This window comes from Antechinus flavipes, chromosome 4 (genome assembly GCF_016432865.1).
Source record: "Antechinus flavipes isolate AdamAnt ecotype Samford, QLD, Australia chromosome 4, AdamAnt_v2, whole genome shotgun sequence".
NCBI classification, from domain to species: domain Eukaryota; kingdom Metazoa; phylum Chordata; class Mammalia; order Dasyuromorphia; family Dasyuridae; genus Antechinus; species Antechinus flavipes.
In genome coordinates, this window is record NC_067401.1 from 195,758,587 (window position 1) to 195,902,765 (window position 144,179).

The 144,179-nt window shown below is 35.8% G+C and overlaps 2 protein-coding genes and 1 long non-coding RNA gene across 4 annotated transcripts; 1 reads left to right on the plus strand and 2 right to left on the minus strand.

Annotated features, from left to right (window-relative positions):
- Positions 1-3,006: 3,006 nt before the first annotated feature.
- STK38 (serine/threonine kinase 38) lies at positions 3,007-40,521 on the minus strand. 2 transcript variants are annotated; one of them, XM_051996655.1, is made up of 14 exons: positions 40,197-40,521; positions 32,898-33,030; positions 28,667-28,718; positions 26,722-26,844; positions 25,039-25,122; positions 20,865-20,988; positions 17,950-18,104; positions 15,619-15,721; positions 13,349-13,410; positions 10,053-10,170; positions 8,601-8,724; positions 7,830-7,925; positions 6,037-6,131; positions 3,007-5,108 (listed from the first exon to the last, which is right to left on the minus strand). In XM_051996655.1, exons 2-14 carry the CDS (start codon positions 33,026-33,028, stop codon positions 4,978-4,980), a joined length of 1,398 nt encoding a protein of 465 aa, XP_051852615.1. In that variant the 5' UTR covers positions 33,029-33,030; positions 40,197-40,521; the 3' UTR covers positions 3,007-4,977. The 2 variants fall into 2 exon arrangements, with proteins under 2 accessions (XP_051852615.1, XP_051852616.1); XM_051996656.1 differs by having other exon boundaries at positions 32,898-33,033.
- Positions 40,522-46,471: 5,950 nt separating this feature from the next.
- LOC127561405 (uncharacterized) lies at positions 46,472-69,089 on the minus strand. The gene is made up of 3 exons (XR_007953487.1): positions 68,956-69,089; positions 68,363-68,469; positions 46,472-50,589 (listed from the first exon to the last, which is right to left on the minus strand). It is a non-coding gene; the product is annotated as an uncharacterized LOC127561405 (long non-coding RNA).
- A 42,943-nt stretch (positions 69,090-112,032) lies between these two features.
- Positions 112,033-119,697, plus strand: SRSF3 (serine and arginine rich splicing factor 3). The gene is made up of 6 exons (XM_051996705.1): positions 112,033-112,159; positions 113,988-114,195; positions 115,567-115,701; positions 117,945-117,983; positions 118,615-118,701; positions 118,856-119,697. Exons 2-6 carry the CDS (start codon positions 113,990-113,992, stop codon positions 118,881-118,883), a joined length of 495 nt encoding a protein of 164 aa, XP_051852665.1. The 5' UTR covers positions 112,033-112,159; positions 113,988-113,989; the 3' UTR covers positions 118,884-119,697.
- Positions 119,698-144,179: the final 24,482 nt, after the last annotated feature.

The following is a 144,179-nucleotide window of genomic DNA, read 5'->3' on the forward strand; positions in this document are numbered from 1 at the left end:
CTGAAGAGATCAAGAATGATGGCTGAAAAGAGGTATTAGATTTGGCAATTAAGAGATTATTAGCAACTCTGAAGAGAGCAATTTTGGTTGGATGATGTCAGAAGTCAGATTGTAGGGAGTTGAGAGCAAAATGGTCCTTAGGAAGTTTAACCACAAAAGGAAGGAGAGATATGGGATGATAGGGAATTGATGCGGGAAAGATTCCTTTCTTTGTGATTCCCCCTCCCCCCCCCCCCCCCCCAGTTAATAGAATTACCCTTTGACTCACAAATCCTGGTCCCTTTGTATACCAATAGAAGATCAGGGCCTGTCCCAGCCCCCAGCCAGATCTGACCCAATTTGGGGCTACATCCACAGGCCCCTCTAGCTAAATCTCCCATTATAAAAGGGCCACACTGGGACTCCCTCTTTGCAGAGGTCCCAAACATGCTAGCCATGTCAGGACTTTCTGTTCACTGGACCCTCTGTCTGATCTCTATCTTCACCTATACTTTAACCTTGCTTCCAAACCCAATAATAAACCTCTTTTATCAATCTAGCTTTTTAGGCTGATAAATACTTTTATTGGGGACTCGCGCCGCTACTAGACCTCATTTACCGCTGTATCCTTGTGCCGATTCCAAGGGGGTTGCAGGGGAGCTCTATTTGACTCCCTGTACCCCAACTCTGCCACTAGACCTCAACTAAACCCTAATTTCATTTAGGTACCCCATATCTAGACCTCATCAGAATGAGGGGATGAATGGGTCAAAGGAGGGTTTTCCAAGGATAGGGGAGACATAGATGTGTTTGTAAAACAGAGGCATGGAAAGAAGAAGCTGGTAGCCAGAAAGAGAATGAAGATAAGTGAGAGAATGAAGATGAGGAAGGGAGCTGCTGAAGAAGGAACAGGATCAAAGGTGTTTAAAGAAAAGGCATCTAAGCGATATGCAATGAAGGGAGGGAAAACCATTGCCTTGATTTTTTTTAGTAAAATATGAAGATTCTCAGACCTAGCCCAAGAGCTCACATTTCATTTGCAGTCCTCTAGCACACTTGCCAGAAACATTTTTGTTCTGTTTATTCATGCAATCATACACCCCTACTAATCAGATACATGTATTTGTTGAGTGCTTATTAAGTTCCAGGCACTATGCTAAATCTGGGGAATACAAATTCAAGTAAAAAGACAGTCCCTGCCCTGAAGAACTTTTCATCCTAACATAAGGAAATATTGGCTGGCAACAGGGGAGGAAGGAATGGTATCTGCCTGGGGGCTATGTAGCACACAAACTCCTTCCCCACCCTTAATACTAGTGCTTTCTAGGCCTGGAAAGACTTACATGAACTGATGTTAAGTGAAGTGAGTAGAACCAAGAGAACATTGTACTTAACAAGGTCATACAATAACCAATTCTGATGCATGTGGCTCTTTTCAACAATGAAGTGATTCAGGCCAATGTCAATAGACTTGTGATGAAGAGAACTGTCTGCATCCAGAGAGAGAGAACTATGGGGACTAAGTGTGGACCACAACATAGTATTTTCACTTTTTGTAGTTTGCTTGCATTTTTTCTAATTTTTTTTTCCTTTTTCATCTGATTTTTCTTGTGCAATGTGATGTGGAAATATGTAGAAAAACTACACATTTAACATATATTGGATTATTTGCTGTCTAGGGAGAGGGTGGGAGGAAGGGAGGGAGAAAAAATTTGAAACACAAAGTTTTGAAAGGGTGAAAATTATTTATGAATATATTTTGAAAACAAAAAGGTTTTTTAAAAATAAAAATACTAGTGCTCTCTCTGTTGAAGGAACTTATCCTCTGTATATCTTGTTTGTGCATGTTGTCTTCCCCATTAGATGGTAAGTTCCTTGAGGGCAGGGATTAAATAAATGTTGAATGACACAAAGAAGGCATCAACGGGGGAGTGTGATGAAGTACATATGAGGTCCTTCCCAAAATGGTGGTCCTGGGGAGGAAGCCACAGATGAGAACCTCAAGGCAGAGACTAATAGCTATAAGGGCACGCCATTTTTTATCCTCCTTGGTACCAAGTCCATAGTAGGCATTTAAAAAACGTTTGTTGAATTTACTTCACCATATTGGGTAACATCTGACTATAATTAGAATTCATTCAGAAGCTTAAGTTTCCCAATCAGTATGTTTAGACAAACCAATATTTTAAGAAGACCTTGACAATTCATTAAGAGCAGGGTTTCTTCAAACTTTGGAAGGCCCAAGGATGGATTTCAAGTTGAAGGGGAAATGGTCTGTGAATCTGAATGGAAAATGAATTTTATCTGTAGTTTCACTCACCTTTAACTGAAATTGAACATTTCCTTCAGGTATGAATTTAAGTAATCAAACATTCTTCTGGGAAGAGGTCCATAGGCTTCACCAGACAGAACCCCTGGTCAAGAGGCAAGAATGATTTTCTTCCTAACTCTTTTTTGCTTCCTTTACCCTCTTACACTTTCCTGCTCTCCATACGAAGAGCTCTCAGGGCAAGACAAGTATCGGGACTCACAGATATTAGGTATGCCAAATGACATATAGATTTCTCCAGCACTGCTCTAATAGACCAGAAAACTCTCTTGTATAAACTACTTCTGCCAAGATCTCAAGACTAGCAAAATATGTCTGTATTTAAAGAAGAGAAGGGAGAGGGGCCAGTGGCTAACAGCACTCCTCACACTGATCCTGATGTGGTCACTGACATAAAAAATAGATTAGGAAACTATGTCAAATCTTCAGGAGGACAAGCCCATAACTTACAAGGAAGCGTATGAGCTGTTGTTGTTAGATAATTTTTACAGGTGTGTTCAACTCTTCATGACCTCATTTGAGGTTTTCTTGGCCAAGACACAAAAATACTGGAGTGGTTTGCTATTTCCCTCTCTAGCTCACTTTACAGATCATAATGGTGTAGGGGAATGTACGAAGTTTAAGAAAGTATCAATGTCCCGTAGCTTCCTTGACTAGCAGGTCAAATCTATTTAAAAATACACATGACAAATTCAAACTACAATTACCACACAATTTATTCAGAAGTTTTTAATGGTTAAAATGTGGATGTCTTCTCCCTAAACAAATCACAACCTCCCACCCCCTACTGTCCAAGCACACAGGATGCATACCCTGTATTTCTCTCTTCATTTACCACTCTGCTAAACAAGGTGGATCCAAGACATTACAGTGACTACTTTATAATACAAAGGACTACAAATGTACATGTTAAAATCCCTTTGAATCCCTTTCTGCTAAACAAGCTATTACTGAGCAACTAAGAAGCCTAGTGCCAAACATGTTTTCTCCATCTGGAGTTGAGACTTTCCTAATTTAATTTTTTCCTTTCAAACATTAAATCTGGAGCAGTTTCATTTGCTACCATTATTATATCTTGCTCCCCAAATACAACAGGGGCATTCCTTTTTGAGAATGGCTATATTGACACACTTTCCTTTTAAAACTGATCTAAACATAGCTTTAAGATGGACAGAAATGAGCCTCCCAACTATAGATCAGCCATGACCCTCTTGCACAGGCAAATTTACCAAACAGGTGCAAAATAATGCTTTAAGAATTATCAAAAGTTTAAAAAAAAATAATGCATTAATATGAAGCCTCCACAATTTTCTGATCAAGCAATATTCCTCTAGAGGTGGCAGCTGTAAAAGAGAAGGCACTTTGTGCTAATTTCAGGGTCTCTCATGGAGAGTACCCTATAGCAGATATGGATGAATGTGCTTATAGACATTACCCAGTGTCCTTTAGACACATTACATCCAATCCATGAGACCCTTTTTGAGGAAGGAAGGGACTCTTAGAAAGGCATCTGAAAAGAAAAACAATTTTCAATCATGGTACCAAAGTGAAAAGTCTACCTAAAGTTGGGAAAGGAGAAACACAGAGGAAGTGAGGAGAAACAGCAATAAACAAGGACAAAGGTATCTCTGCACCATTCCAATAAGCTGATTCCTTAACTTCCTTCCAGAAGGGTTGGAGGAGTCAGCATAAGCAGAGCAGCCAAGAGATGGCAATGGCTAGTGCACCATTCCCTTGCTGAGTCCCAGGGTGGCCCTTGTGAATCTGCAAGTCTTCCAGCTGGGCTGGGTTTTTTCAGGGAAAGTGGGTTCCTATTGGCAGCGTGACGAGATGAGTCAGTGAGCGGCTGGCCTGCCTGCCTGAGGGTTTTCACATACAGCAGTGAAGAGGAAGTAGGGGCTTATTTTTTTCCACATGATCCAGGACTCCTTGGCAATGCATAATGGCTTTTCTGGTTAGCTAGCGGACCCAACTGGGAGCCACTATTAACAACTCAAAAATGGAGTATGACTCTTTTAGTTCAGGGGGGCCAGGTGAATAATCGAGGCCTAAATGTATCTTTCTCCTAGTACCATAAGTAAAGTGCATCATCACAAATGGAAGCCACGAAGAAAAGTGAGAATACCATCAAAGATGGCAATTAGGGAGGGGTATCTAATGAGGCCTGGGAAAATATTACCATCACTTCACACAACAGAGAAGCCAGACTGTGTCCTCCATTTCATTATTGCTTGATTTCCTGGGAACTGCAGGGCTATTTAGCCACGATGGGAGGACAACCAGGAGGCCTGGCAAAGACACATCACAAAGACATGGGATTTGGTTGGGACTGGACAAGAATGAACTACAGGCTCAGTCATGTTGGATGACAGAATTTTCTTCACTCTAAAGAACTTCAGAGTACGTGTGAAACCGGCTCATCCTGCTTCTGAAGAAGCAAGACAGTTGTCTACAGCTGATACAGTAGAAATGTTTGGTTGGAGTCTTCAGATACCATAAAAGAAGAAAATCCACCTATCACATTTCAGAAGGTTCACTGTTCACCAGAATAGAGCAGGTTCTGTAAAACCTCTTGGAAGCTCACAGCCCTTACACATGAGTGAGAGAGAAGAAGGCCCCAGGGCTGTACACAGAACCATGTTCCCCAAATAGTCCCATTTCACTGCTGGCTATTTTCCTGCTTTCATATAGGAAGGTATTGCTCCTCGTGCTGTCAGGCCCTCAAAACGTTTGTAAGTGTAATTGATGAAGACCCAATCTTTGTTCTTGTAGTCCGTCTCTGGATGGTTACTTGTTGCCACTGGAACAAAACAGACACTGGGGTTGACTCATCTGCTGCCTAGATGCTCTATCCACTCTGAACAATGTTGTATCCTCAAGAACTTAAAAGTTTCTAAAGAGGAAACCTTACTTTGTGGCCCTGCAAGACACTACATTTGGCTCTCATTTAAATTTTTATACCTAAGAATCATCTCCTAAAAATGTCCCATGAAAGATAAAAGTCAGAAGGTTTTGCTTTTACTTTCTATCATTCCAATTAAGTTTTAAAGCTAAGCAGGCCTTGAGAGAGGGGCTAACTGAATTGTATTAATATGACAGTTTTATTCACTTCCTGTCACAAAAATAACAGGTTTTAAAGCTGGAAGATCATTTGTTTTAACCACTTGATTTTACAGATAAGGAAAAAGAGGCCCCAAAATCTGCAGATAGCAGAGTCAATCAATCTTCAAATCCTAGGCTTTACCTTCAGTCCAGTATTCCTTTTTCTAGAGCAGTAGCTATCAAATGCAAATAAAAATAGGGTTGCTAAACAGTATATAAGGATCCCTGTAGGTGCACAAAAACTTAGAAACCTGTATATTAACATTATCTATGTTCTGTTGTATTTTTACTTATTTTGTTAACTATTTCCCAACTAAATCTGGGAATTTTAGTCTGGTTGACTTTAATCTGGTTGAGTTGCTCAGGGATTTGGTTCAGTCATGTGCTTGACATCTCTGAACTAACCCACATCTTCATCCTTCCATATCCTTCAATGCATAAGTGCACCTAGGGGATAATGTAGCTTGATGCTGAAGGAAACAATACTTAGGAAGGATTAAAAGAACTTTAGCTTATGTATTTGCTCTATACCCTTATGGTTTGGTTATTATTATTCCAAATTTGGGTGAAAACTGTGGCAACTGTTGAGAAAAATAAACTAAAAGGAAAGTAGAGAGTGTTGGTACCTGTTGGCTTAAGAATATCAGATTCAGGAAATTCATCGAAGTTTGAGGTGTCATCAATGCTCCTTATCTCAATTGATATTGCAGCAGGCCTCTCCCTACCAAGAAAATATATATCAAGAATAATAAAATTAGTACAGTTATTCCTTCTACATTGCAATTTATTCCATCATGGTTTCAATATATTACAGGTCAGAATTAGAAATTAAATGAGAATTTTGGGATACTTTTATGGAAGCCACAGATGACATACATGATGACCAGAAATGACACAAAGCTTACAACCAAATCCTTACTCTAAATTTTACAATATGGTACTAGAAACACCCCCTAAAAGAAAAAAATAAAATTCAGAGTTTTTCCTCTGGTACAAAGAAAGGGCCAAAATTGTTTATGTAGATTTTCCAGATCATGGTTGATACTGTATTCCAAACCCTCACAATGTGGAAAGAGTATCTATAATTGTAGGGAACAATATTGATCAAAATAAGCTTCATTACTTTGATAAAAGTTCTCCAGGAGTTGCTTAAGTCTAAATAAGAACAATTATCTTGTCAACCTCAGGATTTGGACTAGGAAACCAAAGTCTGTTCACAACAAAGGCAACTCCTAATAGATGGCACGCACTTCTACTAGATCTGTGAAAGCTAATCAAGGAAGGGAAATGAAAGGGCTCCACCTAAGTAAAACAAACACGTGGATAACTCCTAATCTTTCATGATTATTAGGCAGGGCAAGAAGAGAAAGAGTAAATGAAAATCAAAACCACACTAGACATTTCAATTTCTGTCTCTTTTACTATCATCTAGAAAAAGATGAAAGGGGCAAATGTGCATTTAAACCTTGCTTCTCCCTCCTGTCCATCTTTTAGGTATGAGAAATCTAAAAAGACAACTATGGAAAGGAAAAGGAAAACCATAGATCTGGTTCATTTTCTTCTGAATCAAGAGCTGTTTGCAACAGAAAGAAATGCCTGGAGGACTGATTCTTGAATGCCACGGGGTAGAAGAAAGCCTGATTTTTTAATGTCTTATTCAATATCAAGTGTTCAATGCTGAACAGCCACTGAAGGCCTGAGCACCTCATTTTTTTTTTTTAAATAACTTTTTATTTACAAGTTATATGCATGGGTAATTTTACAGCATTGACAATTGCCAACCTTTTGTTCCAATTTTTCCCTCCTTCCCCCCACTCCCTCCCCTAGATGGCAGGATGACCAATACATGTTAAATATATTAAAGTATAAATTAAATACAAAATAAGTATACGTGTCCAAACCGTTATTTTTGAGCACCTCATTTTTCTGTAAACAGCACTCTATCCTTGCCCCAAATCATATATATATATATCTTGATTCCTTCTTTTCTCTTTCCTACTCCCTTTTTTTTCCCTTTTCCCCAAATATGTCTCAGGCCCAACAAATGCCTCATTTGTATCACTTGGCCCTAATCATAGACCTCAATTTTTAAATTCAATTTCTGAATAAGTTTAACATTTATTGAGCTTTATGTACTGAGTAATATAGAGATTACTTAGCTCTAAGTAAGAAAGATTATTTTCTGAGTCTGATTCTTTAATCTAGGAAATCAACAATCTACCCATCGTTACGCCTTTAAACATAATCATATAGGATACAGATATCAAGAATGGCAGATTTCCAGTTTTTGTAGGAATGTAAATCCAAAATTTTTCAGATAATCTCTCCAAGTACATATCTTGGCAATGGTATGAGTTAAATTTCCAAATGAGAACAAACTTTCTAAAAAGCCACATTGCATAGTTTTCAATTGTATTACCTGATATGTTCCCAGTCAACTCCTTCAAAAAAGGGATTACTCTTAATTTCTTCGACTCCAGGTGCTCCAATTCTATGTTCCCATTCACAACAGAATCTAAAAAATAAAGTTCATATGCATGAACTTTCTCTTCCATACATATTTGTGTATATTAGATATACATACATATACATATTTATATATGTAGGGGTATATGCATGCTAGTGCAAGTGAGTATGTGTATGCAGATGCACCCATGCATGCATACACCCAGACACGCGCACACATACACACACACCCAGGATGAATCAAATCTAAGACTTAATTGGTAGAAGGAACTCCCAATGAAAAAACTCTCCTACCGACCATAGTCTCATTCAGCCCTAGAACCAAATCATGGATCCATTTAATTCCAGTATATCTCTCCATTTAATAAATTATTAAATACTCTCTTAACAAAAAACAAACAAAGAAACAAACAAAAAAAACCCTCTCCTACCAAAGCAGATCAGCATCTGCTCTGCAACTTCTGGTCATAAAAAGAGTTGCAGGGTGAATTGCCTAAGATTACACATCCAGTACATATAAGAGACAAGACTTGAACCCAGATCTTCCCGAGTTAGAAAGTAATATTCTATCCACTATGCCATGATACCTTTATCAATTTTTTTTTGCCTTTATCATTAGAGATGATTTTTAAAATTTCCTTCTTTAAAAGAAAGAATCAAATGTTAAATTTGCAATTTGATTCTTAAGCACCAAAGACTCTGAAGAACTTTCTCTAATGAATACCTTAAAATAAGATCCTTGGCTTTCTCAGAGATTGGAACTTCTGGAGGAAAAGTCAGCGTTTCTTTCCAATTCATCACCTTCTTATAAGTTTCTTGAGGAGTCTCAGAACAAAAAGGAGGGTAACCTGGAATAAGAAAAAGAATATGAGGGTGTCTGTCCAAAGTTTGATATTTCCAAACTGGTTAATTATGATTATTTTCCTTAACTGCTAATAATCACAAACTTTAACTAAACTTAACAATGTATTTTGCTATGGCATAGAAGATTCCCACTGATGCTAAAAAAATCTGATCTATCACATTTTCTCAGAATTCCTGAACTAGTAGAGCTGTTGTTGCCCTCCTTGATGCAGCTAGGGAAAAGCCAATCAAAAATTTAGGGTGACGATCTTTCTTGTCCAACAAGATAACTGTACAAATATGTATACATATATTGTATTTAACATATACTTTAACATATTTAACATGTATGGGACTACCTGCCATCTAGGGGAGGGGGTGGAGGGAAGGAGGGGAAAAGCTGAAACAGAAGTTTTTGCAAGGGTCAGTGTTGAAAAATTACCCATGCATATGTTTTGTATATAAAAAAACTATTAAAAAACAAAAAAAACCCAAAACCTTAGGGTGACAAAAGACAGAAGGAAGCAATTAGCCCAGAAGAGAAAAGCTTAAACTACTGAGACAGAAATGAAACAATACTAAGAGGGTCATTCTTATATGGAAATAGAACACAGAACTTAAGTAGGTCTGGGAAGGAAATCCAGGGTTTAAGATGACCTTCATTTCTCAGTCTGAAGACTCCTGACGATGCATACACAGCACGTTCTTATCCACTACCTATTGTTCCTTCTCACTTTTACTCCATCTACATATATTCTCACCCAGATAACTACCTAGTCAAAGAAAGACACTATCATTCAAAAGCCCACACTTAGAAATGTTCATCTTTATCCAGGTGTATATGTTTGTGCATATATACATATATTCAACCTACGCCCAGAAAAGTATACAAATGTATAACCCTAAAGACATAATTAAAACTGGTGGGAAATATATATAGTAGTTTCATAGATGAAAATGAGATGAATAAATATAAAGATGAATGAAAGTAAAGGATAAGTGGAACTGTATCCACTAAATTCCTCCATAGAAAGCAAGTGCTTTATAAATTTAAGTGAATGAAAAGAATAGAGAAATAAAATGAATGAAAAAAGAGATTGAGAAATAATGTGAAGTCCAAAAGCAATCACTAAGAATAATCACATGAACAAGTGACTAGTTCCAGATTTGCCTCAATTTGAGAAATCAGTACGAGGAATTTTTACCATTGGAACCAAAAGGGATATATGCAAAAGGGACCCCTAAGATTTTCCTAAGAGACAACTGATTCTAAGGTCACTGGGGGAAATCTTTAGTCAGACAGAATCAGTTTCTCAGATAGTATGTAACTTACCAATGAGCATTTCATACATGATAACCCCAAGAGACCACCAATCACAGAGCTTATTGTATCCAGTTTGCATAAACACCTCAGGAGCAATGTAATCTGGAGTACCCACTGTGGAGAAGGCCTGAAACATTTACCAAAGGTCAGAGGAAAATGCAGAGGGTAAACATATCCATTGTCATCCTAACCTAAACAAAGGCCCTCAAGTGTCTTCATATCAAGTTTTTGATTTGCCCAATGAATTTTTTTAAACTTCATAGACATAGGTTTGTTACTGAGAGGGAAGTTTTTCCAAATAAGTCTAAAAACTGGTAATTTACTGACTCCTAAGGAATCTTGGTGATGATGAGAGAATATAGGAGAATGCAAAGATTAACTACTGGCTCTGGAGTTGGAGTATCTGGATTCAAATCTCATTTAGTGGTACTTGTGTGAGCTTGCAGCTTCCCTGACTTCCCTGGATCTCAGCTCCCATATTTCTAAATATGGTTGGAGGAGATGGTTTGGAGAGAGATGACTCTCTGTTGGAGCTTATGAAATTATTAGTTTCTTGTATTTAACAAAGTCAAAAGACTTAGCTTTGGGTAGTAACATTTATGTCTAAAAGTTTCATTTTAAGATATGACTGAGGTCCTCCTGTACTTATTTAAAAAACCTAAATGCTGTATTTAAAATGTTTTGTCCATATGAAAGGCATGTTTTCTAAATCCCAATTGGGAGGTACCAGTAAGCCACTAGAGAGCAAGGTATTAGTAAGAAGTATATTTGCATATTTAAGGGAAAAGTTGCTTTGTTTTGTTTAAAGTTCATCATAAAGTTTAGGCTTGATATTTACAGATTAAGTAAGGAAAGTAGATATTTGCAATGCCAACTGCAGATAAAAGAAACTAAAAATAGGTATCCTCTGTTTTAAAGAATAGATATGTTTCAACAAAGTTGACAGTAAATGAAATTCTATTTTCCCTAGTGACTTATGTTATATAATTAAAGTATTCCTCTAGAAAATAAAACCTTTTTATTAGACAACTGAATACTTTTGGTAAAGATGGTAACTAGACTTGTAGAATGTGGGATTACAGAACTGGTTAACACCAGGTCTATATTGGGAGATGTACTCACCACCTGAGAGTTCACTTTTCTTTAGGCTATGTCTCTAACTTTGAAATCTTCCCCCTCCATTATTTGATCAATCCTTCTTCCTCAGAACATGCTTGGCAATTTTTCTCATGCAAAGATTTGCTTCATCTTGACATTCACAATTTCCAAAATTTTATTATTTTTCTCTTGTTACTCATAATAGTTTTAGTTTGCCCTTTATTATAGCTATCTAAACCATATGTTATATGCTAGTCTGTATGTTAATTCATATCAAAGCTTCAGATTATATAAATCAAATGAGTTTCTCTGCTTGACCACTTTGACGTATTTTACAGAAATGAATTTACTGAGAACAATGGACATATATGTATTTGACTTTTGGAGTCACTTTGGGAACTTTCATTTTCATTCTTATTCATTCATCTCTTAAGTATATACTTTATATGTATGTGTGTATATATACATACATGCATACATATATATATCAGCAAGGATATTCACCTACTTCCATGTGGTTGAAAAGACACCCTGGGATGCTCATATTTTCAAGCACACACACATGAATGCATATATATGTGCGCGCACACACACACACACACACACACACACACTCTCCTCCCTTCCTTCCCTTCCACCCTCTCTGTCTCTGTCTGTCTCTTTCTCAGCTTGAGACAACTGGGGAAAATGATTGTGGAGTAAAGGAAGTTATTCTGCTGCTACTAGACTGTCTCTTGTTATACATTAAAGCTCATACCTAGCTTGTAGACTAACTGGATTTATTATGAAAGGTCAAAAGATAAAGTTCTTTGCCCTGATTTGAAAAGACTAGCAGGTGGCATGGCTTCAGCTCTAAAACAGGATATTATGAGGATCTTAGCCATCTGTTCTCTATTTCAACTGAGAAAAATGCCATGGCCCTAAATAACAGCATGAAGGATTTGGTTTACATGTTAAAAAAGATTTTTAAGTACTAAGAGTTGTCTAATACTGCAATAGGAAATTGCAAAATCTTTCTAGGCAAGCTAGAAGTGGCTCCGAGGCTATACTTCATGGATCTCAAAGGCTAATTTTAGTATTTATACTTAATGACTCAAACACTTAAACAAGTGCTTACTATATATAAAGGCCTCTGCAAGGGACTGAAAATAAAAAACTGAACAATATATTGTCCCTGCTTTCATGAAACTTAGATTAAACACATTTTTAAAATTAACACAGTGGAATAAAGTTGAATTTGGGGTCTTTAATTACAATGCTGTAAGAAACTATGACTGAAAAATATAAGCATAGAAGATTTATATGAAACAATACAAAGTAAAGCAAGCAGAATCAGGAAAAACAACATGGGCAACAATTCTAACAACATAAAACAACAAAACAAAAACTTAAGGCTGTGTAATTATAACAAGTTTGGCCTCAGGGAAGAGATGAGAAAATATCCTCAGCAAAGGTAATGAATGGACAGTGGGGAGGAGCCACTGTATGCAGACCATAACTTACATAGTCATGTTAAAGATAAGTGCTGGTTAATTTTGTTCAACTACTTTTTCTCTCTCACTCTTATTCTCCCTTTACAAGAGACTGGAAAGTCCATATATTTGGAAATGAAGGTGATATTAAAGCAAAAGACTATTTTTTAAAGAAAAGATCTTAAGAGGGGCTTCCTCATCTTGTTAGATGTAAAATAAACTTCCAGTTAATCTGTATTGTCTGTGTAGCAGACTTTATGGTAATAAAAAAAAGAACTTCTTTAGTACATTCTGCCTTTGACATTTATTCTCTTTAAACTCATAGCTGAATCACAATTAGACAGGAAGTTTAGCTATTTATTTATTAGAAATGCGTTTCAATTCAGTCCTTTCAAAGCAACTACTGAATTTCTTAAAGTGTGAGTGTTGGCCTTTATAAAATTTTGCTTTTGAAGATCAGATTTAACTTTAAAAGCCACTAGGCTAACATTTTTATTTTGGAGATAACTGAAACTGTGTAAAAGTAAATAACATCCCATACCGATTTCTAGCTCTCAATTAATTCTGAGCTGTGGAAAGAAGAGACAATCACAAACATCAAAGTTCCAAACATCTATAAATTATTTATCAAAATCCTTCTTGAATTTATTTTTCATTTTGAACACCAGCTCAAGTAAAGGAATTCCCAATGCTTGTTCAGCATTCATCAAATAATATTTCCCAAAGATTACTTACTAGCTGACGTCTATTTCTTTTCCAAGTTTCTGCTTTCCTTTTGGAATTCATGTTCTGGAAAGCTAGAGATAGGAAAAAATTAGCATGAATCAAGATTTTGAAAGCTTTATCTCATCCTTAGTTTTCAAATTCTTCAAGAGGTACTCTAAAGTTCTGCTAATTTGACTCACCTGTAACTAAACCCTAATCCTACTTTTTTTTTTTTGGTGGCAGACTATAAAATCAGGGTACTCTGAAAATCAAATTTTCTATATTCAGAATTTTCAATAATTCAGATACATAGAATGACAGATTATGAAAAGAAATAAACTCTATTCCAAGTCTTTATTTCTTAGAGATCACCTAGTCCAAGCCTCTCCTAGAAGCAAAAATCCCTTTTATAATATTCTGGACAAGAAGTCTTCTAACCTCTTCCTGAATTTGCCTTCTATGACCCATGCAAAAGTAGAGAACAAGAATATAAATAAATTGGTAAATTAGTGGGGAGGGGGGGAAACAGGTAACAGGTCTACAGATAATCTAACATTAATACCATCAAAGTTTCTGAACATAGGAGATTTCATGAGCATTCATTACTGTACTATAGTTCATATGGACTAAATAACCCTGCCATGTGATTTACACAGCTAAGCTGCATATAGAGTCACTAAATGAAAATGAAAAAAAAATTAAATAATTTTTCCCTTTTGAAAATTTTCAAAGTTTCATTTACAGGAAAGGAAGACCTAATTTAAATTATTTTTAAAAACAAACAAACCTAAACTAAGGATTATGAAATTAAAGATATATTAAAATCTATCTTCAGGAATTTAGGCTATAAAGCTTCAAAAGGGCAGGGACTGAGTCACCTAAATTTTGATCCCCTCAGCCAGTGCTCCGCACATAGTATGCATTTAATAAATATTTAATGAATAAAAGAGAAAGATCAAAGAGAAAAGCAAGTAAGAAATTAGGGAAGAGAAAGTAAGATTAAGAAAAAGAAATAAAACTTCTGGGTAAAGTTTACTTAAAACTTTTTTCCACTTAAGATTCATACAGGAATTTTAATTTGTCATCCATTTAACCTGCGAAACTCATTTAACTATGTCTGTCTCAATTTCCGCATGTGTAAAATAGGAATTATCACAATACTTACTTCCAAGGGTTGTTGTGAGGATTAAATGAGATATTAATTATAGACTACTTAGCACAGTGCCTGGAACATAATAAGCTCTATATAAATATTAACTATTTTTGTTGCTGTTTTGAGGATCAAATGAGATGATAATGCGAAAGTGCTTACTTTAGCACAGTGCTTGGCTCACCACTAAATGTATACTGGGAACTAGCTCAGTTCTACTGTTTTCTGTACTTTACTGTCAGGGACCGAAAGAACCCCAAGGTCATGCCCACATCATGATGAAGTATGGGAATAAACAAATTTTATTTTGTCATGCAAAAAACAATTTAGTGGCAAAAACAAATTTTAAAAAAGTAGCCTGCCTTTTACTTACTAGTACTGATTTATAACTCATTATTGTTATTTTATCTCAAACACAATCACATTTAAAAAAATAATAACAACTCAGAACCTCTATACCAGCCCTCCTTTACTAAATTAGTGAGGTTTTATTAAAAAGTATGAAGGGAACATATACACTCACTTGAGAAGTCTTTATTTTAAGTATTTATTTGATACCTGAGGAAAAGTATTTTGATAATAGCTAATCGCATGCTATCTCCCTCATTACCTTCTGAGCTCCTTGAAAGAAAGAACTTTTTGCCTTCCTTTATAATATTGCTTATTGATTTGACTTGATCAAGATAAAATGCTTACAGCTTGAACTGAACAATGCTTGGTAATGCTAGGAGCCAATGACCTGATTTTTCCCCTCTTGCTTTTTGCCCATGATCATCCCCAGTCTTCTGAAAAATGTATAGGCAAAGGCACTTCTTATGGATCCACTTGTCTTGTACATTCATAGGTTAGGGAACTAAGGCTGGAATGGCCCAAAGGTCACCTTACCTTCTCACTTTGCAGTAACACTGAATTACTCTGATATTGGGAGTATCAGAGACAAGAGTTTATAACCCCACATTCACACAACAGGTCATCTATGTCAAATTGCTTTCCAGAATCTAAAAACAGCATAATTTGAACCTGAGGGAAAAAAATGCTTCTCTTTCATGAGTACACCTACACCAAGATAAGACAATGAATCTGACTTTCTCAACTTAACCACTTTATGTTACTACTTGTGAGCAATTCTTTTGAGGTTTTAGAAACTTACTGAAGTCACTGGGAAGACTGTGATTCAAATTCCTATAAAATTCTGTCCTATGAGCTTTCTTTAGTCCTGTGCAGAGGCCAAAGTCAGAAAGCTTCACATGACCCTAGGGAGAAAACAACAAGGCAAATAAAGACCAGAAATAATAGAGAAAACAACAGAAAATGACCTGTACCTGTAGTGCCCGTTACATTGAAGTGAATGGGTAATGATTTTTAAAAAATGAATCTACTTTCTGAAGAATTCTGCATCTCTTTCAAGGTAGCTTTATACTCAAATGGAACTAACTTCCCAGGGCACAAAGCCAGAAAAGCTTGTCTGGTTAATTGAGGAGCCATGATCATCTGGGGCAAGCTATCAAAGCTATGGAATTGGGTCTACACTTTCACAAAAAATAGCTTGGCATGTCTGAATGTGATGAGGTAATAACAGATAAAATAGATCATTTCTGGGGCAAGTTTTTGATCTAACATCTTTGTTTCCCTTTTTCTTTCTTCTTAAGAATGGTAAATTATCTTGTTCTATAGGTGAAGGAAAAGAATCCAATTTAAAAGTGTCAAAGTAGTAGGAACTGCAGCTCTCTGGGATGAAAATGAGTTTCCAAAAGCAGCAGAGTGGATCCTTTAAAGGTCATCCACAACAGAGAAGTCCTTTAAATTAGTCCCCCCAGAACATACTTTCCAACCTTAAATTGCAGGAAAGTCTATAGTTGTGAGTAAATGTAAAATTCAGCATGAAAGAATACATTTCCACAGCAAGTTAAATATATAAATTAAATGTTAAAATGCAGAACTTTACCACATTACAGCTTTATTACATTATTTGATCCTACAACTTGATTTCTGAGGTAAACATTAAAAACCTAGACTTTTTGTTGATATCCAAGCCACTGGTATACAAGATAAAGGCAAGATTTGCATCTTATAAACTTTCTTTCTCCCATTTAACCTCTTCATTATTTTGGCTTCAATTATCTTGCTTCCAGAAAATCTTTTCTAGAAAACAGAGCCTAGCTCTAGAGAATCTTTGAGCCCCAAAGCATAGCAGCCTGGTTTGAAATGGACTAAGAGAAAGCACTGTCAGATAAAAAACTCATAAAAATTCATTCAGTTAAATATGGATTTCACAGAATCAAAGAATGTCAGAGCTGAAATGGATTTTAGAAATTATTTAAAAGATGAAGGAAACTCAAGAAACTGAGGCCCAGAAAAGCATCCATGCAATTAAAGGCAGAATTGGAAATAGAATACCACAGGCAATGTTTCCACAGTGTCCAAAAAACAAACAAACAAAACCCACTATTTTTCCTCAGAATATTGCTTTCAAATAATTAAGTATAAGTTTTGTTTATTTCAGAAGCCTAAGATCTATAAAACACACATACACGTTCCCACATAATAAAATTAAGCATTCAGATAAACGACCTAGACAACGAGCTTATGTCAAGCAAATTGATATTCTATCATTCAGCAGTGTTTTCAATGTGTCAGGACATGCCAAACACTATAACAGTAAAATCTTAAGATCTCTGGAATCTTTAGAAAATGAATTATTTTTGATAGCCAAATTTTCCAAGAAGCTGGAAAACATTAGCTTTTTTTAGCCTAATAAGAATTAAAGTGTTATGTAACCAAAACTTTTTATCATGAACCTCACTTCTGCATCTAAAACTGCATATTAATATAATTTAATAATATCTTGATGACTCTTGGTCATCATTAGAAATATTAAATTCATTTTAACAAATTGTAATTCAGTCATACCTCCAGAAGCTGCTGACATTTGTCTCTACACAAGATAGTTTCAGACCGTTCTGTGAGTTCTTGGATAGACTTTTTATGGTTTCTTTCTCTATTGCTGGCAAGCTTCTAGTTGCCACTTTTCATTGTTATCTGTATGTTTTTGTGTCAGTCCTCCTTTTATATTTGTTTCTTCACAAATGCTATGCATTCTGAAGATCATAAAACTAAGTTTATTAGAGCCGGACATGGCTTAAGACTAAACAAGGTATTTGTGAGTGTCTGAAGCTTTTGCTATGAATTAAAGATGTACATGGATTTTCAGGCACAGGCTTTGTAACATCTGCTTTTAAGATTTATTTCCTGTCTTGACTGTGGCTCTGAATAAGTGAAATGTTATTAAACAGTTAATAATAATACCTAATCAGCATAATAATATCATCTTTTGGACCTTTCATAATTTGCCAAAATCAGAAATGGCCTTTTATCCTTCAAAACTATATTCAAACTAGGTCCTTCAACCGGTTGCTTTATCCTATTTACTACAAGTAGGATTGGTGTTAAAACACAGATCATTTATATTATTCTTCCATACCTTGCTATCCAAAAGGAGGTTATCTGGTTTGATGTCTCTATGAATAAATCCAAGTTGATGAATTGAGTCTATTGCCAACACTGTTTCTGCTATGTAGAACTGAGTCTCCTCTTCAGTCAGAGTATCTTTTTTCATCAATAAGGTCATCATGTCACCTAGAAAAAGACAAACCACACACAAAAACAACAAAAAATGAATAAGACCTGGTTATCTGACTTTTGCTCCTGCTACTTCTAATGAAAGGAGCCCCAGACGTGGAGCTAGGAAATCAGGGGTCAAATCTTGGTTTAGCTTCATACTAAGCTCTATGAGTTTGAGCAAAGCACTCATCTCTTTGAACATCAGTTTCCTCATCTGCAAAATGGGAGCGATAAAACCTCCCCACCTCAGAGTTATTGTGGGGCTCAAATTGCAGAAGATAGGCAACATGCTGAGTTAACCAGAAAATGTTACATAAATTTGAACAGCTGGCCATTCTGTTCTATGGTCACACAGTTGAAATAACAAGTACTTTTCTGTGTTCTGAAATTCATTTGCACTCCAAGCTTAGGATGGAAATGTAAGTATTGCTTAAAAGATTTAAAGAAAAAAAGATACCACTCCAAAATGCAAAATGGCTTTTGCCATTAAATTAACTAAATTTGTTTATAGAGCTGGGATTCTGATTTAGAATACCAAAGGAATTTCTTATGACTTTAATGAGATGTTAAGAGTTGTTAAATGTGTGTCATGTTTATTGTAAGGGGTCTTGTGTGTAGTTTTCTGTATAAGGGTCCAGAGCAGAATTATCTACTCTGTTTTAATTTGTCTGTTCTAATGGTCACAATTCTATTCCTCTCTTTTTAAACACACATACATATATATAACATTAAACAGTACTTTCACAAAGGTTATAAACATGTGTGCTATTAGGCAAATATGTGAATAGTCTTCATTTTTAAGGATGTTCCCTGAATTTTTGTTCACAACTCTGAATTGGGACACCAAACAAAAAACACAAAGTTGGCACTCACATAAATGTTAGTTGACAAAATTAAAAATGAATGATAATAATAGTAAACTACATACTGGGATCTTAAAAAAAATTTGGTTCCATAGACACATATTTAATTGTCAGATTTACTAATTTTCAGTTTCATAAAAAGCCATATTAAAGGTGAATAAAGTTACACTGTCTACAATATTATGAAAACAATATAAAAAATTTTACCAGTCAAAAGTTAATTTCCTTTAAGTTTCTGTGAAGTCAAAGTTTTGTTATTTCTTTTTTTTTTTACTAGCAAAAGGGCAAATAGGAAATTCCAACCCCAAATCAGGAGTAAAAACAGAGCAAAAATTAGGAAAATATGCACAGAAAGTACATTTAAAGCTAAGAGTAAGAGATGAAATACACATACAGAATTTATATGTGATTATAGCAAAAGAGGCAATAATCAAGAGGAAAAAAACCTTGGATTTGAATTCAGTACCATGCTATTTTCTATATTTTATCTCACCCACAATTTAGAAGGAGAGGAAAATTACTTGTGGAGCAAAAAAGATTAAAAACGATTATTAAATGATCCAAGTCCTTACTTTTTTTTTTGATCAGATCTTGAAAAATCTGATCTCCCCAATCAATGCTGTGAGCTGCCCATATGGCAAGTGACATTCCCTCAAACACATTTAGGCATACTTCAGCAACATGGCCTTGGCATCACTGAGGAGTGAAGCTAACCACACTCAAACACATTCAGGTGATCAGGGGACTCAAGCAGAGGACTCGGCACATACAGCCCAAATCCACTTAGACAATGCCAGATGCAGAGTCCAAAGAATGTGAAGAAAGCTATGGGGAGGGGAGAAGGAAGAACACAAGGGAACTGAGGACATGAGACTGAAGAGAGTAGAAAGAGCAGAACTGTGGGCAGGTGAAGAAGAGTTAAAACCAAGATCGAGTGCCAATGATTGCTGGACCTCTTTAAATTCCTAAGCATCATATCAAAAAAAAATTTTTTTGGCAAGGCACTTGGGGTTGAGTGACCAGTCCAGTGTCATGTCACATGACTAATAAATATCAAGTGCCTGAGGTCGAAGTTGAACTCAAGTGCCCCTGACTCCAGGGCTGAGGCTTTATCCACTGTACCATCTGATCCACTCACACTAGATTTGTAAAATGTCTCTATCTTACTATGTGCCAATCTACTTTCTTAATTTTCATAGACAGTTACTAAAATACAAACAATAACAAGACGGAAATCGCATATAATGGAAATTATAACAATAAAAAGTATTGTTAGCAAATATTGCTTTTATTTTGCTCTAGGAAACAAAAATGCTATTTTCTTTTCCCCAAGAAAACCTGCTGAAAGCTCATCTGCCCACTGGGGAGTAACTCATGTTCATGAAAACAGATGGTATCAGTCTACAATCACTGAGGTTTACTTCTGATTTGTCTGGAAGATGCACATGCTGGCTAAAATAAAGTTTGGTGCTAATGAATATGTAAACTTCTAGCTATCAGTCTGGATAGTCATTAATTAGGTTTTTAAAAAGTGTTAATTCAAATAATTGTGTAGCATTGGCACTGTTACTTGGGGACTTATAAAATGATTCTCACTGGCAGGAAATCATATAGAAAGGGGTCCCCAGTAAACACCTATTTAAAAAAAATGGAATATCCATCTGAAATCATCAGAATGGATGAGAAAGAGACTTTTGTGACACTAAGATTATAGATAGCAACTCAACCCAACTGGACAGGTTAGTGTCCTCCTTTATAAACCTAAAAAAAAAAAAAAAAAAAAAAAAAAGAAAAGATACAGAGAGTACCTTTAGTGAGCACAATGAGAAGTAGGAAGGAGGGTTAATTGGTGAGAGAGAAAACAGCCACAGAACAAAAAGGAAAAATGACCTTTTCATCATCAAGTAATTACCTCCAGGCAGGAACTCCATGATTAGGTAGAGGTTTAGCTTATCCTGAAAACTATAGAACATTTTCACAACCCACAAACTGTCTGCCTCCACTAGAATGTCACGCTCCGCACGAATGTGGCCAACCTGGAGGTATATGCATTTGATTAATGACAAGCCTTGCTCTGCTTTATTAGATGCATTTTTGTTCAAACAATTCAAGCACCTGAAGATTCAGTTGTGAAATGATGCAAGAGGGAATGGACTTCTGCTGAAAGCAGTCAAACCTCCCAACCCCCAGTTGGAAACATTAAGACACCGACTTGAAGGTCCTTCAGTGATGACGGCTTGATGAATGAAAAGGAGGGGAAAAAAAACAATAGCCATACAGGTAGTTTTTAAGCAAATCACAATTCACAAAAGAATCCATTGCTCTAATAAGAACTTTTCAGTTAGAATTGCCCATAACTGCCATTACTTTTCCCAGGGACTCTTCTTCCAAAACAATCCTTAGCAATGGGAATAAGACTGGGGCTCTTTGGATAACTTCCAATTCAGGGTAAAGAAATGGAATGAGAAACTTCCTCCTTAAAAATATGACTGTGAATCAGCACTTTATGAGTCTTCAAGTATTAGTGCTTGACTAGTTTGAGTCTACATTTACAGAAGGGACTCAACAAATGATGACTGAACTCAAGTGAAAGATCTGAGTTAGGCCCAGAGCCAATGTCTACATTCCAGCTTAGAACATTTGTCTTTTAATCTCAACATACTATCTTTGAAAGCTTAAGTTTCAAAATGTGTTCCTTGATAGAAATGTGATATTTGGGACAGAGTACCTTAGAGGACCACAGTAAAAAACATGGAAAAATTCAAAACAGATAAAGGAAAGCTTGGACAAGGAAAAACTTTATTTTCTTAATTTTCCTTTTTCTTGTCTTTTACACTTTTAAATATGTCAAATTTGTTAATTTATGAGCAAAATGGACATGTATTTCTGTATTCCCAAACTAACAAAGTTATCTTAAAAACATGTCAAGTACATATACTTTCATTTTTAGCTTTTCTTCCCCCTTTTCTCAAGTTTCAAAAATGTGAAATACCTACTCCTTAACTAGGAAAGATAGAGAGATGGAGAATGAAAAAGGAAAGGGCATCACCACTAAAGACTGAATTTCTTTCCTTCCTAATTTCTATCCCATGTATATTTATCTTCAGTATTATCTTAAGGTTTGTGTGATCCTACATAGACCTCAGAGAATCCCATTACAGTATCATTTTTTAGAATATGACATGAAAAGAATCATATCTTTTCATGATACAAAGTCACTCTTTCTCCACAGGTATTGGATACTTTCTTTTATATCTTTGGGTTCCTACTTATTCTGTGAATCAGAATCGAAAGAGAGGTGAAGGCTTTTGTTCCCTCTCCTTAGTGCCCTGTATGCCTCTTGGGAAATACTATAATTCCTAGCCATTTCTACATACAGCCACAGAAATCCTGTTAAGTTAAGGAAGGGCAGGCAAGTCATTACTACTATCTTCTTGTCCTACTCTGTGGCTAAAGCAGCAGTCAAGCTCTCAAGAGGTAAAGGCAGGATATGAAGAAAAAATGAAGAACTAATGGTCAGTCTTCTAAAACAACATAAAAATCAGGTAGTTATAGTGTTTTTATGTTCCTTTACCTGCAATATACTGGTGTTTTACTACATATAGCTCTTTCTCTTAAAGTAGAAAGAAAAATACAAAGAAATTGTGTTAACACTTTACCTAGTTTGCTTTCTGATTAGCAACATGACAGAACTCTAAACCACAGAGTACACATCTAGTGTTGATATCAGTTGGCCAAAAACTGGACTCCTTTTTCCCTTGCAAAAAACACTACCCATACCTCTAACAAACCAGTCTCTACACATCAAAACCATTATTGTAAATAGAGAAGCATTAAATAAAATGTTCGGTTTTCTTTATAGTTATGTTGCAGATAAATTTTAAATGCTATTTATATTTAAATGCTATATGCAGAGATGGTTCTACTGACCTACTGTCCTATGCCAACTGTTTTTTCTGACAGAAGTAATGACTTTCTACTAATTTCTACTAATTACATGATAGCTTAGTCAGAAATTAAGGAACTAGATATCCCTTCTAGCTCTAAAAAAATTCTAACAAGGCCTCATCAGTACAGCATTCTAACAACTCAGCTAAAAAGACACAAATACACTTTATGGAATTCTAATTTTAATCAGTATTTCTATTAACCAGCACAACATCATCAATAGGAAAACCGGCCAATGCAATACAATAGAAAGAAAACATTGTAACTGCAAATATAATACCTGCCTTCAAATACCAGACTTGTTACTCATTAGAGCTAGAGCCATAAGTAAGGCCCTGACCTCTCCTGGCTTCCTTATTTGTAAAATGGGACTAAAATTTCTTGCTTTGTCTATCTAATGGGACTGTTATGAGGGGAGCATTTGGGAAACAGAAAATTGCTCTATAAATGTGAAATATTAGGACTGTAATGAACCTACTAAAGGGTTGTTAATACATTATTCTCCATTATATATTTCAGTCTTCATACTTAGCAGATATACTCATTGTACCAAACTGAATTACTATGCCCAAAGAAGACAAACATTTGGGTAAAGGCATATTTAGCTATGTTAACTATATAATGACTTACAACATGAATAAAGAAATGAATGAGCTGAGGTTGTGTTTTTTTTTACATATTTATTTTAAAGTTATTTTTTGAACTGGGGTCTTTTTATTTGGAAAAAGTTGTTACTACATGAAACTATGTACCTGATAGGAAATATGAATGGGAAACAAATACATACTTGTGAAATACAAACATACTTTCATTTAAAAATCAATGCAAAAACTCTCATTTTAATTTGGTAGGATTTTTTAAAATTATGTACAATAAGAAATCATTACATAAATCCCCTAACACAAATTAATTGCATCCATGAGCATTGTGAAAATTTTATCATTCTAGTAATTATCTGGTCTTTACTGCATTGTGTTTTCTTCTATTTTACATATCTCTAGCAGCTATTGGATACTCAACACTACACAAGTAGCAAATCATAGACCAGTTTAAACATACTTCATAGAGATGAGTTTTATGTCAAGTTCATTTTTGGCAGAACTTGAAAATTACTGCTGAATCTCAAAAGACATTTTAGGAGTTGATAGCATATGGCACTGAGAATGGAAAACTCCATTTCTAGAAAATCTTCAATAACCTAGAGTTTAACAAAATTTTAAGTGTAAGTCAGACTGAATTCTTCATCCTCCTTACACACATCTTCTCCAGAACCATACAGGAGCGAGTGAGGAAGAGTCCTTGTCCCTTCCCCAAGAGCCCTTCCATGAAGCTATGATCTTCAGCAAATTCTTTGCTCCAACTTTGCCATATGGACTTCCAGCATGCAGGTGTACACCATGGACTACCAAAGTCTAACCTCAGATGACCAACTTCTTCCTATGACATACTTAGCCAAAAAACCTAGAAGTGTGAGTTAATTAAAATAAGTTCTCATTCAAATTTGTCTTTTCAAAAAAACTTCAAATTTCATTTCAAATTCTAATAGTTTGTTCTCATAAGTTACAATACTTGTACTTTTACTGATCAGTTTTCAAGATGGAGTTTGATTTTGGATATAAAGAATTCAATCATCAAAGAAAGATTAACATGGTTACTCCAGCATGTGTTCAAATTCATTATACTTCTCAACTCCATTGACAAACTTAAGTCCAAACCTTAATTTGTATGTACTCAAGAAAATAAAATGGGATAGAAAGACTCAAAATCCCAATTCCTAACTCCTTGCTCTCAATTACAAAAACTACAAAAAAAGAAGTTCAAACATTCAGTAGCTGCTTGCTACTAGCTCTCTCCCAAATTAGGTCTCAACACTTAATTTTTAGTTCCAATGACAAGTATTGATGTGTTATGATTAATTAACAAGCTACAGTTATTTACACCTTTACCTTTTAACATACTGACACAATAGGAACTATTTCCTTTAAAAATCTGCATATAGAAATGTTTGTTCATTTAAAATTGTACACGCTGTAATACAAACATCAGAGAAAAAATTCATTTGAATTTACAATCAAGTTGAGAAGCTTCTAACAGATACTCACATAACCCAAAGAGTAATAGCTGCAGTTTCTTCTTACCTGTTCTTTTTCAAGCATATCCGCTTTGCGAAGTATTTTCATTGCATACACATGGCCTGTATCTTTCTTCTGAACAAGCCTCACCTAAAGAATTGTAAAGGAAATAAAAAAGCACAACAAACCACAGTCAATTTTTAAAAATATCTTAAGAAGTAATTTTAATATTTAAAGAGAAAATATTTGTCTTACATCTTCAGAGAAGAAATGCTATATTTACTTAAAATTCTGCCCAATCACTAAAAGTTCAACAAAAATGCTACACTCCTTGAAATATTCCCTTCTCTCTTTTCTCCCTAAGCCTAGCCAGTAATAACCTTTCCCAGAACTGGCATAGCATTGTGTTTTATCCAGTTTTAATGGACATAACTATTATTATTATTATTGGTACCAAACTATAATTATGATAAAGATCTTGATTTGTTTAAATTTTTTCCTCTCCAGTATTGCCTACTTGACAAAAAATCCATTTATCAGATACAAAAACTAACACATAGGAATACTGGCAAATAACATGAATTTCAATCACTTTTCATAAATCTGCCTGACTAAAATCTAATTTGGGTTTTAAAGATTTCAAATAAGAATAGACCACCCTTATCCCCTAATCCAACTTATTTAATGATTTTTATCATTGATTATACCCTAGTTCATGTTCTTTATTCCTGCCAAGAAGACTATTTAACATGTCTTGTGAATGAGTCTCACCACTCCGGGCTATTCCAAATGCTATGCTGCCTACCTGCAATATCTTCTCTCCCCCTTCCTTCTCCCCTCCACCAAACTATGGCCTTCCATATGGCCTTCAGGGACTGAAAGTAAGGATGGTTTCTTCTCTTTCCTATGGGTTAAATAACAAATGATTTCATTTCCCTACTAGGACCACATGTAATTCTCTTCCATACATTCTATTAAGTAAGGAAATCTTACTGATTAAATGCTAATCTATTAGGTTGGGGAAGGGGATTGGAAATGGGGAAATGCAGCACTATCATGAACAGCTCTGACCAAACACAAATAGCTAGTATGATAAATGAGAATGAGTTTCTGGGAGCCTGAAAGAAAATAAAAGCCCAAGAGGAAACAGAGGAGTCAGAATGCTGATGTGGGCAAAAGTAAGAAGCCAATTGCTTATCCAAGGCATGGCTGTGATAGTTGAATTATAAGAAAAACTGAGCACCACGGAATTAATACTTTTGCATAATGGTGCTGGAAAATAGTTTTGAGAGTCTCCTGGACAGCAAGGAGGTCAAATCAGTCAATACTTAAAAGAAATTAATTCAGAGTATTCACTAGATGCTCAAATACTAAAGCTAAAGTTTAAATACTTTGGCCATAAATTGAGATGAAATCATAAAAAAGACTCTGATATTGGGAAAGATTTAAGGCAAAAGGGAAAAGGAAAGGGAGATGATGATTGGATAGATAGTGTCATGAAAACAATGAACAGGAACTTTCAAGAGATAGTGGAGGACAAAAGGGTCTGACATGTCCATGAGGTCATAAAAGAGTCAGATACAACTGAACAACTGATCAACATGACCTGGGGATGATAGACATAGCAATTCTACCTCCTGATTTATACCCTGTTTCCCCCCCCCCCCCGATATTATCCTATAAATAGCTTTGAAGCCCTTATGTACAACCATTATTATATTATATTTGTTGAGCAGTTGCATTTTTTACCTCACCAAATGCTCCTCTGCCTATTACTTTCAAGGACTCGAAGTCTTCCAGTCCAAGTCTCGTTCTTTTTAATCGAAGAAACTCTGTTTCCTTCCGAGCATGTGCTGATCTCCTGAGTCGCTTCTAAATGGTTAAATTAGAGGAATAAAATTAGAATTCTGCAAGTTCAACAAAATTTTCATTTACTATTGACCCATCTGCACATATGGACCAAGGATTAATGTTCATTATCGTTTTCAATCATCCCTCCCCCTGTTTTTTAGCAAAATAACAGTATCCCACATTTGAACATTTCATAGAGCCTTTGAATAACAAATAACTGTGGGACACCTTAGAAATCCTAACATCCATCTTCCTCATTTTACTGAGGAGGAACAAGGGTTGCAAACAATATTTCCTCCTATTCTATGCTACCTAGAAATTCTAAGAGAGGTCCTCACAACACTCAATAGCAACAAATTTGTAATAAAACACATTAGAAAACAAGTTTAGAGACTAGACCAAACACTTTTAAACAACCTCTTTCAGGACTAAATTTATACATTATATCCACACTTTCTATTTTTCTAATTAAAGGGTAAACAAGGACAAACATTTCATTTACCTCAATAGGAAGTTAAAGAGATATCTGAAATCTGAAAACTTGAGTTCCAATGCCAACCTTTATGCTACATGATGTTGGCCACATCACTTCAGCACTCCAAGAGCTGCCATCTATCTGTCTGTGTGATGAGGACAAGTGCACAACTTGTCTGATTTCAGAGGAGGCTGTTTTAAGCAAAATATGTGGCCAATTTTAAAACGCTATTGCTTTCTACACCCCATTCCCAAATATGTTACTCATGAAGTAGGTAGTCAGGTTTCATATTCATAGGGCAGTAGGAAGAGATAACCTCTAAGATTTTTTCCAGTATGAGGCGCTCATTCTTTCTCAGCTCCCTCTTCTGCAGAATTGAAATAGACTTTGCAGAAGAGCAAATTCAAGCCCAGAAAGGAGACATGACTTGCCTACTGATACACAAGTGGTAAGCAGAAAGGCTGAGAGATCTGACGCCAGATGATCTAACTGGAAATCCAGAGCTCTTTCCCCTGCACTACCCTGTTAATAACTAGGATTGTTATAAAGAAAGAACTTTGTAAATCTTAAAAGATAGAAAAGTGAGCCATTAATCACAGGCTTATAAATATGGAGCTGTGAGGGATTTCAAAGTCCTATCATCCAACTCTCTCATTTTATAGATGAGAAATTTGAGGGTAAGTGACTTCCCCCAGGTCACACAAGTATTAAGATCACAGATGGGATTTGAAGACAGGTCCACTGATTCCAAATTAAATGCTTTTAGTTCTTTTCTAATCTCTGTGGTTCATTTCCTTCTACTTGAACATTACTTCTATTCACTCTCATAAGAACAATTTCTTTACAATTATTCAATTTCACTTATCCCCATGTTTCCTTTTTGTAGCCTTTCTAATTTGCTTCAGCTCTCTATGTTGTCATTTGATTAGTCAAGTATACTTCTTCACCTCTTCCAGGTTTTTAGATGGAAGGAAAGAATTAATCATGTCTTCAGTACTGTGTGTCTGAGGAACATTCAGTTTTGACACAAGGCTCTTTCAAAAAATTTTATATGCCTGAGAAAAGCTTTTGCAAAATATGACTCCATTTTACAAATTTTAGTCCTCCCTCTTCTAGGAAATCTAACTATTTATCATCATACTTATTAAAATCATTTTTTGTTTTTTTTTTTTGCCTTTGGATCCTCAATTAAATAAATCCCTGTATAAAATACCATAGCTTAAAAAAAAAAAAAAAAGTGACGGCTCAATAAATTCTTATTTCTCTGAATCAGAACACTATCTCCTCTAAGTCCCCTTTAAGAACTTGTTTAACAATACATAATCTATTACATTGTTTTCAAAGGATATATTTTCAATCATTAGTTACCTCTTCATCTTTTAAACCTTCTTCTTCCATCACTTTCTCTAGCTTCTTTTGTCTAGACACACAAACATACAAAAGCAACAAAAACATACTGACATAAGATTGTGAAATAACTTTTAGATGACATTCTTTCAAAGCCCTTAAGACTTCTAAATTAATTTTTATATTGTAGAGCTCAAATTTTTCACTCAGAAATACATTTGCTACCCCAAAATGGGAAAGTTAATGCTTTTTAATTTTATGTTGTACTAAAAGATACTAATTTAACAGAAAATCCTGTTCAAAATTAAAGTGTATATGTGCGCGTGCGCGTGTGTGTTTCAGAATTTCCTCTTCACTAAACCACAAAACAGCTGGTATTTGATAACCTTTCATAACAGGCATATGCATACACATACACTTATATACTCTTTCTCTCATAAAATGAAATCTACTTCCTTTATTTTCACATCTTCCTTCTCCTCAAAGCCACATCATCATTACCAAAGCAAAGAGAATGGTAAACAATAAGTATTAAAGTCATAAGAACCCAGTCACTTGGGGGTCAAAAGGTGACAGTTTGGCACCACTGCCAGAATTTGAAGTTAAGGTGTTCCCATGATGCATAAGAAGAGATTTCATGTGATTTCATGTCTTTATTTTGGAAATCTGTAGCCAAGTTCATTTCTGATCTCCAGGTTGATATTAATTAGTTCATAAAATAAATGAATTAAAATCAACTGCCATAATATTGACCTGCATAGGTTTTGAGGTAATTTAATTCATTTATTAATTAAATACTCTCTATGTGCCAAACATTATACTAGACTTTGGTGACCACAAGGAGCTTATATTCTTTGATAGAAAACACCATGTAAATAATAGAAGTATCAGTCAACACAAGATTTAATTAAAATGAACACATTTACTATAAAGAAACATGGGGAAGACTTAAATGAATTGAGGCAAAGTAAAATTAGTAAAGTCAAGAAAACACTATATGCAATGAGTCCAAGAATGTAAAGGGAAATTAACAAAAGTCAAAACTGAACACTATAACCATGAAGATTAAGTTTGGCCCTGAAGAGTTGAAGATTAGGTGTGGAACCCTACATGACAGCTGACACATTGGTTAGTCTTTCTGAAATGCTTCTTTTTTTTCTTTCATTCTTAAAATAAAGGTAATATAAGGATAAAAACTATCAATAAAAAAGCTTAAAAGCAAAATAAAATAAATAGTTCTAGAAACTCCACTCTCAATCTATAACATCAGCAGATCCAATACAGTAGATAACTTTCCTCTCTGGCAAGTGAATATTAGATACTCATAGCATCTCTGTTTCCTAACTTCCCACTTTCTTTTCCTAATTCTTAAATATCTTTTTGCATTGTTTTTCCTTTTTTAGTAGATGATGGGAATTTTAAAACTTACATTTCTTGGTGGGCAAAAAAAAAGAACTGTATAAACTATATTAGCTTTTCTTTTCTCTATTAAAAATTTTGCATTCCATTATACAAACTGGTATACTTTAAAGTTAAATTACATATATACATGTGTATGTATCTATATGTCTATATATGTGTACACACACACATATTTATATTTACATATAAGTATATACACACAAAAAAATCTAATTTTTAAAGCATACTACTGATGGCTGCCTATGTTTGAGGAAAAGTTGTCACCAGTAAGAAGTTCTACATCAGAAAATGATGATTTTCTAAATGGAAATGACAAAGAAACACTACCATCTGCTTTGATGTTGCCCTCTAAGGGCCATAGGACCCTTCTATCTGACTTGGAAGCTGAAACTATCCATGTGTTGTCTTCCCTGTTAGAATATGAGTATCTTGAGAGTAGGAACTGTCTGGCTTTTTAATTTGTATTTCCAACCTTTAACATAGTGCTTTGCATCTTCTAAGCACTTAGCAAATGCTTCATTCACCCATATTCATTCAGTATAAAACTGGTCTGACAGTGAATTTTTCAGAATTACTCCTTTGGTACTTCAGAGATGTTCATTAGGGCAGATCTCATTTACGCCAAAAACATGTTTATGAATGATCTGCATGAGAACTGTGATCACCTTTGTCTCTAAACTTATCTAGGGTGGTCCTTTGAGGACAAAACTGTCTATCACTGAACCAATATCTTCAAAGACTTCCTTTCCGTTTTGGTAAGACATTCTAGAATTTATGCTAAGATTATATATAAGTCCTCTAGTTACCAAAGTCACACTGTCATGCTACATTAAGGGATTAGGGGAGGATTTCTGTCAAAGTAAGCAGGTTCTTTCATTATAGAAAGACACTAAGGTCAAGAACATATCTGTTTAAAATATTATTCCTGGGGCAGTTAGGTGGCATAGTGGATAAAGCACCAGCCCTGAAGGTAGGAGGACCCCAGTTCAACTTTGACCGTAGACACTTAACACTTCCTAGATGTGTGACCCTAGGCAAGTCACTTAACCCTAATTGCCTCAGCAGAAAATAAAATAAAATAAAATAAAATAAAATAAGATAGTATTCCTTATAAAGCTTCAAGGACAATTAGATAAGCCAAGGATTGTTTCTATGGGCTCTTCTTATATATACTCTCCACTACTAGACTATAAGCTCCATGAAGTTAAAATGAAAACATCTAAGTTTCTCTTCTCCAGACTTCAGTATCATGCTCTGCACACAAGTGGTAAACAAATTTACGCATATGATGGATGTCAATAAGTACATCTGTTTCCCAAAATGATCAGAGGAAAAGAAAAAGAACCTACATGTTCTAAAATATTTAGAGCAGCTCTCTTTGTAGTGGCAAAGAAATGGAAACTGAATGGTTAAAAAAGCTGTGGTACAATTGTGATGGAATACTACTGTGTACTAGAATACTACTAAGACAAGATGAGAGACTGATTTTAGGAAAACATTGAAAAACTTGCATGAAATAATGAAAACTGAAATGAGCAGAAGACAAAGCTGTACATGGGAAGAGCAATTATCATTAAGAGAATAATATGAATAAACAAGTTATTCTAAATACAACTAAAAGAGAACTATGAACTTTGAAGGAAGATGTTATCTACTTCCAGAGAAATATAAATAAAAGTATGCATAATGGCCTTCTTTAATGCAAGGTAGAAAAGGAGACAGTTTAGAACTTAAAATGTAACAAAATGAATTTAATTTAATTTTTAAAAATAAGTGGTTAAAACATAGAACTAGCCTTGTTACATGTAACCAAAATGATGGAATTTTGCTCATATCACAAATGGTACTAATTAAGCACTTCTGAAAAGTTACAGACTAACTTTGCACTAAAACCAAGGGTATGGTATAAGAAGAAAACAACACTAAATAAGAATACTATCAACCATCTAGATTTTTCCATCCAACTCCCCATTATCCAGTTAATTGCCACGTCTCATCAATTCTACCGCAAGAACATTTTACACATCTATCCCCTTCTATGAGTTCACAAAACTTCTTTCCTAAATCTAGCCTTTATCACCTCTTATGTGGACTACTCTATTGGGCACTTAATTGGTTTTCCTGCTTTCAACCTCTTCCTTCTCCAACCCATCCTCCACATATAGATGCCAAAATGATTTCAACTTATAAGGCACTTATCTGACTAGGTCACTGTCCTACTCCAAAATCTTCCCTCTCTAATGCTTGATGATAAAATACAAATTCTTCAATTCAATTCAACTTTAAAACCACTGTAACCCTTACATCTTAGTTTATATAGCACCTATAACCCAGTCAAGCTAGACTACTAGCTACTCCTCAAACTTAACATTTTATTTGCAGCTTCAGTCCATTTGCCAATACAAGATGTACTTCTTCGTGTACTTCTTCCTTATATCTACCTCTCAAAATTATTACCTTTAAGATTCAGCTTTTCTATAAAACTTTCTTAAATTCCTAGCCCATCTCACTCCCAAATGTTCATGCTTTTTCATTTTCAACTTACATCATCTTTACCTATGTGTAAACAGGCACACATACACACACACACACACACACACAATTTTACTAGTGAACTTCTAAGAAACTGTTTCAATTGCTCAGCTGTTTACCTCAATGTTTACCCAATGATTAATTTAAATCAAAGGCAAAGGTATGAAAACCTTTGTGTTGTAAAGAGACATCTAATCGCTATTAGTTAGGTCTACAAATGATGATTATAATGGGTTTTTACTATGAAAATTTCACTTTGTGCCGACAACATATGATATCTTCAAATAATTATTTTTACCTCATCTCCCGTTCTTCATGTTGTGCAATAAGGTTGCTGTAAAAATTCTCCAAAGTCACTTTTGTCATAGTAACACGTTCCTTTGTATGATTACTCATGGATGAACAAGGTGTTGAACCTGTCATTGCCATGGCTGCTGGAAAGAAAAATGGAGATGTTGGCTATTCAATTATTTTTGCCATTTCTTACTATGAAAATAACCGTAAGATAAGAATCCTTCCAATTTCCAATTTAAATTTATGTACAAATTCAACCATTCATCATAGACAATGAGGGATGCTAGCTAGCTATCCCAGAATCTGCAATACACCTAAAAAGATTCATAAAACTTCAGCGCTTGAAGAAATCTTCAGAGACAACCAGGACCAAACTTTTCATTTTACTGATAAGGAAGTCTAGAAGAACAAAGTGAATCAGGCAGGGTAGCTTCTCAGTGGCAGTTGGGGCCACAAAATACCTAGCTTTCCATCTACTTCCATCTCCACAACATCATACTTCTTACCATAATTTTGCAGAGAAAATGTCTAGCTTTCAGAAGCAAAAAATCAGGGATATTTTTCTTCTAAAATGAAAGCCATGTTTTTTCCAGACAGTTTTGCCAACCGGTATTCTTATTCTTTGCCAGATGGCTAAGAGTACAACCTTTCCCATCTCTAGCACTTTACTCCTTCCCCCTCCCCCAAGCTTCTTCTAAATCAGCCTCCTTTCACTCCAACAAAAAGGCAACATGAAAACCAAGAGAGACAAGGGACAATTTAATGGAAAGCTTACTAGATTCCCTTCTGCCTCCAATCTTTTGGTTGTTTTTTAAAGATAGTTTGCTTTTTTAGATTAAGATTTAAAATCTAAAAAGTCAAGTATGAACATGTATTTGTTATAACTAGAAAATAAAATGGTAAAGTTCACCAATATTTTGAAACACAGGCAATAAACAAAGGCTAATTTCATAAAAGGAAAAAGATTCAAAATCCAGGCTCAAAAACTGTCCGCACCTTCATTCCTAATGTGCCAAGATAAGCAATACATACAGGCTCCAAAATACTATAGACTTAATTCATCATAATATACCAACTTACATTTTTACAGAAGGGAAGTAACTTCAAATGTTTTTTAGAGATCTACACTACAAGAAAGAATTTAGAAACCTCTGCTTGGTTTGTGAAGCTTGGGTGTGGTTCCTTATTTGTCACTCTTATGCCCTCTCCACCCACAATGAAAACCACATGTAAAACTACATTTTTGAGGAAAATTTTAACTCAGTCCTCTGTCTCTTTTTATAATTCAGAAGTGAGAATTGCATTTAATTGTACCTCTCTGTAGGGATTCTTCTGTCAGAGAATGTGATTAAAATTTTAGGTCCTATGTGCCTTTGTTTATATTTTAACAAATGAAAGAAAAATCACAAAACTAAATAGTATCATTTTACTGTCAGGCCATATTTTCCCCATTACTTCAGAGATCAGAGTTAAAGAACAAAGATGATAATCTTCAATATATGCGTAAGGGTCTAGATAAAAAGGAAAATAAAAGCAGTAAAATATTGATTTCAAGAAAAAAACTGCTATAGGCTCATATCATTTAGAACTGGAAACCCAATTCCTCCCCCCCTCCCCAATATTTCAGAGAAAATGACTTGTACAAGGTCATTAAGTCAGTAGGTGGCAGATTCAGTGCTTTCAAAACAGCAGCTCCTCAATATTATTTTCTATATATTTTAAGCCAGCAGGAGGTTACATAAGAAAAAAAGTCAAACTTTTCTAAGCACAATGAATCTTCTAATGATATAGTTTCCAACTTTCAAACACAGGCTTCTTCCAGTTTTAAAGGCTACATTTTTACTCCCTTTGACCTTTCTTCAAACTTCCTCTTTCTACAATAGTAACATCATTTAAGCTCAATCCTAATCATCTAGTAAAAAGATACTATTGCTCTGTATCAATTCACATATTCAGTGAGTAACTATTTCCTACCCCCACCTCGACTCCCCCAAAACCAAGAAAACTGCTCTGATTTTATGCCAATGTATTTCCTCTTGCTTTTATGGATCAAATGTTTTCATTTAAAATTTCCTCATGTTCCAACCTGCAGGTCTTTGGTAGCCCTTGACCTTTCCTGTTCTAGGTTTCCCCAGGATAGGCAGAATATCTCTAGTGTGACAGGAGATAAGGGTCACTGAGAAGGAAAAGAGAAACCAAAAAATTAACAATTAAGTAGTAAGAATATAACATAAAATTTTATTTTGAAAATAGCTTGAGAAACTCCTGCAGTTTAAACAGGAATAAACAAAACATAGCATGGTCTATATGAGTGATTCCTAGCCTAGATTTTAATACCCCCAACAATTTTTCTTTGGTTATCTCAAAATAAATTAATTTTTTAATTTTTCTTTAAAGCCATGGTCGTTCAAAAGAAATTAGTTTTGCCATTCATATGGGAATAGCAAAGCAGATTAAAGCCTTATATTGCCAACATTATGATGTGCAATGAAAAGCAACTCATCAAGATCATAGATCTGAAAGACTAAGAGTAAACAAGGAAGTCTGATAGGATCGGAATAGGAAAAATAGTTAGAGCTATACTATACCTGGGAAGATATATAGCACTGTCATCTATCCCAAGCTGTCCCTTTTCCCAAAACTCATATTTTTGTCACTAACATTGGAACATAAATACTTATGTTACATAGTTGTGAATCATATAATACTGTAAGAATCACATTGCAACTGACTTGGAGGAAAACAAAAAATGGATGTAAGAAGGCTAACACGTATTGGTAATGATCTGTTCAGGAAAAGCAGCCTAAAAAGCATTACCGAGGTCCTCTGAGACCAAAAAGAAGGTAGATTGGTCACATAGCAAGAAGTACCTGATACAACTGTATTCATATCTATAAAATATTATGAGAATCAGAGAAAGGCTGCTGGTACTTTGGTGGAGGATTTATAGAAAGATAGGGGGAAAAATGACATAGAATTAGATAATTTGGAAGGGTGACAATGTGCATCAAAGGAAGTTGTCTGTCTAAAGTTTTCTAAAGCTCCTGGATCTACTAAAGGGCTTTGTTTTTTCAATTAAAATTCAAATTTCTGATTCTGTTGTTTTTTTTAACTGAGGCAATTGGGGTTAAGTTGACTTGCCCAGGTTCACATAGCTAGGAAGTGCTGCCCCCAAATTCAGATTTCTTAAGAAATCTTTATACTCTTTTTTTCTGGAAAAAAAAATTCAGTGTTTTTTGAGGGGAAGAGGGCATTTCTTAAACATTTTCTCTTTCTTTTGGAAAAAAGTCAGGCATTTGAGATGGGAGAAGGATTTTCAATATGGTTTTTCCTTCTAGAGGAAAACTAACAATTAGTAACTTCAAAAAACTTGATAATCACTGATATAGACAAATTCAAATGTTTCCATTCTGAACATTTAGATGAAACTAGAAGGAAAATAATGAAGGAAAAACCCCAAACCCTAAAAGAGATCAGCTCTAAAAATCAAGTTGGTTGTCATGTTAGCAGAGATGGTCATTATATTAAACTTACTCTAAACAGTTTTCCTAGCAACATATTGTCTAACCCTGTGATTTATAAGAAGCTTTGTATGGTAGAGTAGAAAGAGAGCTATATTGGAAGTCAGCAAAAGTCTTAGTCTGTCTCAGATTTTTATCAAACAATCATAGGTTCAATCATAGTTAAATTGATTGACCTGAGCCTCAATTTCAGTATCTATAAAAAAAGGGCATAACAACATAGGTTATTGTGTGAGATAATGAGAAAATGTGAGATAATAAATGCTTTGAAAACCTTAAAGTGCTGTAGATTAGCTATTATTTTTAATAGCCAGGTAAATAAGCTGTAATATTACTAACAAATTGTGCAAAAGGAGAGATGTAAGTAATATAAAAGAGACGTATAATTGGGAAAGAAGAAAGGTCAGTCATGTACCAAATGTGAGGAATGATAGACAATCCAAAGTTGCACTGGTACCTATTTTATATTATGAATCCTTTAAACCAGCATACTGGTAGGATATATGGTACAACATAGCCAAAACTTAATGAGAAAGGATGGGTAGGATCTGTATTGATGGTTAGAGTACCCATATAGTTCCACTGAAATTTTGAAAATGTCTCATTTAGATTACTATTTTGCATTTGAGGCCAATATTACATATACAAAGAATTATTCATCAAGTTAATTTGTCACTTAAATGTTTTATATGTGCATGTTTATTCTCTTCTGCTAAACAGTGACTCCTACACAAAAGTACTCAAAAATTCTTGTTGATTTCTGATTCTCTTATGTTAAGATGCTTGTATGTGTATATATAAAGATAATGGGGAAGAGAGCTGGTAGTTATAAAGAGCCAGAGGACAGAATCCTTGCTCAGTCACACAAGTAAAAAGTAAGCTAATATCTAGCTGATTTAAGTTTATGTATTTTTTTTAGATTTAGGGAATTTTTTTTTCTATATAGATCAGATTGATTCAGAGTGTAGGTGACTGTTCCTTTAACCCATCCTTCTCTGGGAGTGATACAATAACAAACAAGGAAGATTGAGCATTTTCTTCATCCCAATCTTACTTTCTCTGTCTTTATATTCTGAACAAGAAGGGTTTCTCTTTCATTCATAGGATGACCATTTTTAAAGTTTCTATTCTATGTGCTAGACACTTTGCTAGGAGATGGAGATCCAAAGATAAAAGAGTCCCTGTTCTCAAAATGCTTAAATGCACATGGAAAAAGTGGCATGTAAAGAGAGAAATTGAAACAAACTGGTTAAAACAGATAATTTTGAGAAATTGCAATCCCAATCTACAAGACTGCCCTCTGAGGCACATGAAAAATGGATGCTCTTCTCCACTTTCTAGTTTTTCAGCTTTTAAAAATCCCTTGAGTTTCATTCCTTATTGGGGATAGGAATTACCTCTTTTATACACTTTCTGCTACTCCATCTTCACTTAATATTTCACCTGCATTCCCTCCCTCTGTTCAGAGATTCAAATCCCAGGTCTGGCACTGAGTAGCTGTATGGCCTTGCACATAAGCTTTGATAAGACAACATGGTAGAGTGGCAGAAACACTGATTGTAGTCATAAAATCTAAGTTCAAATCAGTTTCTGCCACTTATTACCTGTGTGACTTTAGGCAGGTCATCTAATCTCTCTAAGTCTTATTTTCTTCATCTGTAAAATATGAGAATTGAATTACATGATCTTTAAGATCCTTTTCTGCTCTATATCTGTGCTATAAACCTTTCTATGCCTATCACCACATTTAAAAAATGGAAATTATACCTGTACCTTTTACCTAAGAGTTGTTTACAATAATGTATGTTAAAAACTTAATAATGATCAACTGTTATTCTATTTTCTTTATCTCTTTAACAAAATCAACTATAATATTATCTTTCCTATAGCTGTAAAACATTGTCCCTTACTGTATTATTTCATCACAGCCATTCCTACCTCCCCTTATCCTCTTAACCAAAAATCTGGTATCCTAAAAATTAACAGGATATTTGGGAAGAAACAGGCAGTCTGAAAAGTACCAAGGCTTTGGGAGGGAGGAAGAAAGTTTGAAACATTCCTTTTCCATTCAACCTGGAAAAGGGAAGGGGATTAAAGATACTATAAGACTCAGGAGGAAGAGAAAGGAACTATCACAAATTAGCTTAAAATATGGAGAGAACAGAGAAAAAAAAAACAGGGTAATATTTACTCCCTTCCATAGGAATCAAAGGTATGGGAGAGTTGGGGGTGGGGGTGGGGAATACAGAATAAATGAGGATTTGGAGAATAAGGGGAATAGCATAGAGGGGATTTCACAGATGGGCTAGGGACTAGGGTGAAGAGGGCTTTCAGTTGTTGAGGCGATAACAAAGAAGTTATTTTGCAAGGAGGGCATTGGAACAGGAAGCAGTTGGAGGGTTTGCAAGGGAACAGAAGGGTCAGGGACAGGGCAATGAGGAGAGATCACAAGAGCTTATCAGATACAGAGATTAGAGGGAGAGAAAGGAGAATTCAAAAGAAATTATGGGGTTGTTCAGAAGAGGAAGATTAGTAGGGGAGATTCTAAATGAAAAGCTCAGGATAAGAAGGAAGGTGTGTATGGAAATGAGAGGAAGGGGTGCCTAGGAAGTGGTAGTACTTTTAGGAGGGGATAAACAGAAGATAAAGATTTGGAGAATTAGTGGGAGATGGGACTGGAGAAGAGAAGGAACGGAAGATTTGAAAGGAGTGTTCTCCCTCAGAGGGAGCAGTGGTTGGGGTGGGTAATTGGGTAGGTGGGAGAAATTCTGGGCACGAGTATATGGTTCTGGGATCAAGAGAGTGAAGGAAGAGCTCAGAATAGGCATTCCTAGGAGGAGAGGACGAAACCTTAGGAAGCGGTTTTGGGAGGGGAAGGAAGAGAATTGAAAAGGACTGGGAAAAGAGAAAGCTGGGAGTGGGAGTTATCTGTTGGGGGAGATCGGTGGGTGAGGGAAGGCAGAGGGACTGAGAAAAGAGGTTTTGGGTGGGGTAGTGCAGTGAAGGGGGAAAAGTCTAGATAGAGAGAGCTTGAAAGGGGAGGCAGTTCAGTGAAGCAGCAGAGAAGGCTTGGGGGGAGGGAACAGAAGTTAGAGCAGGACCCAGAAGTGGAAGGCTCAGAGAGCGGGAGCGAGGTGCTGACCCCTCGGGGGAAAGCTTTGGCGGCAGGTGGAAGGAGAGGAAGCAGAGAGGAAGCAGCAGGGCGGAGGGAAGAGGAGTGTCAGTGTGTACTTGGAAGGGGCAAAGAAGGTGAGAAGTGGGAAGGAGCAGGGCTGAGATCAGGGAGAGGCTGAGGATGGACTTGGAAAGGGTAGAGAAGGAGGAGGGAGGGAGCAGGCTTGAAAGAAGTGGAGGACAGGGGCAGGTTTGCAAGGGGACACAGAGGACAGTGGGGAGAGGGAGGGAGCAGAACTGGGACAAGGGAAGGTTAAAGGTGGGTTTGGAAAGGGGCAGGCAAGGTGAAGGGAGGGAGCAGGGATGGGACAAGAGGAAGGTAGGGGCTGGCTTGGAAAGGACAAAGAAGGGAGTGGGACAGAGCAGGGCTGGGAGAAAGGGAAGTTGAAGGTGGGTTTGGAACAGAGAGGAAAGAAGGTGAAGGACAGAAGAGAGGGTCAGAGGTAGCTTGAAAGGGGACCCAGAAGACGGAGGGAAGGGAGAAGGACTGGGAGAAGGGGAGGTTGAAGTGGACTTGAAAAGGGACAGAGCTGGAGGAGGAGGGCGCGGGGCTTGGAGAAACGGAGGTCTGGGATGCGAGGCGGGGTGACAAAGACGAAGCCGCTCACCAGAGACCGCCGGGCCGCAGGATCGAGCCCCAGCGTCGGTCCCTCCCAGCTGGCTTCGTTGTCAGGCCAAGACCCCCGGCGGCTGCCAGCCTGCCGGAAGAGGGGAGGAGCCTCTCGTCGGCTGTTCGGGGAGGTTCTCAGGAGAAGGGGGAAAGAGGCTATTGGGGAAGGCGAGGACAACAGGAAGCGCCTCTAACTGCCGGAAAAAGACGGCGGCGGAGAAGGTCCAAGACTCCTTCCTCGGGGGGCGGCGGCGGCGCTTCAGAGTCGGAGAACAGACGGAGGTGAGATGTGTAGAGGGCGGAGGGGGCCCGAGGACGGGGTGCGCATGCGCGGCTCCGCCTCCGCGAGCTCGTCTTCCCGACGCAGGCGGGGTGATGGAACGTTCCTGGAAGAGGTTGTGGCTTAGGCTACACATCTGCACGTGGCAATAACCTTGAGTCCCCCTACCTCCCCTGGTTTGTAGTGCTTAGATTCGGGCTGAGCCACACTTGTATTCGTAAATTTAAAGAGTTCCCCTTCTTCCTGAAGCGTTCCCCGACCCGCCCCTAGCAGCTCTAAGCCGCGCAAAGGGCGCTTGATTAGGAAACAGGAAACTTGTTTCAATTCCTGGCCCCGCCCTTCGGGGCAAGCATTTGTTAAAGCGCCTACCAGCCTCTTCGCGAGGGGTTAGACTTGTGAAGGTTAAAAGTGAAGCAAAAACGTCGCTCCTGCCCTGTAAGAAGTTTTCATTCCCCAGGAGGAGACGTTATGTAACAAGTGTGTACTGAAAAATATAGGGAGCGTAAATGGAAATTATCAGGTGGGCAGGCACCCGCAGAACGAGCGGTTTGAGAAGCCAGGAGTGCAGATGCGGAGTGATCGCATTCGGGACATGGGGACCGCTAGGGTAAATGATCGCAACCAGCAGGGTCCCTGAATGGAAGAGGAAATGTTTAGAGGAAGAGGGAAGTAGAAGGTGTAAGACGAAAGGTAGGAAGGCGCTAGGTTATGAAGGATAAAAGTATTGTACATTTGATCCTAGAGGTGACGGGGAACTACTGAAGTATATTGAATTGGGATGGGGAGAAAGCGATGGTCAAACCTGCACATTAGAAAAATTAATTTGATAATTGAGATTGTTTGGGGCAATTGCACCTACCCTAGCTGACTACTCAGGAGTGGCTCCAAATAATGTACAGAAAGAATTTATTAGACTCTCGAGAAGCGGATTGTCCTGGCCTGTGGGCCAAAAGGACAGCAAGGATACCCACAGGAGAGTCATTCACTTGGAGATGCTTACAACTTTTATACATTTTAGACAAAGAATCCCCCAAATCCCACCGTCTGTATGTTGTGATTGGTTACATAAAGCTTTATCCCCCTATTTGGTCAGTGAAATACAGTGAAAAAGGTGATATACAGCTTCGGCCACTTAATTCTTTCTTTGGATAATGGAATGCAGTCCAGGACTCATCTAACACGTGACTGGGGCCTATAGGCCTGATCTACTTTAGTTAATAGTCTCTGATCAATAGATGCTTAATCTGTAAATTCTTCACCTTTCCACACAAGATGATTGACTGGCCTGGGACAAGGGAGAAAGGGAACGATTTATTCAGTTTCCTAATCTGTAAAATGAGCTGGAGAAGGAAATGCCAAAATCATTACAGTTCCTCTGCCAAGAAAACGCCAAATGGTGTCAGAAAAGTCCAATATGAATGAAACAACCTAAGATATGTCACGAAATAAGAATTCAGGACTCATTTGAAAAGATCCTGATGTTGGGAAAGATTGAAGGCCAAATGAGGAGGGAAATGGCAGAAGATGAGTAACATAAACCGTGAACTTGGACAGAAGTTCTAGTTTGAGAGCTAGTGGAAGATAAAAAAGCTTGGTATACTTGGTCCTTGGGGTCATAAAGAGTGATCCAGGACTGAGCCACAAAATAAATGTCACATGGTGCTAGGCTTTGTGCTAAGTGATGAGAATATAAATAAATACAAAAAGGCAGACCCTCCCCTCATGGACTTTACATTCTAATGGAGAACATACAAAAAGAATGAAGTGATTAGGCTCCGTACCAAGTGATGGTACCAAAATGTCAAAGGAAAGGGGCATAATTGATAACATATAGAACCTATATGCCAACTACTCTGCTAAGTACTTTACAAATAGTATCTCATTTGATCTGCGCAACAACCCTGGGAGGAAACTGAGACAAACAAATGATTTGTTTAAGATTATACAGCTAATAAGTATCTGAGTCAAGATTTGAACTTGGGTCTTCCTATCTCTGGCCCAACCCTCTATTTTTTCACATGGCTGACCTCACATAGGAAAGATACCCTTCTTTGCTCTGTAATGTGAGGGACCAAAGGGCCTAGTAGATGAACAGCTGACCTGAGAATCAAGAAGCCAGGGGTTTTAGTCCCATCTCTACCCTATACTAGTTGTGTGATGTTGGGGGAAGTCACTTAATCTTTTTTTTTTTTTTTTTTACAGACACTTATGTTTAAAGTAATAAGCCCCAAAGTTGTAGCATCGTTACTCGTGGGAAGCTTTTTCCTCAAGGGAACCGGTGTAGACTCAAATAGGACCACTTAAGGGACCCTACTGGCTTAGAAATTGACTTAGAAAACTGACATTATCTACATTCTATTATATTTTAATTTATTTTGCTAAATACTCCCTAGTTGCATTTTAATTTGGTTTAGCATAACTGTATTTCAGACTTTGTGGCTTACATGGTGTTTGCTGCTTCAGCCCCATACCACCAAAGTCACAAAATAGGGCTAATTAGGAAAGGAAAGAACAGAACTAGATAGTCCAAAGGGCCCTTTTAGCTCTAAAATGACCCATTTTATGGTGAAGGCCTTTACTTTCTCCCCATGCATCTGAAGATTTAACCTGTATGACCTCTCTTGGGTAGAGTTCCCTGAATTTGCCCCCTGCAAGAGGTATCAGTCTACAAATTTTTGGGGAGGAGAAAGGAAGGGACAGGGTTAATTCTAATATTCCAGCATCTCTTGAGATCTCAGTGATTTTGTCATCTTCTAAACTCTTTTTACAGTCTTCATCTTTCCTAGCACTCCTAAAAGGGTGAAGGAAGAGGCAGGGAGTTGTCAGATCACATGAAATTTAATTCCCTTCTCTTCAGTGATTCTTATTTGGTCCTGCAGCCTTCATCTTTCCTAATCCCCCTAAAAGGAGAAAGAGGAGGCAGGGAGTTGTCACATCACATGAAATTTAACTCCCTTCTCTTCAGTGATTCTCATTTGGTCCTGCATTCCCTCCTGCTCTCTGTTATGTCTTACTTGAGGAGCAACAACCAGAAAACATGAGGAGAAAATGTTTGCTATTTTTGTGTGTCCTTCCACTTGCTGTAAGTTCGTAGCAATTTTTGTCAGCTGCAGATCAATTTGAATTCTTAAGCCAATGATTCCAAAATTATTTCCTTTAAATCAGATTTACCATACCTTAGTGTTGCACTCTTTAGTCTAAATTGGATATTCAAGGGAGTCTGAAAGTGGTCTTGGCCCCACGTTTTTCCATCCACATTATCTAAAACAAATAAAATTCATTATTCATTTTCCTGTCTGCTTAGATAGTCTTGAATCATCATAAAATCATGATCTCTCAGCTGGAAGGGACCTTAGAGACATCCATCAGGGACCTAAATATTTGTCATTAGGTTTTTGAAGCAACTTGACTCTTAGCAAGTCATTTGTCCTTTCAGTGCCCCCGCCCAACAATAGAGGAGATGCTGATGTACATGAATAAAAGAGATTCCTCATGTGTTCTCTATATCAGTGAAATTTCAGGCCCAGATTTTTTTTTTTTTAATAAGGATGTTTGTTTGTTTGTTTTATGTTGTAATGAAGGAGAAACTGAGGCAAAATAGAGATTTTATTTGAGAGAGAGAGATTGTGCTGGGGGCAAAACAGGATCCATGTTGCCCCCAGCACTGAATAAGTCTCAAAGTATCCAGCAATGAGTGAAGAATTCCAGGGATTTTTATAGGACTTCAGTGATAAAGAGAGACAAAGTTGGGGGGAGAAGGGGAGATAGGGCGGCATAAGTAGTGCACTGGTGAGCAGGAACTTTTCAGGAATGGACCATAAATTCAGTTCTGACAGATTAGAAGTAAGGGCCATAAATTCTTGATAACTTAGGATGACCTAGAAGCCAAGATGTCTGAAATAGAAGATATGCATACCTATCTCTAAATAACATATCTACAATTTATGGCTCTATGGAATGCTAATGGTCAGGGCTAGTTATCTCTGTACTCATTTATATCAGTTCTAATGGTCAGGAAGAGGGGATTGCAACCAGGGGGATTAAGGAAGAACAATTCAGGGAAACTGAAGTAGAACAATTTAGGGAAACTGAGACAGAACAATTAAAGGAAACTGTAGCATAACAATGTCACTGAAAATTTCACCAGTGTCCTTCCCCCCTTCCCTCTAAAAGAGGGACCCACTATAACAAATAATATATATTTTTTAAATCAGCAAGAAAGTTTGAAAATATATGTACTGTGTCACATTCAAGGATTTTCTATCTCTGCAAAGGAGTAGGATGGAGGTATCTTTTCATTTTCTTTGGAGCCATGCTTATTTTTTGTAATTTTGCAACATTCACTTTTGATTGTAGGTATGCGGTTGTTCTGTTTACTGTGTAGTACCTGGCCTGTGGTCAGGAAAACTCAACTTCCTGAATGCAAATCTGATCTCAAACACTTACTAGCTGTGTGACCCTTCAACCTGTTCACTTCAACCTGTTTACCTCAGTTTTCTAAGACAATGTGAGCTGGAGAAGGAAATTGCAAACCACTTTAGCATCTCTGCCAAGAAAATCTTAAAATCTCAAATGCATGAAGAGTTGGACACAACTGAGAAATGATTGAATGACAATAAAAAGTTACTGTGTATATTTTTTCTTATATGCTTACTTCATTCTTGTATCAATTCATATAGATCTGTCCATATTTCTCTGTATTCATCACATACATATAGCATAGTAATATTTCATACTATTCCATTATACTCATAATTCCACAATTTGTTTAGCCATTTCTCCTTCTATGGGCATCTGTATTATTTCCAATTTTCTGCCATCACAAAAAAGTACTACTGTAGATATTTTGGTGTATATGGGGATTTTCTTATCTATGGCCTTCTTGGGGTATATACCCAGTATTGGAGTCTCTTGGTCAAATGATAATGGACATTTTAATCATTTTCTTTACATTACTCTAAACTGCTTTCTAAAGTAGATATACTGATTCACAGTGCAAGGTATCTTTTTACCTTGCTTTGTGTCCCCGGAGCTTAGCACAGTGTTAGGTGCAGAGAAGCACCTAAAAAATGTTTATTGACTGATTGTTATAAGACATAGCCTTGATTCAGCTGAGCACAACCCTTCTGTGATTAAGAGGCCAGTCTGCTATCAGAGATCTGAAGGATCTCTAGCCCTTCATCTCCTGGATTGTATTCAAGTGACTAGGATGTTAAATTAATAACCAAAAATCTTAGTTCCTTGAAAAAGATAAATTTAAGAAGTTTCAATACCTTTTGAAGAAAAGCTAATTTATTATGCATAGGTGAAAACACCTTGGAATATTCTACTCACCATTACATCCCATAGCAATTCTCTATTTATGGCAAAACATTTTTCCCAATTTCATAATTCTCTTGTTTTTCACATTACCCCATTTTGGTTCTCCCTTTATCCAACCATTTTCCTCCATCTACTCTAAGCTTTGGGTAACACAATCAACAAATACTTATTAGGTCCCTACTATGTGCTATATGTCAGATAGATAGATAATTACATAGGTAGATAGATAAAACACTTGATGTCAGGCAGTTGTGCCAAGCTCTGGGGATTCAAAATCAAGGAAGCAAGATTGTCTTTATCCTTAAGGAGCTTCTATCTTAATAGGAGAAGACAACACAAAAATAATACATATAGTGACAAAGTTTGGAAATGGTGACCAGGAAATAACAAGGGGCCTAATTTTAGGCAAAACATCACAAAAACCCATCTATCAAAGCCGGAGATTCCAGGGCAGAAAACAAAGTTCTGAGGGAGGGGGATGAAAAGTTGAAGATGAAAATCAGGTGGAGGTTTGAAAGCAATGTTTGAAAAAGGTGCTGGGAATATGAATATAACTATCCTGCCTGCTAGCTCAACATTCAGTTCTTTGGGGATGATGAAATTCCTGATTGATTCTGGCCTGACAAGTATGACTTAGTATTGAAAAACAAAAGCATTTTGAGGCTAGGAAATTATTGACCTCTAAGAAGGACTTGACTTTTAATTTAATAATTTATTATTCCCCCAATTACATGTAAATACAGTTTTAATGTGTTATTTTTCAAATTGTGGATTCCAAAATTTTCTCCCTTCCTTTCCACCCCCACCCCAATTGAGAGGACAAGCAATTTGACATAAGTTATATTTGTATAGTCATGCAAAACAGTTCCATGTAAGTCATGCTGTGAAAGAAAACAGTCAGCACTACCCTCCTTCCCACCACTACCAAAAACAAAAAACAAAAAAAACAAACCCAACAAGAATAAAGAAAAAATATGTTTTGATCTGTATTCGAGCTCTACCAGTTCTTTCTCTTTAAATAGACAGAATCTTTCATTGTAAGTTCTTCAGAATTGTCTTGGATCATTGTATTGCTGAGAAAAACTAAGTTCTTCACAGTACAGCAGCATACAATTTTGTGTTATTGTGTACAATGTTCTTCTGGTTCTGCTCATTTCACTTTGCATCAATTCATGTAAAGACTTAAATTTTAAAAGGGAGTGCTTATAAACCTTGTTTCTCTTCTTCTTTTGACCTGGAAAGTAATGCTCCTATGAGGAATTAGGGGAGAAACCATCCTTCTCTCTGCTCCCGCAGCATTGTAACTCTTCTCATTTGAGCAGCCAGATGTCATTCAATCATGTAAGCTGAGGGTTGGTTTTGGAGCCCTGGGCTGACTTTTCCCTTTTGTGGTTCTTTTTCTGAATATAGATTATTGAACAGCAATCCCAGGCTAAGTATGTCCAATCTTGGAAGCAACTTTGTGAGATTATCGTGTTCAGAAGTTTCAGGTCCTCACTCAGAGTAGACTAGCTTCAGGAATTTAATATCAAACTAAGTAACATCAAAAAGAGCAATTGCTCAAGCTTGGACTGATTTGTCAGAAGACTTGAACCTAGAGAGAGTCTTTTAGGGCAGAATTGGAGTGAAATGTAACATTGCCTATTCAGCAATTCCACAAACTGTTTCATGTTCTAATATTGCAATCCCAGTCTCCTACTATAACAGTAATTACTTGCTACATGTTTAAATTTCTATCAATATGTACTTGTAAGAACCTTTTGTGTTTAACATTTCTTTTGTATGGAGGAAATAAATACCTGTCCCATAACTGATTTATATTGTGCACAGAGTACCATTTTACTCTCATTTGGCGAGATCTTAGATGTGAGGAAAATCTAATTTTTAAGAAATTTCTTCTCAGGACACCACAGTGGGGATATAACTAAACAAAAATGGGTAAAAATGGTCAGACTCCCCTTGAAGTCAACCCAAGCCAGACCACAGACTTAATAGGGAGGTAGAGGGTGCAGCTCCTTGAACATGACAGTGTTTTTTAATTATTACACTATATTTAACAGATATCTATGTAACCTAGGAAAATCAAATTTATAAGAAGTTTTGCTCATTTCAGCACAGGACAGATGTTTTGTTTAACATGCGATTTATGTATTTATAATGCTAATCTTACATTTTGGGGCATTCATTTTTATTTTGAGTTCCAAATTTTCTTCTTCCTTCCTGTTCCTCCCCCAATCCATTGAGAAGGCAAGCAATATGATACTTCTTATACATGTGGAGTCATGCAAACATATTTCCATAGTAGCCATGTTGCAAAAAAAAAAAGTGAGAAAAAAAACAATGCTTTAACCATCTCTCAGTTCATCAGTTCTCTCTCTGAAAGTAGATAACTTTTTTTTTTATCATGGGTCCTTGAAATTGGGGTGGATCATTGTATTGATCAGAGTACCTAAGTCTTTCACAGTTAATTATTGTTACAACAACACTGTTTCTGTATTATAAAGTTCTCCTATATCTGTTCATTTCACTTTGCATCAGCTTATCAGCTTATAAATCTTTCCAGGTTTTTTGTAAACCATTTCCTTCCATCATTTCTTATAATGTAATTATATTTTATCACAATCATATACTATAACTTGTCAAACTTGTATTTTTAATATTTTGATAATTGTATTTCAATATAATTGCCTTCCTTTTCAATCCTATGTATTTTATAGCATTATGTGTCAGTTGATTTTTTACTGAACTAATCTTTCTTTTTAGCTTTATTTACAATGGAAGGCTGCCTGGGTAGGGTAACAGAAGAATGATGAAAAGTTCAGATGAAAAGTTATACCAGATGATACACCGAGTGAATGCATTTTAAAAACATTTATTCTGAGAATCACCACATTGCCAAAGAGGTCCATGAAAAACAAATAAACATAAAGATTAAGTACTCTTGGTACAGGGGAAGGCTTACTTTTCTGAGCATAACAGTTTTTTTCTTCCTAATATTCCCACCAGGTTCAACTGATGGAGATACTTCTGTCATATCTAGATGCCCTGTATTATTTTCTTTATTAACGTGAGAAACACGAAATAGAAAAGGATTCATGATTTAGACATGAGTGATACTATAAGCAAATTAGAAGATAGTCTATCTTTCAGATCTATGGAGAAGGAAGGAATTTATGGCCAAAGAAGAGCTAGAATACATTATGTAATGCAAAATGGCTAATTTTTATTATATCAAGTTAAAAAGATTTTATGCAAGCAAACAAAACCAATGCAGACAAAATTAGAAGGGAAATAGTAAACTGGGGGAAAAATTTACATCCAAGATTTCTGATAAAGGCCTCATTTCTAAAATATATAGAGAATTGATTCAAATTTATAAAAATATAAGCCATTCTCCAATTGATAAATTGCCAAAGAATATGAACAGACAATTTTCAGATGAAGAAATTAAATTCTAGTTATATGAAAAGGTGCTCTAAATCACTATTGGTCAGAGAAATGCAAATTAAGACATTCTGAAGTACCACTACACATCTCTCAGATTGGCTAAGATGTAAGGAAAAGATAAAGATGAATGTTGGAGAAGGATGTAGGAAAATTGAGACACTAATACATTGTTGGTGGAGCTGTGAACTGATCCTACTATTCTGGAGAACAAAATGCAACTGTGCCCAAAGGGCTATCAAACTGTGCATATCCTTTCATCCAGCAGTGTCTCTACTGGGACTATATCCCAAAGAGATTATTAAAAAGGGGAAAGGATCCAAATGTGCAAAAATGTTTGCGGCAGCCCTTTTTGGAGTGGCAAGGAATTGGAAACTGAGTAGATGCCCATCAGTTGGAGAGTGGCTGAATAAGTTATGGTATATGAATGTTATGGAATATTTTTGTTCTATAAGAAACTATCAGAAAGAGATTTCAAGAAAGGTCTGGAAAGACTTAAATGAGCTGATGCTATAAGTGAAGTGAGTGGCAACAACAAAATTATACAATGATAAATTCTGATGAATGTGGCTCTTTTCAACAGGGAAGTGATTCAGACCAGTTCTAATGGTCTTGGGATGAAGAGAGCCATCTACACCCTTGAAGATTGTAGGAACTGAGTGTGGATCACAACATAACATTTTCACTTTCTTTGTTTTTATTTGCCTGAATTTTTTTCTTTCTCATTTTTTCCCCCTTTTTGATCTGATTTTTCTTGTGCAGCATGATAAATGTGGAAATATGTATAGAAAAATTGCACATGTATAATATATATTGGATTACTTGCTGTGCAGGGGAGGGGAGTGGGAGAAGGGAGGGAGAAAAAATTTGGAACACAAGGTTTTGCAAGGGTGAATGTTGTAAACTATGCATATGTTTTGAAAATAAAAAACTTAAAAAAAAATTAGTGGGAAACACATGCTCTATCATCATTCAAATGCACTCAATTCAACCAGCATTTTTTAATCAATCCCTATAAACAGAGCACTATTCTAGGTACAAAACTTGGATAAGAAATCATTTCTGTCCTAACAGATTTTATAATTTCATAGGATGGGCATCAATCATTAGGCTAATCAATATTTGTTTTGCCAGATTGTAAGTGTTCACCCCACTTGCATTTCTGTATAGATGGGGATGGATCAGGCGCTTCTGTAGTTTCCACAGACTGTTTGAGTAGGAAGGAGCTCTGCCATTGGCAGAATGTACCCCACCCATGATATTGTATAACCACATCAATCTTTTCAAGGACTGCACGGTCTTCCCTTTGTCGTGCATAAACTGGTATTCAGACACTGTTCTTTTCCTGTTGGGAAAGAAACAAAAAGAGTCAGTGGATGTGGGTAGGATCTGACCAGGTAATTGAATGGTATTGTTTAGTCACTACTATTGATAATAACGAATAAAAAGTTAATTGGATTAAGTGCTAGAGAAAATAAATAGTAATTCATATCTAGAGATAACAAGTTTTTATTAAGCACCTGCTTTGGACCAGGCACTGTCCTAAGTACTCTCTACAATTATTATCTCATTTGATCCTCTCAACAATATTAGGAGGTTGGTTCAGTTAGCCACATTTTATAGTTGGGGAAATTAAGGTACGTATAAGTTAAATGACTTGCTCAAGGTCATACCTCTAGATTTTAACTCATATTTTCCTGACTTCAAGCCCACCATTCTATCTACTACCCACTAGTTACCTCTGATCTATATGATGCTTTAAAAATTATAAAGTGCTTCATTCATTCACTTAAAAGCATTAAGAACTTGATGCTTTATATAATAAAAAAGGTACACATTTTAAATAAAACTCATCTCCTACACATAGACAACTCTTCTCCAATCTGCATTCTTAGGGAAATGATTGCACCACCAACGGTTTATTTAAAGATAGTCCAGATTTCTATAACCAGTATATGACACAAAGCTAAACTTGAATCCAGATCTTCCTGACCCCAGATTGGTTTTCAGTGTCACAGCTGGTATTTCTCTGATGAAAAATCAATACATAAGCCTTAACATTTGGAAAGGTGAAAAAAAGCCTAAATTGTAAACATCACTTTATTTTTCCCAATTATATGTAAAGACAACTTGTGACACAACTTTAAAAAAAAATTGAAGTTCCAAATTCTCTTCCTCTATCTTCTCCTTCCCTAAGATAGTAAGCAATTTGATATGAATTATATATGTGGAATCATGTAAAACATATTTCCTGATTAGTCAAAACTTTAAAAAAAATTTTATTTATGGCAGTTTCTAGAATATCCTTCTCTAAATTAAACTTTTTCTTCAAATCAAAAATAGGTCAACAAATATACCTGATAGCAGCCACAGCTAGGGCAGCTAGGTGGCCAGTGAATAAAGTGCCAGATCTGGAGTTAGGAAGCTCATCTTTCTGAGGTTAATTCTGGCTTCAGACAATTAGTAGCTGTGTGAGTCTGGATAAGTAAATCATTTAACCCTGTTTGCCTCAGTTCCTCATCTGTAAAATGAGCTGGAAAAGGAAATGCCAAACCACTCCAGTCTCTTTGCCAAGAAAACCTCAAATAGGGTCATGAAGAGTCAGACACAACCGAAAAACAATTGAATGATAACAGTGCCCACCTCTTCTTAGTAGAACTCTCCTCATTTGCCTAAAGGAGACAGGTATATTTCATTACCGGTTCTCTAAAACCCTTATTAGTTTTTCAGTTGCTCAGACTTTTTCTTTTAGTAACATTTTCATTTACATTGTACACATTGTTCTGTACGTTCTGTTTATTTCACTCTACATTCCTTGATACATATATTTTCTTATTTCTCTGAATTCCTCATTTGTCATTTCTTTTTGCAAAACAATATGCTATTCCATTCACATATTTATCTTTTCAACTATTTCCGAATTGATGGGTTCCCACTTGGATTTCAATTCTTTGTTCCTCTCCAAAATGTTGCTGTGAATATTTTGGTATTGTAAGGTATATTGTAAAGATATGTGTGTTCACTTGGGTAGTTTAAATCAAGGTTTCTTAAACTTTTTCCATTCTTAATCCCTTTTTACCTGAGAAATTTAATGATCCCAAATATACAGGTATATAAAATAGGTATTCAAATTAAACATTTACTGATAACAAGTTGTAATTTTGCAATCTCCACATTCAGTTACAAAACCTCATATGGGGTTGAGAACCACAGTTTTAAGAAGATTGGAGTAGACTGCTTCTCCTGGGAGGCACAGATAGCTGTGATCTGAGATTTGGACTCCTAAAAATGAGGAGAATCAGCACAATGAGGAGGGAGGAACAAGTAAGTCCTGCAAAGTACAGCTAAGGAAGGTATTTATTCTTCAACTTCTGAGGGAGCAACAACTCCCACAGCGCAAGTGCTCACAAAGTGGTCAGAAAAAACGAAACTCTTAAGAATCTAACATACTTAGTATCTCTTAAGAACTTTAGAACTGATTGTATGACATGGGAGACACTGGTATAGGACCGTCCAAGATAGATGTGCCCTCATCAGAGAAGGTGCTGGGCTCTGTGAGCAAAGCAGAATTGAATTAGCCCAAAAGAAACTCGAAATGAAAATTAGAGATGCTACCCCAAAAGTTCATAGGGACTATTTATGTCCAGCTGGTGGCAGAACATTCCGAGCTCATATTGGTCTGATCAGCCACATTATAACTTGACTCTAACATAATGATATCATTTTGGTCCTCTTCGAGACTTCAAGAAACGAAAGACAACAACCAACCAGGAGTACAATCGGTTCAAAATAAAAAGCTACTTTTCTGGTCAAACTTAAGGGGAGGAGGGCAGTGTGGGAAGTGGAGGATTTTCAGGCTTATACTTCTAGGCTTCCCATCAAACACAGTGTCCACAGTCTGTTTATCTGTCTATCTCCATGCATCTGGCATATGAATATAATGGATTATTGTTCTATAAGAAATGATCAGCAGGCTGATTTCAGAAAAGCCTGGAAAGACTTAAATGAATTGATGCTAAGTGAAGTGAGTAGAACCAGGAAATCATTGCTCACCAGATTATGTGATGATCAACTGCGATTGACTTGGCTCTTTTTAGCATTGTGCTGATTCAAAGAAATTTCAATAGACTTGTGATGGAGGATGCCATCCTCAGCTGTAATGAGCCAGAACGCTGGAGAAGCATACTTGAAATAAGGTGTTAACTCAGAGGAATTGATGGAACAATGGTTATCTAGTTTAGCATAGTGATTAATAGTTCTCTAGTTCATTACATGTACTTAGTGCTTAATATAGTTCTTCAAGATTGATATCTATTCTACAAGATTCACACCTACGATGATGTAATTATAATAGAGTATATAACAGTCAACAAGGACCATCTTGATGGCTGGCCTATCCTCCTCCTGCATTTCCTTCACCGAGACCAAGGCCCGGCTGAAGGGCCTCCAGAAAGCTAGCCCCAGGTCCAGTCTGGACTTTTTCCCTGGCTTATTTTCGTGGTAATTACTCTGCTGAAACAAAGGCTGATCCAAAGACCTCCAGAAAACCAATCAGAACATTATACTTAGCCAGAGAGAGAACTATGGAGACTGAATATGGATCAAAGCATAGTATTTTCACCTTTTGTTGTTGTTGTTGTTGTTTGTTTGCTTACTTGTTTTTTCCCATTTCTCGTTTTTTTTTCTCCTTTTGATCTGATTTTTTTTTTTTGCTCAGCATAATGAATATGGAAATATATTTAAAAGAATTGTACATGTTTAACCTATATCAGATTGCCTGCTGTCTGAGTAGAGGGGAAGGGGAAGGAGAGGGAGAAAAATTTGGAACACAAGAAGCTGAAAACTTATCTTTGCATGTATTTAGAAAAATAAAATATTATTAAAAGAAAAAATATTATACAATAATATTCCATTATATTCATATACCAGATGCATGGAGAGAGACAGATAAACAGACTTTGGACACTGTGTTTGATGGGAATCCTAGAGGTTTAAGCCCCAAAAAAATATATTATACATTGTGTGTATATATATATGTTATATATTATACATTTGGGCGTATAACTTGTATGCTTTCACAGCCATATTTTCCTGTGAAATTACTTGCTCAAAGCACTTTCACTATAGATAACCATTTTTAGGAATTCAAACTTGAGTTGAAAAGCAAACAAATGCTCTTTGGAGATCTAGCTAGAAGTCAACATTGCCACTAATTATAGTGTAATTCTTAGTTAATCTCTATTTTTTAGTCAATGGGAGTAAAAGAAGATTGGGACAGATGAGCTTGAATAATTCTTCCTACCTACTTATCTTACCTGTTCTAAAATATAGCTATCAGAAGGGAAAAGGGAAGAAGTTTGGCAAGTAATTATAGTGTCCATTGGAAAGAGACACAGAGAGATCTATAATTTCTTAGGGAAAAGAGTTGGGAAAGTAAGCCAAAGAACAAAAAATAAAAATTAACTTAAGAGCAAGAAGTAAACAGGAGAAATTGCTCACTGACATCATCCTGTTTGGAAGAGAGCCATCTTTCAGGAAGAGCAACATGCTGAGCCTCCCTGCTAGTCTTAGGAATGTTATTTGGTTTTCTGGGTTAGGGAGATGGGGGTGGAGAAAGGGTAAGAAACCTAGGATGAATCATAAGACTTCCCTGTAGTTCCTCTAGGACTTTCTGAAGCATTACGCCCTCACCCCCAACACAAGTATTCAGAGACTTCTCAATAATAACTTGACAGCTGTTAGCAATTACTCACCTACCGTATTTCCTTATAATTCCAGGAAGATACTAGTGGTATGGCCAACTATTCAAAATGAAATCCCCTTACACCAAATACAATAGAATCATGTTAGAACAATTTTGTCAAGGGGATAATCCTACTTTTCTAGGCTTTTGAAGTTACAGTGAGAGAACACAATATATTGTTCTGAATGGAAAGACATCATTGTACTATAATAGTACTATAATAGTACTATAATAGAAAGGCCTTTGGACTAGGAGTCAGGATATCTGAGTTCTGATCCTTGCTTTACTACTAATTGATTGAACAATTTTGGGCAAATCTACTCATTTCTCTCTGCTTCAGTTTTCTCTCCTGTGAAATGATGGAGTTGGACTAAATAATACCTCAATGTCACTTTCAGCTCATAAACTCCTCTGGCTTCACTCACTTTATAAGTAAACCTATGATCTGGCAAAACTTTTTATAATGGGGTAGTTACATGTCAATCAAAACTTTTCTGTAGTAAAAACCATTTCAAAGTCCCAGGTTATTTCAAGCAATATTTAATTTAATTGGAGGAGATGTAAGGTGACAAAGTAAATTGTCATATCTGAATCTAGTTCCCTTCCATCAATTCAGGAATAGCAAGAAAGACACCAAAGTAAAAGAATAAAAATTTCCACAAGGAAAAGTATCTCAGAGAGAAGGAAAGTCATGAAAGTCAGACATGAGTAAGCAAAAAGACTCTAATACAATAAATATTGGACAAATAGGTGGTGCCATAGAGCATAGAACACAGGGCCTGGAGTCAGGAAGACTCCTCTTCCTGAGTTCAAATTCAACCTCATACACTTACTAGCTGTATGATCCTGAGCAAGTCACTTAACTCTGTTTACCTCAGTTTCCAAATCTAGAAAATGAACTGGAGGAGGAAATGACAAATCACTGTAGTATCTCTCCCAGGAAAACCCCAAATGGGGTCATGGAAGTCAGATACAATTGAAACAACTGAACAACAACAACATGGGGTAATAGAACAACACAAAAAGAAAAATATCCTAAAAGCAAAAATGGATCTATTATAACATTTTTCTAAATGTCTAATAGGCTCCATAGGAGAAAGTTAGGAATTTTTTGACATCTTTAAGAATGGAATTTAAATCAATGAATGAACAGCAATGATACTTGAATAAGGAAACTCAACAGTCTGGAAAATTCAACAGTGATCTTTAACAAGAGAAATTATGAATAATAGAATGATCCTACTGGATCTGAGATGAGGAGGGAGAACTTTCTAGGCAAGGGGGACAGCCAAAAAAATGTCCAGAGCTGAGAGATAGAAAATCATGTTTGTGGAACATCCAGGAGGGAAGTGTTAATGAATAGAGAGTAGGGAGCAGGGAATAAAGTGTTAGAAAACTGGAAAAACAAGATAAAATCAAATCATAAAAGGCTTTAAATAACAAACACAGCATTTTGCATTGGACTCTGAGCTAATAAGAAGCCACTGTAGTTTATTATTAGGAGAGTGACAATGATTAGACAGGCACTTTAAGAAATTCACTTTGGTGGCTGAATGGAATATGGATTGAAGTGGGGAGAAAGTTGAAGCAGGCAGATGATCAGCAATATTGCAATAGTACAGGTAAAAATCAAGAAACAAAGAATTTAGAAGCCCAAGAAACAAAAATTTGAGTCACATTTCAAGGAAACGCACAACAAAATTTCCAGAGGTTTTACAGAAGATGGTTAGAAAATTAACAGAAAACACAGGATTCTAACAGAAATGAGCTTCAAATTCAACTAACTCAGAAATATAGAGGATATTTCAAGTAACCTAGAACAAATCAAATAGCAACAAAAACAAAAACAAAAAAACCCAGAAACAAAACTAAGCAAAAATTCCTCATCAATTTGAATTATACTTAAATTCTAATCCAGACAAGAGATGAAAGGATATGGAATATAATATATTAAAAAGTGAGGGAAATTATTCTGATACCCTAAATTGTATATCTAGTAGAACTAAAATTTTTAGTTTTGTTTTTTTTTTTTAAGTGCACTTAATGCACTCTGGGCCTTCCAAATATTTTCAAGGAAGTGGCTAGCTTTAGCTTAAGCTTTTGCCAGGTACTACAAGAAGAATTTTAAAGAGATAAAGTAGAGAGAAAAAAGACAAAGAGAAATCTTGCAGAAATAAGTGGAACTGGTTAATGAGGTCCAGCTCTGGATAACATGAGCAGTAGGCTCAGCCTGTCACTAATCCACATGAGAAAATTTAGTGGACTTAGTCCTAAAAGTGAGTAATGACATGTAACAGCGGGTCCCTGCTCCTGGATTCAGACCATGTGTAAGTATGCTATGAATATTTCTTATCTGTTCACTACATGATGAAGAAAATCTCTTTAACTGGTTGCTAAAAGTGTACTTTTACTACCATAACTGGTAGGCTAAAAATGTACACAAAGGCTCCAATGAACACATTTGATTTCTTTTTTTCCTCTAGGCTTGAGGTGGAAGTCAATCAGTCAGTAAGTATTTATTAAATGTCTATTATGAGCTGGGCATTGTACTAAGCTCTGGAGATACAAAGAAGCAAAATAGCTCCTACTCTTGAGCATTGCCCACCACTTAATGGAAAGGATGATTTTTGGAGCTCTAGAGGGTCAGTGAGAATATGGTCTCCTGGGCAAGCCTCTGAATGAGGCTACCTCTTCTTTGTGCCTTTTTTCCTTTGGGAAAAGGCTTTGTGAGAATCTAGTAATCAAATCTGAGAAGGAGTCTAGTAACTGAATCTGTAGAGTGACATGCCTGACCTAGTTCAGCAATGGATCAATCTTGCAGCCAAAATACAATGTCTTTCAAGCAAGGGAATAACAACCCTTACGTCACACTCAGAAGTAAACTCAATGGTGGGATGAATGTTTATAGCTACTTCTATAAGATTGAATTGAATCTTCCCAGGAACCAAAGAGAGGAGAGGATGTGCATTTTTGTACTTTGTATCTTATAACTTTTCAGTAATCATTTCTTTCTAACAGTTAATTGATTCTAACTGGAAGTACCCCTAGAATCCTTAAGGGAAAATGTAGGCAGTAATAATCTGAATAACCCACCTTTCTAGGCTATATGTGGGTAGAAAGATTAAGTTCAGAGTCTCACAGTACAAACATTATGACAGATTTAAAGTAAAGTGATAAAATAATATTAGTATTTAATATAGATGCATTGAATGGAATAGCAGCTAAATATTTAAAGAAACTGTTAACTTCAATGCAAAAAGGCCTACATAGCAACAAGACACTGAAAAGAAGATAATTTAACTTTCCTGTATCAAAACTGGAATACTTTAACAGAACATGCAGGAAGTTTCAAGTTTCAAACTTAATATTTGTTGCCCAACTCTGTGTGACCCCATTTTGGGAGTTTCTTGGCAAAGATACTAGAGTAGTTTGCCATTTCTTTCTCTAGTTCATTTTACAAATGAGGAAACTGAGGCAGACAGGGTGAAGTGACTTGCCTGGAGTCACACAGCTATTAACTATCTTAGGGTGGATTTTAATTCAGGTCCTCCTAACTCCAAGTCTGGAGCTTTATCCATTGTCATCTAGCTATTCCCTTAAGCTTAATAACAATAATGATGATAATAGTTAACCTTTATATAATATCTACTATGTACCAGATAACTGTACTAAGTGTGAGGCATAAAGAAAGGCAAAAACAGTCACTGCTCTCAAGAATCTCACAGTGTAATGGGGAGACAATATGCAAATAACTATGCATAATCAAGATATATAGGATAAATTGGAGGTAATCACAGGAAGAGGGCCTTAGTGTTGAAAGAGAGCTGAATTTTAGCTAATACTTGAAGGAGGCCGAGAGGTATTGTTCAGGACGAAGACACCTACCTAAATTGACTACTCAAAGATCACTCAAAAAAAGCAGAATTATTTATTAGAATCTCGAGAAGCGGACCATCCCAGTCTGTGAGCCGAAGTTCACAGCAGAAGGGCCACTTCCTTGAGAGTGCTCACAGTTTTTATACATTTCAAACAAAGAACCCCAAAAATCCCAACCTCTATTTGTTGTGATTAGTCACATAAGTCTCTATTCCCCTCTCTGGTTAGTGGAATGCAGTAGATGTACAGCTTCCTCACCAGTATCCTTCTTTGGACAATGTAATGTAGTCCAGGCCTTATCTAAAATCACATGACTCCAGAGAAGCCAAGGCTGAGGCCTTAAGGCTTCAATTAATTTAGCTAAGTCTCTGATCAATTTGTGCTTGAGCTGTAAGTTCTTTATCTTTTCCACACAATATGACGAAGAGAAAGAGCATTTCAGAAATTGAGGACAACCAATAAAAAGCCTGGAGTGAGGAGATTGAATTGTTTTCATAAGGAATAGGAAGAAGGTCAATGTTTTTGGAAAAAAGAGTATGTGGAAGGGAGTAAGACTGGAAAGATAAGAAGGAACCAGGTTAAAAGAAGCTTTAAAAATCAAACAGGATATTATCATAGTTAATCCTGATGGCTATAAGAAGCCATTGAATTTTATTGAAAGAGAGTGACTCGATCAGATCTGTATTTTAGAAAAATCTGTTTGACAGATGAATGAAGGATAGATTAGATTGGGAAAAGAGTTGAGGCAGAGAGACCCATCAGATTGTTGCAAAAGTCCAGGCTTGAGGTGAAGAGAGCTTGCCCTGGAGAATATGAGCAAAAGAATTAAGTCTATTTGCTAAGTTATGAGTGGATCAAAGAACAAAGTAGTACTATTTTTTAAGAAGAGAATGAATATAAAAATGATCAAAAATCAAAAATAAAGAGAAAATCACAATGAATGGAGGGAGGAAATGATCAAAACTCATAGATGACAACATCCTAACAAAATTGGTAGTTTAAATAAAATAGATGAATAGTTACAAAAATATTTATAAAATAAGAAAAAGAAAACCTAAAATAACCCAATCAGAAAAAGAAACTAAATAACTAATTTAAATGAAATGGTGTGGTTATATGAGTGTATAAGTTCCAAAATCAGATAGATTAAAACATTTTAAAAATAAATAATCCCTGTTCTATATAAATGGTTTTCAAAAATAGATGCTTTGAAATAAATATGGTCCTAATATAAAAAGCAACAAAACTCATAGTAAATACAATGGATCATATTAATGCTGCTTTGATAAACTTAATGTAGGTGGCATTCAGTTCTTCTGGTTCTGGGTAAATAAGGGAAGGATGTGATTGGATATACAATCATTCATCACCATTGTTTTAAAATTATTTTGCTTAATGGTTTTAGAGATGGTAATGGTGGTGGTGCTCTGTTTTTTTTCCCCCCCTAAATTTATCTTGCTCAAATAAGATAGAAAATTAACTATTCTTCTTTCTAACTCCTAGCCTTAGAGACTTGCCTGGAGTTTTGAGAGAATAGATGATTTATTCATGGTCACACAATTATAGCACATATCAAAAGAAGGACTTGAATCAGGTCCTCATGGCTCCAAAGTCTGGCCTTCTCATATTATGTGCCCTGTAGACTAAAATTTATATAATGATTTGCAAAACACATGCATATAGTTGAGTAGTTGTTGTCCTTTATTTCTTGACAAGGACCAAAATGACATCACTATGTAAAGGTACAAGGTGTGTGTCTGTGACTGATCAGACCTATACAAGTTTAGAATAGCACAAATAGTCCACCCAAATATTTTAAATGGAGATGTCACTTTTTTTATTATGCTATATAATTTAATATATATTTTGTCATTTATAAACCTATAAATTTTATATATGTCAAATATATATTTATGTTTATATATTAAATATTGTATTTATAAATGTATTATTTTCAAATTTACAATTATGTTTTATATTTATAAAGCATATTTATATCATATGTTTTTATATGCTCTTTTACTTGCATTCTCACAACTGAATGTCACAACTCCATGAGAAAAGCAGCGAAATTATTAACGTCCCACAACTTTGAAAGATTTAAGAACTCTGATCAAGCTAGTGACCCATCATCTCAACTCTAGAAAGCTGATAATGAAATTTATCCCTTTGCTTGGCATTGAAATGTATATTTTTAGACATAGGAAAAAAATCTTAATATCCCCAACTAGTAGATAATGAAATTAAATTTGGATGAGGAAATCAAAACCCAAAGGGATCGAGTGACTTATTTGATGTCACAAAAATAGGATGTGATAGAATAGGAAAAGGAAGGAGAGGGAATAAGCATTTTTATAGAATCTGCTGTATTCCAGATGGTACTAAATGCTTCACAATTATTATGTCATTTGATCCTCACAATAATCCTAGGAGGTAGATGCTATAATTACTCATCTCCATTTTATAAATGAGGAAATTAAGGCAAACAAAGGTAAAGTGACTGGCTTAGGGTCATATTGCTCAGTGCCTGAGGCAGGATTGGAACTCAAGTCTTCCTGACTCCAAGCCTAACATTCTATCTACTATACCACCCACCTATAAAACCAGTTTTATAGCCATTAGTTTTTTTATTATTATTATCCTTATACATTCCTTTACGTGAAAAGATTGTTTCATTCATTATATTTGTATCTCTAATGCCTAGCACAGGGCCTGGGACATAGTAGGCATTTGATAATTGTTTGGTGAAACAAGATGTTATTCTGCCTTCAGTCTTTGTGAACTTGGTCAAGTCATTTAAATTTTCTTTCTTTTTTTAATTAAAAAAATTTAGATTTTACATATATTCTTTTTTTTTTTTTTTTTTTTTTTTACTTATTTCCATATGAGTCAGGTTGGGAGAAAAAAAATCAAAACAAAAGGAATAAACCATAAGAAAGAGAAAAAAGAAGAAAAGGGACTGTGTTGATTCACATTCTCCATAGGTCTCTCTCTGGATGAGAATAGGGTTTTCCATCCAAAGTTTATTGGGATTACCTTGAATCTCTGAATTATTGAAAAGAACCAAGTATCTCAGTTAATCATCACACAATCTTGTTTTTGCTGTGTGACATGTTTTCCTGGTTCTGCTTGCTTCACTCAGTTCATGTAAATCTTTTCAAGCTTTTCTATCATTAACCTGTTCCAAGACTTAGCAGTTTCTACATTAAAGGGCTAGAAGTCTTAGAATATAGACATAGATCTAATATTCCAAAGAGCAATGGAGCTAGGATTACAACCAAGAATCACCTACCTAGCAAAACTGAGTATAATCCTTCTGGGGAAAAGGTGGATACTCAATGAAATATAGGATTTTCAAGCACTAATGATGAAAAGACCAGAACTAAATAGGATATCTGATTTTCAAATACAGGACTCTCCTAGGAGAAGGATAAGGAGGTCATCAGAAAAATGATATGATATCATAAAGGACTCAATAAGATTTATCTCTTAACATTCTTACACGGGAGGATAATACTTGTAACTCATTTTAACTTTTTCATTATTATGGCACAGATGTGAGTTGAATATGAAAGGATAATGTCTTTAAAAAAAAAAAAGAAATTAAGGGATGAGAGAGGAATGTACTTTCAGGAAGGGAAAGGGAAAGGCAGTGGAATGGTATAAATTGTTTGCCATAAAAAGAGGCTTTTGCAGTGGAGGGGAAGAGGAAGAAGAGGAAGAAGAGAGGGAAGAAGTAAACTTAACTCTCATCAGAATTGACTCAAAGAGGAAATAACATGTACATTCAATGTGGGTATAGAAATCTATCTTACTTTGGAAGAAATGGGGAATGGGATACAGGAAGGGCAGAAAGTGATGTAAAGGAGGGCATATTGGGGGAGGGAGTGATCAATAGCAAAATACTTGAGGGATAGGATGAAAAAAGGAAGAGAATAGAATAAATAGGAGGAAAAACAAATAGCAATAATAATTGTAAAAAGATATTTGAAGCAAATTTATCTGATAGAGCCTCATTTCCCAAACACAAAGAGAGATGAATCAAATTTTTAAAAAATAAGAGCCATGCCCCAATAGAGAAAGAATCAAAAGATATGAACTATATTCAAAAAGCTATAAAATCATGAATATTCTTTGACCCATAATACCACTACTAGTCAATAATGCCAAAAGATTTTTTTTTTTTTAAAAAGGAAATGGTCCTATAGGTACAAAAATATTTACAAACAGCTTTCAGGGCAAAAACACTGGAAACTGAGGGTCTTCCCATAAATTGGAGAATGGTTGAATAAATTATGGGGTTATTATTGTTCTATGGGAAATGAGTAGAATGCTCTCAGAAAAGCCTAAAAAATCCTACAAGAACTGAAGCAAAGTGAAATGTACTGTGTACAAAGTAATAGCAATGTTCTGGGATGGTCAGCTGTGAATGACTTTGCTGTTCTCAACAATACAATGATCCATGACTACTCTGAAGGACTTATGAAGAAAAATCCTATCCATACCCAGAGAAAGAGCAGATTATGTCTAAATACAATACTTATAAGGATACTTATTCTCTCTAATTTTTTTCTAGTCCAATTTCCTTAGTTTCTATATAAAAAAGGTCTAGAAAAATGAAGTATTTTGTACAACTTCACATCAAAGGCAATAATTTTCCATAACTTTATTTTTCTTAAGGGTTTTTTTAAGGGTGGGGGAGAGATGTTTTCTTTCATAATATGATTTTTATGGAAATGCTTTGCATAACTTCATATGTGCTTTGTAAATGGGGGTTAGCGGTAGGGATAAAGGAGATAATATAGAAGTCAAAGTTTTAAAAATAAATGTAAAAAATGTTTTAAATGTAATTAGAAAAAATAAAAATATTAAAATAAAATAAAATCAGCCAGCTCACAATTTATTTAAGTTTTCGATTCTTTAGGCAATTCTGTTAGGCAGACTTTAAGTTGCAAAAAAGGTATCCCCCTCCATTGATAAAAAGAGTTTCCTCACTTCAGAGTTCCTTATACCAGTAAAAACATGCCCAATCCTTAACCCTATCTTTTGACACAACAATTACTTCTCAATAAACAGTCAGACAATTCTTTATATAGTATATTTCCTGGCTGGGCAAGATTAGGTGAAAGAAGAAACATCATCAATTATTAACAGAAAGAAAAAATGTATACTTTCCCTTTGGTGCCAACACTGAGAATTTTATCTAACATGAGATTTGCTGCTTCTCCTTATTTTTATTTGCACAATTGTAATCATTATTTATGGTGTTCTTTTGGCCTCCTTTTTTCCACTCTGAATCATTTCATATGAGTCTTCCCATATTTTTCTGAATTTTTCCATATTTGTTATTCCTTAATGTGCTATAATATGCCATTATATTTGTTTATATATTATGGTTTATTCTCCAGTTGATGGGCACATTTCATTTCCAGATTTTTATTATCACAAATAATGCTATCAACATTTTGTGTGGAGGTATGTATGCATATTTATATATACACATGTATGTATGTAAACAACTAGGTAGCATAGTGGACAGAACACCAAGCCTGGAGTCAGGAAGATTCATTGTGATTTCAAATCTGGCCTGATACTTCCTAGCTGTATGACCCTGGGCAAGTCACATAACCCTGTTTGCCTCAGTTTCCTCATCTGTAAAATGAGATGGAGAAGAAAATGACAAACTACTCCAGGATCTTTGCAAAGAAAGCTCCAAAATGGGATTATGAAGAATCAGATATGACTTAATGATTGAACCAAAAAATTTATGTATGTGTGTAGGGTTTTTTTAGTCAATGTTAAAAACTGGTTTTCTGGGGAGAAAATTGTATGCAGGTCAAACTTTTAAATTTAATCTTAATTATTAACATTTCCTCCAAAATTTTCTTAAGTCCAGACAATCAACAAAACAACAAATTAAACTTTGATTTGCAGCATTTGGTGATTTCTAAGGTATAAATGCTCACATTGAAAATTTAACTATCATTTCTTGTAAGCTGGTAAAATCTAACTCTAGCACACTGTTGTATATATGTATTTTCTTGCTCTCAGTAATCTCCTTGGAAGGAAATATTTTCACAAGTATAAATTCTGGGTCATGGGGTATTAACAATTTGGTAACCTTTCTTGCACAATTCCATATTGTTTTCCAAAATAGTTGAACTAATTTACAATTATGCCAGCAATGAATTACTGTGTCATGGCTAGTTTTTTGGTTCCTCCCAAAATCAGAAACCAAAAATATGGGTGGGTGTGCCTTAATTTAAGAAACACACAAACACACACACACACACAGACACACATTGGAATTTACAAAACAAATAATTTAGGAAATGACTCTGTTAGCAAATAATATTTGTTTTACAAAAAAAATTCACCAAGGAACTCCTTTAAAGAGTGAGCTCCAGTACTGCATTTCTCTCAAATTTAATTTACTTATAATTTTTTTAAAAGAACTATTATATAAATCAAAAGTATGGGGGCAGCTAGATGGCACAGTGGATAGAGTACCAGTCCTGAAGTCAGGAAAACCTGTGTTCAAATCTGAACTCAGACACTTAACACTTCCTAGCTGTGTGATCTTGGGCAAGACACTTAACCCCAATTGCCTCAGGGGAAAAAAATCAAAAGTAGATGCAGTTTGTTTTGTATCACAATGCATGGTAGGAGGAAAGATTCACAGATAGGAATATGTTCTCCCCCAAACCACAAAGCAATTAATATCAGTAATACTTTTTTTGAAGGGCTAGAACTGTAGATCATAAGCAAATCACTTTATCTTTAAGCCTCAGATTCCTTTCCTTGAAGCATTTTTTTGTCATTGTCACTTCGCAATGACTTTTTTCCTTTTCAGTCCCTGCCCAGAGAATACCTTTTTGTAACAAAGATCAAAAGTTAAGCAATACAAGTCAACAAGTCAACCATGTCTGAAAAATGTATGCATCATTCTGACCTTATCATCCATCCTCTCTTTGACTGATAGTGGGAGGCCTGTTCTGAAATTACAGTGTGCCCCTGCATTGAGCAAAATTCTGAAGACTTTTCAAGTTGTTTTCCTTTGTGTTATTGTGATCATGATATAATTATTTTCTTGGTTTCACCTACTTTCTTGTATATCAGTTTGTAAAAGTCTTCCCAAGTTTCTCAAGAAACTTTATATCCTTTGTTTCATAGTAGAATACCATTTATTCTTACAAAACGTGTTCAATTATTCTTTATTAATGGATACTACTCTCCTTTCAATTTTTTTTTCTGTGAGAATATATATATATATAGAACCTTCCCATCTGTCTTTGACTGCCTTGAGTTAGATGCATAGTTGTAGTATGATTAGATGTCACGATAAGTATAGGGACAATCTGAATTTCCCTCCTACCTCTAGAAGTTAATGATGAATAAACCATTGGAAAATGTCACCATTTTGTAAGTGAACACCTTATGTAGAACTGCTCTGTCCTCTTAAATTCTTTTAGATTTAAATTAGCTACCTTCTAATTTGATCATTTCTTTTTTTTCTTCTTTATATCACTTTTGTGCTTTTTAAGCCCTGGACTAAGCCATTCTATTTGATTTAATGCAAGCACTTGTTGTGCAGAATACATTGTGTTAGGGGTTGAAAGGTAGGATAAGATTCAGTTCCTGTCTTCATGGAGTTGCTAGTCTGGGGAGCAGAGAAAATCCCAACACAGACCATTGGAAAACATAAGAATATATTAGAAAAGTGAATTGGGGAATTAGAAAACTAAGATGTGTGAGATGTTCTAGATTTCTCTGCCCCTCTTGCTTTGATTCTCTCAAAACTCTCCCTCTTATTTTAAAGAAGGGAAAGGGACCTGTATGTGCAAGAATGTTTGTGTCAGCCCTCTTTGTAAAAGAGTGGTCAGAAACTGGAAATTTGAGTGGATACCCATCAATTGGAACAGGGGTTCTCAAACTTTTTAAATAGGGGACCAGTTCACTGTCCCTCAGACTGTTGGAAAGCCGGACTATAGTAAAAACAAAAACTTTGTTTTGTGGGCCTTTAAATAAAGGAAATTCATAGCCCTGGGTGATGGGGATAAATGTCCTCTGCTGCTGCATCTGGCCCATGGGCTGTAGTTTGAGGACCCCTGAACTGGAAAATGGCTAAATAAATTGTGGTATATGAATATTATGGAATATTATTGTTCAGTAAGAAATGGCCAGCAGGATGATTTCAGAAAGGCCTGGAGAGACTTACCTGAACTGATGCTGAGTGAAATGAGCAGGACCAGTAGATCATTATATACTTCAGCAACAATATTATATGATGATCAATTCTGATGGACATGGCCCTCTTCAACAATGAGACAAACCAAATCAGCTCCAACAGAGCAGTAATGAATTGAACCAGCCACATCCGGCGAAAGAACTCTGGGAGATGACTATGAACCACTACATAGACCCAATCCTTCTATTTTTGTCTGCCCGCATTTTTTATTTCCTTCACAGGTTAATTGTACAATATTTCAAAGTCTAATTCTTTTTGTACAGCAAAATAACTGTATGGATATGTATACATATATTATATTTGACTTATACATTAACATGTTTAACATGTATTTGTCAACCTGCCATCTGGGGGAGGGGTTAGGGGGAAGGAGGGGAAAAGTTGGAACAAAAGATTTTGCAACTGTCAATGCTGAAAAATTACTCATGCATATATCTTGTAAATTAAAAGTTATGTAACAAAAAAATACAAAAAAATTCTCCCTCTTTCCCCCATCTATTAAAAAAATCATAATATCATAGAGTTAGTGATGAAAGAAACCTTAAAGGTCATTGAACCTAATCCCTTCATTTTACAGAGGAGGAAACTGAAATCCATATTGATTAAGGAACTTTCCCCAAGAGAACACAGGTATTAACTAGAAGAGTCAAGATTTGATGATCTGGTCCTTAGCCCCCAAATCTTTCTCATTTTCTATCATACCCTACTGTCTCAAGTCTCTACCAATTCTATATTTCCTTGGTCCAAACACACACACACACACACATACACACACACACACACACACATACACACAATGCTGCGGTTTCAGTATCCTTTTCTCAGATTTCGAATTCTTGCCAGTGTCTTTTTCTCTGATATCATTGATCTGCCTAAATGATTATATATGTATAATCTATATGTATAGCACAATAGACAGAAAATACCCTGAAATCAAATCTGAAACCAAAATCTCGCCTCTGATATATATCAGCTTTAGGATCATGGGCAAGTCATAGCCTCTAAGAGACCCATAATAACTTTTCTATATGTATAAGATTCAAAGAAGTTGCTACTATGCAATCAGTGGAGTTGCTTTTCATGCTAGGAATTCCTTGCACCAATAAAATCATGAGTTCTAAGCAAATAATAATAATTTAATAGGCAACATAAAAACTAGTAAGTCAATTAAAGAAAAAAAAAAGAATGAACTTGACAGAGAACCCTACTCACTTATAACTGAAACTATCAATTAACAAAATTTTTTCTTACTTTTGAGCTTCATGAGATATATCCAAACAAGCACAGACAAAGATAATTAGAAATATAATAGTCTTTAGAGATCTCTGAGTCATCAGCATTTTGAAGTATCTTGAAACCTGATGAAGAAAATAATATGAAAGCAGCTCAATGGCAAAATCTTATCATCTTTCTGACAGTCAAGCATGCAGAATTTCATCTGCAATATTATATTTTGGGGGAAGGAAAATGTAAATTTTCTATTATAATGTAGTTGTCAAGGTGATGGCATAGTTAAATTAGGCCCACACTGCACCTAAATTCAGTTAACCATTAATTATCTGCATGTCTCTTAGTATCCATAAACAGCTGAATTCTTTTTTTCTGGCTGAGATCTCTAAATCTATTAGAAAAACATATCAAATACAGTAACATAAGATATCAGTAAAAAATAAAAATGAAAATTCATGGATAATCAGAAAAGGAAATCCCTAAAATAGAATGATCATCCCTATGTAAATCTGGATGCAGGCATTTGTTTTTAGAAGGCACAGATCTAATTTAGGAAGATTAACTTAGGGTGCACATGCAAGATCACATTAAGTCACTTATTGGCAAATACTCACTTTTGATCCTTATGACTCCTTGCTAATAAAGCTCATCCGGCTGGTAAAGCTAGAAGGAAGTACAATTGGTCCAGGTTTTCTGTGGGTGTTTTGCAGTATCTGATACCCACTTAGAAATTCTACTTCAATAGGCTGACTAGTCCTTCCAATGACTAAGGATTTTACTTTCCTACCAGAATGGATATAAATCATATAGGCGATATTGATTATCCAGACTCAAATATGCACTAGGATCTGTCTTTTGGGGAATGATTAAGAAATAGACATCCAAAGGTCCTAGAAAGAAGGCAACAACAGGAATCCTAAATGTTTTATAAACGTTTTCTCATTTAATCTTAGGGGGTAGATGCTATTATTATTTCCATTTTACTGTTCATGAGAGTGAGATTAAATGATTTTCCCAGGGTCACATAGCTAGTAAATGTCTGAGTTCATATTTGAACTCAAATCTTCTGGATTCTAGGTAGCTCAGTGGATAGAGTTCTGGGTCTAGAGTCAGGAAGACTTATTTTTCTAAATTCAAATATGGTCTCAGATACTAGCTATGTGACCTTGGAAAAGACACTTAACCCTGTTTGCCTCAGTCTCCTATCTGTAAAATGAGCTGGAGAAGAAAATGGCAAGCACTCCATTATTTTTGTTAAGAAAACTCCAAATAGGACTAGGAAGACTCAGATAGGACTGAACAACAGTTCCTGATTCTAGACCCAGGGCACCACCTAGTTGTCTCTATTAAGACAAAAGATAACTTACATGTACAGAAACCAAAAATGTATAGTTAATTGCCTGGCAAATTTTTCTTTACTACTCCCCAATATATTGTTGCTCAGCAAGCATCATTCTGGAGGACAGTTTGCCTAAGAGGCACTTTCCTGCTTTCTCCCTTCAGGGGAATAGTTAGAATTGATTTTTCTTCATCACCTATTTCTCTACCCATGGGAGGCAACTTAGGGCAGGACTTCCTCTGGAGGACCTTCTATTATCCATTCCCTCTCTTGTGGAAAGTTGGGTTAAGAGAGGAAAAAAAAAAAAAAAAAGATCCCAGTGCAGAATAATCTGTTAACTGAGAGAAAAAAGTAATTGACTTAAGAAGTTTTTTACTTTGCTTTGTTTTTATTCTAGGGCAAGAATCCCAGCTCCACATGGCTTCCCCTCTCTGCCAAGTTAGAAAGATTAAAAATACAGATCATTAATTAAATTCATAAAAGCGCTGAAACCCCAAGAAATTCTTATGATTACTAGGTTAGAAAAGAGGTTTTCCAGCCAGTTAAATTTTGTACAATCAATTTTTCACAGACTTCCCTCCCACCCCTAAACATACTATGTAATAAAAACATCAATTCAGGATACAATAAAAATCATCTTTATCTAGAAATCCATAGGAGTTTAAAAATATATTTATTTGAATATTTATTATAGTATTTCATTTTTCTATGCAAAGAAAACTTTCAACATTCACCTTTGCAAAACCTCTAAATTTTTCTCCCTCCTTCCCTTCTTCCCAAGACAGCAAGCTATCTGATATAAATTAAACATACACAATTCTTCTAAACATATTTCCATATTTGTCATGCTGAGCAGATTAAAAGTTTAAAAAAAATAGAAAAAAATCAACCAAACAACAACAACAGCAAAAAGTGAAAATACTATGCTTTAATCTATATTCAGTCTCCATAGTTCTCTCTTTGGAAGCGGATGGCATCCTCCAGCACAAGTCCATTGGAATTGTCTTAAATCACTCATTGTTGAAAAGAACCAAGTCCAATACAGATGAGCAAAACAACATCTTGTTGTTACTACATACAATATTCTCTTGGTTCTGCTCACTTCACTTAGCATCACTTCATATAAAACTTTCCAGGTGCTTTTTTGAAATCAGCCCATTCATCATTTCTTATAGAAAAATAATATTCCATTACATTCAAATACGATAGCTTATTCAGCCATTGCTCACCTGAAGGGTATCCATTCAATTTCCAATTCCATGATACTACAAAAAAGGCTGCTACAAAGATTTTTGCACATGTGGGTCCTTTTCCCTCTTTTATGATCTCTTTGGGATGCAGACCTAGGAGAGACACAGCATGATCAAAGGATATATACACAGTTTGATAGCCCTTTGGGCATAGTTTCAATTGCTCTCCAGAATGATTGAATCATTTCACAACTCCACCAACAATGCATTAGTGAATCAGTTTTCCCATATGCCCCCCAACATTCACCATTATCTGAGAGGTGTGAAGATCTCAAAGATGTCTTCATTTGCATAGAAATCAATTGTAAAAAAAAAAAAAATCAGAACATGCAATAGCAGAGAAACACTGAGTAATGAACCATACCACCAACAGCATATGGTTATAAAACAAAAGGAAGAAATTGGAATATGTTCATCCTTGTGCCAGCAGTTTCTTTGAGTATCTATTCACTCACCTTGAATAGGTACAGCCACTCCTTGCTAGATTAGTAAGTCAAGGAGAGAGCCAGGAAGAGGATACAGTTTGAGCATCTATAAGGATTAAAATAATTCTCCTGAAAAATATTCTCCATTTACTGTTGCTGCTGCTCACTGTTTCCATCTTTCTTTCTCACTCCTCTTCTCCTACCTCTCTCCAGAGCAATTTAAAACTGTTTTTTCAAGAGGAAAAAATCCAAAAATACCAACAAGAAAACTTCCTGGTTTTTTTTTCAGTTCTTATTGGTACGAGAACATGATCCTTCATCCAAAATCTGTGCAAGCATCCATCATGAAACTGGAGTACAATGCTGATGAACTTCAGTGGGCAACACAATTTCACCATGTTCTTCACAGGCCTTCATAACTGACTGTATCAAAGGCCTTGATCAGGCTGACAGACCTCTGTTCTCCTCCTGGCATTTCTCCTGGAATTGTTGGTCAGCAAATATCATGGTGACTATTCCTCAGACTTTTCTAAGTCACATCCACTCTCATAAAGGTAACTATTTTCCAGCCTAAAGAGGATGGTGAGAAGGATCTTACCAGCAAAAAGTATCCAAGAGATTCTCCTGTAGTTGTCACAAGACAGTCTGTTTCCTTGTCCTTTGTAGAGATGGACAATGACCAATGTGATCACAATGCAATGCCAATGGTGATAAGATGAATAAAATTTTCTGTGTAAGGTAATTTGGAAATTCATTCAATTGAATTAAGTTTACCTGATTCTAAAGAGTACCTGGCTGGATAATATACCAGACATTGCAGTCTTTTCTCAAACTAAACTGCCAAGCATTCAAACACTCTACTGCAGAGTGTGCAATTCTGTTGGGCTGGCCACATTGTTTGAATGCCAAATGTACACTTCCCAAAAAGACAATTTTATAGAGAACTCACACAAAACAAGTACTCATTTGGTGATCAGTAAAAGCGATACAAGAATACTTTTAAGGTTTCTCTCAAGAAATTTAGAATTTATTGCGTAATATGGGAAACATTAACATAAGACTGCCCAGCATGGTGTGCCCTCATCTAAAAAGGTTCAATTCTGAATTGAATTGAAGTAGCTCAGAAGAAATGTGAGATGCACAAAGTTAGGAATCCACCCCAAATGTTCAAATGGACCACTTGTATCTGACCTGTGACAGAGCAAATCGGTCTCATCAGCTACAATCAGACATACCATAACTTGATTCTAACATACAGATTTTCTCCCCTTCAAGAATGAAGCACCAATGAAGTCACTAATTGGTAATATGTTTTGTTTAAAGTTTCAAATATATAATATCATTTATGGTATTATTCTGTTTCTAATTTTTCTTATATTGTAAAATTTGGCAAACTATTGTATCAGATAATACTGTTAGAAAAGTGAATTTTCTTATAATGTTAGATTATGAATTGTACTGTTTAAAAATGTGGGAAAATGTTTAAAAACTGATATGTTACTTTACCAATCCTGCAGACTACATTTTGTAACATTCTACCATCTGTAATTTGAGAAACTGGAAACTTCAGCTTATGAATATATATTTTTTCTTTTAATGGTATTTTATTTTTCCAAATACATGCAAAGATACTTTCCAATATCCATCTTTGCAAAACCTTGTGTTCCAGATTTTTCTCCCTTTCTTCTCCCTTCCCAGCTTCCCATAAGTTAAATGTGTGGGATTCTTCTAAATAAATTCATCATGCTGAACAAAATAAAAATCAGATCAAAAAGGAAAAAATGAGAAAGGAAAAAAATAAATAACAACAACAAAAAGACTGTTTATAAAGCATAATACTATGCTTTGATCTACATTCAGTCTCCATAGTTATCTCTCTGGATGTGGATGACACTTTCCATCCCAGTTAATTGGAACAGCCTTGAATCTCCTCTCTGTTGAAAAGAGCCAAATTCATCATAGTTGACCATCACATAATCTTGTTACTATGTACAATGTTTTGTTGGTTCTACTAACTTCACTTAGCACAGTTCATATAAATCTGTCCAGGCTTTTCTGAAATCAGCCTGCTCATCATTTCTTACAGAACAATAATATTCCATTATATTCATATACCATAGTTTATTCAGCCATTCCCCAACTGAAGGGCATCCACTGGGGCATTCATTCAGTTTTCAGTTCCTAGCCACTACAAAAAAGGGTGCTCCAAACACTCTTGCATATGTGGATCTTATGAGTATATACATATATATATATATATTTGAGGTAATTAGGGTTAAGTGACTTGATCATGGTCACACAACTAGGAAGTATTTATTAAGTGTGTTAGGCCAAATTTGAACTCAGATCCTACTGAATTCAGGGCCAGCACTCTATCCACTGTGCCATTTAGCTGCCCCTCTATGAGAATATATATATATACACATACATACATATATATATATTAAGCTTTGTATTTTCAAACATATGCATGGATAATTTGACAACACTAACCCTTGCATAGCCCTTGTGTTTCAGATTTTCTCTTCCTTCCTCCCACCCCCTCCCTCAGATGGCAAGCAATTCAATATATGTTAAAGACATTAAAATATATGTCAAATCCAATATGTGTAAACAAATTTATACACTTCTCTTGCTGCACAAGAGAAATCAGATAAAAAAAAAGAAAGTGAGTATGAAAACAAAATGCAAGCAAACAACAACAAAAAGAGTGAAAATGTTATGTTGTGATCCACATTCAGTTCCTATAGTCCTTTCTCTGGATGTAGATGACTCTTTTCATTATGAGATCATTGGAACGGGATCAGTCTTCTCATTGTTGAAAGAGTCACGTTCATTAGAATTGATTGTCACATAATATTAATATTGTCATGTACAATTATCTCCTGATTCTGCTCACTTCACTTAGCATTAGTTATGAATATATATATATATATATATACATATATATTTTTAATAATTATAACTTTTTATTGACAGAATCCATGCCCGGGTAATTTTTTACAACATTATCCCTTGCACTCACTTCTGTTCCGAATTTTCCCCTTCCTCCCTCCACCTCCTCCCCTAAATGGCAAGCAATCCTATATATGTTAAGTATGTCACAGTATATTCTAGATACAATATATGTTTGCAGAACCCAACAATTCTCTTGTTGCACAGGAAGAATTGGATTCGGAAGGTAAAAATAACCCGGGAAGAAAAACAAAATGCAAACAGTTTACATTCATTTCCCAGTGTTCTTTCTTTGGATGTAGCTGCTTCTGTCCATCATTGATCAATTGAAACTAAGATAGATTTTCTCTTTGTTGAAGAAATACACTTCCATCAGAATACATCCTCATACAGTATCATTGTTGAGGTATATAATGATCTCCTGGTTCTGCTCATTTCACTGAGTGTCAGTTCATGTAAGTCTCTCCAAGCCTCTCTGTATTCATCCTGCTGGTCATTTCTTGCAGAACAATAATATTCCATAACATTCATATACCATAATTTACCCAACCATTCTCCAATTGATGGGCATCCATTTATTTTCCAGTTTCTAGCCACTACAAACAGGGCTGCTACAAACATTTTGGCACATACAGGTCCCTTTCCCTTCTTTAGTATCTCTTTGGGGTATAAGCCCAGTAGTAACACTGCTGGATTAAAGGGTATGCACAGTTTGATAACTTTGGGGGCACAAATTCCAGATTGCTCTCCAGAATGATTGGATTCATTCACAACTCCACCAACAATGCATCAGCGTCCCAGTTTTCCTGCATCCCCTCCAACATAGTTATGAATATATTTTAAAAGAGAAAATTATTTATTGATTACTATGCAGGAAAAGAAAAGACCTTATAAAATCTGCTTACTTACAAGTAAACTTTCTACTTACAAGAAAACTTAATAGTTTTCTTTGGACCATCTGGTCATAAACTCTTATCAAATCTCTGCAAGAGCTTTCTTTGTTGTGGAATTCCTGCAAAGTAAATGGGATACAAACACTACTTGCACAAAATAGGGGTGAAGATTTTCAAACTTGTTTATAATGTACAGTGAATTTTAACTAAAGTTATTTTTCTATGACCTGTGGAGATTATGTATATCTTGAACCAATTTAGTCTTAACAAATTCCAGTCTTAAAATTTTATTTTGCTTTAAGAAGAGAAAATACAATAATTTAAGAGATGGGTATATCTCTTAATCTGGAGTTTTTCAGCAATTGGCCAGTACTGTTTTTCTGGTGTTTTCTAGGTAAACTATCACATATTCACTAGCAATGTAGGATTCCAGAAAGTTATTATTTTCTTAATTTATAGTAATTTATTTTATACCAGGATAAGTTGAGATTCTAGGAGAAAAAGACAAAGACAAGGAAGAAAAAAAATTGAGTAAATTTTTAAAGGTTGCTAAACTTGCAGCACCAGGAGAGAAACAATAATACTTAGCCCTAGGCTCTGTTTAATGAAACTTGCTATTTGGGGTGAAATCTCATAGGACTATAATCTGATATTATTCTGAGTCATGATTTCAGGTTTGGTTATTTGCACTGTCCTATGGCCAATGGGACATCACTCAAGAGGATGCATGTACTACTTAGAGGCAGTGCAGTGTGGGAACTATTACAGATGGAATGTCTATATCTGAAAAAGGCTGCTGAGAAGATAATCTTGGCATGGAACTTTTGACTTGATTTTCCTATTATATCACTTCCTTTTAAACAGGAATATTTTCCATCTGGTTAAATACTGACTCTGGCTTTGACCAGACTTTACCTAAAATTTAACTATGACTATACCTGAACTCAAACTGAATTAAGGATGCTTTGTCCTGATTATACCTATGTTATTCTGTGCCCTTAGGTTTGGCCCTGGTGGACTAGTTTTGATGCTATTATAACTATGTTTTTGCTTTCTACTGTCACAACAAATTGCCATTGCAAGACTAAATCTATTAGTTATTAGATTAAAAATACTAAGGCATTTGAACTATTGTAATAAGCTGAAAGTTGAAAAGAGCTTGCTGTTTTGATCTCAATTTATAGTCATTCCATGGCCTAAGCCAGAATTAAATTTGTTCTTTGAACTTGTCATATGTTTAATAATAAGTTCGTGAAGTGTCTCATTCTTTCAAAATGATTAGGGAATAATTAGAAAAGGTTAAAAAGTTGTGATATGTGAGGTTAAAAACAGAAACTTCTTTTGTTATTGTTTTAAGGAATAGGATTTCAGTGTGGTCAGTTATCTTGGTGGTAATTTATGTTAACAGAGAATCTGATTTTACTTACTTTTGTTATTTATTTTGAGATTAGAACTTATATGTAAAATATGTACTGAAATGCATGCAAAGTACTTAAGAATTACCTTAAAGATGTCTCCATTGCTTAAAGGGCTTCTGAGAGTAGTCTGTGTTTATATCCATTTGAACATGGTTAATTACTGAACATGTTTTACTATGGACAGCTCATTTTATATAAATTGTTCTTTTGCATGCAATTTACGGTTCTCTAATCTTTTTATATTTGTTATTAAGCATCTTTAAGAAAATTCATTTGTATAATGTTGTACCTAGGGATGAAAAGCATTCATTTACCATGAGTACTAGGAGCTATATATTCATGCATGGGATTAGATCTCTAAAGTATCTTCTGCTTCTAAGGAAAAATTAGCAGGAGTGGAAATTTTAAGAAAGCAACAACATGAAATGATTTATATGTCAAATAAATAATTCTAAAGGAATATATAGGCCTTTAGCATGTCTTATAACTAGTTCTGAAAAGGCATTATGCAAGTTATAAGGTTTAAAAATTGGGTTTAGGAGTTTACATATAAGATTGCATTAATAATTATAAAGAAGATAGAAATAAGTGGTATATGATAATTAAAATTTTTTTAAGTTTCAAGTAAACTATGGGTTCCTAAATTCTTATGGCTCTATTGTTAATGAGACGAGAAACATGAGGCTTGAGCTGGTTTTTACATGCAACCTAGGTACTGGAAAAAGCAAATTATATGTGTTTTCTTATATGAAGAACAGAAAAAAGGACTATATTGACTCTGTAGATCTCTATTATGTACAGTTTAGTTGTGTTTTTTGTTTGTTTTTTTGAGGTAATTAGGGTTAAGTGACTTGGCCAGCATCACACAGCTAGGAAGTGTTAATTGTCTGAGGACAAATTTGACTCAGGTCCTCCTGACTTCAGGGCTGGTGTTCTATCCACTGCACCCCTAGCTGCCCCTACAGTTTAGTTTTTAAATTTATATAATTTAATTTGGTAGTTCCAGTGTGCTCTACATTCTGTATCCTCTTCTACTCTCTTCTGCTTGTTTTTACATTTTTCTCTTCTTCCTTTTTAAAAATGTAATCATTACCCATGCACGCGCATGCTTTTCCTCCACACTTTTGGAAAGACCCACCTTGTAACAAATAAGCATAGTCAAGCAAAACAATTCTATACATTGGTACTGTCTGGAAATGTGTATGTCATTCTATACCTCCTGTCCATCACCTCTTTTGTCAAGAGCTGGGAAACATGACTGATCAGTCTTCTAGAGTAGTAATTAGAACTAATTATAGTTTTTAGGTGATTTGGTAGTTTTCCTTTACATTGTTAGAGTCATATAAATTGTTCTCTTGGTTCTGTTTACTTGACTCTGTATTAATTCATACAATCCCCCAACTTTATCATTTTCATTATTTCTTAAGATGCCATAATTATTCATTATATTCACATACTATAATTTGCTCAGTCATTCTCCAATAGATAGGGATTTATTTCCAGTTCTTTGCAAAAAAAATATTGTCACTATAAATATTTCTGTGCATTCCCTATGTCTTTGGGGCATAAGCCTAGTAATAGCATTTCTGGGTTATATTTCCTTTATTATTAGAGATCTGGAATATGTTTTATGTGAGTGTTGATAGCTTGGATTTCTTCATTTGAAAATTGCTTATTCATATCCTTTGACCATTTATCTCCTGCGGAATGTTCTTATATATTTGTATTAGTTCCCTCCTTATCTAGTACATTCCACTTTGGGTCAACTCTAACTATTAGGAAGTTTTCCTTTCTCTTAAACTAATGTCTAATTCTCTGAAACTTCTCTCCACTGTTATGAGTTCTACCCTCGGGAGCCAAGAGGAATGAGTCTAGTTCTTCCATGAAACAGATCTTCAGATATTTGGGGACAACTATCATGTTCCCTTCAAAGTCTTCTCTTCTCCAGCCTGAATACCTTAAACTGATCCTTATACATCTTGGTGGGATATGGCAGAATTATACTCTGCTGGTATAAACTTTAAGAACCCAAAGTCACCTCTATATCACCATGGATTAATGGATATTAGTTCTAAGATAAAATACAACTCCTGGGCATTAAAGGTCCTTCCCAATCTGACCCCAGACTCATTTCAAGTAATTTTCCTTCAAATACTATGTTCTAGCTAAACTGAACTCAGCACTCCCATTTTATGGTTCAATGAATATGCACAGACTGTCCTATCATTGCCTAGAATATACTCCCTCTTCAGCTCTGCCTCTGCAAATCCTCATCATCTTTCAAGGTTCATACCTGTTTTCATACCTGTTATTTCCTGCTCTGTGAAGCTCTTCCCCAGTTTAGTCCTATCTGCTAATTCAAATTACCTTGGATTTTGTTAGTTTATGCAAGGGATAGTGAATGTTGTGGTTCTGAGGGGGAAATGAATGTAAAAGTTCTCAATCTCAAGTCCAAATGAGTTTCAATGGCCCTTGAGTTCCAGCTTCTGATAACCTTTTCTCAGTTCCTAAAGTTGTTATTGTCTATGAAGCTTCTGTCTTCTGTGATCCAACTATCCTTCTTTCTTGATTCCTCTAGTTCAAAGGATAAAGGGACACATTTATGAATAAAAGTCAATCTCTCTAGCAAGCCCAAAAGGGGACAAACTTTGGAGAGGAGGGAATGGAGACAATATCAAGGAAGATGCTGGGAAGTTTCTGCCTGAACCCACAAACATCTATCTTTAATGTCCTGATCTTCTCGAAGATATCTACATTCACATTATTGTTGTTCAGTTGTCTTCAGTCTGTTTGACTCTTTGTGACCCAATTTTTTGGTGCTTTCTTAGCAAAAATAAAGAAATAGTTTGCTATTTCCTTTTCCAGCTCATTTCGCAGATGAAGAAACTAAAGCAAACACAGTTAAGTGACTTGCCCAGAGTCACATAGTTAGTATCTGAGATCAAACTTGAATTCAGGTCTTCCTGGCTCCAGGCTCAATGTAAGCAAGAAGAAACAATGATATTAACATCTCTCCAGGTAAGATCAAATTGGAGGGTGGCCTTAAAGCCCTCAATATATTTAGTGGGGTCCTCAGAGTAATAGCCAAGTTTTTCCTTAATCTAGGAAAGATCTAACATTGAAAAAGGCACATATATCCTGACTGTTCCACCCTGAGTCTGCTACTTTTCTCAATGGACAGAGTTTAGTAGGAGTGGCTGAATCAGGATCCTGAGGGAGAAAAAATACACTCTTTGTATGGGAGGGGCTAAGAAGCAGGGCCAGGAGGTTTCAGAATCCAGCTCAAGAGGTGAGAATCTAGGGGATCTGTAGGAAGAGGATTGAGTTGAAGAAATATTGCTGGACATAAGGTCTGAGTCCTAATAAGGACTACATGAGGGCACAGATGGGTAATCCCATGTTTCTGGAGAAGTGGAAAGGGGGGGTCATCTAAGAGGTCAGTGTCTACTTTCAATTCCCCTTCAGTAAATTTTATCATAGCATCCTACAGTGCTATCTTAATTTAGGATCTTGGTTCAAGGACATATGTCCATTAGGACATATGAACTTTAGTCCACTTGCCTTGTCTGTAGCAAAACAAATTAAGCTGCAGGATACTGTTATAGTTAATGGATCCATTAATGGACCATTTTCTTAGTTCTCTAAGGGATATTGAGGCCAGGCAGTATTGCAAAAGAAAATAAGTTTCTTAACTTTAGGATCTTTTAGGCCAAATTCTCTATTTTTTAAGAAATACCCTTAGGGATAGAGATAGAGGTTGACTGTCCCATATTTGCCACAAGCCTTAGAATACCTAGTTTTATGGTACTTCACCTCCTCTGGTGTCCCAGGGAAGGTGAAAAGGTGGCAAATGTTCTCTAATTAGGAGGGAACTATGCCAATAATTGCAAGAACTTCCAAGTCCAGATGTCCCCCTTGTCAAGGAAAGTTTGCTGAGTGTGGAGCTCAGCACACTCTGTGTGACAAGCTTTCCTAGGTGTTTGGAATGTCTCAATTATAGGAGAGGGTAAAAAGGGGTTTACCTTAACAAAGAAGACATAAAATTCTGGATTCCCTGTACAGGTTACCAAATGTTGAGGCATGACACCCCAACAATGTTAGGATTCCCAGGTTGGTGTCACAGTTATGGCAAAAGAATTCATAAACTTAAGTTTGTCTCCAAGTTAAAGGGCAAAGATTTATTATACTGCTAACAGTGGATTAAGTACTGAAAAGAGTTTGCAAAGAACCTGGAGCAAGAAGATAAATTAATAGGAAAGAGTTAGAGACCAGGTGCTAATTTTATGGCTTAGAGGTAAAAGTGAGGAGTGATCTGATATGTACCTCATTCTTGTCTTAGAATTTGTTATTACTGACCTAATGATTGTTATCTGACAGCTTGCAAGGTTTGTGGAACTGCAGCACTCAAGACCTGGAAGCCTTAGGGTCAGGTAGCAGGAGGATTGTTGCTATATCTTCCCTACCACATCGACTTGTCTGAAACTATTTTCTCTAAGGTCACTAACAAGCTATTTACCAAATTCAATATTTTTTTTTCCTTATCCTTCTTGATTTCCCCAAAGAAATTGTCTTTAAAGCAATTCCTTCTTAACACCCTTTGGTTTCTATGACACTGCCTTCTTCTAATTCTATGTTACTTCTGGTCTCTTTCCTGGTCTTTTATTTCCTGGTCTCTTATTTCCTTCTCTCACCCTATTAAAGTCCTTAAGATTCTCTCTAACTTCCCTCTCTGTTTTTCCCTTCTGACAGCTCATTCATGTCAAAAATCAATCCTATGAAGATTACTACTAAATTTCTATCTCTATCCCTGATCTTGACCTCCAGTTCCATATTCCTATCTGATTGCTAGAATCTCAATCTAGCTGAGCCATTGTTATAATTTCCCCCTTGAAGCCAATACCTCTTATTTTCCTTCCCATTTTTTTGTTTAAGTATTTTGCCATTCTTCCAGTTATTTAGATATAAAAAAGAAATCTAAGGTATAGTTTTGACACCTCTCTTTCTTACCTCAGGTCATTTTATTTCTATAAATTCTTCATTTGTAAAATTTCATTTTCCCCCCATTTCTTTCCCCGTGGTCTTTCACGTCCTTTATTACCTTATGCCTAAGCTATAGCAATTGCCCCCTAATATCCTTGCTTCCCCTGTCCCTCCTCAAAAAATTATAGGTATAGAATTGGAAAGGAGCTTAAATTGTGTAGAAAAAGTAGAGGAGTCCATATGCCCCTCAAACACCTCAGTAAATTTCTAAAAATGCACCAATACAAAGATAAAATCAAATAGAATTAGATAAAAACTCCATCCATAACAAAACTTCATAAAAAGATACTAAGAATTAAGCCAGAAAAAATAAAAGGCAAAACAATTCAATCCCAAAGCGGAAGACCAGCATCCATTGATGGGGAAGGAAAACCTAGAAAGCCCAGCTATCAATAGGGGATCAGACCAGCATATAGATCGCTCTGCATCACTTAGCATCCAGATAGCTTCAGCCTGAAGTGAAGTAGGACACAAGACCTTTAGTTCCTGCATAAGATAGGACCTAATCTTAGCCACCCACTTAGCCATAGGACTCAGGACTACCCAGGAGTATGGGAGCATTGTGTGAACCAAAGAAAATACTTCAATCTAAAAACTGCAGATGGGAATAAGAAATTAAAGAATATAATGATGAGATACTTTGGACAGAGAAAAGCCCAGAGAGTAATCCAAGAAGAAAGCAACTCCACAATAAATCAAAATAGAACCTTGGAGAAAAGAATTTCCTACCCATAAGAAATACAAGACTGGCTACTAAAACAAACAAACAAACAAAACAAAAAAACAAACCAAAAAAAAGCAAGAGATATAAAATGAAAGGAAAGACTGACAAGGTGAATTGATATCTTAGAATAGCTAATGAAAAAATTAACCAGTCATCTTCAGAAAGAAATCACCAAATGAAAACTCCAGGAACATCTTAGCTTCTATGTGAAATAGTACAATGAAAAAATACTGCAAGAAGTCAAAAAGAAAGTTCATACTCTCAGTGGTCATAGTCAGGAACACATAAGATTTGGAAGCTCTCATTTAAATAAAAGAAGAACTGGGAATTAATATTCCAAAAAGCAAAAAAAAAAAAAGGCAAAATTAAGTATAAGCTTACAGTTAAAAAAAAAAAGTAGATTTTTGATGAAATAGAGGATTTTTAAAACATTCCTGGTGAAAAAAAACAGAATTGAGCACACATTTTTTAAATGGAAATTCAGAACTCATGAGAAATATAGAAAGGCATGGATTTTGATCATTTAAAAAGGATTATGGGATAGGTGACACAGTAGGCCTACAGTCAGAAAGACTCCTCTTCCTGAGTTCAAATCTGGCTTCAGGTACTTTCTTGCTGGGTGATCCTGGACAAGGCTCATTTTTCTCATCTGTAAAATGAACTAGAGGAGGAAATGGAAAACTGCTCCAGTAAATTCCCAAGAAAACCCAGAAAATGGGATCATGAAGAGTTGGACACTATAGGAAAAAAAAAAGAAAATGTCTACTCATTTGGAAGCAAACAGTTGCCAGGGTGCTTTTGTCTCAGTCCCTTTCTGTCAAAACAAAACTTCCTAGAGACCTATTCTTAGCCTAATAACTACTGGCCAGATTGCAAGTAAAATCTTCTCCCTCAAACTGAAGAGATTGTCATTTCAGAAGAGACATTTATCTAGGGTAATTACAGCTTTGTTTGTGCCCTGTTTTTCTGAGTAAAGGCAGGTGTGTAAGAGAATCTGCTTCTTGGCCAAATAATCCCTAAGGAAAACCTGCTACTGGGAAAGCCCATTTCCTTGACAACAGACTACTTCCTGCCTGAGGCTACCTTGACCAATATCTTTTTCTCCCTAACAAAATTATTACATGCAAATGACAAGATTCATTGTATCCTCATTAATCATGTATGGCAATAGTCTGACAGAATTCACTGTTTTCCGTTTCATCAAATACACTAATGGAAGTGAAGGGAGTGATAAAGGGAACCAGTTAATCATATTTGGCAAGGCATATTTATATTCAGCTAAATGAGCTGAGGGATGTTTCTTCAGAATCACTTTCACACAAATGAAGAACATCTGGGTTCTTACTGGAGGAGGAACCTTGGAAAAGATTTTGTCTAGAAATCTCACCCACAAAATGCTTTGGGTAGGACTCATACCTGAAGAAAGAAGTCCAGTGGAAACAATACTGATCATGGGTACTTTTTCATGCTCTTGAGCAAACCACCTCTCTGGACCTCAGTTTCTTCATCTGCAAAGTGAAGGGATGTGAACAGATGTCCTCTGAAGTTCATTCTAGGTCTACATCTATAATCCTAGTACCAGAAATACAAATAGAAAAACAAAGACAGTCTCTGCTGTAAATGACAGAAATAACAGTAACAACAATAATAAAAGGGAATGGCAGGCAGGGTGAGATATGCTGGTTCAGAAAAGTACAGGTTTGGTGAATGGGACCATAAAAGAGTACACTGATACCAGACCTGAAGTCAGGAGGACCTGAGTTCTAATTTGACTTCAGACACTTAACATGTCCTGGCTGTGTAATCCTGGGCAAGTCACGTAACTCCAAATTGCCTCAGCAGAAAAAAAAAGAGTACATTGACAAATCTCATTCAAGAATAATGACAGAATTCATGTGATTGTCATCCTTGGTTCCAGAAAGATTCTGTACACCACTAAGGAGATTTTGGAGGATTTTAGTTGGCACTTGAAGCAAGGAGACAGGTAGAAGGAAAGCATTCCAGCTTATGTACAGATTATGAAATATACTACAATAAAAAAAAACCTATGGAATAAGATGATCTATCTAGATAAATGTGTGTGTGTGTGTGTGTGTATAGAGACAGGTATTCAGAGATTGACAACAGATAGGTAAATAAATAGGTTTCTATATATGGGAAACAGACACTAAAAATAGAGTTGAACCCAACATCCACGCAGCCCCAAAAGGGAAACATTCTTAGTAGTTTCTAGGCAACTGCAAAGTTCTTTTAATTATACAAAACTTTATATACATACATACATATAAAAATACCCAAAAAATTATGCAAAACTTCTGAATTAAGTTCCAGGAGGGAAGTTCCTTCAAGATATGATCTCTGGTCTAAGCATTCAGAAGAAGATGCTGGGTGTCCAGAAAGGAAAGATGAATAAATAAACAAGTGAAGGTAGAAGACTGGGCTGGAATTGAAAGGAAGAAAGGGGGAAAGGAGCATGGAATAGATTAAAGAAATAGAATTATAAGGGTGATTTGGGGTTAGGGAATGACATAACTTTAATAACATACTCTGACCTAGTTTAAAACAAATAATGTTAATACTACAAATGCTTCCTCCACTCTTTGCCCATGTAATATTGTTTAGTAATTTCTGTCATATTCAACTCTTCAGGACCCTATGTAGAGTTTTCTTGGCAGAGATATTGGAGCATTTTGACATATCTTTTCCCGCCTTATTTTATAGATGAAGAAACAAGCAAAAAGGCGTAAATAACTTTCCTGGAGTCACACAGCTAGGAATTGTCTGAGGTTGGATTTGAACTGAGGAACATGAGTCTTCTTGACTTCAGACCCAGCCCTCTATCACTACGGCGCCACCTAGTTGCCCTTGCCCATGTAATAGTTAACTTGCACAATAACTATGTTGTGCTATCTGATCTATTATTAGAGAAAAGGGAAAAGAGATTGAACTGCAGCTGAGCTCTTTATAGTTTTATCATCCTACTATCAATAAATATTTATTGAGTGAGTGAACCATTCTTAGAATACTCCTCATTGGGAATATACCAACTTTTAGTTTTAGGTATTTTTTATGAATAGAAAAATTTTCATAAAAAATACCTAAAACTAAAAATAATAATAATAATAATAATACCTAAAACTCCAGCCAAGATTTAGAAGCTTAGAGGAAAGACAGGAGAAATGCCTCACTGTGTATGCAATGGCACCTTCCTCTTTTTCCTCAGTAGCAGAAGCAGCAGTTTGATGGATTGAATGCCAATAGACTTGAAATTAGAAGAACTGTAACTCAAATCTTGTGTTGGGATCCATAGAAGAGGCATTACATTGCACAAAGCTTCCATTTCTCACCTATAAAGTGGGAACAAAAATATTTGCATTACTTACCATACAGCATTGAGGGCTGGACTTCTGGGATGATCTTAGGCAAATTGCTTAACTTGTCCACCTATATAAATTAGGGGGAGGGGACTAGATGACTTCAGGGATCTCTTCTAACTCCAGACATAATCCTATGACTTCTAGAAAGTCTCATGGATCAGCATGCTGCAAGACTCTTATTCCAGAGTAATAGGGGTGCTAGACAGGAAATTTAGAGCCCAATGACAAATGACTTGTAATCTAAGACTACCAGCAAGGCTGACAGTATTAAATTATTGATTTATGGCTCCTTAAATTCTGTTCCACTATCCCTCCCTGTCCCCAACTCCAAAATAACAACAGCAGCAACAATGACAACCAAAAAAACTGGTTCTAGAGTCTGAACTCTGTACTATGCAGGCTGAATCTCAAATGTTGAAGAGAGTCGAAGAAATAAACTCTTCCTGGTGGTTCCTTTTCTTTGATTCATAGCTGCTATCCTCTTTCCAATGGGGTTAATTGATACCAGCAGTAAAGTTTATGGGGACTATCCATCCCACTAATAAGTGAACTGCTGTATTAGGGGTCCAGGGCCACCAGGGGGCAGCAGAAAGGCACCAAATAACCAAGGTTTAAAACCTAAAATAGAAGATGGAGGGAGAGATCAGAAAACAAGCTTCCTTTACTTCAGGAATAGGCCTCCTCTCAGATTGAAAAATAGCGTAATTACACTAAACTGGGTACAATGAAGGTTTCCCCTATGTTGAAACCTTTCCCTAATCTCCCTATATTGGGTGGTCAGTCTGTAGCCAAACATGTGTAATGCGCAAACTTGGGGGTAAAAGGAAGGCTCCTGTCTCTTCCTCATAGCTCCCGGCTTACTGCCACTGACATTTAACCATTATGACTTTTCTCCTATGATTTAAGATCATATTCCTAATTAAAAAGCAAATGCCCCTAAAAAGCACCACAAATTAGACTCTCTCAATTATTTACAACTTACTTCAGATGAGGTTTGAATCATAGGATAGCAGATTCAGAGCTAAAAAGAATATTAAAAATCATCATCTCCTCCAACCTCATTTTGCAGAGAGAGACTGAGACCAAGAGAGACTATGATTTGCTCAGGATCACACAGCAAATGGCCAATATGCTCCTCACTATATATATTATGCTGCCTCTCAAGGTCCACAATTTTAATAGCTGTGCCTGCTCTTGACCCCAGTTTCGTTATCTGTAAAATGAAATGATCCTCCAGCTCTCTTCTAGCTTTAACATTCTTATGAGACTATGAGTTTAACAAGACCTTTCTTGGAAGCAGATTTTGAGGGAGTGAGAAGAGATAAGTATAAGATAAGATAAAGAGTATATCTTAGTGTAAGTAAGAGAAGGTGCCATGGGAACTGGGAAGGGAAGAAGGGTGCTGGGAGAAGAAAGTTAGGCTCCTGAAATAAAACTTCACAATTTTGCCAATGGCTAGCCCTGATTCAGACCTCCCTATTTTTTTTTCTTCATTGTGTAGATTGATGGATGGGAAAGGAAAAGGAAATGGGGGGCATATAGGAGTTCCCTAAATCCCAGTTTGTATTTCCCCAACAGATATGTAAAGATAATGTGGTGCAGTGTGTTAGTTCCCATTTTAAATTCTTTTGTTATTTTGTAGTCATTTCAGTCTTGTCTAAGCGCCCATGACCCCGTTTGGGAGTTTTCTGGGAAAAGATACTGGAGTGCTTTTCCATTTCCTTCTCTAGTTCATTTTACAAATGAGGAATCTGAGGCAAACAGGGTATAGTGACTTGTCTAGTGTAGTGTTCTGGTTGGTTTTCTGGAGGTCTTTGGACAAGCCTTTCTTTCAGTGGAGTAATCACCACGAGAATAGCCAGGTATTAAAGTCCAAAAATCTGTATTGTCTCCTTACCTGGGGCTCTACTAGCTTTCTTGAGGTCCTCCAGAATGTGCCTTGGTTATTTTGGGGGAGGCAGGAGGACCACCACCAAGGTCTCTGTCTTGAAGTCTGTCTCAGTCTGAGAGCTTGTGCTCCAGCCTCCAGTCCTCTGTCTTCTCTGAGTCTGTCTCTGGCTCAGACGGGCCTTGGTCTCAGTGGAGAAATGAAGGAGGACAGGCCTGCCACCACCGTGGTGTGAGAGGGAATGAGGAATCTGGCTGAGTTTGTCCCAGCTTTATATGCTCTATTATAATTCCATTATCATAGGAGTAAATCTTGGGGAACTATATTAAGTACTAAGTACATGTACTGAACTAGAGAACTATTAACCACCGTGCTAAACTAGATAACCATTGTCTCATCAATTCCACTGAGTTAGCACCTTGTAAGAATCCTGGTTTTAAGTACAAGAGTTCTGGCCCATAACATCTAGGATCACATAGCTAATAAATATCTGAGGCCAACAACAATTTTATAAGATAATTCTGATGGACCTGGCTCTTTTCAACAATGAGATGATTTAGGTCAGTACCAATGCTCTTGTAATGACGAGAGCCATCCACATCCAGAGAGAGGACTGTGGAAACTCAGTGTGGATCACAACACAGAATTTTCACTCTTTTCGTTGTTGTTTACTTGCATTTTATTTTCTTACTCATTTTTTTTTTCCTTTTTGATCTGATTTTTCTTGTGCAGCATGATAATTATAGAAATTATGTATATACATGTAGTATATGTTTAACATATACTAGATTACTTGCCATCTAGGGGAAGGGATAGCAGGAAGGGGAAAATTTAAAACACAGTTTTGCAAAGATCAATGTTGAAAATTTATCTATGTATATGTTCTGAAAATAAAAAGCTTTAATAAATATATATAAAACATGGCCTCAAAGGTCCCATTCTGTTTTATTTTAAATTTTTATGCCATATAAGCTCTCTGTTCCTCAGTTTCCTCATCTGCAAAATGAAGGGGTTGAACTGAAAAGTTGAATAATAATACAATAAAGATTCATCCTGGAGATGGTTCTAGTTTTTTTTTTTTTTTTAAATCCTGGCAATGGCCCTTCTGAAAGGAAAGGACCTTCGATTAGTTTTCTCATTCTAAATCACAAGTCAGTAAAATCCACAAAAAGCAATTTCTTCTTATCTCTGTCTGTTTCAGTCACACCCTCTGTTTTCACTATGTGGGTTGAATCTTAAACAGAGAGTTAGAGAACCTGAAATTAAAGATTCCTTTCTCTGCTGGTTCCTTAAGAGATATTTGCTTTGATTTAGAGCTGCAGTTCTCTTTCCAGAGAACTATGTGGTTTGAGGGAACCTACAGCAGGGAAGTAAGAGACCAAAAGGGTGTGGATCTAAAAGAAAAGGGAGAAAAGTTGCCTTGAATCTTCCCAGGGGAATGTAGGCAATCATTCAGCTATCCTGCTGGGGGCATGAGGAATTCATGATGACAAAACCTGTGTATGGAACACTTTGTTCCTTAGGCTTCCTTCCCCAGGGTTTCCAGGGTCGAAGGAATGTGTTTATGAAAAAAAGCCAACAATTCTGTAATGCCAGTTATGGGGTTACAGAACATAGACTGTCTGTCAGAGCTGGAAGAGGCCTTAGAGCTCAGAATATTATAGCACAGAAGAGAATGTTGAAACCCAGGAGGGACCTTAGAGATCAGTTAGTTCAATCTTCTTATATTAAAAGGTGAGAAACTGAGGCTTAGGAAAGAGATGTTTTGCCCAGTTAATAAGTGACAGGGCCAGATCTCTTGATTCCTGGTTCTTTCTACTAGAGAAGTATTTAAAATGGTAAATTATATGTACATCATTCTATCTCCAGTCTCCATGCCAATTTTCCTTATGCTAAGAATCCTCTCCCTTCTCAGTTGTACTTTAAAGAATCCCTAGCATCCTTCAAAGCTTATCTCAAACATCACCTTTTACATTACACTCTTCTTGAAGCTGTTAATCTGTTTCCTTTCCTCCGATTATCTTTACTTTACTCTCTCTAAATTGTTCCCTTCTTTCCCCTTCCCAATAAAAGTAAATGCCTGAAGAACAGGTAATGTTTCCTTTTTATCTTTGCCAGTTCCTGGCATATAGTAGGCATTTAATAGGTAATTGTTGACTTAAGTAATGGATTATGTATGCTGTATACACTTATGCGTATATACTGTTTCTCTAGATACAATGTAAGGTTTTTAAAGGCAGAGACTATCTCATTTTTGTCTTTGAATTTTCAGTTTTTGGCACATACTAGTGACTTCACTGATTGGCTAATGTTCATATGCATCAATTAACACAAATTGTAAATGTTCTAATTTTCTAACTAATTTTGTCATCAGATGAAAAAGTTCATGAACCAATCTTTTTGTTGTTGTGGGCAATTGCCCAGGGTCACACAGCTAGGAAGTAGGAAACTAGGAAGACAATTAACAAATTGTTTGAGGTCAGATTTGTATTTAGGTCCTCCAGGCTTCAGGGCTAGTACTCTATCCACTGAGCCACCTAGCTAGCTACCTCATGAACAAACCTTTTTGAGTCTTGAGATCTAAAATTCTTCCTCCTTAACGGGGCTGTATTAGTCAGTCACCTTGGATGTTTATGGTGTTTTTCTTCTTTAAAATAATAAGGGTTCCCTCTGGGAGCAGGTTTCTCGGGGAGGTTTTCTAGAGGCAGCCTTAGTTGCAGTTGAAAGTAATAATCACCTCAAAACGCAGCCAGATGCTAAAAATGCAAATGTTTATTTTCTCCTTCCAAAATAGCCGGGTTAGTTGAGGCCTATCTCTCTGCTTGGTTCTAAGAGCTCTTGCAGTTTGTCTTTTGCTTCTGCCTCTGCTTTCTTCAGCCTCCAGCCAGCACAAAGATGGAATGAATCTCTTGTCTCCTTCACTTGGGGCTGGGCTAGCTTTCTGGAGAGTCTTTCAGACCAGCTTGGTCTCAGTGGGGGAAGTGCAGGAGCCCAGCCACCACAATGGTGTGAGATGAAGATGAATCTGGTTGCGCCTCCGAGAGAGGGCTTCTCCTCAACTGAACTGATGCTCCCTTCTCAATCTTCAGCTGAACTCCCCTGACTGGGCTCACTGAAGCTCTATTTATACTCCTTCTTCAAGACAGTGATTGTGGGATGGGAGAGTGTGGGATTATGGGTTTTCTCCCAGAGCTTCAAGGGACGGGTGAATTCAGATATCTCATACTAAACCCTGAAATCTCCCAAATGTGTGAACTCCATTGAGTAAAGGTATGAACACAAGCATTGTATCAATTATTTCTACTTAGGACCTTGTTTCAGGTTCTGGCCCAAAACATCTTCTTGTAAGATCAGATCAATTATATTGAACCATGCTAAATTAGATAATTATTGTCTCTATCAACTCTAATGACTTAACAATTTGTAAAGATTCCAGCAGATGTTAAGTAGAGGTACCTTCCAAGCTAATAAAGCTCACAGAGAGAACAAATGGATTTGGAATCAGATGACCAAAATTCAAGCAAATATGGGCAAGTCACTTTCTTTTTCTGAACTTCAGTTTTCCCATCTATAAAATGGGAAAAGGAGGGAAGAATAGGTTGTTTATCTGCCTTCCTTCTTCTCAAATACAAACCAGTCAACATCTCCTCCCTTGGTTACGCTCAGCAGGGATTTGCAAGTACTCTCGGGACACACCAACCAACCAAATTAAAGAAGTAGCCAATAGAGCAAGAGGTTATAATTATGCTAAAGGGTATTTTTATTTTTCATTTTATTGTATCTTTCTTTGTACTACTGTGTCTTAGGAGCAGGAGTGAGCTACATTCTTTTTAAACAATCCAATTGACACCAGACCTGAGTCAGCATGGGAAGGGGCAGGAAAGGAGTGGTGAACCCCTTGATCACCCCTTATCATCAGTTTGGTTGTCTCTAGAAATCTTATCTATGTCCTCTCTCCAACAACTGACATAGGATCCTAATTTCTAAAAATATAAGAGCCTCACTCACGTATTTATCTGTGCTATATAGGTGGTTCAATGGATAGAATCTGGGGCTTGGAGTCAGAATGACTTCAAGTCAGACATTTGCTAAATGTGTGATCCTGGGACAAGTCATTTAATTGTTTTCACCTGCTTCTTCATTTGTAAAATGAAGAGAGTTGGACATGATAACCTTCCTTTAAGTTTCCTTCCCATTCTATATTATCTTGTGACTTATCTATGATTCAATGATATTTATATATTTAAAGGTAATTTCCATTTTGAACAAAGAAGTCCTTATAGTCTTCTCAAAATGAAAATAAGAGGAAGGTGGGAAATGCCACACAAAACTCTTAACCCTGTTTACTCTAAAGGACAACTGAATAATAGGGGAGGAGGAACCTAGTTAATCCACAGGAGTAAATAACTGGGAAAGGGGCCAAAAAGCAATAATTGTGGCCCCAGATACTTCTTATATCATCACAGAATAATGGAAGATAAACAACATGAATTGTAGATTTTAACAAGGAACAGTTGGTAAGCCCAGAGAGGAAGCCTGGTTTGATAATAATAACTTTGATTTTAAAAGTTTATTTTTAAACATTTATTATTAGTGAAGAAATTTTATATAATGTACCTAAATATTAGCATAGTTGTATATGAATATAATTTATAAACATTTAATATAAATAATTATTAATATAAATATTTACTTTTTAATAAATAACATTCATATAATACTTGTACTATTAGGAACATTGTAAAATTCTTACATCAAAATTTAAAAGATGTAATATTTTATTTACTAATGGTACCAGAGAAAACATTTTACTCACTAATTGTATACAGACTTTTTTTGTCTCTAATTAAATGTATTTTGATATGCATTATTTTAATGAAAGAAGTGTGATTGACTATGTCATTAGTCTTCAAAAATATTGGTTTAACTCCTTTTTTGATACAGAAATTCAGATGACTTATTCTAAGTTTATTTTGTTTTGATACTATATTTTGATGGTTGCCATAGCTGAGAACGATATCTCAGAAAGATGTCAATCCAAATGGAATAAGGACTTCCTTAGAAACATATTTATTTTTTCAATCCCACATACCAACACAAAAGTTTGTGTTGAAATTTAGCTAATAAATTCCCATCTTCTTTGATGCCAACCAGTTGTACTGTAATATCAGAGAAACTGAGGCAAGACAGAGATTGATTTTTAATCTTTAATGTGGAGAGTTTGGGCTAGCTGACCAAATGGGATTTATGTCCAAAGCATTTGGCCCAAATAAACCGAGGGAGGGAATTTATGTCGGATTTTAGCTAACTAGGGTTTGCAAACAAGGTACATAATCTGAATATACAATCTTATAGAGGAAAGAAAGACAGATAAGGGGGGCTAGATATTGGGTGGATGGACAAGTCTTAATTCCAGGAAAGGATCATAACTTAAACCTGACAGGATAGGGGTCAAGATAAGAAGGTTGAGGGCAGTTGACAGCAAGGTGAGGAGTAATACTCAAACGGAGGGGTAATTATCCTCCAATGATCGAGATAATGCACCTGGAGTTTATTACATAATGGTATGTAAAGGTGATTGGAACTCCAAGGTTTTTCCTGACACAATTCTCCCAGTCCTAATGGCAAGGAAGGGCAATTGGGGTTGATGACCATAATTTTTTTTATTGAGGGCATAACAGTGTTTGCAAACTTATTGAAAAGTGTTGTATTTTTTCTGCTTTTAACACGCGGGATTCAAAACCCAACAAAGACCTTTTTTTTTTTTTAACATCCACTAGAAAATTCCATGTTTATAGTGATAGCTTGGTCTGTTTTTCAATTACCCAGAGAAGATAGAATAAGTATCCAGGTGGAGAGGTTCATTAGCAAAGTCACAAAGTTGACTTAGGCAAATTATGAAGTGAGCAAAATGTATTATTAGCAACTGCCCTGAGGGGCCAGCATTCAGGTCACAGGAGATTAGCAGCGGGAGGTAGGGGAGAAAGTGTTAAGTTATAATGGCTGGAGGAGACGGGTGTGGTTTATGTTAGAAACAAATATATGGCATGATATCCATTTTTCCATTCTCCATTGATGGAACATCTTTGGGGTCAGACCATGGCCTCTTTGTAGTTAAGCAGAGACCACCATTTTGAAGACCATAAATATAGTGGGTAGATCTTTATTCGAAAAAAAGATTCTCAAAGTCTTCTATAATCTCATTCCCTCCTATCTTTCAATTCTTATGTCTTAACTCCTTATCATAGAACCATTGCCATTGGCCTCTTGGCTATTCCATGAACAAGGCACTTTATTTTTGAGCCCTAAGCATTTTCTCTGGCTGTTTGCTCATGTAAGGAATGCTCTGTCTCCTTAATTCTGCTTTTAAGTTCCAACTAAAATCCCATCTTCTGCAAGAAAACTTTCCTAGTTCCATCTGAATTCTAGTGTCTTTCTTCAATTATTTTCCATTTATTCTATACAAATAGTTTGTATAGTATCTCCCCCATAAGATTGTGAGCTATTTGAGGACAAGGATTAGTTTTTGCCTCTTTTTGTATCCTGAGCACCCCAGTGCCTGGCATATAGCAGAAGATTAATGTTTATGGATTGGTTGATAGATCTTAAGAGTCAGAAAGACAGGGCTTCAAGCTCTCTTTCTGATTCATACACTGGTTCTGACACCTTGGAAGTACCTTTTAACCTGGAGGTGCCCCAGGCAGCTTTCTAAGATTATAAATTTTATAGTGGCAGATTTATATCTGTAATTTCTAATTAAGGAATATTTAAGACCTGGAATATAGTTATGGAAGAATATACTCAAGGCTATAACTATATCAGGAATTCCTTTTAGCTCTCCCTCATTGGATGACTTCCCTCTCTCAAACTTCATATATTATATTTTGTTATGCAATCCTCTGCTTCATTTATCAAATAATACACATTTACTTGCTTCCATCTCAGCCTCCTAAAAATTGAAAAAATTTAAAAATTTCCCTCCAACATATGAGACACAGTAGGGACTAAATAAATGCTTGTGAAGTTGAACTGAATAAACTTTAAATTTAAATTCAAAAGAAACAGATCTTAAATAAGGAGTAAGAAGAAACACTATACTGTCAAGAACATAAACATCAGAGTTGGTAGGCCAGGGCAATTCCAACAGACGTGTGATGGAGAGAGTCATCTGCATCCAGAAAGAGAGCTATGTGGATTGAATGCCGATCACAACATAGTATTTTCACCTTTTTGTTGTTGTTGTTGTTTGCTTTTTTCTTTCTTTCTATTTTTTCCCCTTTTTGATCTGATTTTTCTTGTGCAGCATGATAAATGTGGAAATATGTTTAGAAGAATTGCACATATTTTAAGCTATGTTGGATTGCTTGTATTATAGGGGAGGGGAAAAGGGAAGAGGGAGGGAGAAAATTTGGAACACAAGGTTTTGCAGGGGTGAATGTTGAAAATTATCTTAGCATATACTTTGAAAAATAAAAAAGCTAATACTATTTTTTAAAAAAAGAAGATAAACATCATAGGACAGGAAGATACTCACCTGTGTGGAAATCCACAAACCTGAGATTGGGAATGAGTGAATGGTGAAAGGAGAAAAGAAGAAGAAGTTTGGAACTATATTACTTTCTGACTGATCAAATGAAGGAAATGAATAATGAGTTCTTGGTGTTGATCATTAAACTGGTACTGAGACAAGTTGTAGTTTAAAAGGGATTTCAATTACTCAGCTGTTTGATGGAACTAGACCATCTAACTTATCCCTGAACTTTAATCAACCAACCAAACATACATTTATTAAACACCTTTTTGTGTGTGTGTCAGGAATAGTCCCTATCCTAAAGGAGCATACATCAATTTCAATACTCATAAAGAGAGAAATTATTATGGAACAAGCCTCTCTACCTGCTCAATTGGTCACATTCTATCCTGACTCTTTCAACAGATTGCCCACTTTGAAATCTCTCCTCTATCATTTATTTTCAATTTTGCCCTGTCTTTTGACTTCTGCTATACTATTTACAAACATAGTAGCTATGCATCATCAGTCCTCAAAAGGCCTTCACTTGATCCTTTCATCCCTACTAACTATCGCTTCTGAACTTTGTAACTAAACTTCTCAAAAAGGCCATGTACAATTGATGCCTCCATCAATTGAGATTTCCTCTCAAATTCTTTTTAAGGCCTTATAATCCCCTTTACATGTCATCATTCCACTTAAACTGTTTGCTTCAAAGGTATTATCTCAATTGTAAAATTCAATGGCCTTACCTCAAACGTCTTTTTTTTTTTTTTAAACTTCTCTGTAGCCTTTGACACAATTGAGCATTCTCCCTTTTATGATACTATTTTTTCTCTAGGTTTTCAGAATACTGCCACTTTCTCCTGGTTCTCATATCTATGTGAAGGCTTCTTTGTACCTGTCTGATGGCTTCTTTTTTGGTTTCCTTTGCTGGATGGTCATCCAGATCACACTCTCTAACCAAAGGTATCTCAGTGGGTTCTTTCTGTCCTGGACTTTTTTTTCCTCCTCTTCCTCTATAGTATCTCACTTGATGATCTTTTCAGCTCCTAAGGATTTAATTACCATCTCAATGCTGATAATTCTCAAATCTATCTGTCCTGCTGTGGTCTTTCTATTCACTCTGGAGGGAGTAAAGCTGATGACTTTGCACAGCACTGCATCACTTAAATCCTCACTTGCAAATCAAGATATCACCCTCCTGATGTCCTTGGTCTTCTTCAAGAATGAAGGACCACCACCACCAAAACACTTCTGCTGACCTCCACTCTCACATCTCCAACTGCCTTTCAGACATCTTAAGTCAGATGACCACAGATATCTTAAACTCAAAATGTCCAAAATTGAAATCATTTATCTTTTCCTCTAAGATCTCTTTACACACCTTTCTTATTGCTGTAGAGGATGAAACCATCATTCTCAATTGCTAGAGTATCTAGTGACAAGAATGCTAGGGAACAGAATAACAAGAGTCTGTGTTAATCTTGAGACCCTTCATCGTGTACCTTGCACACAATGCTCCATTTGCATAGGCAACAAATCTGTGCAAAAACAAGTCTTGTGCTCTCTGACCCTTGTGGTCTTTGGCTGGTTGGATCTCAGTCAGCTCATGCTCGGGAATGGATGTTGAGGCCTCCGGTGTGAGTTCGGTTTCATTGGCTGCAGGTCCGGGGTACACACCCTGTAGCCACGGCAGGACACGCATTGAGCATGCACCAGATCGAGATTGCCCCCACCATCTCAGGAGTTGGGTTCCTGGACACACAAACTAAACACATACTTGTTGCTGGGGCACGTTGGCAGGGGCAGATGAGGGGGGCATAAGTACAGGACAGCAGAGGGAGCGAGAGGAAGTACAGAATCAGGGAAGCATGAGGAGAGACAAGATGATGTAACCAAGCAATAAAACTTCTCTAACTGCATAAAGGGTGTCAGAACTGCTCTGTCATATCTGGAGACAGAGACATTTGTTTGTTTGAAAAGTCATAGAGGTGACAATAATTGTGGGTAAGTGCTCAGACACTAGCTGGGTGAGCAGGTCTGCACTAGCTGAGGACCCCAACATTCGATCAAGCTCAAAACCTAGCAATGATTCTGGACTCTTCACTATTTCTCATTCACTATATTCAATCTCTTGCCAAGTCCTGTTAATTTTACCTTTGCAACACCTCTCAAAATATATCCCCTTCATCTACTCTGACACTGTGCCATCATTCTGGTACTGATCCTCATTACCTCACATCTAAATTATTATTACTAGCTTGCTGTTGGGTCTGTCTGCCTCAAATCTCCCTCCACTTCAATCCATCCTCAATTTAGCCACCAGTGATTTTCCTAAAGTGTAGGTCTGACCACATCACACACTGCACCCTAATGAACTTCATTGGCACCCTATACCCTTGAGGATCAAATACAAAATGCTCTGTTTATCATTCAAATTCATAATCTTATAATCTGGCCCTTTCAAACCTTCCAGTCTTTTTATACTTTACTCCCCAATATGTATTCTTTGATCCAATGACAGTGATCCTTTTTTGGTGGTCTTGAAAAAGACACTCCATGTTCAGCTCCATTAATTTTCTCTGGAATTATTAGAAAATTAGAGACTTTTTACAATTTCTTTTATTCTCCATCTACAAGATTCCTTTGCTTTCTTTAAATTCCAACTAAAATCCCATCTTTTATGAGAAGCCTTTCCCAATTCTTTTGAATTCTAGAGATTTCCTTCTGTTAATTATTTCCCATTTATCTTATATATAACTAGTTTGTACATATTTGTTTTCTTGTGGATTATGAGCTCCCTGAAGGAACGACTGTGTTTTGCCTATTTTGTATCCCTAGAGTTCAGTATATTGCCTAGCACATAATACACTTAGAATAAATGTTTATTGATTAGTCAATAAATAAATAAATGATAAATCAAGATTTAATTCTGACCATAGATAAGTCATAAGATTATAGATGTAGAGCTAGAAAGGACTTCAGAGATCATCAAGGAAAGAAGGAAACAATGGTACCTACTATATATCAAGTACCACGCTAAACTATAATCTCATTTTATCCTCACAACAACTCAAGGAAGTGGGTGCTATCATTATCATCATTTTACTGTTAAAAATTGAGTCAAATTTGACTTTCTCATTCTATAGATGAGTAAACAACTCAAAGAAAGTAAGTGGATTGGGGCAGCTAGATGGCATAGTGGATACAATGCAGTTTTTTGTATTTAGGAGGACCTGAGTTCAAATATAACCTCAGACACTTAATACTTCCCACTTGTATGATCCTGAGCAAATCACTTAACCCCAAATGCCTCAGAAAAAAAAAAAGTGGATTATACTTAATTTGTCCAGCATTTGTCCAGGATTACATTAAAGAGGTTTTTGAAATAGACTTGGGAATGTCAATAGCCCCAAAAGGGAAGAAAGCCCCAGAGATCAAGAATGATGAAATGGCTTTGAGAAATAAAACCTAGATGATACAATCACAAATGAGGGAGACCTCTAAAGAAAATGATATGGTTGCACAGGAACCTCTCTGATGAACTCATATTCAAAAAGCACAGGCTCCCCAAAAAAAGGTGGAGGGTAGAGGAAAGGGGGAAACAGAGACAGGTGACCAGTTATTAATATAAGAATAGCATAGACCTGTAAAAAGAGTGTCATGAAGGCTAAGGGCTAGAGTAAGAGGCAGCTTAGGAAAAATACAAAGGAAAACTAAAGGCTTTTAAAGTTTTGTTCAGTGCCAAGGAACAGATTAAAAGCCTGGCTTTAGGAGAGATAGTATGAAATTAACAGATAACAGAGAAAAAGCAGAGCTACTCAACTCCCATTTCTTGTCAAGACAGATAATATTCAGACTCAGAGAGTATACTGCATATTTAAAATTTAAAAAAGAGACACATAGCTAATGTTCACAAGGAACCCACCTATTTATTATATAACTCACTAGTATTGAAACCTACAATCATTGATTTTCAGCTGAACCTTAAAGATTAATCATCCACCTTATTTTATATATTGGTAAACCGAATCCCAGTCATAGAGTCACTGATTTAGTGACTATGGAGATGGGACTTTAAAGGTTCTCTAGTCAAACATATCATTTTACAAATTGGCAAATAGAAGTCCAGACCTATGGTTACAGAGCAAGTAAAGAGCATAATTTAGAATATGAACTTTATTTCTCTGATTCCAGATCTTCCATATGAATCTGTAACAATGCCTCTTAGATCCCTTTTACCCTGATTCACAATTACACCCCTGGACACGAGGTCCAACCATTACTGATCAGCTTTGTCAGGGCTCCAAACTTATTTGAATAGTTCATGAGCAACAAGGCCTACACTATTTTATACTCATGTGTCAACAAAAGCAACTAGTGTCCTTTATAAATACACCAATTCATTTGTGACAAAACAAGTGATAGGATCACAGCAGATAAAATGGACAGTTTTCATTACATAACATTAGAAACTTTTTTACTAATGCAGCTAAAATGAGAAGAAACATATAAATAGACAAGGTAGTGGGAATCTTTGCAGCAAGTTTCTTTGATAAAGATATCATTTCTAAGATATATTGGGAAATGATTCAAATTTATAAAAACATTCTTCAGATAATAAATGGTCACAGGCTATAAACAGGCAGTTTCCAAAGGAAGAAATTAAAGCAATCAATAACCACATAAAAAAATTCCAAATAATTAATAATTAGAGAATGCAAATTTAAAACAATTCTGATGTTCCACCTTATGATTATCAGATAAATAAAAATTTGAGGAAAAAAAAGGAAAGTGACAAATGCTGGAGGGATTGTGAGAAAACTAGTTCATCCCAGTGGATCTATGAACTGATCCAGCTATATTTGAAAGCAATTTAAAATTATATCTTGGAAGCTATTAAACTGAGTATAAACTTTGACCCAGTGATTCAAATCAACTCTTCATTCTTTTACTCCCCATATTCAATCTGTTGCCAATACCTGTCACTTTACATTCACCTCTTATCTGGAGTAATTAAATAGCCTGCTGGTTGGTCTCCCTGACACAAGGCCCCTCCCATTCTACTCCATCCTCCTTTTAGTTGTCAAAGGGATCTTCCTACAGAAAAGGTTCGATCATGTCACTCCCTCTCCCTACTTCACTCAGTAAACTATCACCTATCACCTTCAAGATCAAATTAAAAATTCTCAATTTGGTATCCACAGCCTTCTTTAACCTGACTCCTCATTACTTATCCAAATCTTTTTATACTTTACAATTCACCACGTACTCTTCATTCCAGCAACACTGACTTCCTTGCTATTCCTTGAACAAGATATTCCATCTCCTGACTTCACAAATTTTCAGATTATAGTGTTCTGGTTAGCTTTCTGGAGGTCTTTGGACCAGCCTTCCAGTTTCAGCAGAGTAATCACCACGAGAATAGCCAGGGATAAAGTCCAAATTCTTTATTGTCTCCTTGCCTAGGGCTTGGGTCCCTTTCTGGAGGCCCTTCAGACTAGCCTTGGTCTCAGTGGGGGAAGTAGGAAGACAGGCCTCTTGTAGTGGGAGATGGAGTGAATGTCTCTCTGAATCTTCTACATTGTCGTAGGTGTGAATCTTGTAGAACTATATTAAATACTAAGTACATGTATTGAACTAGAGAACTCACATATCTTTTCAATTCCACTGAGTTAACACCTTGTTGCAAGAATTTCTCCAGAATTCTGGCCCAATACAATTGTTCCCAATGTTTAGAATGTTCTTCCTCCTGATATCCACTCCTAAGATTCCCTGGATTACTCCCTTCCTTCTTCCTTTCTTTCTCTTCTTTCTTTTTTCCTTTCTTCCTCCTTCCATATGCAGTCTGGAAAGTACCTCTGTAAGTGCCTGCCTCAACTGACAAAGTTATTGAAGATCTGGAAAGAAAATTGCCACCAAAGTCCTTGGCATTGTCAAAGGGCTCACCATTAGAAAGTTTTATCAATGTAAATGACACTAAAGAAGATGCATTCCCATTTGCTTTACCGATATACCCCGCCTCTCTCCCCCAAACAAGGAGCATTTCCACTGGTTAGCAGTGGAGAGAATGCTGGATGCACGTTCAAATTCTGCCCCATGTAGCTTGCAACCCTGGGCAAGCTGCTTACCTTTTCTGAGTTTCAGTTTCCTATTTATAAAATGAGAGAGTGAGACTCTGATGGCCTGTAAAGTTACTTTTAGCTCTATCCATATATGATCTTATGACTTGTAAATGAAGCCTTCTAGAAATGTGAGCTTCTGGAAAGCAGCAATTGTCTTGATTTTCTATGTTAACACAATGTGTTTTATGTAATAAGAACTTAATCAATGCTTTTCCATTCATTCATGAGTTTATTAAGCTATATTTTTCTCAGAGCTTTAAAGGTCTGTAGTTAAAAGGACTGCTTTAAGATTTCAAAAGAGCCAAAATCAGAGGCATACTATTGCTAGTTCCTAATAATAAATTTTGTGCAACTTCACAATTTTGCTTAAATCCCACATATAGGAGCACTAATGAAGCAACAAAATAAACAAATGAAGATTAGTACAAAAAACATTTGTGAATGAGGCCTTGAGTTTGTATAATGCTTCCCTTTTCAAATTGTAGTCATATATAAAACCCAAAGCAGGGTGGGGTGAGGGAAGATGAGGCTGTTCCTAATTTACATCTCTAAAGAAAATGAAAGAAGAACCAAATTAAGTTCTTGACCTCCTCGGAAAACTGGAATATAATTCCCCTGGCTGAAGATGCTTCCTTGTTCTCAGCCCACCCTGACTCTGAGCTTGGTGTTTTCTGGTCATCCTAACCTTAAAAGGCAGGACAGGATTTGTCCTCTGCTTAATCACTTCTCATTTTTAAATCACTGGAATTTTCCCCAAACCCTGATCTTATATTTCCAACTCCTTTTTTATTTTGATTGAAGATTTATAATGTCTGATGGAGCTCTCCTGAAAAATAACTGATTAGGCCATGATGCTGTCTAGAACAAGACATAATTTGACATGAATATTCTTCTGTAGAAGGTTGATCAGGAAAGGCTGGCCAAATTGTGGAAAGTTTAAGAGAATGCCTGTTTATATTTCTGTCCCTGGAAGTGAAACTACATAGAAAGGAAAATGATTACCTATTGGAAGACTTTTGATTAGAGTCCCAAGCTACATCCAGAGGGAGGCTTAAGGTAGGCTCAGGGATCTGAAGAACAAAACTAAACCTGTAAGACCCTCTGGGGAAGGGCCTCCTGAATACTCAAAACTGATTGGACTCAGTGTGATCCAATGCTGAGCCAAATCACCCATTTGGTGAATGGGGACATCAATAGTCCCTACCTGTCTTAATTCTCCTAAAGCTCAGATGAGATAATGTATATTCCTTATAATCCAGGTGGCACACCAACTTGTATTCATTCTAGGAGAAGGACTTGTCTACTAAAGGGTTCAGATTCTCTAATTCTGTTTGTATTCTAAAATAGTAATCTCTACAACAAAGGTGTGGGGCAGCTCAGTGGATAGAGGATGGACTCTGAAATTAGGAGGATCTGAGTTCAAATTTGGCTTTAGGCACTAACTATGTGACTCTGGGCAAATCACTTAACCCTAATTGCCTCCCTCTCATCCTCCCCTCTCCCAGAAAAAAATAAAAACAAAACTATGGCTCATGTTTAGGGTTTCATCAAGATGTCCATAATAGGGTACCTGCCACAGAGGTACTCAATGCACACTACAGGTATTGGCTCTAATAACCTTAATTTCACCCTTAAAAGGCTCAATGACATTCACGAATACATATGAAACATACAACTTAGATAGTCTATTACATTTATTTTGCACTCCCTCAGAAGTTGAATAGATATTTTGCATTGATCCAGGACTTTATTGTCTAAGCATCTCACAGGAATGATCATGGAGGGGTGACAAGCCATAGCTCTCCTGATGAGGCAAGACTCTGGATTACTTTAATTCTTCAGATCCAAAATGGGAGATCCTAGTGTTCTCTTCTCAAAAAAGTTGCTTTTGTAGAAATTTTCTTCATTTCTTTAACTGATGATTGAATCAGTAGCTTAGTAACTCTTAACCCATGAGGTAACCACTAACAGATAATTTCCATTTTTCTAGAGCACTAGAAACTGAGCTATGCTTACATAAACAGAAAAGCAGAATGGACCCAACATCTATTTGTAGGCTCACCTAGACAAGTGCCCGTTTCTGCTGCAAGTTGTTATTGATGAGTGCTACTAGAGAAGTAGTCAAAGTCAAAGTCAAAGAGAAAGAAAACATTAGAAAAAAGTCCTAAGGTAGAAGAATTCTAAAGAGATTGGGGCCTTAGGTTTACAGGTTACATGGAAGGGAAGTTCCTCTCATTAGAATCTACCCTCCCAATGTTATTTGGCCAACCATCTTCAACATAGCACCCATTCACTGGAAACCGACCAAGAATTCCCTATGTTATATCAGCAAAACTCTCAGAAAGGGAGAAACAAATACTTATTAAATTCTTATTGTGTGCCCTATTATGTGCTATATTTTAAAATATTATCTTATTTGAGATTCACAATCCTGGAAGTTCAATGTTATTATTCTTATTTTACTTTAGAAAAATTGAGACCGACAGGTTAAATAACTTTCCCAATATCACATCACATATCAGTGTATGTGTATGAGCACGTCTGCTAAGAAAGACTAATGCACATAGAACACCTTTATGTGGACAAAAGTCCATGTCCTATAATTTGATCATGTAGCTGGGGAACTCATCAAATCAAGCAGAGATCTCATTTCTTATCTGCTTGCTTTCCTTGGATTTTTCCATTATGCTGAATCCCTTCTTCCCCACTCCTTGAACTTCATCATTGGGAAATTTCATGATCTTATAATACAGAATCAGCTTTGAAACTTAATCCTCTATAATACCCTCTTTCCCTCTGACTGGAGGGTGGAACTAAGAGCTCTCTAAAACTTGCATTTAAACAGGAGATGCCAGCTAGCCATCTTTTCATTTCCTACCTGACTGTACTCCTTTTTGAATTTCTTGGACTTATTCATTATACTGAATATTTTTGTCACTCTTTTCAGTTTCCTTTTATGTGTTTTCTTCCCCATTAGAATTTTTTTTTTCATTTTTGTATCTCCAGTGCTAAGCACAGTGTCTGGCACATAGCAGGGGCTTAATAAGTATTTATTGATTGACTGGTTACTCCTGCCATATACATAAAACACGCTGTCAACCCTAAACTCTAATTGTCAATTCAACAAGCAATCACAAACAAAACTTTAGGTATCTTGTTTCATATTAAAACCCTTAAGAAACAGTCTTCATATTCTAAAGAAGAAGTTTTGTTTTGTTTTATTTTTCCCTTTTTCTTAGAGTCAGTGGACTTCCAGGCTGACCAAACTTTGAGTGTGCCAGAAATGAGTATAGGGGCTGTGTATTGAGAGCTTCTCCCCTTGACCTTTCATATTGCTGGAGCCTGAGTAGCCTATTTTGGGGACACCTCTCGGGGAGGTTTTCTGGAGGCAGTCTTAGTATCAGTTAAAAGTAAATAATCACCCAAAATACAGACTCTTATTCTCAGGGTCGTGGGTTCGAGCCCCATTTTGGGTGCCAAAATGTGTTTTTCTTCTTTAATATATAATATAATGATGGTTCTCTCTGGGAGAAAGCAGGTTTCTCAGAGAGGTTTTCTGGAGGCAGCCTTAGTTGCAGTCGAAAGTAATAATCACCCAAAACGCAGCCAGCTGGTAAAAATGCAAACGTTTATTTTCTCCTTCCAAAATAGCCCGGTTAGTTGAGGCCTATCTCTCTGCTTGGTTCTAAGAGCTCTTGCAGCTTTGTCCTTTGCTTCTGCCTCTGCTTTCTTCAGCCTCCAATTCAGCTCCAAGTTGAATCTGTCTTGCCTGGGAGAGAGGGCTTCTGACTCTCAATCTCCCAGAGTGCTCTATGTTTGCACCAGAGTGCTCCTCTTCAATCTAATTCAGCTGAACTCTCTTCACTGGGCCTCGGCTTTCTTCTTATACATCAGAGAGTGGGATTATTGGTTTTCTCCCAAAGTGCTCTCTGGCCCTAAGAGCTTCAAGGGAGGTGTGAATTCGGATATCTCATACTAAACCCTGAAATTTCCCAAACGTGTGAACTCCAATGAGTAAAGGTGTGAACACAAGCATTGTATCAATTAGTTCTACTTAGTACCTTGTTTCAGGTTCTGGCCCAAAACATCTCCTTGTAAGATTAGATCAATGATACTGAACCATGCTGAATTAGATAATTATTGTCTCTATCAACTCTAATGACTTAACAGTTTGTAAAGATTCCAACAATTTTCTCCCAGTCTTTAGTCTATAAAAAAATGTAGAGCTAAGAAAAGATTTAAGAGAAATAAGCACAGACTGGGGAGCAAACTTGGGTTTTTGGGAGGGGAAAGAGGAGAATACAAAGTTTCATGTTTTACATAGCAACCCACACATCTACACACAGTTATATCCCTCGGGATTTTTCCCTTCAGCCCTAGAGATAGCAGCCATCAAAGGCTGTGGCAGAGCCTCTTGGCCTGAGTGAAGACAGTAATTGAGGGGGGACTTACATGGCCAAAAAACTGAACTTTCTAAACCACAGAATTCAAGGAAGGAAGTAAATAGGATAAACTCATCATGAATTGACCTAGAGTAGAAAATTGTGACTTATTAGTACATATTAAGAAAAACAGTGTCCTATAGCTACCCAAGACCCTTTCCATGAAGGAGTTCCCCAGTACCACTGTCTCCTTATGCGGAGGTTTGACTGGTGGGCCTCCTGTTTGATCATCACTTTCACTGAACCTTTTGGGGATTTTAGAAAAGCACTCCCTAACCAATCCTGACAAACTAGGAGTATTTTTAGTAAGGTCAGGAGTGAAGCAAGAATATCCATTCTCACCATTAGTATTTAATATTGTACTAAAAATACCACAGCAAAAAGAAAAGAAAAACTAATTGAAGGGATAAGCATAGGTAAAGTGGAAATAAAACTATTGCTTTTTGCAGATAACATGATAGTTTAGTTAGAGAACCCTAGAAATCAACAAAAATACTAGTTGAATCATTTAACAACTTTGGCAAAGTTGCAAATCATATGCATTTCTATATATTACCAACAAAATCCAATAGTAAGAGGAAAAAAAGAAATACCATTTAAAATAACTATAATCAGAAGTATTTGGGAGTCTACTTGCCAAGACACACAAGGAACTTTATGAACACAATTATAAAACACTCTTTATGCAAATAAAAGCAGATCTAAATAACTGGAGAAATATTAATTGCTTGTTGGCCGAGTCAAATAATAAAAGTAGCAACACTACCTAAATTAATTTACTTAGTGCCATATCAGACTATCAAAAGACTCCTTTATAGGGTTAGAAAAAATAATAACAAAATGTATCTGGAGATACAAAAGGTCAAAAATACCAAGGGAATCAGTGAAAAAAAAATGAGAAAGAAAGGGATTTAGTAGTACCTAATAGTAAACTATATTACAGAGCTATAATTGTCAAAATTATATTGGATAAGAAACAGAAGTTGATTAATGGAATAGAAAAAAACTCACTATTCTACTAAAATTATTGGAAAAACTGGAAAACAGCCTGGCAGAAACCAGATGTAGACCAGCATTCACACCATATATCAAATTAAGCTCCAAATAAGAATATGATTTAGACATAAAGGATGACATCATAAAGAAATAAGAAGCATAAAAGAAATTATTTGTCAGACTTATGGATGAGGAAGAAGTGATGTATAAGAGATAGATTCGTAAGAGGTAAAATAGATAATTTTGATTACATAAAATTGAAAAAAAATTGCACAAAAAAACCCAATGCAGATAAAAATTAAAAGAAAAGCCAGAAACTTATTGATCCCATTTTACAGTTGGGGAAATGGAGGCAACCAAAGGCTAAATTGTATCAGAAGCTAGACAGTACCCAACTTCAGATTTGAACCTGATTTAAATCTTATTTCAGACCAGTACTCAGTCCATTGTATTATCTGATTACTTAGGTTTTATATTATAAAGAGAAATATCAAAAAATAATCCAAAAATTAATTGTTGATAATGATTTATCTGAAATTGGTTTTAAATAAATAGAAGTCCTTTAAATATCAATATATTCTTGTATTGTAGGGTTTCACACTTTAACTAAATAGATGGTGATGTTGACAGTATCTTTAACAATTTTATTTTTATTTATATGTTCAAATTTAAATAACTTTCATTTTCAAATATAGCCCTCTCCCCTCTTCAACCAGAGATATTTATAATAAACATTTTTAAAAGGGAAAAGTAGTTCCTCAAAACCAACCAATACATCACCTGTATCTGATAGAATATGCAGTATTCTCTACCCATTCTCTCCAAACTATTCAAAGAAAGGAAGGAAAATGCCTTTTCTCTTTTCCAGGGGCAAGCTTGATATACTTTTATAGGCTTATTTTCATTTCATTGTTTTTTTCATAACATCTGAGCAACTATCTAATTCAATTTATTTTAGTCTGCATCAGTTCATATAAGTCTTCCCATGTTTCTCAAAATTCTTTATATTTCTCATTTCTTTACAATGCAGTCCTATTCCCATACTAGAATTTGTTTAGACATTCCTCAATTGATGAATATCCACTTTGTTTCCATTTCTTTGTTACCACAAAAGATGAAGGTATGACTGTTTTGCTCATTATATAGGATGTTTTTGGGTTTTTTTTTTTTTAAATATACCTTTGACCACTTTGGGACATATCTCTAGCAATAGCTTTCTCCAGGTCAAAGGTTATGGACATTTGTTCCCTTTTCTCCCATAATTCCAAATTGCTTTACAGTACTATTGGATCACTTCATTCCACTACCAAAAAAGTATTAATGCACTGGACTTTCCATAGACTGTAAAATGGAGATGAGGAGTGGAGAGGAGGAAATAGGGTTGAAAGTTGTTGAATCATGTTTGTTGATTTTTGAAAATCAAGTGTCATATAAATAATTCTTTGCTTAACAGAGTTTCTCAACCTATGACACTGCCTTTAATTCAGGGGTCCTCAAAATGCGGCAGCTGAGGACGATTATTCCCCTCATCCAGGGCTATGAAGTTTCTTTATTTAAAGGCCCACAAAACAAAGTGTTTGTTTTTACTATAGTCCAGCCCTCCAACAGTCTGAGGGACGTGAACTGGCCCCCTATTTAAAAAGTTTGAGGACCCCTGCGTGTGGTCTAGATTAGCTACTGAAAGAAGAAAGTTGGAGCAAAGCTATAGTTCTAGCTTTGAAATGACTTATACTCCTATGGCCCAATATTATTTTTTAAAAATTGAATCATTACTTTGATTAAAATTTCCCTTCATTCTGCCTTCTCTTGATAAAATGTTTTTGCTAATACACTAAAAAAAAACTTTTAATAAAACTCTTATTCTAAGTAATATAATAGTAGAAAAGAACTTGTAGTTAGAAAAGACTTGTAATCAGGAAAACCTAGATACAAATCTCATTTCCAATACTTAACCCTGGGCAAGTCACTTAACTTGTGCCGAACTTTTTTCACTTCATAATTATCATTTCTTACAGTAGCACAGGGACATTCCATTATATTCATATACCACAATTTGGTTAATCATTCCCCAATCCATGGACATCCTGTTTGTTTCCAACTCTTAGGTACCAAAAGTAGTGCTATGAAATTTTGGTATATATGGGACTTTTCTTTCTATCTTTGACCTGCCTGGGGTATATTTCTGGTAGTAGGATTTCTGAGTCCATGGTTAGATAAATTTTTGACACCTTCACAGATGAAGAGGTTGGATTAAATGACCTCTAAGTTCCTTTTCAGCTCTAAATCTGTGACTTTGGGGTTCTATGGAAAAAATATTAACCCTCAATAAAAACATCTAAATGTAAAAAAATAGAAAGGGGTTTCCTTAAACTCTATTATTTACAATTTATTTTAAAATTTTAGTGAATATTGTATTGAACTAGAGGGGGAGAAAGGCATGAACCATGCTAAATTAGATAATTATTGTCTCTATCAACTCTAATGACTTAACAATTTGTAAAGATTCCAACAAATATTAAAGCAAAAATTTTATATAAAATGCCAGCAAAGGGATTTACGTAATATATTACAAAGATCATATGCTACGACAAGTTGGAACTTCTACCAGAAATGTAATGCTAGTATTATATTATAAGCATATTATATATATATATATGAATTATAAGCATAATTTACCATATCAATAACAAAAATGACAAAAAGTATTTAAGTATTTCAATCCATACAGAAGAGCTTTTGACAAAATACAATACCATTCCTATTAAAAACACTGAAAGCAGGGAATAAATAGAACTGTTCTTAAAATGTTAAGCAGAATCAATCTAAAGCCAAAAGCCAAGCATTATGTGTAATGAGTGTAAGTCTTTCCAATAAGATTAGTGGGTAAACAAAGATGTCCATTATGACCATTATTATTCAATATTGTACTAGAAGTGCTAGCTGTCACAATAAGAAGAAAAAAATTGAAGAAATATGCATAGGAAATGAGAAAACGAAATTTTCATGCTTTGTAAGTGATATGATTCACTTAGAGAATTCTACAGAATCAGTTACAAAACTAGTTGAACATAACTTCATCAAAGTTGCAGGATATAAAAGAAATTTACATAAATTATCTGCATTTCTATATATTATCAACAAAATCCAGTAGGAAAAGATTGAAAGAGAAAGGCCATTTAAAATAATTACAGCCAGAGTAAAATACAAGACATACAGAGGGAACGTTATGAACACAATTACAAAACATTCATTACATAAATAAAGGCAAGTCTAAAAAACTGGAGAAAGATTACTTGCTCATGGATGTAGAATCAATATAATAAAAATGATAATACTACCTAATTTAATTTACTTAGTGCCATATCAAACTATCAAAAGACTTCCTTTATAGAACTGGGGGAAAAAAATAACAAAATGCAGCTGGAGGAACAAAAGGTCAAGAATATCAAGGAAATTACTGGGGGAAGTGGGAGAGGGGGCCCTAACAATACCTGATCTCAAACTATATTACAAAGCCATAAATATCAAAATAATATGGTATGAAATAAGAATTAGAGAGAATGAGCAGTGCAATAATTTCTTGTTTAGTTGTTTCAGTCACACTTGATTCTTCATGACTTCATTTGGGGTTTTCTTTGCAAAGATATGGGAGTGGTTTGATATTTCCTTTTCCACTTTATTTTATGGACGAGGTGTTAACAAGGGTTAAGGAAGGTAAACAGGGTTAACTGATTTGCTCAGGGACACACAGAAACAATGTTCCTGAGGCTGGATTTGAATTCAGGAAAATGAATCCTTCTGACTCCAGGCCTCTGTACTTTATCCACTTCCATCATCTAGTTGGCCAGTAGAATAAATAAATAAACAAATCTGTGAGAGGGAAGATCTTTTTCTTTTTGTTCACTGGAGTACCCCCTACATATTGCTGTCTCTGAGGTTATATTTAGGCTGTTATTTTCATATTGTCTGATCAGAATTAGTTAACCAGTGTTGATTAGGGGCCATGTAATTGTTATTTCACATTTTAACATCCTAGTTTATACAATACATATTATTATTTGGCGGTCTTAAAATCCTATTAGACAACAAGTCCGTAAAGCAAAGAAATGGAGCAGAAAGATACCTATCCATTCAAATATTATTCATCCTAATAAATATCTGATATTACCTTGACATAAACCTCAATTCTCCTATCTGTGAAATGAGAAAATTGTAATAGATGAGTTCCAAGAACTATTCCAGCTGAGCCTGGGTTCTGACTTCATCCAACAAAATCTGATCTCTCTGAAGTACCTTATGATTTCTTAATTGTCAAATCTACTAGACAAAATCTCGCATCCTCTCTGCAGCCTTTGACAGTGTAAATCACCCTCTCCCTCGATTTTCGAGACACTGCTTTTTACAGTTTTTCCTTCTTCTCTCCTCTATTATTTGGTCAATCTTCATCCATATCCTGCCTGCCGACTGTGACCTCAATCACCGCCCATGTTTACATTATCTGCTCCATGCAAATGGCTCCCCGATCTCCTCTACTCCTTACCTCTTCTGGACCACCAGTCTCACACATATATCTATTAAATGTATACATGTGTTTACATACATTTATTGTGTATATTTATATTCATGTATTATAAAACCTACATGAAAAACCTATTTATATACTATAAAACCTGTATAAAAATATACTTTTTTTGGTACATAGTTGTTTGCCATAACGTCTCCTCCACTAGTCTGATTTAATTAATTAATTTTTCTTTCATCTCATAACACTTAGTATATATAATGCTTAGCATATAATTAGCATAAATACTAGTTGATTGATGGTGTTTTCTGAGTCTTCAGTTTCAATCTAAATGTCTGCCTGAGGGCAACAATACTATACCTTGGGTCCGGAATATATGCTGAGAACATCTGGCCAGATTCTCATATTACAGCATTTACACAGTAATATTGGGACGAGTTTCAATTATTTTTTATACATTGGCACACTGAAGAAGGTGACAAACAATAAAGGGACGTAAAGGAAATGGAGGGAAGGGGGTGGACACACACCCAAAACAACACACATAATGCGCGCGCGCGCACTCGGCATCTGGGGAAGGAAGCCTTCCTTGGCGGGACAAACACAGCTTCCAGGCTCAGGCCTGCTCCCGGCAACCAACCGCTGTCCAAGCGGTGTTCACAACTTAAGACGAAGGGCGGGCCCTTCGGAGGTGTCGGTCACAGCGTTCCTCGGCTTCTGATTGGCCACAGCCCTCTATCACGTGTCCTGGGGCGGAGGCATATAAGCTAGGAGGCGAAGGAGGTGTTCCGCCATTTTGTGGACGTCGGGGGAGTAGCGCAACAGCTGCGCGGGGACGGAGCCGGGAGGAGCGGGAAAAACCCAGTCGAGCGGTGGGAATCGCATCCCCGCCTGTTAAGCCACAGCAGACGGTAAGAAATCGGGCAGTGGACCGGGCGTATGGGGTTTTTTTCGCCGCCGTTGTAGTCGTGAGGCCAGAGCGAGGCCGACCGCAGACAAAGAGGCACCGCCGCCATTTTGTGACGTTCGGTGGTCGGCGGTCGAGGTGACTTGGGTAGTGCAGGGAAAGACTTCGAAGGCCCTAACCAGAGATTAGACTCCTGGGGAGCGCTGGGAGGGGAGTTCCTGGGCCTGAGGAGTGAGGATGGCCAGGAACAGGGATCGGGGGACGAAACATGAGGAAAAGGAGCCGAGGCAGACGGGCGCGGCCTCCGGCTCATGGCGCCTCTTCTCGTGCGGCCCGCTCCATGATTCCTGTAGCTCAGCCTCCCCTGAGCTAAGCTTCCCGCGCTTCTGGGGGCGAGGGTGGATTAGAGGGCGTCAGACCTCGGGCCTCGGCTTCCTGGTCTCCGGAGTGTGGGGGCTGGAGAGATTACTTTGGGCCTGCCGGAAGCGAGCGAGGGAAGGAGGGGGCCGTGCGGCCGCTTTGTTGCTGTGGGCGCTTCCCCCATCGGCGCCCAATTAAACGTGGGCCAATAGGTGCTGCGCACATAGAATCCATTACACAGACCTGGGGTCCCGCTCAATCAGCACCAAAACTCTTGGTGGCGTCGGAGTACAGGCCTGAAACTTGTTGCCATGAGTGTTCGCCGTTTTTGTTTTGTTTGAAATTGTATGAGGTTTTTGACCAGTTTATATTTAGCTCTCCAAATTTTGATGTAGCCTGTTCCAACATGCTACCTAGAAAAATACTAAGGTTGGGTGTGGCATGTTTTATACCTAATATGTTTGTGTTGGCTTAAATGACTGCAATGGGAGACGATTTTCCCGATGTCTGCAGCATCCAATTTTACTGTTTTGGTTTAGAGCCTCTTTTTGAAATTTTTGACTTTGGGGTTAAGCTTTAACTACATGTACCCTATGAAGTAAAAAAAATGGATTGTTACTCAAATATTTACTGTAAGTGGTGACAACCAAGAATGCAGCGTACTTGAATTTTTAATGTAGGAATATTCATTATTTATTTCCTATTAGCTGCATATATCTTCTCAATCAAGAATACACAAAAGCATCAATGACCCACTATTGAAAGGTGTAGTAGAGAATAAATTCTGACTTTTTATAAAGATTAAATAAAAATACTAAAAGTCAGTATAGATTTGCAGTTTTGAAGGATGATCTGCAATTGTGTCTAAACAAACATTAAATACTGATTATGCGCCAGAACCCAGAAATTCTTAGGGTTGGGGGTGCAGGGTACAAAGAAAAACAGTTCCTAGGTAGGTGCTTCACCCCCCAGTCCATAATTTAATGGGTGACTACATAGAGAAAACAAAACATACAGGATAAATTGGAGATCAGTTTATTAGAAGAGACTAGCATGAAAGGAGGAAGGGGGAAAGACTCCTTGCAGAAAGCTAAATTTGCAAAAGGGAGGAGGACTCATTAAATGAATCTTTGGTTTTGATTGTCTGCTAATGGACTACAAAGACTTGGGTTTCCAGGCACTGAATGGCCAGTTTAGGGGTGGGGATCTTGAAATGACACTGGTCTTTTTATCAAAGACATTGCTTCTGGAACTACTTCTCCATACATACGTACATCACTAGGTAGTTTGGTGGAGGGTTGGGGGGAGTGGGGTGATTGGTGAGTAGTTGGAGAAGGGAGCTGAATTTCATTCAACTTTTCTTGTTTTTGATATATTGGCATATTTTGGCATTTTAAGCTGATAAAAGATTTTATTAAAGTTCTCCAAATACTAAACCTTTTTTTTTGCCTTTTACCATTGTCTCATTACAGAGATGCATCGTGACTCTTGTCCACTGGACTGTAAGGTTTATGTAGGTAACCTTGGTAACAATGGCAACAAGACTGAATTGGAGCGAGCTTTTGGATATTATGGGCCACTCCGAAGTGTGTGGGTTGCAAGAAATCCTCCCGGCTTTGCTTTTGTTGAATTTGAAGATCCCAGAGATGCAGCTGATGCTGTTAGAGAACTAGATGGAAGGTAATATATTTAATGTATTATCTCTAAAGTTGTTTCTCTCATATGTGAATTATACATTTATTCATTGGATTCACTAGAAGAAGCAATTAATGGATTGTACATTATAAAATTGTAACAATTACATAACATTTTAAGGCAATTCTCATTTATAGAAGCAAAAATTAAGGTACATATAATTTGCCTATCAACACACATTTAGAATTAGTTAGGAGCCTTGTATGATACCAGTGACAACTATATATATATATACAGTTAGATCATTACTATATGAATGATCAAAATAAATCAGTTACCAGATTCAGTCCAAACTTTTATCATTCTTATCTACAATAAAGTTAGGATTCACATAAACTAATAAAATAGAGTTTCTTTACTCAAGAAACTTTACTTAGGTCCTTTTTGTTGATTTGTAGAATGATTCTTGATGCTACTTTAAAAAGTAATATTAAGGTTAGGGTAGAGTTGCTGGCCTACCTAACTTATTGTCAGAATTATTTCATTGCACAGTGATATCACAAAACCACTATTGAAAATGAATCAAACTAAAATTCGTGTTTTTTAATACTTATTTGTAGTGTGCCATCTAGTGTTTAAAAATTCTTAGTTTCTAGGCCTAAAATACACATATATATATGCTATATTCATTGTACTTCCCATCTTAATTGTATTTGTCTAAACTAGGAGAATAGTAATCACTGAGTTTCAGTAGTGCCATATTAATACAATATATTTGTAAACTAATTTAAAATACAAAAGGCAACCAGATAATTAAGAGTATAAAGTTGTGTGGTAGAAATCATAATTTTGAAATGAGATTATAATTAAGTTAACAAATAGAATTGGTAAACCAAGACCAGTGTTAGGGATCCCATAACACAAATATTGTCTACTGTGTTGGGATACAAAGTTGATGAGACATGGTCTTTAACCAGTTTAAGACTTTGATCTTGTAGGATTCCTGCAAATTGCTCAGCTATCTTAGACCCTTTTTTTTGCATTTAATATCTTGTAAAGTTTTGTCTCAGCTATCTTCTGTAATACAATCTTAAAGGAGGTATTTAATTTTAATAATTTGATATTCCTCCCGGTGTCTTACCATATAGTTGCTTAAATGTTGAATAAGTATGTTTATGTATAGCACATGTTGATAGGCATTTTACATGAAATCTGGTGGGGAAGGAATAGAGAACAGTGAACTCTTGTATCACTATTAAAAAGGTTTTTCAGCCAAAACTAAATGATGGATTTGAAGTAAAGATCAGCATCTAAAATGTTTTTAGTTAAGGTTTTTTTGTGTGTGTTTTTATTGGGTGGTTTTTTGTTTTTGATTTTGAGAACATTTTTTACTAATATTTTTTTTTCCTTTTAAAGAACACTTTGTGGTTGCCGAGTAAGGGTGGAACTGTCGAATGGGGAGAAAAGAAGTCGGAATCGTGGTCCTCCACCTTCTTGGGGTCGTCGCCCACGGGATGATTATCGGAGAAGAAGTCCTCCACCCCGTCGCAGGTACTTCAGCATCAAAGAATGTGTTTAGAGCCCTTGGTGTTAAACCATAGAGCAATATAGGAACAGGTGTTTCCCTAAAGCATGTTGATGGGTAACATCTATTGCTGAGATTCTGAGGTGGTTTTTTTTTTATTTTTGTTTTTTTGTTTTTGTTTTTTTATAAAACAGCCTTGCTGGGGCGATAGTGGGGAGTTTTTATCTAAGTTGATGCTGAATGTTGGCTTTGGTCTTTAGGTCACTGTTCAAGTTTGATAGTCAGTAACTTCAGTCCTGGATCTATCTTCTTCAAGTTATTTTAGTTCATCTTCTAGCACATCTTTTCCAGTCTTCCCTTTTACTTCAATTTTAGGCCATTTCCCATTCCTTGACTCAATGACAGACTAAACATACAACAGTTTAGCTTTCCACGCAAATGTATCTTTCTACTTTGTTTGCACAATTGTAATATTTATTAAGAATGTTACAACTGGTGAAGTAGAAATTAATCTTAAACTAGTTTAAACTTAGGTCACTAATAAAGGGGGCTAAACAGGATGTAATTCCAATCATCTTAAGTTTTTCAAACCCAAATCTGACATTTCAGTTTTTTTTTTGGTAATTAAAAATGGCACATCACTCTTGGACTCAGATGTTGTTGTCTGGAGGCTATCTGCACCTCCTCAAATCTCCAACATGATTTCTACAGGGCTGAATTTACCTGTAAAAGGTGAGTGAAGTCCTTCTTAGGAGATGGGAGTTTGAAACTGCCCCTTCTGCTATTTTAAAAATAAAACAAACAAAAGGCCAAAAAAAAAAATCCACCCCACACTTGTTGCCCATCGTAATAAGATTATATGTTAGCTAATAGATGGTTGTACTGATGGCTTGTTTTTTTCATTTTTTTTTTGTGCTTTTTGGTCCATCTATTAATAAAAATGAACCCCGTTACAGAGTCACCATCATGTCTCTTCTCACCACCCTCTGAGTCTGCATTAGCCAGTCAACTAGCCCTTTCAGCGTCATGTGACCAGCGCGCCCCATTCAGCTTGGCTGGTGTCGTTTCACATGACCCAGGCATGGCCAGTCGTCAGGTTGCACCGCCCTTTGGTTCCCGAGCATGCTGTTTTCTCTCAGCCTTCTCTCCAACCTTAACCAAATCGGCAGCAGCCACCTCGACCGCCCACACATTCCTGGCCAATCAGCTCAGCTGTTTATTTACCAAATGTCTTCACAACAACTACAGCAGCAGCCTTCGGCTAACAAAAAAGCAGGAAAAATCCACAACACCCCCTTCGCCAACCAACTAAATACAACGCAACATCTGGCAAAACCTTTTCAGCAAATTCTTCCTGGCCGTCAGTCCGGCAGCCTCACCTCACCATTTCTAGCTTGTTGAAACCCAAAACTAGTAAGTTTTTCCTGCTTATACAGTTTACTGCTGGTTAAAATAAGGAGTAAGCGGCTTAAGTAATTACTTTTCTCGATCAAAGGCTGGCTGTGCATAATTGAATGGTAACGTACAGATATTGCTTGAATAAAACTTTTAAGGGTGATAGGGAACTTATAATGTAACTAGAACCTCAAGCAAAACTCATTTGCATGTGTGAGATGCCAAACTAAAATTTTAATATCTCTAACAAATTTAGCTTTCCTTTCTAGCAAAATTTTGTTGAATCCTATCACCTTTAAATGGTTTTACTAACAGTTTTCAAAATTTAAAACAATTTTTGGGGTGAAGTGGGCCAAGCTAAGGTAATTTTTTTTTGGTAAGCCTAAACACACACTTAAAATGTGACAATCACAGATATGCAGTTCTAATGTATCACTTAATGGCATCAATATTTACACTGAGCGCGTTTTCACGGTTTTTCACTTTATCCACTTGGTACCTTAAGTCTTGTCAAGGACTTCTAGGTTTGCATGGGTTCCAAATACTGGTCTATGGTACTGTTTTTGGAACTACTTGTGGGACTACATTTTGGCGTGGTGTTTGGGTAGTGAAGTTAGTTGACGTGGAAGTTTTGCATTGGACAGATCTGCTGTGAAGCATTCTTTGTTAAAGTGAATTCATGGTTGGAATACCTGCTTTTCACTTGAGCTTTTTGTTCCTTAATCCTTCTGTGCTTTTTTTGTTTTGGACGATGGGTGCCAGTTCTTCGGCACGATCACTGGGCCCAACAGTGAGATTGAAAAGTTGGGAAATGCCTCACGCCATAAATACTAAAATTGATAGTGAGCCTAATTTGTCCTATTTCTGATTGTAGATCACCACGAAGAAGAAGCTTTTCTCGCAGCCGGAGCAGGTAAAGCAGTTTACATAGTTTGTTTTGGGGGGTTTTGTCAGTAGTTCTTTGTCAGTTGAAGTTTGTTAGATGAGTGAATTAAGAAATTTTCAAGCTAACTTTTTTGGGGAGAACAGGGCATCTTTAACCTATAGTTCTATGAGCTTTCTCATCTACATTTTTCCAGTTAGAAGTCTTTTTTTGTGTGTGTTTCTTATTTCAGTTGAAATGGACAATTTTCCTTTTCCTTGAATTCAACATTTTATATCTTAGCCTTTTCATTTATGCAAACTGATTCCCTTACTTGGAATGCCCTCTTTTTCTCTGCTTTTCAGCATGTATAACTTCCTTCAAAGCCCAACCCAAGTTCTATCTGCCATCTGGGCAGTTTTGATTTTTTTCTCCCACTCCATTCTGCTCTTATCTGTAAGTAATAAGAATTCTGTAGTATTGAGAGCAGAATTTTTTCCCCCCCCAAATCCCTAGTGCCTTTTATGGTGCTTTAGTCGTGGTAGGTGTGGAATGAATATTGAATTACTCTTTTATGCTCTGTTAGAAGGATCAGCTTTAAATCTTATCTCTACTACTTTGAAATAATTTGACACTTAAATTTGAGTAGACATAGTGATCTTTGTTTCCTTTACTACTTTAGGTCCCTTTCAAGAGATAGAAGAAGAGAGAGATCACTGTCACGGGAGAGAAATCATAAGCCTTCTCGTTCCTTTTCCAGGTCTCGCAGGTAGGTTCCTTAAATAATTTGAGCAAACTACAGAAATAGCTCTGTGTGTATGTATATATTTATGTGTGTTTTTTTTAATTACATGTGCAAAATAGACCTTTTATCTGATTCAAGTCAGGTATTGAAATATAATAATTTTTTTCCCCTTGTTCAGTCGCTCTAGGTCAAATGAAAGGAAATAGAACATCGGCCTTCAAGAGGAGTGATGTACAGGAAGTAGCCCTTCATTGACAGGAGCATGTACAGAACATTACAAGTTTTGTTTGAGCCTTCATAAGCTCAGTGCATTTTTAAAATGTTTTAGCTGTTAAAATTTGTTTATTGTCTTGTTAACAGTGACACATGTAAAGATGTGTATCTGTATGGTTTAAAACAGATCATATAAGGCATGTAATACCAAGAATTTGTTAACTTTACAGTGTTCCCTTAAACGAAATTCTAATTTCTATTGATTTTCATTGTGCAAATTTCTAAAACCTGCAATGGCCAAAAAATAATATCTTGTGTCTTTTGGGGAGGAAATGACAGAATACATTGGAGAAGCTTGATTTTTGTCCACAGCAGAGTTATATGTGCAGCATCAGTTAAACAAAAATGTATTGTTGAAAGCTCCTCTTAGAACAGGCCAGCAGGTAAATTGGAAAGTAAAAAGCATACAAAAATAAAGATAATTGCTTTGTTCAAATGTGTGGTGGCAATTTTAGAAAAGAAAAAAAAAATTATTCCAAGTAGACACATACCTTTAAGTTGAAAACCTTAAGAGGTTTTGAGGAATTTAGTGGTTTTTTTTTTACTTAAGGTCATGGATTCTTTTTGTAGTTGATGCACTGTGAGTAAATAAGTAGTGATATAAAAATTAGCCATTCACACAGACTTCCAGTTTAAGGGTACATTGTAGAGATAAAACTTTTTGAGTTACTGTGCAAGATTTTTTTTCATGATGTCATTTGTAACATGTTTTTGTGAGACCTTCGGGATTAAAGTTTTGGTTACAAATTGTTGCTTAACTTTTGAATACTTAAAAGTTTTTCTTGTAGAACCTAATTCAGCCTATGAGCTTGGTACATGCAGTCCAGGTTTAAACATTCCTATCAGAAGCCATACTTATATTTTTCTTGTTAAAGTGCTTTTGGAGTAATAAAATACTAGCTAGCCTATTTGTGTGGTAGCCAGTTGAATCCACTGTTCATCACAGTTCTTGTATAAAAGCAGTTGATTGCACAAAGCTGCTACTTTGAGTTGGACTTGATTACTTTTGAGAGTGGTTTCTTGGTTGGGGGAGGAGTAGTTCTGCTAAGTAATCATAGTTGCCCTCTCCTTAAAAAGAGAAGCCAGTTCAGGGTTCATGATACTGCAATTTGCTCAGAGGAATATCAGGATATATTTCATTGTAATCCAAATTGAAATGGCCTTAAAGGCTTTCAGCATGAAAACAATTCTCACTTAAATTTAGATTGCTTCCATTCTCTAAGTTGGTTTTGCATGGAAATTCCAAACTAAGCATCATGATGTAAAATTCATATTATAGCTCAAATGTAACAGTGTAGAACTGAAAATATGGAGGCATGCTTAACCTTCCTGGATAATACTAGGAGGGATTGTAATTTCAAACTTGTGCACTTAGATTAAATCATAATGCAACAGTTTTGTGGCTTAGTTTCCTTAAATGTGCTTTTAAAGTAGTATTGGGTAATGTATCATTATAAGTTCTTTTCTCAGTGTCAGTTCAGGCATTTACATTAATGAGATAAAATTCTGAGTAAATTTCATTTGAAATATTTCCTGAACGTTCTATAAAAAACATGATATTATGTGAAATTTATTTCAGATAACTGTGGTTGCACTGTGTCAGTAGGATACAATTTTATGCACCCTCTAAGAAGACCAATAAGTAGCAACAGTAGCTAATCATATGATTTTTGAATCAGTTCAGTTCACAAGAGGCCTCCTGACCCTCTTCCCCCCCCCCCCCCAAAAAAAAAAAAAGCTACATTGGGAACTGGAAGAATTTTACTTAAAATGAAGTATAACTTTATTCTACAGCACTTAAATATTTTAGAACTCTCCTTTAAGGGGAGGGGGGGAGTCTCACCAGGATCACACAATACAAGGTAGGGATTTCATTGTTGCCCCAAGAAGCCTTACTTCTTGGTTTTCCAATTATGAAATTTAGCCTATTTATAGACAGACTCATTATTACCCATCCCCTCCTTCTGAAGTAATGCTGCTTGGAGGTGTCTAAATAAAACATCCTTTGAGATAGATGCACAACTTCATATTTGTCTAAAACGTTCATAGTTCTAGAAGAGCTAGAGATAGCTTGGGGAAGAAAGCTTTGGTTATCTGTGTTCCCTTAGAACTCTGGGAGGTGAAGACATGATTTAGGTAAACCAATTTGCATACTCTTTATCACGGGACTAGTACTAGCCATAATTCAAAAAACACTTTATACTGCAACAGACTGCTTTTGTGCTGTTCACTCAACATTAGTTGAATTAGGTGATGAGATGAGAAGTTTATCCATAATTCTATTTTTCAAGGAGTTTATGATTTTAAGTTTCTATTTACTCCAGCATTAAAACTTTGAGAAATTATTTTTAGACATGAAATTATGAGTTGCTGTATTCTGATTAAAGTGTCCACTAGGGGTCACTGTATTAATAATCTTTGATAAATTGAAGAAAGTGTAGGTCTTTTTTTTTTTTTTTTTTTTTTTAATAACACAATACCCAGACGTATTTATATGCATCTTGGTTGAGTATTTCTGTGCTGCAGGATCTTTCATTGTGTCCTGTGTTGACTTGATGTCATTTAGTCCCAGCCAGGACAATAGAAGAGTTATTAATTGCCATAGTTAATAGTTCTCAAATACCTTGTATTTGTATAACACTTTCAAAGCACTTTCATGTTCCTTAGTTCCTCACTAATATCCTTAGGTCATAATTTTTAGTTCATGTCTTGTGCTTCCCTGGTTTCAGATTTGCGTAAAATATAAACATTTGATTAAAGTTGTTAATAAATGGGAAAACTGGCAATATTTTTATTATTGAGCTTAGTTGAAGCAAATATGTGATTCGTTCTTGAATGAGAAGATGCATACATTGATAATTGCCTAACTTTTAGTTCTACTTTTGCTGTTTAAAATGTATGCCTGTTAAAGAAAATAAAGCTTTAATGTCAACATAGTTCAGTATAGGCTTATTGCCTAATATATTATAGTCATAAGGAAGCCAAATATTTAAGATGAAATGATTGTTTTTCCAAAGTCTGCCAAAGTATAATGCCTTAACCAGACTGACATTCTTGCTTTTAGAAGTTGGGCTGGATTATTGAACAAATCAAGAACCCCTTTAAATATTATGAAATCAACCCAGATATTTATTTCTCACCCCTGAGTTGCTATTTAGTTGGCAAATATATCATTTCTGGCAAAATGACTTGTCCTCTTTGGAGGTTGGAAAAATAACCTTTTGCAATCCAAAAAGTTCACATCTTAAGAAAGTAAACATTGGTAATGCAAAATTTGAAGACAGAGACATTATATATTCCTTCCACAATGTTTGTAGTTGTTGCAGGCTAAAAAGGCACTTGATGACCAAAAATATTGAGAAACCTGTAATCTTAAACTGAACTAGGCAGGTTCCTAGACAACAGCCTACTCCCAGCACCATATTGGGAGCCATCTCAGCTCAAGGATTTGTCCCACTACTGTGAGGAAGAGTAAGAATGGGGGCTTAACTGGAAAAATCTGCAATATACCTATTAAAGAAGGTGAAAAGCTATAATAAAAAACCAGCAAAGTCTAAAACTGAATCATTAGTTTTAAAGGACATTAGTACAGTGAAAATAGTGATCAGACTTGGCTTTTTGTTCCATGAGATAATAGTCTGGATTTTGTTTTTGTGGGAGGTAGAAATGGGAAAGAACACAAAACATCTTAAGCTCTGGCATTCAACAACCTCTATAATGGTCAATTAATGTGTGGAAAAGGTCATGTCAACATCAAAAGGAATTTACATGAAAGGAAGACTGAAGTTCCAGACTGAATTTTACAAATGTAAAGCATTTGAAGATTGCATAGAAAATGATGTGTTATAGAATATATACATTATAGAGGAAATGGCTTTGCATCTTTCCTGTGTTTGGCATACTGTCATATATATATATATATGTGAAGTCAAGGAAGGCTTCTAGTAATTCTTTGCATTGAGATTATGAGCTGTAGCATTTTTGTTTTCCCTCACCCACTACCACTTAGCTATTTTGGAGGGTAAGGAAGGAAATTGAATACAATTTGACAAAAAAAAAAATCACTTGGGCCATGTCCAAACTATATTTCATTCTACATCCTGAGTTCACCTCTTGTCAGGACATAGATGGCATGCTTCATTTAACACTTCTGGTTGAAAATTGCATTAATAAAAGTTCTTAAGTCAGTTTTCATTTTGTAAGTTATTCTCTTGATTCTCTGCCTGTTTTACTCTTTATCATTGCGTAAAGACCCTCTCATTTCTCTGAAACTACTTCATTTCTTACAATATTCTTGTACCATAATTTATTTAGCTATTCCCCAATTAATGGACACTTTTTCCACCAACTCCTTGGTTTCTACTACTTGGCTACTAACAAAAAGATCAGCTATATTGTGCCTAATGGCGTTTTCTAGCTGTTTCCATGGGGAAGGAGGAAGGAAATAAATTTTTCACTTTGTTACCAAGTGCTGTGCCAAGCACTTTGTTTTTAAACAAAATATTTCCTCTTCACTTTCCTCCCAAGCAGGTTACTTTGGAGTAACAATAAATATCTGAGACTGAATCTGAACTCTGGTCTTCCTGAATGTAGATCCCATCATGCCATTAGTTTGCCTCCTTAAGCTTTTGCTTAGATTCATTAATTTCATAAATGTTTACTGCTGGGGAGAGAGGTAGTTTCCATGAAGAAATTATCTGTTAAACTAGAAGGTATTAATAGCACCTCCCACATAGGTTTTTTGACTTAAATCTGATATAGGTTATTAGTACAGGGATCATCATATTAGTGTTATCAAAAGGTTTCTGCAGTCAAATAGCTCTTTTCAGACAATCTTGAAATTTTGATTTTGACACACCTAAAATTCACTTGAAATGTTGAGTGGCCACTACCGTGGATACTGAGTATATCCAGTCCTAAGTATACAGAGGTATGAGTTCTTGTCCTTGAGATATTTTCAGGCTTGGGGAGAAGTCCAAAGTACATTCTATATGGCTAGGGAATCCTTGATGGAAGAAAATCAGGGAAGGGATGCGGGAAGGAAAACTTAAAACTTAGTATTTAATATGTCCTTGTTATATGTCATCCTGGGGCAAGTAGTGTTTTAGATCTTGATTATCATGCAAAATGTTAACCCTTACTTGCCAGTTTTGTGTCACTTGCAGATTTGACTTAACTTTCATCATGCTTTCCATGTCTAATAAAGATGGTCATCAACTGTGGACAGAGTTCCTTGTTGTGCCAGAGATATTTCTCTATCTTTCCATATTGTTTAGAAGACTTGCAGAAATCCAAAATTCAAGAATATTAAGGCTACAGCATTCCCATAATTGTCCAGCAGAAAAGGAAATGGTTTGGTCTGACTTGTACTTTTAAAATTGCTTTTTATTAATATCTTTATTTCACCTGTATTTTCCTTTATATATCTTACCATTCCCAGAACCATTCTTATAATAGGTTTTTAAAGAAAAAAAAAAAAGCAAAACCAAATTAATGTTTAAAGAAGTTAGTTGAGCTTATGTGTCATGATGAATTTAGCTTTTAAAAATAATTGTATTTGCCCATCTATAGTCTTATACTACTTCTGTTCTTTGGTTAAAAGCTGGTGACTCTACCCCTTGAGTCAGCAAATATTTAATTACTTGGTAATTCCAGGAGCAAGACATTCCATCTCTCAGCTCCAGTAATTTTCTCTTGGTACCCCATAATTGTAATGCTTTCTTTCCTCAGCCGCTCCTACTAGCTTAACCTGGTTTCTGTTATATATCCCGTCTTTTACTAGAAGCCTTTCCCAGTGTTTCCCGTCTTTTACTAGAAGCCTTTCCCAGTGTTTCTTTAAGAGTGCCTTTCCTTTGATAAATATTATTTATCCTACATAGTTAGCTTTGTGTCTCCCCCACTAGATTGTAAGTTCCTTGAAGACGAGAACTTCTTTGGCCTCCTTTTGAATCCCTAGCATTTAGCACATTGTCTAGCAATGTAGTAGGTGCTTAAATGTTTACTAACTAGTTGATTACTTCAATACAAAGTAGAGAAACAAAGAAACAAAAAACACCTTGTCTCTCCTCAAAGGAATTAGTTCAAATGGGAAGATAATTAGATACAAACAGGATATATACAAGATAAATTTGAGATAATCTGAAGGGGAAGGGCTACCATTAAAGAGGGCTTAAAAGCCCAACAGGTGTGGATCAGGAGAGTTAGAATTCCAGGCAGTGAAAATACATAAACGTTTTTGCGGGGAGAAAGTGTTAAAAAAGGAGCTTTGTAGAGGTGTGAATGTCACTGGATTAGTGGAATAGTGACCGAAGTTCTTTTTCCAGGTACAGACTATGTCATGCACAAGCTATAGGCAAGTTGGACAGTTAGTCTAACCAGTATCTTGTGGTGCTGCATATATATCATGTTCTGGATGTAGAATTGAATAGTAAAAAAATAAGATTGGTCTGCCTTAAGAAAAATTAATGTTTTCCAATGATCCCAAACTGCTGCAGAAATAAAGTATTTGGGTGGGTTTTAAGGATCTGTAATCACAATACACCATGACTTTGGAAGAATCAAACAACTAAACCCACCAAACAACTAAAAGTATACAGTAATTAAAAACAAACTTATTGAAGACAAGAATGGTTGGTTAAAAAACAAAGCCAAAAAAATCACTGAGGGGAGGACATGTGACTGGAGAAGGAGAAAGGCCAGTAGGGTCTGAAGCAACAGTAAATGAATTATCCCAAGCAGTATGCTGTCACATGTAAGAACAAGATCCTCTGGAGAATTACTGGGCAAATATGGATGTGTTATAATCATGGTTTTAAAGAGCAAAGTTTTTTTAAGCCTATTGTGTTACAAGATACAAATTAAGGACTGTTGATACAGAATTCTGCGTCCACTCAGAACATAAAAGGAAATAATAAAGCATCACCAGAAGTGAGCCCAAGAAGAGATGAGGGAGTGATGTGTCAACGTCAATAGCTCATCATTTACACCATGTTTCTAGTTCTTACATTCTATTAGTTAACAAATCTTAGATTCTGTCTCAGAATCTCTTGCATCTGCCCATTCAGACCACAATCATCCTATTCATTCCTTCATCACCTCTAACTTGGACTTAAAGCAACACCCTCCTAATTGAATTAGTTGTCTCTTTTGTCTTTTCCAATCTTTCACACAACTGCCAAATTGAAAATCAAAAGGACACATCTGATCCCATCACTCTTCTGCTCAATGTTTAAAAATGGCTCCTCATTAGTCCTTAATATTTAACCTTAAAAACTCCTTGCCATTTAAAGTTCTTCACAGTTTGGCATCCATCTTGTTAGGCTGATTACATGACTCACTTGATACCCCAGAAAAAGTGGCTTTGGTTCCCCCTTAATATGACATCTTCCATTCTTCATCTCTTCTAATAGGCTATTTCCCTTGTGCCTAGAATAGTTTGACTCCTCACCTCCCATTTCCTGGAAACCATGGCTCCTTCCTTCAAGGTTCCGTTTAAGACTTCCATGAAGAAGCTTACAGTATTCTGGAAGAAGCAAACTTAAATCACACTTCCTAATTTTTTGTTCCTGCTCTTCTCTAACATGGATAGGATACCACCTTTCCTTATTTTTGCAATCAATTTATGTAAAATTGGTATTTATTATATTATTTCGAATATTTTTAAACATTATGCTTTGATTTCATTTTCTTTTATTTAAATTCTCTTGTTCTGATATTCTGTATCAAATTTTTTAACAAAAAAGATATTTATAAAAATATGAAAATTTTACTGGCATATAATTGGACAAAACAGTTTCTATTTATTAAACTTTAGTTTTCATTTGTTGAGCACTTTAATTTTCTCTCTTTTGATGGAAGGTGTCAAACTAGCTGTAGTTTGGTCATTCTGTTTATATATTTTTTAAACTACCTTGTTTTGTACCTTATCAGTTCAATAAGGTATAATTTAATTTTGCAGAATTTCTATTTAGATTTATTTTTGTTTAACTGAAACCTCCATTTTGATCTATTTTATTATTGATGAAAATTTTTAGTCTACTTTTCATGTATCCCCAAAATTTTATGTTGTCTCAATAGAAGTTTATTTGGTATTATTGTAGCCAATCTGTCCCTTTTTTCATTTTATTGGATTGTTTAATCCATTCACATTCAAAATTACAAGAGTTAAGTTTATATTTTTCTCCCATCTATGTATGAAACTGCTTTTCCCTTTTCTATACTGTAAATATAACATGCTCATTCAATTGTTTTATTTTAGGTGGTCCTGTTCTTACTTTTTTCCTCTCTTCTCCCCTCTTCTTACTTACCCTTTTTAAGATTTTGTATATTAGTTGCTCTCTCTGACTGGTTATATTTTTTTTGTCCTCTTTTTTTCCTTTTAGTTAAGCAGTTTCCCTCTTCTCATCATCAACTAATATCATTCATTAGCTTTTACAATTTCTTTTTTTGTGCCCCTTTCAAAAAAGGATTTCTTTTACTCTAGTATCCATTTTTTTCCCTTTATACTCTTGATTCATAACCCCTCAGTCAAAAGCTTCCAAGGTAACATTTTAGGTTCTTCTTTCTAGGCATTTTCTGTAATTGCCTTGTAGGCTTACCCGATGGATCCCCTTTGCTATTGTGTCTCAGAACAATGCCAATATTGCAGGTTATCAGAGCACGCATTCCCATGTTACACCTCCATTTCTTTGCCCTAACTTATTTATACCCTTATTTACTTTTCTCCTACTCCCTGTTTGTCTAGAAATTTTCTATCTAGGTGCATGCTCTTTCTACTCTTAACAGGTGCCTGTTGCCCCTAGGAGTTCCATCCTCCCTCTCACCTCCAAGACAAATTGACTTCTTAGGCACCAAAATCTCTAGCCCTCATCCAGTTTTTAAAGTTGTTGTCTCCCTTCACCCAAAGGAATATGTGCATCAGGAGAACCCTTCTTAAGTGCAAAGTAAGGCTTCCCCTTTTCAATTTTTATTTCCTACTCCCTGATAAATTTTTTTTGTTTAAACTTTTTTTAAGACCACAGAGGTCATCTTGTTATTAGCACTTGTTTTGACCTAGATACAATATTCACTTCTCTCCATCTCCCTGCTCCCCTGCCTACTTTTTAATGTGTTTGCCATATTCTAATTGCTGCCACAGAAGAAACCTTCACTTCAGGGTATGGAGTCACTAATTCCCTCAAATCATGTCTTCACTAATAATTCTCCTAGATTTCTACCTTCAATCCATCTTTTTGTGTATATTTAGACAAAAACTTTTTTATTGGTCTTTCTGTTATTATATTGCTGTTGCTTTCTGCATGTATTCACTTTCCCTGCATTTTTGTTGTTTGAAGTTTGAGATGCAAATAATCTTTTCAGTTCTGGTTTTCTTTCTAAAAATGTTTCAAACTCTTTTAAACTGTCGAACATCTATTACCCTGCATGATCAGGCTCCGATTTGCAAAATAGGACACTTGAAGCTGCATTTTTGGAACACATTATTCCATTCCATCCTCCTTTTTCTAATGGATTGTGTTATTTTAATGTCTTTTCCTTTTTATTTGAAGATCTTTCTCCTGATGGCTCGAAGAACTTTTGAATACAATTATTACATTTAGTCACTGTGTCTAGAGTCTGCAACCTTGAGTTTTTCTTGAGGCAATCTGGATTCTTTGAATTAGAATTTCATTTTTTTATATCCAGAAGTTCCTATTATTTCCTTCAACATGGTGTTAAAATGTTTGGGGGTTATTTTTGTTTGGGTTTTTTTTTTTTTTTTGGTCCTGTCATGTTCTTCTGGGAGATTTATGATTGTTGGATTATCTCTACACATCCTGTCTTCAAGATCCGTGTGTTTCACCTGCACAGTGAACATATTTTCTTTCTACATTTTTGTTTTTTGCCTTTCTCCTTGGAAATTTCTTTCACATTCCTGTGTATTTGCATTCCCGATCTATTGTTTTGTCTTATTTTTTGGGTGAGGTTTACTATGCAAATTCAATTTTTTTCTATTGTGTTTATTATTTTTACTGGCAGAACATAAATTCTGTTCTCATAATTCTTATTTCTTTTTTAAAACATGCAGAAACCATGTGTGTAGTTTTCTTCCACAGTTTGTCTTATCAAATGTTGAATCATTTTCCTTTGTTTTGCAATATTTATTCATAGACGCCTGAATTCATAGTAGATGGGGAGACAATATTTCTGCTGTTACTATTTTTGCTCTTAGTGTTATCTGTTTATGTTCAAGGTCTTTGAGATTTCTTCCTCCTAGAATCTTCAGTACATTCAGTCTTTTTTCCTTCCTTTATTTTCCTTATTATTCACTTCTGATTCCCTCCCCTTTGATTTTGTTTGTGTGTGTATGTGTGTATGTGTGTGTGGACTCCCAAGTCTTCTCACCAACCACACTGGACAATTCAGTTTTCCTACCTGGGTCCCTGTTCCAGCTGATTTTTGATAAGAACTGGCTCCAACTAGATGCTATGTCCTTTCCTCAGGTTTACATACAGTTTAGAGCTTTTCAGCATTGATACTTCCAGTTGGCAGTCCCTAGCAATATTTTGCTCCAATCTGTGGCTATTGGAGGCCTGAGAAAACTTCCACAACCTGGGACCAAAGTCTCTAAAGAACTGGGAAGAGGAAATATTTAGAGTAACTCTTTTTGGGGTAGTAAAGAATTGGAAAATGAGTAGATGCCCATCAATTGGGGAATGGGTGAATAAATTATAATATATGAAAGTAATGGAATATTATTGTTCTATGAAAAATGGTGAACAGGCTGTTTTGAGAAAGACCTGGAAAGACTTAAATGAATTGATGCTGTGCAAAATAGAAACAGGAATACAATGTACACAATAACAACAAGATTGTGTGATGATCAACTATGGAAGACTTAGTTCTTCTCAGTAGTTCAGTGATCCAAGGCAATCCCAGTAAAGTTTGGATAGAAAACATCTAATTTCAGAAAGCAAACTATGAAGATTGAGTGTAAATCAACACATGCTATGATAACTTTTTTTTCTTTTTCTGTTTTTTTTTTTTCCTTCATGGGTTTTCCCTTTTGTTCTACTTTTTTCCTCCCAACATAATTCATAAAAATGTTATTAAAAATGAATGTACATGTGTAACAAGAAAAAAAAAATTTTTAAACCTGGGAAGAGGGAGTGACAATTGGAGTGTAAAAGTAGGTTTTGATTCAGGCCTGTCTCTGGGTCTGCTAGTTTGGCTTCATTGTCAGTAGCTTGGGACATGGGGGAGTGCTGAAAGAGCTCAGGGTCAGTAAGTGTCAATTCCTGGGATTGGAGTTTGTTTATTTTTCAACCTTGTTGCAGAATCTTGGTATCCTAGATCCCCAGGTTTTTTAATCTGTGGTTCATAACTCTATATGGGGTCTTATAACTGAATGTAAGAGTTGCAAAATTATGACTTATCATCAGGAAATATTTGAATTGAATGGCTATTTTATATATTTATGTACCTGGAATCATACAAAAATTTCTTGTCCGAAAGGGATCACAAATGGAAAAAGCTTAAGAAGCCCTATGGACTAGGATGACCATGGAAATAGCTGCAGTTGATTTATTTTGAACAAGTAATTTTGGTTTGAGGTGGAGCTGTTTAAGAGGACATAAACATCAGAGAAAATGTCTAGTTTGTCATCTTGTTTCCATCTTTCTTTGGTATCATCTATTATTTCTAGTTGCATGCCTAATTTTTTCTTTTATAAATGCAAACATTCAAAGATAGAGACTATCCCCTAAGTAATATTGTGGATTATTTCCACAAATTTTGGAATGTTGTCTTATTGTTATTATTTTTAGTGAAATTATTGTTTCTGTCATTCTTTAACCTATTCTTTAGAATTATATTATTTAGTTTCCAATTGATTATCTTCCTGCTCCCCTCCCCACTTTTCTTGTATCTTGCTGTATGTAATTACTGTTCCAAAGACCCTTTATTGATTTTTTTTATTGTAATGATGATCTGTAAAGGGAACATTTAATATTTCTACTTTTCTGTATTCATTTGTAAGATATTTATGCCCTAATTTTTTATTCATTTTTTATTTTTTCATTTATTTTTATTTCATTTTTTATGAAAGTTCCATGTAGAGGTGAGAAAAAAGGTGTACTCTCTTATTCCCATTCATTTTTTTCTACAGGTCTGCCATATGTAAAATCCTTTTCATCTCAACTTGAGGTATCCCTACTAATAGAGTGTTATTCTTGTAACTTATTTAACTTTTCCTTTTAAGTATTTGAGCGCTATGCCATTTGGTGCATATATGTTGTTTTTAAGAAATCTAGCTAATAATCCCCAAAATATCTTGGAAAAGGGTTCAGAGTTCCAGAAGAAAAAATTAGTTTCTAAGAGTGTCTGTAGATAAGGCTAGAGGTCCTGACTAAGCCCTAAGTGGTCATTGTTTGAGCCCTGTTTAACACAGAGTGAATGCAAATATAACAGCCTTTTCTGTATTGGCCTGAACCCTGAGGTTCTTCCCCCTCCCAGATTTATGTTTTTATTTATTTGTTTATTTTTTTATTTAACTTAAATTTGACTAAATGAAAAAAGCCATTTTTTGTTTCAGTTTATACCTAATCTTAATTACCGAATGGGTGTTGGCTTCAGTCAGATTGACACCTGTTAAAAACTTTAGCTTAAAAAAGCCAAAATCTCCTAGGGCCATCTCCAGTTGTTCTGATCTCGGACCTCTGGAGGGAAAAATGTGGCAGGTAACCTTGTACAACCTCCCTCACTTAAATCCAATTCACTTGTGTCATGGTCCTCTTCAAGAATAAAAAACAAGCAGTACCAACAACATATGTTCGGTATTGATATTAATTCATTGTCTTTGGTACTTGTTTGCAAAATATAGTTTTCACATGATTGTTACTCCTTAATCTATCTTCCTATTATCCCCACCCCTTCTTGTTAGCCCTTTTCCTTTCTACTGTTGGATCAGATGAATTTCTATATCCAATCTGTGTGTGTGTGTGTGTGTGTGTGTGTGTGTGTGTGTGTGTGTATAAAATCTCCCTCTTTGAACCAGTTCAGATGAGATTGAGATTTTGTGTTGTCTGCCCTCTCCTTTTCCTTTCTCCATTGTAAAAACTCTTCCTTTGTGTCTCTAAGATTCTTACTCCCAATTCTTGCTCTCCCTTCCATTTTCTCCTAGTACATCCTTCCTTTTCACCCTTTAATTTTTAATTTAAGACTATCCCAACATCATAAATTCATACTCATGCCCTCTAAATAGACTTAATTTTTCCCCCCTGAGGCATTTGGGGACACACAGCTAGGAAGTATTAAGTGTCTGAGGCCAGTTTTGAACTGAGGTCCTTTTGACTTCAGGGCTGGTGCTCTATCCACTGCCCCACCTAGCTGCCCATTAGACTTAAATTCTTAAGGGTTACACATATCATCTTCCCATTTAGGAAATGTAAATGGTTTAACCTTATAAAGTCCCCTGTAATCTTTCACTCATGTTAACTTTTTTATGCTCTTGAGTTGAATGTCAAATTCTAGTCAGCTTTGTTTATTTTTTTTAAATCAGGAATGCTTGAAAGATGGCATTTCATTGAATATTCATTTTTCCCCTTGCAGGATTATTCTCAATTTTTCTGAATAAGTTATACCTGGATAGATCTCTAGCTTCTCTGACTTCCGTAATATCAATATTCTAAGCCCTTCTCTCCTTTAAAGTGGTAGCTGCTAAATAATTCTTTGAGTACAAGGTATTTTAATTATTTCTTTCCTGATGCTTAAAGAATTTTCTCCTTAATCCTAGGAATTCTGGAATTTACTTATAATATATTCCTGGGAGTTTTCATTCTGGGATCTCTTTCAAGAGTTGATTAGTATATTCTTTTCATTTCTACTTTACCCTTTGGTTCTAAGATATTGGGGCAGTTTCCTTATATAATTTTTTGAAATATGATGTCTGTTCTTCTCTTCTTGTATTCCCTCTCCCTCTCCCTCTCTGTCTCTTATATCTGTCTCTCTCTGTCTCTCATCTCTGTCTCCCTCTTTCTTTCTCTCTGTGTCTCTGTCTCTGTCTCTTTTTTTTAATCATGGCTTTCAAGTAGTCCTATAATTTTAAATCTCCTCAATCTATTTTCCAGATCAGGTGTTTTTTCTATGAGATAATTTCATATTTTCTTCTATGTTTTTCAGGCTTCTGATTTTGGTTTTTGTTTGTTTTTTGATTGAGAAATCACTCACAATTGACCAATTCTAATTTTTATGGAGATATATTCTTTTTTTTAAGTTGAAGCTTTTTATTTTCAAAACATAGGCAAGGATGATTTTTCACCATTGACCCTTGCAAAACTTTTTGTTCTAATTTCCACCCCTTCCTACAATCCCCTCCCCTAAATGGCAAGTAACCCAATATATGTTAAATATGGTAAAAAGTATATGTAAACACAATATAGACATATACATATTTATACACTTACTTTGCGTACGATATATGTGCACAAGAAAAACCACATCAAAAAGGAAAAAAAATAAGAAAATAATTCAACAAACAACAAAAGAAGTGAAAATAACTATGTTGTGATCTACACTAAGTTCTCACAGACCTCTCTCTGGGTGTAAATGGCTCTCATCATCATAAGATCATTAGAATTGGTTTGTATTGTCTCATTGTTGAGAAGAGCTACATCCCTCAGAACTAATCATTGTATGATCTTGCTTCTGCCATGTACAATGAAATCCTGGTTCAGCTCACTTCACTCAGCATCAGTTCCTGTAAGTCTCTCCAGGCCTCTCTAAAAAGCATCCCGTTGATCGTTTCTTATAGAACAATAATATTCCATAACATTCATATGATGGGCATCCATTCAGTTTCTAGTTTCTTGCCCCACTACAAAAAAGGCTGCCACAAACATTTTTGTACATGTGGTTCTTTTCCCTCCTTTAAGATCTCTTTGGGATATAAGCTTAGTAGAGAAATTGCTGGATCAAAGGGTATGCACAGTTTGGTAACCTTTTGAGCATAGTTCCAAATTGCTCTTCAGACTGGTTGGATCAAGTTCACAATTCCACCAACAATGTATTAGTGTCCCAGTTTTCCCACATCCCCTCCAACATTCAGCATTATTTTTTCCTGTCATTCTATCCAATTTTGAGAGGTACCATGGAGAGGTATATTCTTTAGTAAGCTGTTGTAACTCTTACTATTTTTGCCAATTCTGATTTTTAAGCAGTTATTTTCTTAAGTATTTTTTTTTTTTTGGTGCTTAAAAAAAAATCAACTAATTCTGATTTTTAAGGAGGTTTTTTTTTTTTTTTTTGGGGGGGGGTGTTGGTATTTTTTGTGCTTCTCTTAAAGAAGCACAAGCTGTTAATTTTTTTTTCGTAATTTTCTTGCATTTCTCATTTTCTCCCAAATTTTTCTTAACACTCTTATTTCATTTTAGAATATTTTTGCTCTTTAAACAAGAGATAAAGAGAACATTATGAAATATAAAGTGAATAATTTTGATCATTTAGAAAGTTTTAAATTTACATTTAAAATTAATTTTAAAATTTACAAGTGCACAAATATCCAATGCAACCAAGATTAGAGAGGAGAGCAAAAAGCTGGGAAACAATTTTTACAGCAAGTGTCTCTAATAAAGGTCTCATTTCTCAAACATAGAAGGAAAATATATGTCAAATTTGTAAGAATACAAGCCATTCGCCAGTTAATAGAAGGATATAAATAGTTAGTTTTTACATAAAGAAATCTAAGCTCTTTATGGTCACATAAAAAATATTCTAACTCATTTTTTAATTAGAGAAATACACATTAAAACAGCTTTGAAGTGGCATCTCATACTTATTGTGTTAACTAATATGATAGAAAAGAAAAGTGATAAACATTCAAGGGAATGTGGGGAAACTGGGACACTAATGCTCTACTAGTGTTGTGAACTGATCCAATCGTTCTGAAGAGCAATTTGGAACTATACCCAATGGACTATAAAATTGTCCATATTCTCTGATCCTGCAATATCACTACTAGGTTTGTATCCTGAAGAGATTTAAAAAAAAAAAAAAAAGGACCTATATGTACAAAAATATTTATAGCAGCCCTTTTTTTGATGGCAAAGAATTGGATATTTAGGGATTACCCATCTATTGGGGAATAGCTGAACAAGCAGTAGTATATGATTGCAATGGAATATTGCTGTTATAAGAGATGATCAGGATGCTTTCAGAAAAACCTGGAAAGACATAAGAACTAGTGCAAAGTAAACCAGGAAAACATAGTAACAGCAATATTATATGATGATCAATTGCAAATGACTTAGGGTATTTTCAGTAATACAATGATCCAAGACTATTCCAAAGGATTTAAGATGAAAAATTTTATCCACTTTCATATGTACCATCCCTTATTTTGAGAAATTAGTTTTTTGGAGCATAATATGAAAATATGTTTTATTACATTTATACATTTATAACACATTAAATTGCTTACCATCTCAGGGAGGGATGAGGGGAGAAGAGAGAGAATTAGGAACTTGAAATTTAAAAAAAAGTTAATTTGTTTTTACATATAATTGGGGGAAAGTTTATTTTTTAAAAAGAAATTCTTGTTGAGCTTGTGTCCAATCTGCAGTTCTTCCTTTGAGGCTTTACTTGCAAATGTTTTCAAATCATTGTCTTCTGAATTTATGGCTTGAGCCCACTTCAGCATTTATCTTTTCCAATCTGATAAGTGTCACCCTAATAGCTTTTTATGGCAGATTCTCTTAATGTTATTTGCTCATTATTTCTAGCCCATTTCTTAACTTTAGACTTTATGTTAGAGTTGGATCCTATTCATTTCTGGGAGTAGGGGTGGGGAGGATGTCTATTAAATCTTTTTATTTCTTGCTTTCCCAACTAGATTTGGGGGTCAAAAGTAATTGGTGCTTCCAAAGTCTTATAATCCTAGGAGAATTTTGGCCACTGCTCTCCTGGTCTGTGTTCTAGTTCTTATCCAAGTAGGGTGCCTGCTCCTTCACCATTGCAACCCCTCCTTTCTATTTTGGAATTGCAGCTTAGAAATAGGTAATGGGAAATTGCAAATGGTGTGAGATCCTGCAGTACTAGAACAGGGATCCTGTAATTCTTTCTGATCTTTTGATCTCTTTACTCTGTCTGAGGACTGCCAGTGGCATTATCTCATAGTGGCTATCTTCTATAAGTGACACAGCCCATGCCACTTTTGCCACACCATGCTCCTAGCAGCTTCCACCCTAATGTCCGCAGACCTCTCTTTTTCCTTACTCTTTAACAGTATTTTTCTAATTAAATGTATATAAAGATTTTTTTTGCTTTCATTTATGTAGATATTCATATATGTAACATATATATTTATATTACATATAATATATACATATTATATATGTAATACATATAATATATATTTATATATTTTTAAAATATAGCTTTTTATATACAAAACATGCATTGGTAATTTTTCAACATTGATCCTTGCAAAAACTTCTCTTCCAAGTTTTCCCCTCTTCCCCCTACCCCCTCCCCTAGATGGCAGGCAGTCTCATACATGTTAGATATGTTAAAGTTTATGTTAAATACAATATATGTATACATATTTATGTAGTTATCTTGTTGAACAAGAAAGATCGGATTTTGAAAGATAAAAATAACCTAAGAAAAAACCAAAAATGCAAGCAAACAACAGAAAGAGTGGAAACGTTATGTTGTGGTCCATATGTATATCCCAGTGTTCTTTCTCTGGGTATAGCTGGTTCTGTTCATTACAGATCAATTGGAACTGATTTGGTCCATCTCATTGCTGAAGATGGCCAGTTCCATCAGAATTGATCCTCATACAGTATCATTGTTGAGTGTATAATGATCTCCTGGTTCTGCTCATTTCACTCAGCATCAGTTCATGTAAGTCTCTCTAGGCCTTTCTGAAATCATCCTGCTGGTCGTTTCTTATAGAACAATAATATTCCATAACATCCATATACCACAATTTATTCAACCATTCTCCAATTGAGGGTCAACCCTTCAATTTCCAATTTCTTTGTTTTCATTTTTGTACACAATTTTAAGGTCCAAATTTGCCTCCCTCCCTTCCCCTCACATTATTCAAAAAATGGTAATTTGTTATGTTATATATGTGCAATCATGTAAAACATTTCTATGGTAGTCATAATTTTTCACAACTTTCAGGAAAAAAGTTCAAAAAGGGAAAGCAAAAACACGCACATAACAAAAAAAGTAAAAACAATGTGCTTATGATCTGCATTCAGAGTTCATCAATAATTTCTCTAAATGTGAATAGTGGGGAAGAGTCTGGGAAGAGGACAGAATAGGTCATAAAACTTTTGACTGTTCAAATTTTCTCCAAAAAAAAGAACATCACCTTTAGAGCAGCAGAAATAAATGTGGGGCAAAGCAGTTGCCCTAAGACAACCTAAAATGATCCTAGAAAGACCAGTCCTTCATGGTTGGAAACTTGGTCTGAGTGAAGTGCTAATAACTCCAGGTTGACTCTGTAGAATCAAAAAGCAACAAGCCCTGGGAGGAGTCTCAGCATCAGAAACTTTCATCTGTCAGTTGGGGGATGGGAGGAGAGAATAGGAGTCTGACGATTGAGTGGGAGAAGATTGAAGGACCTTCTACTATTGAGCGACACTGAAGCACACCTGTGCTGACCAGAAGCATTGGAGGCTGTGACTATAGGGAGAAAAGGTAGCACATGAGTGCACTAGTGAGAAGCCAGGACCCTGTTGGCTGTGAGCACCTGCAGAAGAGCAGATTTCCCAATTTCAGATTGTGGCAGAGAGAGTTGTAGTTTGCAGCCATTGGAAAGACAGTAGGGAGTAAGATCATTTGGTTAGGGCCGTATGATTGGGTGCCCTACTTGTGGTTTAAGAGTGGAGAGGAGAGTCCAAGGTTGGATCCCAAGAAAGACCCCAGAAAATCATAGTAAAGAAGGACATCATTCACCATATCTCAGGACTATAACTTGATTATGTTGATCAGCAAAAAACCAAAATAAAAATGAGAAAGCAAAGAAGGATCCAACCATAGATAGTCACTAAGGAGATAGAAGATGATTTGGGTTCATATTCAGAGAAAAAGAGTGTTTAAAAAGCCAATTTTTTTTTGTCTATTGTGTATTTTTTTGCTTTCAGCAATTTTTTAAAAATAGCTTTTTTGTGCTTGCTTTGGTAGCACATATACTAAAACAATAGCTTTTTTTATTTTCAAAACATATGCTAAGATAGTTTTCAATATTCACCCTTGCAAACCTTGTGTTCCAAATTTTTCTCCCTCCCTTTTCCCTATCCCCTCCCCTAGACAGGAAATAATCCAATATATGTTAAACATGGTCAATTCTTCTATCCATATTTCCATATTTATCATGCTGCACTAGAAAAATCAGATCAAAAAGAGAAAAAAAAAAGCAAACAAAAAAGGTGAAAATACTATGTGTGATCCACATTGAGTCCCTATAGTCCTCTTTCTGGATGCAAATGGCTTTCTCCATCACAAGTCTCTTGGAACTATTACACTTTTTTTTTTTTTTTTTTTTTTCTGAGGCAATTGGGATTAAGTGACTTGCCTCAGGGTCACACAGTTAGGAAGTGTTAAGTATCTAAGACCAAATTTGAACTCAGATCCTCCTGACTTCAGGGGTGGTACTTCACCACTTAGCTGCCCCCTGTTATTCCTTTTTCAGTGAGAAATAGTTCCATGCACAAAAAAGAGTTCTTGCAAGAACTTTAGAAAGAATTTTAAAAATCAAATGAGAATAAGGAAAAATTAGGGTGAAAAATAGGAGTAATTCAAGAAAATGTTTAAAAAGTCAATGAACTGGAAATAGAAAATCAAAAACTTAAGAAATAATTCCTTAAAAACTAGAATGGGGTAAGAGGGAAGCTAATGACATTCTAAGACACCAAGAAATCATTTAAAAAATTCTAAAGTATGAAAAAATGGAAGAAAAAGTGAAATTCATCAGAAAAGCAATCACACTTGGAGAATTTATGGAGAAATAATGTAAGAATAGTCAGACTACCAGAAAATTCTTATTAAAGAGAAGGAATCTTGACACAATATTAAAATAAATTATCAAAGAAAATTGCCCTGAAATTTTAGGTCAAGAGGCAAAATAAAATTAGAAACAATCCACCAGATAAAAGAGCTCCCAAGAGAAAACTTAAAGGAATATCATAGCCAAGTTTCCCAGGTTAAGAAGAAAATATTTGAAGCAACAAGAATAAAATAATTTAAATGTCGTGGATTTATATATAATATAATATTTATTATATTTATATATAAGGATTATGTAAGACCTAGCAGCTACTGCACTAAAAATTTATAGGTCTTAAATCCTATAGTAAAGCAAAAGAGCTGAGTTATAGCTGAAGGTGACTTATTCAGTGAAGGTTAAGTGCAATTCTGAATGGGAAAAAAAAATTATTTAATAAACTCAAAAACTTTCAGATTTTTGTGACAAAACCGCCACAACTTAAGGAAAATTCAATAACATCTAGGAGAAATATAAAGTAAACATTAAAGACCAATCATAAGGAACTCAATAAGGTCAAATTGTTTACTTTGTATACGTGAAAATAACCCAGTTCTCTTGTGATTATCATTATTTGGGTAGTTCAAAAGAAAGATGTGGGCTGAGCTGAGTATGATGGGAGTAATTCTTAAAAAAAAAAAAAACTATAGGACAGAGAAAAGGGAGTAAATATCTCTTACAAATGAGGCAAAAAAGGAAAAAAAAATTGATAGCTAGTGGGGGGGGGGAGGAAGAAGAGAGTGGGGAACAATGGGTAGAACTAAAACTTTACTCTCATTGGAAAAAGATTAAAAAGAAAACATATCTAGAAGATATAAAACTCTTCCAAATTCAAAAAGATCTGAGAAGGCAAGGGGATAGTGAGGGAAGAGGATAAAGGAAAGACCCTTAGAAAGATGGATAGCTTAAGGAATAGAAGGGCAAGATAATGGGTAAAAGTAAAATGAGTGAGGAAGGTGAAGATAGTGAGGAAACATAGGAAAGAGAAAAATAACACAAGTAATTGTAGTTTACAATGTGGATGTACCTATAAAATGGAAATGGATAACAGATTAAAATTTTAAATTCAACTATGTTGCTTTCAAGAAGCATTACAAAAATGAGAGACATACACAAAGATAAAATAAAGGGCAGGAGTAGAATTTGGTATTAAAAAAGCAGGGATGGTAACCATAATCTCAGAACAGAGTTAAAGGCAAAATAGATTTAATCGAAAGTAAAAACTAGGGAAACTATACTGTATGTCAGCAATATTATTCAATATTGTTTTAAACCATTTAAAGCATACATAGTATAAAATGGGTGAGCATATACCTGCCAAAACAGACACAGGAACTATATGAACGTAAACATAAACTGTTTTTTATACAAATAAACAAATATAAATAATTGAAGTGTAATACTTATTGTTCATAGGTAGGTAAAGTCAGTATAATTTTTTAAATTAGTTTTACCTAATTATTTATTGATTGTCATCCCCAATTAAATTACTAAAAAATATTTTACTGAGTTAGAAAAAAAAAATAAAGTTCATTTGGAAGAACAAAAGTTTAGGAACTTCAAAGAAGCCAAGGAGAAGAGGCAAAGACTTAGCAGTATTAGATCTTAAATAAGTAAAAGCATTGTTGAAGTGTAAAAAGAATCATTTTGATTATTTTAAATTAAAATTTTCTTAAATAAAACCTATGTAGCCAAGAATAGAAGAAATGGAAAAAAAACTGGGGTGAGGGAATGTCACAGACATTCTCTCACATAGAATGTGATTGGGTGGGACTATAGGAAAATATATATATCCTATAGGATATAGGAAAGTATGAGCTGGTGTTTAGAAAAACATGGAAAGATTTGTTCCTGTAAAGGAAGATACTATCCACCTTGAGAGAAACAGATGATAGGATGAAATAAGCACAATAGATTACATATATGTGTGTGATTTTACAATGTATATATATACAAATATATGTATATATCCATACTCAATTGCAGCCTTCTTTAGGGTGAGGAAGAAGGGATGAGGGAAAATAAAGTAAAAAGTGAACAACAGAGAACAAAAGCAAACCAACAAGAAAACAGAAAAGCTGGGCAGCTTTGAAAACGATGTGTAGGTATTATTATATAGGTTTGCTTGAAATGAAAATTTAAAATCTTATGGTTTGCTGTATACGTGGCATTTTTTTCCCTTTTATTTTGCATTTAAGTTTAAAATCTTTTTTAAATTACCAAAAAGAATCAAAAAAATGTGTATAGTATTTTCCACCATAAGTCTTTTGTATTTATCTTGGATCATTGTATTGCTGAGAAGAGCTGAGTCATTTATAGTTGATCATCCAAAAAAAAAAAAAAAAGCTTCAATCTGCATTCAGATACCATCAGTTCTTTCTCTAGGTAAGGATAGCATTTTTCATCATACCTCCTTTAGGGTAGTCTTGGATTATATTGCTGAGAATAATTATGTTCATCGCTGATCATCTTGTAATATTTGCTGTTACACAACACATTTCACTTTATCAGATTGTAGAAATCTTTCCTGGTTTTTCTGAGAGCATTCTACTCATCCCAAATTCCTTTATTGATCATAATGTTTACTTCCTTGTGTCAAAAAAGGATGTGTTCAATATTTGTCATTTTTAAAAATTATGGAGTTTTAATATCTTATAATAGCTTTAAAGATGCCCTGCACAGCTGAAAGAGTTTCATTTTTATTACCTTCAGAAATCTCCAGAGATATAATATAAAACTTTCCTAAGATTCTATTTATATTTTTAACTTCTTTCTCTTTTATCTTGTTTTAGATTTGTTTAGGTCTGAAATGGGTATGTGGAGGATTCCAACTATTTTAGTTTTGTATTGCTATCTAATTTAATTAACTTTTCCTTTAAGTGCTATACCACTTTACATACATGTGTATGTATAAATAGATGCATGTATGTATATATTTTATATTTTCACGATTTATGGTATCTTTAAACATAATGTAGTTTTCCTATTCATGTATCTCTTTTAACCATATCTGAAATCATAATTGCTATTCCTGATTTTGTACAATTCTCCTGAGATATAACAAATTCTCTTCAGTTCTTCATTTTAACTTTCTGTGAAGCTTTATGCTTCAAGTATGTTTTCTGGAAATAAACTATTATTGGATTCTGCTTTTTCTATTCTAAGGTTTTTGGCTTCAGCTCTTCCCTGTATTCTTCCTCTTCTGCAAACCCTAAGCAGGAGTTGACTCCATTCCCTGCCATGGCCCTGATAGATCCCAGCTGTATAAAAGAGATTGTCGTGGTCACTGGCCCCCTCTAGGGTCATTTACACCCCTTGTACTTACCTAATTACTTGTGAACCATCTCCCCCACTGGAATGCGAGCTTCTCAAAGGTAATGGCACCTTGCTTTTGCCTTTCTTAGTATCCTCAGTATTTGTCACAGCATCTATCATTTATCACTGATGTCCTGATTCTCCATTAGGACTGGACCTTCCTTGCACCCCATCTTACCCTTCAACTAGATCTCTTTTTTACTTCTGTCCTTAAACCTGATGAGGATCCTGCTAAGTGATTCAAATCAGTTCAACGAACACTATGTTTGCTCAAAGCACTACGTTAATTGCATATAAAAGTGAGTGAGTTACTGGTCCTTAAAAGCCTAATTGCTATTGTTCAGTTGCTTCAGTCACGGATGACTATGATCCATTTTGGGATTTTTTTGGCAAAGATATTGGATGCATGTTTTCTTTTTCCAGCTCACTATACAAATGAAGAAACTGAGGATTAAGTGACTTGCCCAGGTAACACACCTACTAATTCAGGTCTTTCTGACATCTAGCCCCAGAGCTCTAACCACTGCACCACTTAGCTGTGCAAATACCATGTGACATAGCTACTATTAACTTATGATTAACTCGGGATGTGGCAGGAAGGATTGGTTTCTATTTATTTGACATCATTGCCCTAGAGCACTCTGCCTGGATTGATCCTTTGCTCCCATCAAGTTCCACCTTGTATGATATTTAATTGTGTACTTCTAGTCTTTCCCACCAATAGCTCTCCTTGAGGGCTGGAACTGTGCCTTTTTTCATCTCATATATCTTTTATATGCATTTGCATCATCTTATATATTAATTTTTCATCTTTTTCTCTTTCATCCCCACCTGGAAATTTTGTTGTTTGGTTTATGACTCCATTTGGCATTTCCTTGACAGAGATACTGGAGTGATTTGCCATTTCCTTTTCCAACTCATTTTACAGATGAGGAAACTGAGGCAAATAGGATGAAGTGACTTGCCCGGGGTTCATGCAGCTAGTGAGTGTTTGAGGTGAAGTTTGAATTCATGAAGATGAGTCATCTTAGTTCTAAACTCAGTGCTCTATGTACTGTGCTACCAAGCAGCCCCCTTCCCTTACTAGAATAGTGCATTTCAAATACTGCAACAATCTAGTGGATCTTAATAAATATGGGTTTCACTTCCAACAATACAAACCATAAGCCCTCTATGCCTCCGTATTCTGTGACTTCTGCCTAACTCCTCCGAGAAATGTACCAGTGTCTACTCACCATGATTTGATTTGGTTTTTTTTTTTTTTTTTTTTTTTGGAAATGGCAAAAATACCAATGGTACCCTTGCTTTCATTGTGTACATGTCTAGCCCATCATTTTTAATCTTACTCTCACCTTTCAGATTAGCAGGTAAAGAGCCAGCTTCCTCATTTGATAAAATCCAACAGCCATTCCTAATAAAAACACTTGAGAGCATAGGAATAAAAGGACTTTTCCTTAAAATAGTTAGGAGCATATATTTTAAACCTTCAGTAAGCATCATATGCAATGGGGAAAAACTGGAACCTTTCCCGGTAAGATCTGGAGTGAAGCAAGGTTGCCCACTATCACCATTATTATTCAATATTGTATTAGAAACACTGGCCTCTGCAATAAGAGTCGAGAAAGAGATTAAAGGAATTAGAGTAGGCAATGAGGAAACCAAACTATCACTCTTTGCAGATGATATGATGGTATACCTAGAAAACCCCAGAGATTCTACTAAAAAGCTATTAGAAATAATTCATAATTTTAGCAAAGTAGCAGGATACAAAATAAATCCCCATAAATCCTCAGCATTCTTATACACCACCAACAAAATCCAAGAGCAAGAGATACAAAGAGAAATTCCATTCAAAATAACTGTTGATAGCATAAAATATTTGGGA

Bases quoted from the DNA above. Each gene is read 5' to 3' on its own strand.
- STK38 (XM_051996655.1), bottom strand. From the start codon at position 33,028: ATGGCAATGACAGGTTCAACACCTTGTTCATCCATGAGTAATCATACA. The intron at 28,719-32,897 runs GTAAAAATAATT...TTGTGTGTCTAG, and splicing joins CATGAAGAACGGGAGATGAG to ACAAAAGAAGCTAGAGAAAG. The intron at 10,171-13,348 runs GTAAGTAATCTT...TAAATGTTTCAG, and splicing joins AAAGAAATAGACGTCAGCTA to GCCTTCTCCACAGTGGGTAC.
- SRSF3 (XM_051996705.1), top strand. From the start codon at position 113,990: ATGCATCGTGACTCTTGTCCACTGGACTGTAAGGTTTATGTAGGTAAC. The intron at 115,702-117,944 runs GTACTTCAGCAT...TTCTGATTGTAG, and splicing joins AGTCCTCCACCCCGTCGCAG to ATCACCACGAAGAAGAAGCT. The intron at 118,702-118,855 runs GTAGGTTCCTTA...CCCCTTGTTCAG, and splicing joins TCCTTTTCCAGGTCTCGCAG to TCGCTCTAGGTCAAATGAAA.